We start from the raw sequence: 144,179 nt of genomic DNA on the forward strand, positions 1-144,179 counted from the left end.
TTTGTTTTTTGGGGTTTGGCTAACTTCACTTAGCATAATCTGCTCTAATGCCATCCATTTCCCTTCAAATGCCATGATCTTATTCATTTTTAGTGCCAAGTAGAGCTCAATAACACAATTAATAACTTAGACTTAATTGACATATATAGAATATATCAACCAACATCAAGCAGATATACTTTTTCTCAGCATCACATGGATCCTTTTCAAAAAAAGACCATATATTATGCCACAGGGCATCTCTTAGCAAATACAAAGGAGTAGAGATACTACCATGCATTTTATCCAATCATAATGGGATAAAATTGGAAATCAATGATAAAATAAGGAAGAAAATTCTTCCATCACATGGAGAATGAACAATATGCTACTGAATGAACAATGGGTTACAGAAGACATCAAGGAGGAAATTAAAAAATTCTTAGAGGTAAATGAACTTTTTTTTAAGAAAGAAGCTTATTTTGAAAAAATTTTACAATTTAGATTTAAATTATAATTCATTTGAAAAAAATAATTAATACTTGTAATATGTAAAGCATTGTGTTCACATTGCAATAGAACTAGCAGACGACTATGTATTACTATACATATATTTTTAATAAATATTTATAATTTTTCATAATGCTATGAAGCCAAATCCAGAGTCCTGTGAAGATTTGAAAAGGAAGACATATCCTGGGGTGCTTGGAGTCAGGTTTGAGTACTTTTATCACTCAGATTTCTTTTTTACCTACAGCTCCCCATCCTGACCATATTCTCAGAATTTGCCTCCAAGTTAATGATATTTGTATAATATTGACACAGTTCTCCACTTTTTTTTTTTTTGGTGGGGGGAGGTGGTATCAGGGATTGAACTCAGGGGCCTCATGGGCCACTCAATTGAACCACGGAGCCACATCCCCCTATTTTGTATTTTATTCAGGGTCCCACTGAGTTGCTTAGCATTTCACCTTTGCTGGTGCTGGCTTTGAACTCGCTATCCTCCTGCCTTAACCCCCTTAGCCACTGTGATTATAGGAGGCCAACTAGTTCTCTACTTTTGATGTTCCTATTTTTGAAAATTAGACTAAATTGCCTCCATTTTGGAACCACATGTAGGAGTACCTCGGTTGCAAAATATTATGTCCATCTTTGCTTTATTAAAGGAGTCATGACAGGCTCTAAGAGTATGTGCTTCTTGTGTTTAAATTCTAGATTAGTTATGCACTACCTGGGTGCATCATCATTGTATGCTTGTTTTCTATCCCTAGATCATTTTCAACCCTGGACTGGAACAATTAAGCTATAAGTGAAAAGGGTAAGTCAGTCTTTCATGAGAAAAAATATTTTGCTTGTATTTGAGTTTTTATTTCCTCTTGCTTTGCAGCAAGTGAATATCATCTTTGTCCTTTGCTATTCAACATATTAAAAAGGAAAGAAATGAAACTTCTTTTTTCTTTTCTTTGAAATGATGTTTCCTTCTCTACTCATTGCAGCCAGTTTTTTCCGGCTGCTTATATCATGTTAAATAAGTTCCTCTGTAGCACAGAAAAGCATCAGCTTTTCCAGGAGCAAAACAACTGTTGGTGTGCCAAATCCAGGAGAGTCACCTTTGTGTGATTTCCTAGGGACACTTACTGAAGGTTTTTAGCTTGTCCATCTGTGATCTGGGAGGAAATCCAGACATCTGTCAGTACACTATAGTCTCCTATGATATTGATTTTAAGAATAAAAGGATTTGAACATTAAAATGACAAAAAAAAAAAGATTAATGGATATAGTTTGGTCAAAAGCCAAAATGGAGTAAATTGAGATCATAGACATACTATCTTCAGAAGTAAATATCTTGAAGCCAGAAAATTGAACATCTCTTTTTAAACAAGCTATGCCAGGAATCTTATCTGTCATTTTTAATAACTGTAATTTAATTATTTGTAATTGTAATTACTGAGAGAATTTGAAAATTCATTTTAAAATAATTTTACTTACTTTAAGATTCCACATTGTATCAAAATAAAATATTTTTAAAAGACCTGTCTTCCTTGTGGCTTTTCAGGAATAGAATGTTCCTGATACACTCTTGAAATCTGATTGCTTTTAATTTTACCTGAGAATAAGTTATGGGTTTCTGTGCATTATCTCATAGTTGTGGTGTGCTTAGAAGTCATTTCATGCCAAGACTTAAGGATTTTGTTACTATAATGTACAATAGTGGACTCCCACAGGCACATTCTGCTAACCATCTGAGGTCTTCCCATCTAAGCACAATAGTACAACACATATCTTGCCATTTCATATTGGGAGCTAACAGCTTCCTCTAGGACTTACTGTCGTGAGCAAACAGCATATTGTGCTCTAGTAGAATCTATTAGTTTATGTGATAAGGGAATGAGACTTTTACTGCTTCTGACACTTTAGAAAAGGTACATTTAAATAACCTGTACAAGCCAGTCTTATTAAAAGATTAGTTCATCATATATTGAAAGCAATGTTTAACTCTATGGTAGTAAAGAATCATTTCTATTTATTTTCCACATTCAGGATTTTTATTTAATTTTCTAAAAGACAATGTACATACCTCCCTTATCTATTCCTTCTAGTGTAACAATTTTCCATAATAAAGTACTTAAAGATAAGCTTTCATCAAGAATGAGATGAAATAGCAAAAACAAACAAACAAAAAACACTGCTGCTTTTAGAAAAGCAACACTTGCTCCAATTCAAACAAAAGCACACAGTGTTTGCTGGATATGTTTAAAGTGTTTTCTTGGGGCTTACTTTCCTCACCAACAGGCAAGTGGTGGCTATGTTTCTCATGCTGGATGGTGGAGGCTTACTTGGTTTCACATTCAGAAGACACTGGATGTACTACTAAGTTCTTGAAATTCCAACTTTTCTTGACGCCATCAGTGCCAGTAGTATAAAATCTGTGGCCATCTTACTTGTTCACCTTATAAATAGACACTTTAGTGATGCTAGACTTGTGCAGTGTCTACAAGTCTGGATTAGGTCTTGGGTGGTGGCCCTCTTGTCCATGTTGCAAAAATGGTCCATGACAGACATGTTGGGCATGATGCTCTATTTTGGAATGTCTAGGTTGAAGACAAAGAGTATTGTACAGTAGTCAGGGCCAGCAGCCACAACACTATTCTCGGAGACAATCAGGAGTGGCAAGACTTCATTTTCATAGTGGAGACCTTTTTGAGTCATTGGCAGCAAGGCAGGGTGTGGTTGTGACTGAACCAGGAGGAGTTGCTCCCACTGGCAAAGACTATGATTCTGTGGACCCAGTCACCAGTGTCATTGTCAAGAAACTCTGATGGACATCAGCTGACCCAAGGGGATTTTGCTGCCCCTGGAAATATTGGTTGGCTTTTCATCTACTTCTTTACTGGACCCAGAAGATACTCTACATCTGAAATCACATGACCATGCAGCTAGCAAAATGTTGGGAAGCCCATACAAGGTGAGGACAATGTAGCTATGATATTTTTAAAGTCTTTGCTTACCCACTAGTCATTTCCAGATTTGAAGGAACAAACAAAAATGAATCGTGCTCTCCTTCCCACAGCAAAATTGTTCGCCAGAGGAGATGGATCAGTTCACAAACTTGCCTGCGTGATTAAACCTCAGGATCACCTGTGTTGGTTTCCAGACACAGTCTTTCTGACTCCAGATATAGGCATTGCTATCTGCCCTACAAGTGGCCATGCCATCCTTCTATAAAAGCAGTCAATAATTCCAAGGGATCCCTGGGCCCCTTGGGTTTATTAGCTTTCACTCACTTGCTCCCATTCTTCTTACAGATGTGCACTTCATTATTATTGGGGTTAAGGGTCATCTGGGTAATGTCCCTCTTTTAGGTATGGCAGGTGATTCACTCTAGTAAAAACTGATGCAGGGGGGCTGGGGATGTGGCTCAAGTGGTTGCGTGCTCGACTGGCATGCATGCAGCCCGGGTTCGATCCTCAGCACCACATACAAAAACAAAGATGTTGTGTCCACCAAAAACTAAAAAATAAATATTAAAAAATTTTCTCTCTCTCTTTCTCTCTCTCTCTCTTTGCATTTTCAAAGGATAAAAAGCTGGGGGTCACAATGGTCAGGAACAGATTGGAGCCAAGAATTCCTGGGGTCAATTTGGAAGATCAGGCTTCAGCTGGCACACGTGAAGGCAGAAAATCACTTTAGTAAATTTACATCTGTATAGCAATGATTAGGCTGAGTGCTCTAAAAGATGGTGAGATGCTTTTCATTTAGAAAAATGAAGAATCCATTGTATTTACACTGATGTATAAAACAGTATGCTATATAAATTTAATCAGATTATGTTCTAGTTATAATTTTATTCCTTAGTGAAATCTGTGACTATATCGTTCAGCCTTAGAAGTTATATGTCATAAATATCATTTTTTTAACTTAGTGGTCATGATAATGTGAAGTTATGAATGTACAGAAACCATCAGTCAGCTTGAACATTAGGATTGTGAAAAACGATGAAAAACATGTCAGGTTGGGATGGTGCTGAGTCATCTAACTTAGGTTCAGCTTGGTTAGTAAGCAGAACTAGAGATCTCTGAAGTATCTGCTTCCTGTGATCACTTGCATAGTATTAAAAAAGAATGCAAGAAGTCATAAAGCAATAAACCGTACAGAATGTGCCAAGAAGTTCAGGATCATAAGTGACAGACATCATTGAAAAAAGCTGAAAACTATACCTCTAGTTATTGTCACATGAATAAGTGTGGAAATAATTTTGAAATCTAGTATGTGTTGGGTTAAACAATATATAAAACACATGAACTTATTATCTATTTTTATATAATTTATTTTTTGTAAACATCAATGCCTTAATCTTAAAAAATTATCTCAAATTATAGTTTCTTGTTTTCTAACAGTTCAGCAGGAATACAGCATCTTTCTGAAGACTTGTACTCAGTAAATAATCAACAAATCTTTAAGATGATAGAGATATAAAGGGAATCTCAGAGTGTGATTGCAAAAAAATAAGTCAACTATGTATGTAACAAAACATTTTAAGTATTAGATTTTATTAAAAAATTATATTTTTCAATCTGTTTTCAACAATGAGTGAACAGTTATTCATGTAACAGTGACTTAGTCAATTCTAGCTAGTACAATTGTATATAATCTACCAGAACTTAAAAATCATCTACTTCTATTTTCAAATTTTATTAACAAGGATTAAAATGAGCACAATGAACTGGATTATTATTTAAATATATATCAATGATATATATTCAATTTTATATTTAAATATGATTAATAAATATATTTAAATATGTGAGTAAATATGTAATGATACAAGTTATATAAATAATTAATATAATACTAACAAATAATGACAATATCAATAGGAAATAATGCCAACATTTAGGCTGATGTTCAGGAAGTTATATCAACACAGTTTAGAACCTAAATAACTGACCTAACCAGAGGGATTCATTTAACCACTCAGGCCTGTTCAACTGTGAAACATTGAAAATGACTAATAATAGTGCCTATATTGATTTATGGCTTGGAGTTAATATTAGTCTGTCTCTGGTTTTTTGTTCATCTAGACTCTAGTTCTCATACTGCCACTATCACATAGGTACCTCAATCAAGTTATTTAATATCCATCTCAGTTTATTCACTGGCCAAATAAAGATAATAATAGTATTGTCCTCATAAGGTATTGGGGATTGAATGTGCTGTACAAAGCACAGTGGTTGATGATAAGCAACCCAGTGCTACTGTGTTGGAATTTGCTGGTAGAATCAAGTTTAATTCTTGAATAAAGGGATGTCTGTGGGCTACCATCAGTACCATTTATTCTGGACTTGGTTTATTCATGTAAAACCCAATTGTGCTTAATTGCTTATTCTTCTTACATACATCTGAAAATGAAGTATTCTATGTGTATCAATTTCTTGTTGCCTGGTCTCATATTTACACCCTGATATCTTATTGATGATATTTCATGATATTGGGATTGAACCCAGGGGTGCTTAGCACTGAACTACCTTTATTTTATTTTGACAGTGTCTTGCTAAGTTGCTGAGACTTGCCTCAGAGTTGTGATCCTCCTGCTTCAGCTTCCCTAGTGGCTTGGATTACAAGCATGCACCACCATGCCAGGCAAATGCTAATTTCTTTTTCAAGACCCAAGATTTCGCTCTGATCTACAAGTTCTGCTTGATTACTGGCATTGCCTGTTTGGTACTAATTACTAACAGTTACTAATATGACTAAAAATAAAACAATAAATTATACACAAAAACAAAATAAAATGAAAGAAGTTTCAAGTACTGTTGTTATAGTTTGGATGTGAGGTGTCACCCAAAAGCTCACATGTGAGACAATGCAAGAAGGTTCAGAGGAGAAATGATTGGGTTGTGAGAGTCTTAACCCAATCAATGAATTACTTCCCTGATAGGGATCAACTGAGTGTTAACTGAAGTGGTAGGGTGTGGCTGGGGCAGGTGGAAATTAGGGCGTGACTTTGGGAGATATATATATATATATATCATGAAGCCAGCCTTCTATGGACTTAGACCTCTGAGCCCTCAATAAACTTTTCCTCCTCTACAGTTGCTCTGGTCAGACCCTTTAGTCATAAGACAGAAAAAGCTGACTAAGACATCTGTTTTAAAACTTTTCTGCCCAAAGAAAGTTGAGTGTTTTTAGTACTGCTTGGGTCAATAACACTATGAAATAATGTGTTCTTCATTGTTTTCTTCTTTATATGTTTTTTTAAGTATGTCTACTTTTTTGAAATCCACATTTCACCTTTTTAGAATTTCTAGTAATCTGGAGAACAGCAACTTACTTGCTCCCAAGAACAAGACTTTTAGAAAATAAGTCTTTTGTTTTTTACCCCTATTAAATTCAAAATCAGAGCCACTACTACTAAACTTTAGGAACATTCACACCTCTTAAGAAGAAGACTCACAATAAAAATCATGAAAAAGCAATGAAAATAAAATTTCAAATAAATAAATAATTATTTTCCATGAGTATTCTTTACAGAATCTCTCCCACCTTCTCTTTCATCTCTTCCAACTTTGTTTCCACCTCCTTCATCTCCTTCTTCTTCTTCTCCTTTTTATTTCATTTTTTTACTCCAGAAGCTATAGATATCAGGGAAGTTATCTGATCCCCTCAGACTTCAACTTTCTAAAAAGTAAAAATTTCTTTACTTTAAAACAGTGATGGCACAGTTAAAAAAAATAGTGCAGTGCAAAACAGACTCCCACTGTAAGAAGCATTAAAATAACATATTTGAACAGATGGAATGAAGATCACATAGAAATTTTGATTTATACAAATGAATGAAGAGCAACCGTGATGAGAAATAGTAGACAAAGCTGAAACATATTTACCTCTAAAAAAATCAGGTTTATAGCAGCAGACTAGAATGGTGGTTTGCAGCCAATGGAGGACAGTGGGTATGGAAAAGTAATGGTGAAGGGCATAATATTATGTTTCAGCCATGCAAGACAAATGGATTCTTCATCTATCTTACAGGATAGTGACCTTAGCACACATTACTGTATTTTACATGTATAGCTTTGTAAGAGGGTAGATCTTCTATTGTACTCTTACCACACAAAAAATAATATAATAATAATAATAATTATTATAATAATAATAATAATAATAAAAAGGATGGTAGGAAATTTTGGAAGCTGAGAGTTATGGGAATAGATTTAGAAGTGCTCTTTTACTGTTGTATACCTATTCCTATACTCCTCAAGTTGTATGTGTTAAATATGCACAGGTTTTTTATATATCAATTAAAGTAGCTTAATAAACTTCCTCATTTGAAAACCTCATTGAGTGAAATAGACTACTTACAGCAAAGATAATTAGACCCCAATAATTCTCAGAGAAGATAATAATAGCACAAATATCTTAGGAAAGAAAAGAGAATGTCCTGTTTTAAGACTTATAATCTAAATGTGAAGTGATTGAAAATTATTTGAAGGTAGGTGGTGATATGTTAAGAGATTCATCTTGAAAACCTCGAGAAATCACTAAAACTTAATAATATAATGTCTGTAGAGGATACAAAGTAGAATTGCAAAACAATTAATTATCTAAGAGAATATAAGCAAACACTATTGATAAAAGAGCTATTCCACAAATAAAAAATTGTAAAATGATATGTTTAAACCCAAATGTATCAATATTTATATTTGGTATAATCTAGCTACTCTACTTAAAAGAAAGGGTTTTCTCGATTTGGATAAAGGTATAAATAATAACCTATTATGTATTCTTTAAAAGGAAATTATAAATTAATTAAATTAGATATTAAATTAAATATAGATAAGTTAGAAGTAAACCACTGGAAAATGGTATATAATTCAAATCAAAAACTTTAGCTTAAATATATTAGTCAAACAATGCATTAGATGGAAAACTGACAAAGGTCAAATGAAGAGTAGCTAATTCTATGGTAGCAATATTAATTTCCTGATTTTTACAGATAAGCTATGATTATGTAAGATATTAACCTGAGGATACTGAGTGAATAGGATATAGTAATTCTCTGTGCTATATTTGCAAATGTTTATTATTCTAGATTTATTTCAAAATAAAATGTTTAAATAAAACATATCTAATAACACAAATATTCTCTGAATATTTCAAGAACCCATCAATAAATTTAAAAAAAAACAATAATCTATTTTAAAGGTTCCACCCTCCCCCTCAAATAGTGCCATCTCTGAATCATGCCTTTAAGGAAGAGAACTTTTCAAAATACTTAAGATAGAAAGTATAGCAAATGTTCAACAAAACTAGCCAGTAAATTGGAATTGCAATTTAACATGATTGTGCCACCATTAAAAATCTACTATAATGGCTAATAGCAAAATTGTATGTTATAGGAACATCACTTTGTCATTAATATCTAAAGTGCATGGAAAAAATAATTGAAACTTTCTTATGAAGCTGATCATACACTTACCACACAAAGCTACAAAGCAGTAATCCCATTCCTAGATATTGACCCTTCAGAAATAAAATGTATGTTGTTCTTTATTATTTATAGAAGCTTGAATTATCATTGCCAATATCTGGAATAAATTCAGAATTTCATCTATTAGTCAATAATAGTTTTAAATGTTGCATATATAAAAAAGAATATTAGAATTAGAAAGAAACTACTGACAGGTGCAATATCATGAGACATATTTAAAAACAACACAGTCTATTTTTGTGAGGCTTTTTTGAGTAAGATAGTTTTCCTGACTTCTTTCTCAGTAGACTCACTATTGGAATATAGGAAACTATTGATTTATGAATGTTCATCTTCTATCCTTCTACATTGATGAATTTGTTTGATCAGCTCTACAAGTCTTCTGGTAGAATTTTTGAGTATTCTAGACATAGGATTATATCATCAACAAAAAGAGACAATTTGACATCTTCTTTTTTTGTTTGTATTCTTTAATTTCCTTCTCTTATCCGATTGCTCTGGCTAGAGTTTCAAAACTATATTGAATACAATTGGTGAGAGTGAACATCCTTGTCTTCTTTTGGATTTTAGGTGAAATTCTTTCAGTTTTTCAATGATCAGTACTATGTTGGCTTTGGATTTGTCATGTGTAATCTTTATAATGTTGAGAAAATTTCCTTTTATTCCTATTTTCTTTAGTATTTGTAACATGAACTGATGATAAATTTTGTCAAAGTCTTGATCTGTACCTATTGGTATAATCATGTAATTTTGTCTGTAAGTCTATTTATTTGGTGAATTACATTTATCAATTGGTGAATATTGAAAGAACCCTGCATCCCTGTGACAAAACCAATTTGATCGTGGTGTACAATTTTCTCAATGCATTTTTGAATGCATATTGCTGATATTTTATGTAGAATTTTTCATGTAAATAATTTTCACTGGGAATATTGGTTTTTAGTTTTCTTCCCTTGATGTGTCTTTAACTGCTATTGGTATCAGTGTCATATTGGCTTCATAGACCAATATTAGAACTAAAGAACTAAACAGATATTTCTCAAAAGAATAAATGCAGCATGGTGCAGGAGTAATTCTAAAAGGAGGATTGAGGCAGAAGTTTGGAAGTTCAAAATCACCCTTATCAATTTTTTCAAGGGCCTAAGCAATGTAGTCTGTCTCAAAATAAAGAAATAAATTTAACCCGTTAAATTGCCCTTTAAGGAAGGGGCAGGGACATGGTTCAGTGGTTAAGCATAGCTGGGTTTAATCTTTGGTACCAAAAGAAAAAGAAGTAGGAGAAGTGGCGAGTAGAAGGAAAATAAGAATGAGAAGAAGAAGCAATATAAATGGCAAACAAATATATGAAAAAATCTACAATATCCTTAGCAATCATGGAAATACAAATGCAAAACCCCACTGAGATTTTATCTCACTCTAGTCAAAAAGATAATAATCAAGGATGCAAATAACAATAAATGATGATGAGGATATGAGGGAAAAGGCAGACTCATGAATTCTATGTAGGTCTGAAAATTAGTACAACTTCTTTGAAAAGAAATATGGAGATTCCTTGAAAAATCAGGAATGGACTCACCATATGAACCAGCTCTCCAACTCCTTGATATAACTTTTCATTCATTCCAATGTTTATAGCAGTTCAGTTTACAATAACCAAACTGTAGAACCAGCCTAATCACCTATTAGCAAATGAATAGATAAAGAAAATATGGCATATATACATTGTGTTAGCCAGCTTTTTGTCACTGTGACCAAACAAAAACAATTTAGGGGAAGAAAACATTATTTTGGACTCATGGTTTCAGAGTTTCATTCCATGGTCAGTCATCTTCATTGCTCTGGTAAGACAGAACTCATGGCAAAAGAGCATGGTGAAGGAAAGTTTCTAGATCATGGCAGCTAGGAAAGAAGCAGGGGGAGAGAGGGAGGGAGGGAGAGAGGGAGGGAGGAAGGGATAATGGGAGGGAGGAATAGAGAGACAGGGATAGGGGAGAGCTAGGAGCCAGGGACAATACATAAACCCAAAAGCACATCCCCAAAGACTTATTTCCTCCAGCCATATCTTACTTGCCTAATGTTATCATCCAGTGCAGAAGTCCTTTCAAATTATCTCTCTGCTGTGACCTGCCCAGTCATTAACTCAGGTTCCCAGACTCGTTGGTGTGGAGATGGAGGAAGAATAAACAGACACACAAATAGAGAAAAAGCAAGATCTCAGTGGCAGACTATCACCCTGTTAGGGAGGTGGTGACACAGAAAAGCTCAGCACGTTTATCATATTGGTAGAAACATCAAAAGGATTTATTGTAAGAAAGCTTCTTCAAAGTAAGAAGAACCAAGGTCAGGAGTATGAGCAGCCTGATTATGGTTATCAGCTTGCACCCATAACTTTCTACCCCGGAGCAGCTGCTGTCTGAACCTCAAGGTCAAGAACAGAATAGCTCTGTAGCTGACACAGAACCTCCTATTGGACAAGATGTCACCATACCAACCAAGCAGTCTCAAATCAATGCCTCTTCACAGATAGCTCCCAAGAGAGGCATTGACTCCATCATAAGCAGTTCAAGAACCATAATTCAATCACTGCTCCTGACATTACTCTATCAAATAGATTAATTCATTGATTAGGTCATACCTCTCATGATCTAATCATTTCACCTCTGAGCATTCCTTCATTGTCTCATGCATGAGCCTTCATGAGACCCCTCATATCCTAACCATATTATACACAATGAAGTTTTACTCAGCTGTAAAGAAAAATGAAATTATGTAATTATATGTTAAATTATGTTATATGTTATGGGCAAATGTAAAATGGGCAAAATTGGAGAACATTATGCTAAGCGAAATAAGCCTGTAATCAAAAAATCAGCAGTCAAATGTTTTCCTCTCATGTGGAAGGTGGAAAGTAAATCGAAATTTTGAAAGAGTTCTGGAGGGAGCCTCATAAAAATAGAAGGAAGAACAGTGGAGGAGGGAGGAAGGAGGGATGGGAATGCTGAGTGAAATTGACCAAAACATGTCATGTGCATAATGAATATATTAGAATAAATTCCACCTTTTTGCATAACACTAATGCACTCATTAAAAGACACTAAATTAATACAAGGGAGTCTAATGGAGGGGAGGAAGTGGATCAGTGGGAGAGAGGAGGAAAGGGAAAGTATGAAAGTCCAAAATAGAACAAATTATGTTACATGCATTTATGACTATTAAAAAAATGAATCCAATATTATGTATAACTATAATGTACTTAAACACACACACACACATGCACAAAATAAATAAATAAATACATAGATAAATAAATAAATAAAAATTCTGTTAAGTGAGAAACAAACTAATGAAAGTAGCCAGAAACAAACCTAAATCCTTTATTCACCCAATTGTATAAAAATCTGAAAAAAAAGACAAAGTTTTAGAGATATAAATATTTGGAGCCTGGATTTTTGATTGTTGGAGTTAAGGATGGGCATATGAAACTGGCTGAAAAAAAATCATGAAAAAATTTTTCAAGGTGATACCAAAGTTTCTAAATAATGATTGTAGAAATACTTGTGTGATTGCATGTATGGGTAGAGTGAAGGAAAGCACAAATACCTTATTTTAAGCTAATTGCAATGTATTTGTTTATTAAAATAGTTGACTTATAAGGTATTCATCAAAAGTGCAAAAGAGTTTATACCGAACTAAAAATTAACAGAATTATGAACATCACATAAAGAAATAGAAAAATCAACAAGAAAGATGGAAGTATGAGCGAAGTGTTTTAAGAATTTTGTCAAAAATAATCATACTGTACACCATACAGTAAAATAAGTGTAATATAAATATAAAAGTTCTGCATGTAATTGTTATAGATTAAGAAAAATGAAGTAAAATTTTACTATTATTTTTATATATCTATCTTCCTTCTTAAATATTCAAAGATAATGAAAGTAAGGTAGTATGGTAGGATCACCTGATAAATTTTACCTTCCAATAATAATTTGTTAGTGAGATGTTTCTCCATTTGTACACTTTTTCCAAGTTTCTCTGTTATTCTATGAACAAAGAGAAAGGCCTTCCCATAGTACTCCGATTCATAAGATTTCAAAATAGTATAGTCTGTCTGAAGACATGATCGTTAAAATCTGTCCATAAGGTCTTAAAACCATTGCATTCTTTCGCAGTTTCTCACTAGGATGAATTCAATGAAAAGTAATTCTTGAATTGTAACAGAATTTTTTTCTACCAGATTGTTAAAAATCTCCCCTACATTAATGGTAATGCTCACATTTGAGATATTTCTCTGCAGTACAGCCCATGGGACATACAATAAAATAGGGCACTTCCCAAATTCTTCTCCATATTTCTTATATTTGTAAATTTTTTGCCATTGTTACCACCATAATGCTAAGTCCTGAGTCATATGGAAAGTCCTTGTAACATTTCTTATATTGTTATATTATTCACCTGCATGAATTCTTAGACACTTGAAAAAAATGGTCTACTATTAAAGGTTTCATACATTCCTTAAATATTGGAGTTTGTCACCTTTATGTATTATTTAATGATAAATAAAATATATGTGGAACTAAACACATGTCTAAACTTCATCATTTATATCATTTCTCACCATAATGAATCTAAATTTGAATAAATCTGAGCTAAAAATAAGGTTATTTCTGAAATAATTAACATTCAGAGAATTCCTTTCATTATAAAAAGTTGAGTATTCAGTAAAAAAAATAGGTAGTGAAAGTGAATATATCTTGCATGAGTGCAATGCCCTCCTAAGACTCATTATGTTTTTCAAAATGAATATTTTATTTCTAATAATCTTTTTAGCATGGAAATTCATACTCCTTCATTATAATTTTCCTATTCTTCAGGAATTTTCCATTTGAATGATTCTTTGTAGTCCATGTCAGTTTTGCAAGGAAATTTCTTGGCCTTATCTCTTGATTTCTAGTCTAATGATGAACCTCTTTTTAGCTTTCTGTCAACCACCCAAGTTCCTTCATTTACTCCAATAAGGAGATTAATGATGAATTAGAAATGCAAAGTCCCATTAATGCCAAGTGTCTGAAATTCTTCCATATAAATCTTCTAATTAAAGTGATTATCAGTGCCCCGGAGTGAAGTCTGTGGTCACATCACTGAAAATAACTGGTCTATGGTACATGTTGTTAAATTTTCAAGAAATGATTACTCTCTTTTAGACTTAAAAAAAAAATTCTGAGAATTTGGGACCTCATGGAACCCTGTGAGGTATGCGACTCTTGTAGCTAAACTATAATACCTTTTTAAAAATTTGATTTGATTTGATTTGATATGGTACTGAGTATTGAATGCTAGGTGAGAGCCACTGAGCTACATCCTCAGTCCCTATAATATCTTTTTCAATGATAAGAAACTGAGGTTATGAGACCATATTTAAGTTCATAGAAAAGAGTATTATTCTAAAATAATCCCTGCCTAATTTATTCTTGACTTCACTGATTAATCATTAGGGACTAAATAGATACAATATTTCTTCTTTCTGGGTAACTCTAATATGTTTTTATTTTTATTTATCCTTTTTATTTAATCTCTAAATTTTTGATAAAACCTAAAACACAGCTTGGTGTTTTCTGTGGTTGGTTTTAATCATGCATTTGCCAAAATTAATATTATTGTCTTCATTTCATTTCTTAAATTTATTTTTATATGTATATACTCTCCTGTGTTCTATTGATGTGTTGAAAATAGAAACACAAAAACATAAAAAAGTTTGATTTTAAAGTCACATAAAAACATATGATAATAGTTACTTGTACCACTAGTAATTAATTTCACTTATTGAAGAATAATTGTGTTACTTTAAAGAATGCAATGTATTTAGCTAGGGACCACCAGCAGATTTGTTTCAGAATAATCATTATACAGTATGCAGCCCAACAGTCCCCACAGAGCCTCAAGTTCTCTTCCCTTAATTTTATCAGATTGTTTGGGCAACAGGAGACTTCAACACTCGACCATTTCATCCAAATTAATTAGCCTTTGAATTCATAGCTTGAAAATCTAGATTGAAAACATACATTGCTTGTCAGGTGTGCCTCTGCTTTTGTACACATGACTAAATCAGAATTAAACATATTGACAACTCTTAATGTCCTGGAAATGACGAAGTCCCTCAGAAAGAAGAATTACATCATCTTTAAAATAACACTGTGACTGAAATGCTAGTTTAAAATAACCCCCAAAATAAATACTGTGGAAATCAGTTTCCTGCTATATCAAAATGAGAAAGATACTTTCCATCTTCTGCATTGTCTTTGCAGATCAAACTTTCCCTTAAACTGTAACATTCTAATAAATAACACCTTCCATCCACAATTTTTTTCTCTTAAATAGAAATTTTAATGAATTCATCCTCTGTGACATTTGCATTTATCTTTAAATGCCACAAGATAACAGGGTTTTAATCATTCCATATAGGTTTTTAATTATAGACCTAATTACTTTTGCAGAAGGTTAAACTCTACAATCAGGAATAAAGCTGTTTGCTTGCACTTTGTGTGAAGAATTATGTTTTGCTCTTGATTTAGGTATTCGGTAAATTTATTCGGTCAGTTTTAGCTGACTTTTTAGTATTAGAAGAGCTGAGTTTTAAGAGAATTTGACATTATGCAGTGTGAATCAAATAATGTTATTCTAATTAATTACAGAACCAGAGAAGGAATAAGAGATGCTTTGCACAAGAGATCGCAGATTAGTAGGTGCTAATTCTGGCCTCCAAGGCAGTACCAGCAACAGACAGTTCAGTTACCAAGATATGCAAGGTTGATGTCTGTAGAGTTCATGAAGAAATTTACTGCTGAACAGTTTTTGATAAAGATAGAAGATTACTATTTTAAAACTGAGTTCTGAGTGAGGACTCAACTAATGATTTGTAGAGAAAAAAATCTACTAAATTATTTATTTGGGTAGGTAAACATTTGTTTCTTTCTTTTTTTTTTTTTTTTTTTTTGCTTCTCATAGCCTCATATGGGTGATTTTTGAAGGTATGTAGCAGTTCATAAGAAATTTGTTGATTTCAGCTGTCATGTTTAACATATATGTGGACTCTGAAGATGAGCCCCAGAAAGGATAATCATAAATTATGCATCCTTTTCTATGATGAACTGTCTCAATTGTTTATATAACCCTATCTACTATAGGGAAAAGTGGTCAATTCATGCCAATGTATTATGATTGTTCCAATGTGTTTCAACATTTCTTTCACCCATTACAGCTGCAATAGAGAGAAGAAAATAATATTATACTGAGACTAAAATTCTCTGAAAAACAATCATGAGTCCCTTAATTGGGCAACTTGTTCAACAGTGCTTGTTCATCTAGAGGAGATCACTACTTATTCCCATTATACTACAAACAAGACATACTCTTGATCTATGAGGTATATGAAATTGGTCATAGAAGAAACCTACACCATGTCCATTATGTATAGCCACCCAGATTTTCGGGTTGGATAAGAAATATGTTGCTTTCCTTTGCTGAGGATCACAATTAACATAAGGAGAATGAGACTATATAAAAAGGGGGTTACATAAAGAATGTTTGTAAACATTAGTAATTGTAAAATTTTCATAATGATTCATCTTATGCCTTATACCATAAAGATTCTTCAGTTAAGCTTTGTTGAGTGAGCTTTCAGTGAATGCCTACTGTTATCAGATCCTGTGCTTAGAATACAAAAGGGATAGGTTACATTTCTGTTTGAGGTGCTCGTACTCTATTCTGATATATATATATATATATATATATATATATATATATATATATATATATATATATATATATATATTATGCAAGAAAAAAATATTATGAGGTGGCAAAAGTTTTACAGATGATGTATAGAATAGAGAGAGCTTATTTGGTTCAGATTGAGGAATTAGGATACTCTTTCTGAAAAAAAAAATGGATTCCAGAGCTCTCATGAGAGATAACTATGAGTTGTCTAGCTAGCAACATTAGTCAATTTTTCCTGTCAGAGAGGAAATATTAGTCATCAATGAAAAACTGAGACTATTATGTCACAAGAAACTGAGATAGTGCTACATGGGGCACAAAATAAAGTGGAGATAGGATGACAAAGCAGATGAACTTGTACATCTTCAGGACAAGATGTGGGTCAGGACTAGATGAGTGAAATCCTCTAAACCATGACAAGGTTTGTGTGCTTTCTCTCTCATAGACGCAGAGACTGAAGGAGAAATAATAGAGAAGTATATCATGGGATTCAAAGACTTTTGTTTTAAAATACTGTACTATGTTTACCTGTAGAATAGAATGGATTGTGTTTATTTATTTGAAAATGATATAATGCTAATTCTTACATCCACTAATTATTAGCTGTGTGACTTTGAGTGAAACAATTATGTCCTCAAAAGACATCTCTTATTCATCACCAAAATGAGCAATAACAGCAAGAACAACCCAATATTTCCTACTTCACAATTTTGTGTAATAATCAAATGATGCAATCTTTGTGAAGGACTTGACACATGACAGGAATAACAACTAATGGTTAATCTCTTTGCATATCCTTATGATTGAACTGGCATCATTGATTTGTGAAAATTTGATTTCTAAATTGAAGAAAATTTAATTGGCTATTTGAAAAAGAACATGGTTTATTTCACACAGGACTAACATTTTATCAGCTGTATTAAGATTTCATGTAAAAGTAAAAGCCTCCAAAAAAATCTAGAAAAAGAGCTGTATGAATCTGTGTTAAAATAAATATTTAAATATGACACTTAACCAAAAAAAAATGGAGAGATTATTTAAGACATCAAAATTAAAGAAACATATGCGTAAAACTTAATAAAGAAATGAACAATAGGTAAAAATACTTGTAGCATAAATAAACATCAAATGATTATTGTCTAATGTATACAGGACTCTGAAAAGCAACAAGAAAAAAATCAGAATAAGCCACATGAAGAGAATCTTATTGGTTTATAATAAGTGAATTGATTTTTAGTAATAAAAACTAAAACAATATAAAGTTACTATTTTTGTTCATAACAAGTAAAAGTAGAATTAAACAGTGGGTTATAATGGAGTAAACCATAAACTGTTTATCTACTGTTAGTGTAAATGTTTGGGGAAATTGACATATTTTATCAGATTTAATGTGTATCACTCATAAATTCCTATTTTAATTAAAAAAAGAAACTTGAGTACAAATATTCAAACAAATATGGATAAAAAATTACATGATTATAAAATATCATAGCAGAGTAATGGAAATGACCCCCAAACCCATCAAATAAATAAATACAATGTGTTACATGCCATAAAAGCTATGTACCAGTTATAAAGTAGAAACTAGAAAAACATGTCAATATTGAATTTTTCAAAATATTCAATATTCTTAAAAGAGTATAAGTTATAGGATGTCATCATCCAATTTTTGTTGTTGTTGTTTTTTGGTTTTTGTTGTTGTTGTTTTGGTACCAAGGATTGAACTTAGCGGCACTTAACCACCAAGCCACATCCCAATGTCTTTTTTGTATTTTATTTAGGGGTAGGGTCTCACTGAGTTGCTTAGGGCCTCACTATATTCCTGAGGCTGGTTTTGAACTCGAGATCCTCCTACCTCAGCCTCTGGGGCCTTTGTGATTACAGGTGTGCACCAGCAAGCCTGACTTTACTCATGCAAATTTAATACAAAGAAGTTAGTTCCTTAATACAGAGGACAAAATTTTTGATAAAAGATGAATGGACAATAAAATAAAAATAATTCAGACATCATATTGAACAAGGATAGAAGAATGCCACTAAGCTAATATCACAATGCGATTTTATGAATCCATGGTTGAAAATAAAGGGGAAAATGTATGATTGTATAAAACATTCTCTTATAAAATACATATGAATAGTCCAGAAGAGCATTGCAAGTAAAACATATTTTATACACATGTAAACTCTCCAAATTCTGGTTACAGAATGCATTGTTCAATACCTACTTGCCCCAATGACAGGCAAATAAATTAACCATCTTTTCATCATCACAGTTTACAATTCCTCTAGATAGAACACCAATATATTAAGATACAATTCTTCAGATATAAATAAATACATCTGGCCACGCAATAGGGACAGGCATATTTGTGGGTATAGGAAAGTAAATAGTGTGTTTCTGAATAACAGAAGATGGTTATTTATCTTGATAGCCTTTATCTCCTTTGTGTGTGTGTGTGTGTGTGTGTGTGTATAAATACATCCTGCAAAATTATCAACAATGGAATGATAATTTGGTTGCAGACAAACACAGAATTTCTTCCGAATTTATATTTATTAATTATAAGAACATTTGGATATAGCACAGGTAGCATGTTCAGAGTCTGTGATCCAAATCATAGTCATTGCTTTCCAAATTGCACAAAATCAACATTTATAAAAAGGCAGGAGAGGCAGATGGAGCAAACTTATTGCACCATAATCTAAAGCCAAATAGATATGGCTGTACTCAGGTTATCCAGACTGACTGTAGGAATGCAAGAGATTCATTGCCATAAAGTATTAAATTAGTCATTTCAAAGCATTGAATGAATAAAGTCAAATGTCCTATGGGCATTTAATAAATATTTTACCAAAATGTTTGATTTGATAGGCTAGCAATTGTAATCTTGTAATCACCACAATGGGAATAAGAGAATGGAAATTTTGTTTGCTAATGGATATTTGAGTTCCTTGTAAATAATAAGCAATTTTGCATGAGCATAGAACACATGGCCACTTTAATTACAGTCCAATTAAATTCACATACTTTTAAAACCATTAAAATGAGGAAAAATTAAAAAGAACATCTATGATCACACATTTAGAGTTCAAAGCATAGTTAGAGATCAAGTATTTCATACAGAGAAAGAGTAGACAATTTTAGTAATCTGGGTTTGGCAGCATAAGTTTAATAAAAATATCACCTTAAAATTGAAGCACTTTAGACATAATATTATGGCATTGCTTTTTGCATTGCACACTTCAAAATAAACTAATTACTCCAACTCAATATTAAAGTGATCTGTCCTTTTCCATAAACAGCATGTGCCAACTTTTATTTTTCATATACAATTTTATTAAGACTAAGTTACCAGAAAGGTTTTGAAACTAAGATTTCTGGGCACTTAGATCTTGAGAAATAATTATATGTATTCAAATATAATAAATCTAGCTTTAAAAACTTGCCTGAAAGTTGAATTTTATAATTCGTGTGAAAGCATAGATCTATAGCCAGATTTCTGTTAACAGTGTCATTTTTTGCATTTAAATCTGATGGGTAATTGAAACTAATCCAACACATTTATGTACATACTTTGCTTACTTGAAGAAAGTATTTATAGCTTATTTTAAAATGCACAGACACTGCAAAATAATGTTCTGACCATGTTGCTGTATTTAGAAAACAGGTTACCTTTTCCATATGTTGACTCCAAAGGAAAAATTAACAGTATATGTATGATATTATAAAAACTTATCTTCACATAGACAGCATTTTGATCTGTTTTATAGTTTTATATATATATATATATATATATATATATATATATATATATATATATATATATTTGTTTTTTAATCTCTTAACAAACATTTTTTTTTCTGAAGCAATGGAAATCCAAGTAAATTCAAATTAGGTAAAAGTAAATTAATCTCAATATTTTCCATACTTATTATTATTTCACAATTTAAGTGTAGGAACTACAGTAATTTTTTCTTGTATTTAATAGAAAAATACTTTAATATTTTTGATTGATAGATCCATTTATTTATTTATATACATATGAAAACTCATTAAATCTGTTCTATCATTTAATTTTTAAATCTAGCATCATGTAGTCCATTTATCAGAATATTTCCAATTAAGAATGATATTATTATAAGTAGTATCTGAAATGTGTTTTTGAAGAAGCAGTATACCAGAGTGTGCAATTCAGATGCTTGATTAGAGGATTACCTAAGGCCAAGCTACCCAGAAATATAAGCAGGAAGCATGCAGGACTCACATCCATTGAAAAGAGGTCAAAACAAATTAACAGATTTTTGCTAAGTAAATTTTCTGGAAGTGAATAGCAATTCTTAGAGTTGTTTATAATCTCCATTATAATCTTAGATAAAATAAAAGACAGTATGATAGAATCGAAGGCTTCAAGTTTTAAACTCTGTCCTGACAATGGCTATCCTAACTACTTGGGAGCTTGAGGCAAAAGGATCCCATATTCAAGGTTGATTTCAGCAAGCTAGTGAGGAAGTAAGCAACTCAGGGAGACCCTGTCTCAAAATAAATAAATAAAGAGAGCTGTGGATGTAGCTGTGTCTTAGTGTCTCTGGGCTCCTTATCCAGTACAAAAAAAAGTTATTATCCAAAAGTCCAAAAGTAATAAAAACCAGGGAAGCTGTGGGAAAAGAAGTCTTATCCACTGTTGGTGGGAATTTAAATTAGTTCAACCATTATGGTAAACAGTAATAAGTCTCCTCAAAACCCAAAATACAAAACTACCATGTGATCTATCAATCACACTAATATATATATATATATATATATATATATATATATATATGCGTGTGTGTGTGTGTGTGTGTGTGTGTGTGTGTGTATGTATATATATGAAATCAGAATATCAGAAAGACATCTGCACTCCCAAGTTTATTGCAGCCATATCACAATAGTGAAATTAGGGAACCAAGATGGAGTCCACTGATTGATGAATTGATTATGAAAACGTAGTGTGTATACTCTAACTTCCTTTGTCTATATTAGTGATGGTGAAATACTATTCAGGAAACCTTATTTATCCTAAAAATCATTAAAAATTCTATCCTTTGTAGCAACATGGCTGGAATTTAAGGACATTGTGTTAAGTAAAATAAGCCTGGAAAAAAGATAAATACTGCATGAATTTGCTCATATGTGAAGTTAAAACAGGTTCATAGACATAGAGCAGAGCAGTCATGACTAGAGTCTGGGGAAGGTATGGAGGGGGACAGGAAGAGAATGGTTTCAGATACAGAAATACAGTGAGAGGGAATAATTTCCAGTGTTCTGTAGAACAAGAGGGTGAGTATAGTTAACAATAATTTATTTAATCTTTCAAAATAACTAGAAGAAACAAATTTGAACATTCCCAGCCTAAATAAATATTAAATATCTTTGGTTATTGATATATTAACTGCCCTGGTTTGATCATTAAACATTGTATTATATACTGAAATGCCACATTGTGCCTCATACATAAGTACATTCACTATATTAATTTAAAATAATAAAATAGTAAGAATATAAAAATCTGGGGCTTATTCTATCACATATTTATGTGTGCATTAGAAATTTCAACAAAAACAATTTGAGTAAAGATACTATCCTATAATCATTTGAATCTTTGATCTTAGTTTTCCTCTTCACTCATGGACACCAGATAATATCATTTTAAACATTTGAAAAAGAACCAATTAAATCTTTTAGTATTCTTTAAGATAAATAATATGCCAACTATGAACTTTTTGATTATTTTCTCTGTATGCTTTCATTAATATGTCATTTGAGAGTAGAGAGCTTGAAACTGGCTCTTAACAGTAGGGTGCCACCTTATACAGCCACCAAACCTTCTATGCATGTACAGTTGCAAAGTTTTGATGAAGAATAGCTTCTGAGGTATTCCTCCTCTTATCACAAATTTAGCATTAAAATGCATAATTCAAAACACCTGAGTCATTTCAGTTCTTTATTTCTCAAACGTATTTACCTCCAGGCTATATTATGAAGGGAAAGTTTGCACCCCAAAAGGGAAAGACAGTAAAATGATGTGAGAAAACTAGATATAAGCAGGGATATTATTATTCATTAATTACTTTATTTTAAACAAAGGGACAAATATTATTTGATAATTTGTAAAAAGCCATTCTCTGGCAAAGGGACACTATTTTTTTTAATCAGCAGGAAGCAAACCATTTGTCTGAAAAATCCATTTCCCAAGATTCAAATCTGTGTAACCTTGAGATCACATCAGAGTGATGTGAACCCTTGCAATGCTACAGTGGGTCTCTAGGATCCCTTCACCTTCCTCCCAGGGTCACTCTCTGGCTGGCAGTAGCTTTTTCACTTAAAGAAGAAAGGAGGCTGCCAATAATTTTACCTGGACAGAACTGCCCTTACAGATTGGCACCTTTTCCACCTCCAAAAGGAAGTTAATAAAGACGCTTTCTCAGAAATAGACTCTTTATGAATTTAATTTGCCATCCATTAAGCCGGCTGAAATCAAGGCTGTACTTATTTAATATGATATTGTGGTAATGGCTGTTCTTCTCTCCCTACTCAGATCCTCACCATCAAGAAGATTTTTAGGCCAGTTCTTTCTCTTCTTTAGGGATCAAGGGGTGGAGACTCACTCTTCATCTCAGACCTGGAGACTCTTCTGAGGAAGGAGATGTTCAAGGCTTTAATTATAATGGCATTACTGAAAACTCTATAATATCATTATGTTTCTCTACCACTCAAATTCAATTAGATTTCCTTCATTGCTGGTGAGATTCCAAGCCACAACTCTATTTTAGAATATATGAAAATGACAAAAATGTAAGTAAACTCACATATTCTGTGATAAAAATTTTACCCCTTAAAATGTTTCATATTTATTAATATAATGGTCTCATAATAATCCAAACTGAGAAACTAATATCATCAGGATTCTAGTTACTATCTTGCTGAATAAATAATTATGTAATATCAAAACTTTGAACAATAAAGTTTTATTACTAATAAAATTACTGTGAATTTGCTTGACTTTCAATTTTAAATCCATATTATAAATGTGTATTGTGCATAGAATCTATTTGTTTCACAAATGTTAATATTAATTTTCTCAAAGGCTGGGGGCATTTTTTCCCAACGGCCACATGAAGTTCTTTCTCCCATATTTTTGATTTACAGCATGTCTCTGCAGACGATATGGCTGCAGTTTTCAATAGACAAAAAGACCAGATTTCTCTTTTTTTTTTTCAATCTCTACGTGGACTAGGCTTCACAGTATAAAACATAATTTTTAACTACACTATATATACCTGAGGACCTCAGTGTGTGTTTTATTTTTTCTTAACCATCCTTTTTCAGGTCAACACAAGTTAACAATTGGGACAATATGGCTACTTGACTATGTGTCCTTATTATATAGTTTTCTATTTTTTCCCACTCCTGATTATAATATTAAAGAGCTGTTATAAACTCTACTATCTTTGGAAGTTACTTGGGGAAGTTTAAAAAAAAAGACTTTTCTCTATTGTATTAGCCTATGAGATTTTCTACAATAGCAGCAATTTTGTTATTTAACATTTCAAAAGTTATCCAAGGATCTAAATGAAAGTAATATTCCTCATCAAAGATAGAGCAGTTTGAGTGAAAATTTTAATAACAAGTGAAAGTTTAGAATTAAGCTCTAGAAAAATAAACAATAGCACTAAATGTGCTATTGTCTTTTCTTAAATCTGCTGTCTTCCTCAATTTGATTGGAATTATGATTTCATCTTTACAATCTAATTATTTCATGTGATTATTAGTACTTCAGGTTAGTTTTAGTTTAATACCTAGAAAACTTGGTCTTCCATGGTAATCATAGGAGGACCTCGTTAAATTTGACTCTTACTAAAAGTAGGAATACTTTTCCATGTTACATTTTGTTAAGCTACTGCTCCAACCTTACTTGAACTTATGCAGAAATGACAACAACAAAACCCTGGGATGAGCTAGATTTAACCAAGTTTATTGGGGCAAGAGAAGGTACTAGAAACAGTTAGCATTTGAAACCAAAGTAGTAGTAAACTAGGTCCATGATCCTAATACATCACTCATCAGAGCTCTGCAACTCAGAGCAGTGTGAAAGCACGAAAACCCATGGCTTAATGCACAGCTGAGCACATTGTCTCACAGAAGTTCCAATTCTATTTTTTAAATTTTATGATCAACTTACATTTCCTATAAGCACCTAAACAGTCATGAGAACTTTATTCTCTAGTTTAAGGAAAATCAACTTATATTTCACATTCTTTTTTTTTTCTACAAAAATTATTTATTAGTGTGCTTATAAGATTCTAGAAAGCACATTAAAAATAGTTGAACAAGCAAAGCCCAAGAGGATCTTACCTATATCTTTTCCAATAGAGTGTAAACTTCTTGAAGGCAAGACCCTCTCTTTCTCTTTTGTAACCAACACAGAAACACTGGTTCCTAGGAAACTAAAGATAAGAAGCATGCCCTCTTGATTGACCTATTAATAAATTCAACTCTCAGCATAATAACTAGCTCATTAATTACTTTAAAATTTAAAGAATAGGATTTGATTTAATTACTAAGAACTGGATCAGCTCCATCAGGACAGAATTTTTATCCTAAGAAGGATCTATTTAGAGATCAACTGACTGTACAACTTTGTTGTTCATATCACTCAACAAATGCAGAGTATTTGCAAGACTGGGAATTTCTGACTATCTATAAAAAGCAAGGGCATGATAGCCTAGATGTGATACATTTGTATAATATCATGTTCTACAAGATCTTGTGCACAGGTCATCTACAAAATGTCACTTGGTGATGTTTTCTAAAAGGCAGATTTCTGGGCTCCATAGGCACAATGGATAAGGATCTCTGGGTGTGAGAATTTGCAATCTGAAATTGTATTAGCTAAGGTGTGTTGTTTAAGTGTCATTCCAAATTGAGATACTTTTCTCTGGTCTAAAATACTTTTATTTTATTATAGTTCATTTCCCTGAAAAACTGAGGGCTACAGAGTAATTAAGAATTTTTCTCTTTGATATGACTTATGGAAAATCTGACATTGACAGAAGTTCGATTTCATTTTTAGGTATGCATCATAAGATCTCTGATGCTCATCTCACCCTTAGATGTGTGTGCTAAGACTGAGACAGGATTGGATTAATCAGAGCTTCCAGCATGTGGCAACTAGTGCCTGCCTTGCAGTCATTTCTGTTGGATGCACCTAATGGGTTAGACTATCCTGCAATCAGGATTCATGTCACAAGCAATTCTGCAGAGGGTGTAGGAATAACTGGGAAGAAAAGAAAGGACACATAGAGCTTTTCTTTACATAAAGAGATATAGACTTTTGTGTTTGGGACTTTAAGGTCAGATCAATTGATATATATTCTTCATGTCATGTTTATGTCTGATATTCTGGGACTGTGAAGCAGGCCTTATGTGTCTTCAGTAAGAACTTGGCATGCTCCAATATTGATTAATCAGTGATTCTGCAGATAGGTCACTACGAACAAAATGAAGGTCTCATCATTCTCCGAAGAGGTTTAGGGCTTATAAAACAGGAAAAGCAGAAAAATCAGTCCCTCACAAGGGTCTTTACGTGGTCATGCCCACTGTACAAGTTGCCATGCCACATTATTAATGAGGAAAAATTAACAAAGAAACAGGATGTAGGATGAATTTATTTTTTTCATTTTTCACCAGAAACAGGAAAGAGAATCAACAACTGAAAATGCGACTTTACTCAGGGCCTTTGAGAAGGACTTCATTAGATTTCAATTTTTCCTTAGCTTATCAGAGATGGCAAGAAAGTTTCTCACCTAGTAAGTCAGTATATTTTATTGGATTTAAGAAGAAATTTAAACTATAAAGAAAACCATTTTATAATTTATTATACTTTACAAAACTGAGACAGAGTAAGTTAATCTAAGAATACAAAAATTGTAAAAGTGGAATTTTTTTAAAATGTGCTCTCCTGTCCTCTAGGAATCATTTGAATGTCTTCTGTTGCTTTCTTGTCTTCCAGAATTTGGAACAGTAGAAAAACAGAAAAAAATATAACTTTTTTTCTCATTCATTTAATGTATTTTGGAAACTCAGAAATCAAAATACAGATGGAGTGAATGGGGCATACTTGGAAAACTTATTTCTGTGAAACCAGAAACCCAGATCTACAACTTTGAAGAGAGAGAAATATCATCTCTGTAGTGAAGTGAATAGGAAAGAAAAACCTTGGCCTCTGATGACTTGGGAAGGACCATTGGATGTGCATTCAAAGTTTCAGTTCCAAACAAAATGTTAGCAAGTGAAAGGAGAAATAAGTCTATTTTAGGTAGCTTGCACCTGGCATTGTCAGAATCACAGAGGTTATTTTTGTTCTGCAGTCTGTCCTCTAGCTTTCTATGGACAATAAATTATATTTCTATTTCATCACCACAGATATTTTTCATTTTCTTCTTTCTCCTCATATGTACAAAAAATTTACTTCACTAACTCATGACAAAATTTTTATCTTAATTGTGGAAAGTTGGATAAATGCAAGACTGATACCTCTATATAACTTATCATCAGCAGTACACTTAAATTTTTTAACTAGAAGTACATGCAATTCATTACTCTGTAGAATGTAACAAATAGATAAATTTCAATACTTAAAAATATAAATATAACAACATATCCTATTTCTGTAATGCTTTGTGAAAAGAAATAAATCATTATCTTTATTCAGCAACTCAACAGTTTACCTATTCTTTTTCCCTGAATACTTTTGGGAAAGAAAAAGAAGAAAAGAAAACATCAGAAAAATGTTTAGTCTTGTTTGTAATTTTGATTTTTTAAAAAATTTTTACTGAACACTTCAACCTTTGGTCTGCAAGCTTAAGAGAAAATGAGAAGCATTTTAGGCATATATTAGCTTTCTCATTCATATTGCTTATTGACATGAAATTCAGATAATTCCAAATGCAAAACAAATACAATTGACAATATTTGAGGAAAAGAAAATTTTCTATCTATATGTAACTTTGATTAGAAACATATGCTAGTAGAGCATTCCTGGAAAACAGTCTAAAGATGAAGATGTATCAATGCTAGAACTCTAAACTGTTTGCATTTGTGCTTAGTAAAAAAATTTAAATATATTTTTGAATTTTATTTCATTAAGAATATCTTGAAGTAGTTGGGGGAGAATATATACAATACTTAAATGTATGAGATGAGCATCCTAATTTAGTTTAATAGCTCTTGAAATATGATGTGGGGTTATTATAGGTAAGATTTTAAACATCCAATGTTGTGATCAGATAAGATTGAGTTGATATAATACAAAATTAAGCTCCACAAGAAACCGAGAAACCAAAATCAAGATATATTAAATGAATGAGAAAAATGTTATATATTTTTCTCTATAATCTAAAATAACTTTGGCAGGCAAAAATGCTATCAACTGTCACAGAAAGAGCTTAAAGAGTTGATTCTAAAAAAATCAATGGGCAATTATTTTTGTAAATATATACATGGATATTTTTAAAACTTAAAGAGTATAAAGAATTTTATTTTTACTATCATAACTTACGTGCTAAGGATGCACTTTGTAGCTCATAATCAAATTTATACTTCATTTATTAAATGAGTATTATGAGAGACAGTTTTTTCCTGCAATTAAATATACTTGGTACATGTGTGTTTGGAGGGACATGGTGCTCCATTTATTTTAAAAGAACACCACTCTAAAATACAAAATTAGTTTGCTATCAACTTATCTTCATAAAAATCAATTAAAAGTGTATCAATCCAAAGCCCCTGAATGAAATCCTGTAGAAATGGAGGTGTTGCTACCAAGTTGTATATTTCTCATAGATCCTGACAGGAAACCTCAAAAGACTGATTTCAATGATAATGCAAATATTGGTGTTGTCTTCAATAAATTGGGTTAAAATTGTGCTTAAATTGAAGAAAACACAATTTTCTAAGAAGTCCAAATTCCATCAATTTATTTATAATTTTACACTAGCTGGGAATGGTGGTGCACACCTGTCATTCTAGTGACTCTGGAGGCTAAAACACGAGTATCGCAGGTTCAAACCCAACCTAGGCAACTTAATGAAACCCTTTCTCACAATTTAAAACAAGGGAACCTGGAGACATAGTGGTTTGATTGTGAGGTTTTCATATACAAGAAAATGGTGCCCAAAATTTACTGGAAACTCTTTCTCTTCATGCCCCAATGCTTACTATCTTTTCTGAAAGTAGCACTACCTTTTTCATTTTCTTTCAGAAAATTTGTATTTTCCTCTCCTCATGCTTTTGTTTATAATGAAAACTGCTGTGTTTTCTCCTGATTCCATATGATTAGTTCAGGAAAGGGCTTAAGCCATACAGAGAATTTCCCTGGGAGTTTTTGACATATTCAAGCTTTAAGGGAGTAGCTATTATTAGAGGAGGGTTTGAGATGTATGAACCTTCAAGTGTGGTCTCCTGAGAAATCAGCTGGAAGTGAGAGAGACAGAGAATGAAGCACACGGGTGGAGAAAAAGCACAGGTGTAGATGTGATGGCTTTCAAGTCCTTGGTTCTAGTGAGGTTTTTGTTATTAAAGTTTATATTAGTCTTTATACTTTGGTGATTCAATATTTCTGTGGAATTTTCTCTTTTTCTAAGTGAGTTCATGTTCAATTTCTGTAACTGCTAAACCAATTAAATGGGCCTAAATGAGGTTTTATGTTTATAAATATTTTAGCAGGATGGATCCAAGCAAACATTTCTATAAACTGTTTGTTTATTTTTATCACACTAATTTTATCACACTGTCAAAAATATTTTTGCATGTAGTTATCATTTATTGCTTGTATGGAAATTGACTTCCATGATACTGCTCTCTCAGTTCACTTTTCCATGTGACCTCTAAATTTTCAGGAATTCAGATTTCAGTCCTGGAAACTCTAGTCTTTACATGTCCAAGTAATCTTAGGGCTTAGATATTATCCATAATGCTAACTATCACAAGTTTAAATCTCTAACCCAGGCCAGACACATGCTCTGAATGCAAATCATGTATAACAAACAGACTAATTGACATCTTCATCTTAGATTCTACTAGTCATTTCAAAATTAACATCCAAAATCATCAAACTTCCATATACTACACTGACTATTGCTGCAATTATCTACATCTTTATAAATGTCATATCATTGCTAATTAGGGCAGCAAATGAAACAAAGCTATAACAACAACAAAAACCTTGAAATAAGTTTTCTGTATTTTAAATGTGCTTGCTATTTTCTATCTTCAAGCAAATTCTATGGGTTATAACTTCAAAATTTATTCAAAGCATGACCATAAGATATGATTTAATTGGCAAATGCTTTCATCAAAACCCATTGTCTCTTACACCTATCACAATACCCTCCTTATATTGATCAGCTTCGTCCTTATATAAAAGCCTATGAACAACTCCTTTCACACTCTCTTTAGAAAGGGGACAACATGGAATATATGTCATTACTCTATTAACACCCCTAACTTTACAGTCTTTCTCTAAATGATCTGGCCCCAAACCAGACTGACTTCATCTCCTTTTTTCTCCCTCTCTAACAAGACGACTCCTTCTCTTTCTTGAACATATCAAATAGAAGCCCACTTTTGCTGCCTTGACTTTTCTATTTCTTCTGTCTGGAAAAAACAAAACTATTTGCATGACTTGTTCCACCAATTCCTTTAAGTGTTATATTTTTCTTTTAATACAATATTATCTAATGTTTCTTATCCTTGATATTTTATAGATTCTTATATATACAGCTTATATTTTATTACATTTTAAAGTGTCTCAATTTAATTGTCATTAATTTGATCCTTGGATATCATTTACAATTTATTTAGAATGAATAAGCAGGATGTGGCAGTGCACACATATAATTCCAGAGACTCAAGGACTGAGGCAGGAGAATCACAAGTTATAAGCCAGCCTCAGCATGTTAGCAAGACCCTGTTTCAAAGTTTCAAAAAAAAAAAAAAAAAAAAATATATATATATATATATATATATATATAGATATAGATATAGATATAGATGGGAATGTGGCTTAGTGGTTAAATGCCACTGGGTTCAATCCCCAGTACCAGAAAAATAATTAATTAATTAAAAATAATAAAATTAGTATGTGTATCTTTTAATCACTCATTAGGTTCAATGAATTATTTGCTTTACTATTTTACTTTTCCATTATTCAGAACTAGAAATATAGATTTCTAAATAGTTGATAAATTAGTCATTTTGTCAAGCTTTGTAAGTCAATAGAGGAGGTTTTAATTTTCTAATTCACAGGAATCCAAGACTTAAAGTTTTATCCACAACTGAAAGTCTGTAAATAAATGTCGAGAAACTGGACCCAATTACACATCTTTTGCCTCTTAGGCAAATAGGTTCTCTAATTAGACCACAGGTCTACAGTTTACATTGGAGCTACAGAATTTGTCAGCTGTCAAATTAAATAATTCCATAAACTTGAATCTTTTTAATGTCATAGCTGTGTGTGCAACCTGATAAATCCTCTGACCACTTACAATTAAGTTTCATTAGGATTGTAGTATATATAAAATTATATGATGCCTACTGCATACCTGGAAAATCAAATAGCATTTTTTTTAGATCTTTGTATTTCATTGCAAGCTTTGTAAAAAAACAAGTAAAACTTTATAACCAATCAGATTGTAATTGAAGAAAGAGCTGAAATTTTTCCTTTACTATAATCTTCTTCCAAGCAAGTTTCTTGTCTTTATAATTGATTCAAATTATTACTCTTCATTTAGTACAAATAAAATGGATAACAATGTCATACAATAATGTCTGACACAAAATGCAATCTGGTTTTAGTAGTTTAATATGTTGCAGTTTGAAAATGGCAGAATATATTTACCATAAATTAGGAGATATTTTTAAAATTTGATGACTATTTAAAGAAAAATTTTAGATTGGAACATTCCTTACTGCAAATAATTTAATTTATCCATTTACCATTAATAAATATTTACCCTGGTCATATCTAATATTTTTTCATTTTAGTAAAAATCTCAAATTGTTATAATTTTAGAATTTTACAATGTTCTATCTCATTCGATTTATTCTCATAATTATAAAACCTAGGAAGGCAAAATGAATATTAGCATCATTTTATAAATTAATAAGAAATATCCCATATGAATTAAGATGTACTCAAGAGCAAACATCTTGTGCTTGAACAACCCAAATTGGAACAAATTTACTTGGAATCTACTGTATTTGGATATTATAGTACATGGTAAGTTACTGAATGGCTAAGTGGCTCTTTTCATTAGCAAAAATTTAGTTTCTATTTCTACTTTTTTTTCCATTACAAATAATTATATAAATTATTTAGTCCCTAATCATATTGATTATATTTTCAACTTTTTCAAATTAAGATAATATTGTCTAATGGCTTTTGAATGGATAAAATAAAATAATCAACTAACACCAATGTTAAGAAATGACTAATGTATTAAACATTTTAAATATTTATACAGTTTTTTTGGAGAACTTTAAAAATATTATTGATGGCTTTATTTTAACTATTTCTTTGGACCTGGACACTGTTTCTTCAAATAGAATGAGAAGATAAAGAGCAGAAAGTAATCATAATTTTCTCTTTTAAGACATGATTAAAAGGGCAATTTAGAATGCAATAATTAATGTCAGTGATAATTGCATTACTGTATGACATGCTGAGACATTCTGTGTCATTTAATAGGTTTGGATTTTCAAATCAAACTTCTAAAATCTTGTTAATTCCTCCTAGGGAATATAAATGTAATTCAGACAGGAACCATGAGATATAATATTATTTTGTATGCAATGTGCTAGCCATAAAAGAATAATTTATACATTTTTAGTACATTAATTATATCATTCAGTAAGCATTTCTTTTTCTATAGAATTAGGATTTTGATTAAAATATTCTATAACACATATAAATTATGAATTTAGAGTTATAAATTTTTAAAATTCATTAACTAAGAATTAAAACACATATACATATACTATAAGGATACATGTTGGTAAAATACATATTTATATTTATTCATTGACTTACATATTACTTTGCACATCTAATAACTAAGGTTATTTTCATATCAACACTAAACCACAATATGCTACTATGACATTATCAAAAGGTTTTCTTTGGGAATAAGAGTTGTATTGATGAGAAATCTAAAATAAGGATTCAGAAAAGACTTTCAAAAATATGTTGCATTTATGTTACAGATAAATTATTTACAGATAAATAATAAACATATTGACTAGGTAGAGATGCTATATATGAGAAAAGAAAACAATGTTTTGCAAAAACATTATGTATAGTTGGGATATAAATCATCAAAGGATGAATGGAGTGAGACAGAAACTAGACCATGAGAGGCCTGATGAAACACAAACAGAACGAACTTTATTCTGTGGGTTCTAATAATGATTGACAGCGTTAGTAGTAATTGATATTCAGATTTGTCTCTCCTTATGACAGTGCTTTCCTCAGTGTGGAAAATGAATTAAAGTGAAGTGACTTTAAAAATAAAGAGGAACTGCTTATAAGTTTATTGTTACTATCCAAAAAATATAATGAATCATAACAAGGTTAAAAAAAAAGTATGAAAAACTAGATTTGCAAGAAAAGGAGATAGTTCCCCAAAATCATTTAATGAGGAAAATGTATCAGTTTCCTATTAGTGCCATGATAAATTACCAGAAACTTAGTCACTTAATATAATAGAAAACATTACTTTGCAATTAGGTAGGATGAAAATTTGGCATAATTCTTACTGAACTAAAATCAAAGTGTTATCAAGGCTCTATTCTTTTCTAAACAGATCTATGGGAAAATTTATTTTCTTCCATCTTCCAGTTTCTGTAGACACATGGTCTTTATTTATTGACTCTAGATCTCTTTCTCCATCTTGAAAGCCAGTAGTACTGCATCTTCCTGAACATTACCCATGTTCCTCTTATCACAGTTGGGAGGTGTATAGAATTTTAAGGACTGAGTAAGATTGGGTCCAGTCAGACCACCCCTGAAAATCTCCTTCTTTCGGAGTCATTCATTTAAATACATTTTTGTGGTCCCTTTGGCCAGGTAAAGAAACATATTCACCAATTCTGGAGATAAGAACATGGGGACATTTGAAGGCCATTATTAGATGTACCAAAAGAAAAATAAATTAAAATGTGGCACTCATTTCTCAACTGGGAAATTTGGAGTAAGGATAGTATAAATTTTACCTCACTGAGATCAACAAGAAAAATTGGGCACAGAGTACATTATGACTAATGTAAAGTGACAGGGAAAACAAAAAGAAAATGCAAATTATGAGAAAGGAGAAGAATTGATGGAACTACCAGTAATTGGAAAAGTAGAAAAATAAGATCAAATTTGAAAAGAATATATTGAAATAATAGCCTTATATGATTGAACTGGAAGCCATACATCTGTGAATGATAATAATAATCATTTCAAAAATTTTGGGCATGGAGTCCTATAATACAGCTTTTGAGGCGGGGGTGAGTAAATAGAGAATAGAAGTTGTTCAATGAAGTAAACTAAGGGGAATGAAAGGAAGGGGGAGGGCTGGGATAAGGACAGACAGTAGAATTAATCTGACATAACATACCTATGTACATATATAAATACACAATAGTGAACCTCATCATCCTGTATATGCACAAGAAATTAATTAAAATGTAGCTATGGGTAAATGGCAGAAAGATGAGTGGAGTACAGGGAAGAGAGCAGGGAACGGGGGAAGAGAAGTTACTGGGGACTGGATTAGAACAAGATATACTCCATGCTTTTACAGTTATGTCAAGATGGATCCAACTGTTCTGTATAACTAAAAATAACCAGAAAAAAGAAAAAAGAAAATTTTATTTAGGCAAAATTCACATGACATAATATAAAACATTTTAATAATGGCTCAGTGACACTGAATACATTCATAGTATTCTGTAATCACCACATATATGTAGATCAAAAATGTCTCATCACACTATATCTATATGTAACCACTCCTAATGTCTCTCAATTTCCAACCCCTGCCAACCACTAATTTGTTTTCTGTCTTGTTGGTTCATCATACTTTTCTAAACCTTGAGGTTATTATACTTTGGATATGAAATGTCCCCCAAAGTCTCATGTGTTGAAGACTTGGTCCCTAATTAGTGGCAATGTTCAGAAATGGAACTTTATGGAAGTGATTGAATCATGAGAGGTCCTACTTGATCAATAGATTAATCCATTGTGAGTTGAATGGCCTTCTAGGAGGTGATGGAAACTGTAGGAAGTAGAAACTATTAGGGAAGCAATCACCAGGCATTTGCCATGGAAAGGTATTTCTTGTGGCCCACCCACTCATGCTTCCTGACTGCCTTGAGCTGAACAGCATCCCTCTTTCAGGCCCTTCCACCATGATGTTCTGCCATATCTCAGGCCCAAAGCAACCAAACTAGCAGTAATAAACTGAAACTTCTGAAACCATGAACCAAAATAAATATTTATTCCTCTAAGTGATTTTTCTCAGGTGTTTGTCACAGCAGTGAAAATCACATACACACACACACACACACACATACACACACACACACAATTAATGAACCATACCAAGTGCTTTAAAGCTTGATCAACAAATTAATTGATGTGACAATCTGATTTGTATGTAAAGAGAATAGAGTTTATGTTAAAAAGAAATTATCTGCCACTTATCTCAACCATGGATTTACAATTTACATTTCATTATTTAAGGGATGAAAATTCTTTTCTTTTTATTCAATATTTAAATTAAAACTCATAATTATGGACACTAAATTATAAGCCTCTTTATTAATTTTCTCACTATTCAGATTCATAAAAATATTTGGGATTAAAGATTACAGAGTTAAAGGGAAGGCAAAGAAAGCCCTCTATGTAGTCAGCTTGAAATAATGGTCTTTAAAATTGTTGCCAAAATTTAGACTCAACACCTTCAGTATTCATATTACACAAATATGTTTCTCCTTTCCTCTGGATTATAGTTACCAAAATTTTATTCTTACTTTTTGTATCACACTTTGCTTTCAGATTTATTACTGGCAATGTCTCAAGAGCTAATAAGAGTTCAAAGTGAAATTAATTACAATTTAATGTGGATTAAAATCAGAAACTAAATGGATAAACTGCTAATTGTGAAATTGCTCAGGGGAAAGAGGAGACATATTGAGAGTCTCACAGAAAAGTACAGAGGCATCTGGTCTATGTATTATAGTCTGCTGGCCTACAGATAAAGTGTGATCATGGTCTATCTCAGTACTTACAGGAGCGGATGAAGAAATGAGATACGCCATAACTCGATTATTAACATTATTTAATAGTGGGGGGAGTAAACCATGATTTGTAGTTCCATGAACATTTACTGAATAACTGATACATGTAAGAAAATACGTTAGGGAAAATACATAGTTGATAAACGATGTCCTAAAATTTAACATTCCTAATGAGCTAAAATATTTTGATGAAGTGCTATATCAGAGGAAGTATATATCACATACCTTAAATGTGATACAAGAAAGTTACTGGAATTCATAACAGAAAAAGTTAGCATTTGATTATTGAGAGAGCCTGAACAAAGGCAGTAAGTAGAAACTGGGAGTAGAAGAAAGTGTCATCTCTAAACAGCAATAACACTAATTACACTTGTGTAACCTGACCAAAAAACAAATTACAAACAACTCTGCATACTATATTTGTTATGATTTAATCTAAAATGTTTCCCAATATCTCATCTGTTGAAAGAGTGGCCTCCAAGATAACAATGTTCAGAGGTAGTGTCTTGGGAAGGGAATTGGATCATGAGGATTCTTTCTACTCTTATCAATAGATTAAACCATGGATGGATTCATAATATAATTAAGTATTAGGAGATGATACAAACTTAGTAGCCAGGGGTCTAATTGGAGAAGTAGGTTCTTGGGGGATGCTCTTAAAGACTGTTTTATCCCTGGTCCCCTCATCTTTCTCTCTCCTTCCTGGCAGATAAGAGGTAAGCAGCCTTTTCTGATACACACTCCCATTGCCATGATCTCCTGCTTTACCTCAGACTGAAAGCAGGAACCACTCAAAAGTGGACTAAAACCTTTGAAACACTAGGTAAAATTGCATTTGTATTTATTATCAAGGAAGGCCAGTAATCACTTTGAGAGCATCATTGGAGGCAAAATTCATGGGCACAACATCCGTGTATGAGGTAGCATCATGGATAGTGATGTAATCTGAATTAAATAAATGATATTAGGAAACTGTGGAGGCCAGAAGATCTATATATTTTCAACATAAACATGTTCAAAATACCCATGGCTTTGAAATGTCAGTGTTGCTGTTTTTTTTTTTTCTCCTTTTGAGACAGGATCAAGAACAATTAACCAGAAATAGCACATTTGAAAATAAAGAAAAAAGAGATTTTCTGAACACCTCAGAGAATCTTCACATGTATTGATCAGACAATAAGCAAATACAAAACTGTCTATTTTACACCCATTGTATTCAGTCTGCATCAATAAATTACTAGAGCCCACACAGTCTTATATATTTTAAAATAGATTTTTAATATATATTATATATATACATATAAACATTTTGGTGAAGTCCAAGCATTTTCACAGGTCTAAGTTCAATAAAAAATAACGACAGGATAAAATATTATTAGACTTTTACTGAGTGGATACAATTGGCCCGACACTCCTTTAAGCATTTTATCTAGAATGCTCTATTTTAATACTTAGCAAAACACTAAAAACAAAGTGTTATGATTATCATTATACCCTTTCAACAGAAGGGAATTGAGGGCACTGAGATGTCCAGAATTCAATACAAAAGTGTTCTGTATTTCAGTGCCAGAACATTTTAATTCAAAATACAGACATTAGCAGATTTGTCTCCTCACCAACTGCCACATCCTTCTATCTGACAAAAAACCTGCTCTCAGTGTAGTCTCTCAAAATATCTCACAAAAATAAATGGCTTTCTTGGCTCCTGACCTTTGTGCTTCTAAAAAAAAAGAGTTCAAACCCATGTGGGGAGAACATACTTTTAAAACTCACACTCTTTGTTTCTGGGCCAGTGACCCATTCACCAGCATTCCTCTCTTCTGACCTCCAGCAAAATAAAATGAAACAGGGAAAAAAAACCTCCATGCATACTAGCAATTGAAATGGTGGGGTTTCATTTATAGCAAGCACACCTGATGTCTTGTCCAGTCAGGAAGCCAGTATGACATCTGTGTCTAATCTTCGTCTCTTGGATATTTACACATCTTTTGGCAGGTGTTAAACATTTCTGATACTGTTTTTACATAGGAAAGAATGACCCTATTAGAAATGCCTCTATATATTTATTTTTGCACTGACTGGTATTTTTACCCTTAATTTACCAGTAGATTATTTATTGTTTTGCAGCTTCAGTGAGCAAAAGACTTCTCACATAACTAAAAACAAATATAATGATATACTTCTAGTTATCATTTTATTAGATTGAAAGCATTCAAGTAAAGAATTAAATGATACCTCAGGATAAAGTTCACACCTCATTATAAACTTGTCTAAATAGAATTCATCAAATGGTATGTAGACAACAATGGCTAGTATGGAGAGAACATTAACTGATGTGTCAACCTCTAAATGGTTCAGAAGAATTTTGCCAATAAAATCCATTGTATAAATACTCACTATTAAAACATATTTTAATATTGTATACCAGAGGTGCAATTTCCTAGCATTTGCCTTTCAGTTTACGATAGAATTCCAAAGCAACTATTTTTGCACCTTTGAAAAATAATTTGCCATTGTAAGTGTGAAAACGGGGTGAAATATGTAACTATCCATGGGTTTTAAAAAATCTAATAGATTCTTATAATTTTCAGAGTTTTGTTTGTTTTGCTAATATAATTTTTTTCAGAAAAATCATCTGAATAGAAACTTTGTTGCTCAACATTACATTGAAATTCACAACCTTAAATTTCACAATGGTTATCATATCACAAGCTACACTAAACATCAATGCCATTCTTCGTTTGGTTTCAAACTTTTTACTAATACATCATGAAAGATAAAAATAAATATATTGAGAAACATCTACTCCAGAGAAAATAGCTCCAGGTTACAAAATGAATAAAACCATGACAACATGATGCATCGGTACATTTTTTTACTTGTAATATAAATTGTTATAGGAATAACTTCAAGCCTCCGTATTATTGTCAGCGTTTGCAAATGTAATTCATGTATACATAAGAATGATACATTTAAGTACAAATAACTCCTATTATTTAACTATTCTTCTTGGTCTAATACAGATTCATGATTTTTCAACTACTGTTTAGCAAATGTTATTTTACAAAATAGAAAAAAAAAATCTCACCTTTCTGTGAATTTCACTCTTTCAGTCGTATTAATTCCATTGCAAGTCCTGTTTTTCTTAGTGCTACTATTATTGTTGTTACCAATACTTCCACCACTACCATCACCATCACCATTACTGTTTTGCTTGATTATTACTGTCCATTTATAATGTACACCACACGAATTGTAACATTTAATTCTCACAACCACTCAAACAAGCAAATAATTTTGAGCAACATTTTTTTTAAGGGGACTAAAACTTGAGGTACAAGAGAGGAGGCAATTTTCTCACCGAAGAAAAAAAGAAGTATATAATTCAACTAAGATATGTTTCAGCAACTATACTAATCACTGACTAGGAAAGAATTTCTGTGACCTGGGAAGAAGTAGAGTAGAAAAATGTATAAGGCACTAGAAGAAGAATTTATACTGTGAAAAAACATGTTTTTTTTTTCTTATTTGCATTTCCTTCTTATTTATGCCATTGAGTTTCTCCATCAAGAAATTTCTTTAATGATATAGAGCATTTGTCAGGTTATATTCTCAGGATCAGAAAGTTTGGAGATCTAGAGTCAGCTGATCTAGAGTCAGATCTAGAGTCAGAACATTGGCGAGTTCGGGCAGACTGTTTCATGTATTTCTTTAGACTTGTTCCTCTATCTGTGGTGCAAAGGCTCTATTTGAAAAAAGTTCCTTGCAGTCATTATATTGAGTCACTCCACTTCTACAATTGATTTTCCTATCTACTGCCCTCCACTTCTCCACCTCCCCTGCCTCCCATCCCTGAAGCTCAGCATAGAAGTTGTGCAGTGAGTGTACAGTACATAATGAAGCCAAAGTCACCAACTGCCTATCAAAGCTCTTGCCCAAAGTTCTGGATCCTGTCTAATAGTTAGGGAAGGCTCTCTCTCACTGTTCTAGTTCTTTTACCATATTTACCCAATGGACAAGTGTGTTAGTCAGCTTTTCGTTGCTATGACAAATATCTGAGAAAAAAAAAAGGAGAAAATATTTTTTCTGTCTCACACTTTCAAAGGTTTCAATCATCTTTGACCTAAGGCAAGATAGAATATCATGGCAGAAGGGTGTAACAGAACAGAGCTGTTCAGCTCACAGCAGCCAGGAAGCATAGTAGAAAGAAGAAGGAAGAAGAAAGAAAGAGGAGAAAGAGGAGGAGGAGAAAAAGGAGAGAAGAAGAGGAAGAGGAGAAAGAGAAAGAGAAGGAGGAGAATGAAGAAGAAGGTTAAGAAAAATTACAGCTGTCTGAGGCATATTCCCAGTGACTGGATTTCACCAACCACCTAGCCCCCACCTTATATAGTTTCTGCCACCTCCCTGTAATCCACTCTTATTATTCATCCATCAGATGGATTAATCTATTAATGAGGCTTGAGCCCACATGATTCAATCATTTTAGAAGCCTCATCACTGAACATTGCTGCAATGGGACAAGCCTTCAAGACATGAGTCTGGGGAACCTATCCTATCCAAACCATAACAGCAATTAGGGGCTCCAGTACAGTGCATCTGGAGAAAGTGCTTTTAGCAAATAAGCTTAGAAACTGATACTTCCACAGACTCCCAGCCCTAAAATAGCTTGATTGAATCTTTATACATTGCTTTGAAGGGAGCAAGTGCTAGGGGAAAAGACTTCATTTACATACATAGAAGTGATCAGTTTGTTAAATAAATATAATAATGATCTTTAAGATCACTGGTCACCAAAGCTGGACTTTATCATCACCACCTTCCAAAAAAGATATATTTCTATCTATAACAGGGATTCATTTTACATTTTTTCTGTTCATCCCTTCCTATGTGAACCCCCTAAATTAGTATAGGGATGCAAGAGACTCTATAGTAATCTTTCATGTATGAAGAAATGAACAGAAAAAAATTAAAAATTGATTCCTTCTCTAGATATAAATTCACCATTTCTGACCTATACACAATAACATGTTAAATGAAATAAGCCAGACCCAGAAAGCCAAAAGTCAAATGTTTTGTCTTAAAAGTGGATGGCTACAGAGAGAGAAAAAGTAAAAGAATTTTTTTTTTTTTAAAAGGAACTAATTGAAAGAGAAGGGAGACAAATAGAACATAAAAAGGAATTGACAGGGAAGGAGGAGGACGGGGTAAGAGAAATTGCTACCTACCAAAGTATGCTATGTTTATGTATGAATACCACAGTTAATCCCTATACATATATTATTTATTATATAATAATTATTATTTTAATCAGCAGTATATATGTGTATCAATATATAGCTGCTTAAAATAATAATAATAATAATAAATAATAATAATAATAATAATAATAATAATAATAATGGAGATTATTAGAATAGAACAAGCAGAGGGAGAGGAAAGAGGAAGATACTGGGGAATGAGATTGATCAAAGTATTTGCATGTTTGAATATGGCATAATGAATCCCACTGTTATATATAATTAAAATATACCAATAAAATTCATTTACAAAAATTAATTAAAATATTAGGGTGAATTCATGTATTTCCTCTAGCTTAAGCAATCTGGAAATTCATCCAGTATAAATCATTCCTTATATTATATAAAAGCTGAAGTTATGCTGTATAGATAGTGATGCTTACTTTAAATCTCCTTCTAGACAGTCATTCACTTTACTTAGTTTTCATGCTTTTATTACTACATATTTTGGCTTGGTCCTGGGCTTCAGCCTATTGATACTTGCTCACATTCATTTTATTTATTTTTTCCTCTTTATGTTTTTCTCCCCTTGGGTCCAGCTTAAGAAAAAAAAAAAAGAAAGAAAGAAACTCAATTTATAGGCTTTCTTCAAAATCATCTAACATTTTTGCTTCATCTTATAAAACATAGCTGTTATTACCCCTCTGCCCCGTGTTTTGTTTTTGCTTTAAAATTGGATTGGTGAGAGCATGCCCCAGGCAATGAAAGACAATTATTTCTTAGATGTTCTTTTCATGGTGATTTTTTTTTTCAGAAATGCCTCTTACAAAGACATGAACTTCTAGCATTTTAACTACTACAACAGCCATTGTGAAATTGTCACCATTGTGATTTCAACATAGAGACCTCTGAACATCTCTGTAAGAAATGTTGACAAGGTCATAGCCAAGGACCAGAATGTGGCACTAGGGTATATGTTTCTAATGTTACAACTATGGGAAGCAGGTGTTAGCCCAAATATCTGAAGTGCCTGCAAGAATTAAATGTCAAATTTCTGCACTTGTAATTCTTACTTTCCTAAGTAAGAATTTTAGAATTATTAAACCAGATAATACATGAAAATACACATCACAATGTCTAGCATATATTCATTTAACAACCGTAAAATTTTATGTTTGCCACACACAATTCTATGTTTTTCATCTATATTATAATATTGTTCTCATTTTATAAATAAGAGCAATTAGGGAAAATGGTTTATGTAACTGAGGTCTCAAACTCATGAATGGGGATGTTATAATTCAAATTCAGGCTGCAGAGCTGTAGAAGCAATGCTTTCAAAAGCTACTCTTAATAATGTTTAATCCTGTCTAGTTCTTTGAATTGCATTTTCCTTTTGAAAAAAATCCAAGGCTTCCAAAAACAGTGGTGTTCACCTATAATCCCAGTGGCTTGGGCTCTGGAGGCTAAGGTAGGAGGATCAAGAATTCAAAGCCAGCCTCAGCAAAAATGAGGAACTAAGCAACTCAATGAGATCCTGCCTCTGAATAAAATACAAAATAGGGCTGGGGATGTTGCTCAATTGTTGAGTGCTCCTAAATTGAATCCCTGGTACCATGTGCCCTCCTCCCCAAAAAAACCCCACAAACCTCAAAGTTTCTATAGACCTCATTAAAAAAAAATAATGTCTGTCCTGAAAATTTTGCTATTACTACCCCAAACTCATTTAAGAAAATTCATTACCACCAGTGGCTTTCTAGAACACAAATTTCCTCATTTTTCTTTCAAACAACCTAAGCAGTTTAATAACACTCTAACTACCTCTAAGACTTCTCTTTTTCCTCTGGCTATAAAAATGGCTTCAATTTGACACCTGGTACCTATAAACCATTGGTGCTATTTCAGAACAACCACAAAGGACCCGGGAAAAACTCATTAGGTTAAATCCCATTATCCTCTCTTTGAATGGGTTTTGTTGGTTCATAGAACTTGCTTGTAAGGCTCAGAAGTCTAATAGGTTTTACTTGTATCTCTGAATGAGTTCCATTATTCAGTGAGGGTCTATTTATGCTCTTTTGTTGTTTTATTTTGTTTTCTCTCCAAGAAAAATGTAAAGGTTATGGAAGTGTACAGGAAAGAGATAGGTTGATTCATTAACATTTAGGGATGGAAGGAGAGTGCTGGGGATGGGTAGGTATAACACCTTAATCTTGAATTTATATAAGCTGATATTTGTAGAAACCTTAGAAGTATTAGATCTGCCTTCTTCCTTTAAAAAAATTAGTTGTCAATGGATCTTTTATTTTGTTTATTTATATGCAGTGCTGAGCTTGGAACCCAAGGCCTCACACATGCCAGGTAAGCACTCTCCCACTGAGCCACAACCCCAGCCCCTGATTTCTTTGTTTTGATTAGTACCAATGCGAATTCCTTGGCATTTTAACTTTTTATTACATAGTTACAGTGATTATCAGAAAATCGTAATCTTCAACATATATTGTCACTTGATATCTATCAAATATGACACAAAGATGAAAAATTGGTTTATTCATTTTTTCGAATATGCTATGGAAATTGTGTGGGTTTATTCAATCTGTTGATTGAATATTAGGAAAATTCTCCTTTTTAAAAAATAATTCCCTTCATATCCACTCCCATTCTCATTTATAAAGTTGTAATCTGTCTTATAACTATCAGCCTATAGCTAGGGATATCGTAATAAATCCTCTGAAACATGTCACTGGTGTTATTTGTGAGAACATATAAGAGAGTGTTGTTTTATTGAATAGAATTTTGTTTCACCAAATGTATGGATGCCATTTAATATCACAAAAAGAAAAAAAATCATAAAACTATTATTTAGGTGTTTTCCACAATAAAACTTAAAGCCAAATTCTCTATGTTATTATCTTTATGATCATAGTGTTCGCTGAACATTTACTGTATTTCAAGAACAGTTTTAAATGCTTGAAGGCATTTTATAATTTGATTTTTACACCATCTCTATGAAACGAGTGTCAATATACCAATTTATATTTGAGACTATTAAATCTTAGAGAGATAAAGTAATCTCTCTAAATTCAGGTTAATTTGCAATCATGGAGTCAAAACTAATTTAGTCTAATTCAAAATTTGTTCTCCTACCCATAATGTTATATTATCCTGATTTCATAATTTTTTTCTAGTAAATTTACTTTTATTTTCCTACTTCCATTTTTCACTTATTCCTTTTATTACCTAATTCAAATATTTTATCTTGCTGAATTATTTTCATTTGTCTATTCATATGGGCATAAATCTATATGTGTACATACTTAGGTAATACTAAACCCACATAGACAGAAGACAGACTGTAAATCAATAGTATATAGGGCACTGGGGTTGTGGCTCAAGCAGTAGTGCACTCGCCTGGCATGCACAGGCCACTGGGTTCGATCCTCAGCACCACATAAAAATTAAAAAATAAATAAATAAAGATGTTCTGTCCACCAAAAACTAAAAAATAAATATTAAAAAATTCTCTCTCTCTCTCTCTCTCTCTCTCTCTCTCTCTCTCTCTTTCACTTTCTCTCTTTCTCTCTTAAAAAAATAGGAAGGAGACCTTGTAGTTAATGGGAAAAAGGAGTTATGAATAAGCAATCATTCAAGATGAAAAAAAAAAACCAAGAGCCAAATACATGTGCAATATCAAAATGCATTTAACATCCAGAACAATTAGAATACAATATAAATTGCAGAATTCTATTTCTAAATAACCTTAGTAAAATTTTAAACATGTACAAAACTAATCAAGAATTTCAGTGTTCCAGGATATTTTCTATAGTTATTAGGATATTTTTGTGGTCAATGAGATCATGATTTTAAATCAGTCACAGGGTATTCATTTATATAATTCATCTTGTCTGTTTCTAGTTTCCTTCCCATATTTTGCAGAAATGCTTCATTTTCATAATTAGAGTTAATGTGTAATTAATTAGAAGAAACTATGTTAAATGTTTAACAAACTATGTTTTCAGAAAAAATAACAATTCTAAAATAAAACCCTCAGTATTAAGACAGCAGATTATACTTTATTTCTTTTTAAATTGTTGGAATTACAATATGTTTATTTGGCAAAGCCTTCAAATTCATGTTTTTTTTTTTTCTTTTTGACTAATGCTGAGCAACCAGTCTTAACTCATCTTAAAAGTCCATTATTTTTTTTTCTGTAATTTCATAGGCTGCTCATAAAATTAAATAGAATTTTGTAGGGTCATTTCTAAATCTGTATTGTTTTCCCCTAAACATATTTTATTCCTGAGCATCATAAAACATGAGATACTAAAACTCAATTTATAGCTGAGGTGACAAGTTTTATCTAATTAAGAATAAGAAAGTTTTGCATTGTTTTAAATAATTATGGTATATTTGATATTCAGGCTCACATTCCATCTTACTTTAAAATTATTATTAAACTTCATATTATCAGAATAATCTGAATTCAGTGTAATATATGGAAAATATGATGCACAAAAGGATAAGACCTCAAGTTTAACCAACATATTAATGGTCACTAATAGGTATTGTGATCAGGGAAACGGTTAACTGAAGGAAAGAGAGAGAGAGAGGAATGGAGGGAGGAAGAATTTTATGCTTTTATATTTACTTGCAAAAAAATTGTAAGCTGTAAAATGAATGCTATTTGACTGTGGGTCTATGGATACATGGAACCATTCATGTACTTATCAGGAATGTCAACCATCATAGTCATTTTAAGAAATGTAGCAATAGTCAAGATAAAAATAAAATAATCTCATAACCTATGAATAAGCAGCTTATACATATACATATTCACATGTTTATATGCATATATACATATATTTTCCCTCTGATACAGATTTATTAAGGAATATACTCAAGGACATTCCTTGCATTGATGTTTGTAGTAGAAATTTATAGTGTGGTAAAATATGGATTGAGCATTCATCATAGGAAAGAACATTTGGTAAAACATAGGGTTTGAACACCATGGTATAAAGTGAATTTCAGTAGTAGCCCTGTGGATTAACTTCAGAATTGTTAAGTCTCAGAGAAATAAAAAGAAACTAAAATTACCCTTAAGGGTGTTAATATTCCAATATAGCTTGTATGTGAACACATGTGAATAGTCTTCAGTGAGATAGGAAATGAGTGGAAAAGTTATAGACAATTACACCAAATTAATACTTAAGAGGATCCAATAGGTGCTTAGGCTCATATTACATCAGGAATTGAGGATATGATGACAAAATCTGGGTTTTGTTGTCTAAATGGACTGGGCAATATGGATAGAAAAGAGGTAATATTTAACTTATCTCTTATTTAGCAAACTCCTTAATATGCATGTGCTCTACCATGTTATAGTGGCCATGTTCTTTTTTTTTCTTTCTTTTTTAAATTTATTTCAATAAATTATGACAATAATGGAGTGCATTACATTCATAATTATCCATTCAGAGCACAATTTTTTGTAACTCTGTATATAAAGTATGTTCACGCCAAATTATGCCATTATACATGAGCTTTTTAATTTTTTCGCATACAATTCTTAATACACCTTTATACCACCATTTATCGTTTCTCTGTTTGTATATAAGGTATGTTGACACCAAATTCACATCTTCATTCATGAACTTTGTATAATGATGACCCTCTCCTTCCACCATCCTAGCTAATCCCCTTCTCCCTCCCTTTCCCTCTCACCTCTATTCCTTATCTAGAGGTAATTTTCCTCCCATGCTTTCCCTCTCTACCCTACTTTGAGTCACCCCCCTTATATCAGAGAAAACATTCAGCATTTGTTTTTTTGGGGATTGGCTAATTTCACTTAGCGTAATCTGCTCTAATGCCATCATTTCCCTGCAATAGTGGATATGTTCTAACATGCTATATTAGGCCCTAGACTCTAGGAAGGTGTGCATTACTTGGAACCAATTGATCCAAGGAAAATGCCTTTTTCTTTACTTAGAGTTAGTAAGAGATTGCTTTTCACCCTTTAAGGTAAGTTCAGGAGCAGAATTAGCAAGACATATTCAGACACATTCTCATTAATTTGCATTGTGATAGTGTATGTTATTTGAAACTAAAAATTTGTTTTATTTCACTGGACAGATGGCATCTTTGTATGGGACTTCCTATTGGACAAATGAGTTTCTGAGCCAATATACATAAATACTTCATCTCCTTAGGGGTTCTGTCATTCTCTTTCTCTGTTTATACTGATTGTTAGTGATTGGCCCACTAGTTGGTTTGGCATGAACATAATTCTTCATGCAGGCAACCATATTGTTTCATAACAGATTGTCTGACATTTTCAAGATAAACTCCAACTGGGCACTTTTGGATTCTTGGAATTTATCATTGTATCTAAATGGAAGTTATTATAATTTTATGTTACTTATAATGAGTTTTGAAAAGAGTTTCCCCCCACCTCATCTGCTCTTTTACATAAGAGTCCATTAAAAAATAACAACTGTTGGTAAAAATAATTTAACTTCTTACTTTTAGTGCATGGTCATAATTCTAGGTAACCACATGTTTTTCAGTAAAAGTAGAAAACACTTATATACACCTGTATAATCCAATTCATTTGTCCTTGTTACTCTAACTCTCCCATCCATTGAAAGTAATACGAGTCTAAAAAGAATGGAAGCAATAAATTCTAAAATTAATTTTATAGAAAAAAACTGATTTATAGAAAAACTCAAAACTGTATGAAAAAACTGTATGAAAAAGGCAACATTTTTTACTTGATTTACATACATTTTTTTCAATCTACTTTGATTTCAGTTGCTAAACACTGTCTTTACTTATGACTGATAATCTATCTAAACTGGATTAGCATTCCCTTGCTTTCAATTTCTTTACTCTTTTTCAACTACACTTCAGCTACTGACCAGAATAGCTTTCCTCTGGTCATCATTCTTGCATTTCTCCTCTTTCCCTTCAAAATTTTAAGCAGGTATTTTCCTCCTAAGTAAAATCCTTCTTGCCTTTATCCTCTTCTGTCCCCCCACACATATTTAAATGATTACTGAATCAAACTACATTATTCTGCCCATTAACCCTTTTTTACTAAATTTCTCATTTCATCCAGATTAAAGTCATATTATTGTACTTTATAACAATTTAAGCCTTGCCATTTTTCTTGTTTTACAAAGATAGTCTCCATTTTATAACCCCTTCCATCATTCACATTCTTTTTTACAAATATATATTATATGCAAATATTACAAAGAACTATTATGTAAATGAGGAGTTAACATAGTATATATCTTAGATATATATATATATATATACATACTCAAACATTTTTCTAAGAGTTATAAATTGTTCAATGAATAACTTGTAAAATACTGATGCTACACACACACACACACACACACACACACACACACACATGAAATAAGGTTGAAAAGTTCAGGAACAGTCTGGAGAGTAGTCAAATGGAAGTCTGAAAACTTTTATGGTAAATAAGAGGAAGAGCATCAGCTGCTTTGCTTTGTTGGTGGTGAGACACTCTAAGGTCCATGAGATTCAACTCTTTAATAACAAGTCACATCTCTCTTTTGCACTGATTCTCTCTCTTTGCTGGCATGATCAGCTCTCTGCCCACACTCTGATCTTGATTATTTCTATCACCTGATTATCCTATTTTATGGTAAAATTTTTGTTTCTCTCCTTAATGCAATACTGTGTCTCCACAGAAAGCAATCACACCTGGCTACTCCTGCAGCTTGTAAACAGTCATTTCACATTGATGGTTCTTCCCTGCCCTGATTTATTTTTCACCTTTACAGATTTACAGCACTGGCTCTTTTGACAACTTGGTGTTGTGCACAGAAAAGCATAAATAAATGCACCCATGAAAGTCACTGCTGAAACTGGCATTTGTCAAAGAACCTGGATCATTTTAATTTTTAATTTTCTGCAGAATGTGAAAATTTTAAGCACCACTTCTTGAGTTTCTTTGCTATTCTTCTGCATCTGATGTTAAAACTTAAAGTTGTTAAGAAACTATGAGGTAAATATAACTTATATGCTTCACAATGCAATTTTTTCTTTAGCTTCAATTTTAACCTTTGGTTGAATATTTTTTGCGCCCTGTTTTCAACAATGCATTCATTATTTTCAAGGCAAAGTATAGTTTTGGGCAGCATAAATTACTAGAAAGCCATGCCTGGCATAAAAAAAATCAATAATAATCTTTTACATTTTCTTAGATATGTTCTATTTAACACTTATCACAATGTATATTACTATTAATGTTCTTTCAGAATTTAGAAATAACTCTTGCTCTGTGCCTCCTGTTGATACCACTCAACTGTTCTCAAGGCAAAATGATTATGTAAGTCTTTCAATGATTATTAATCTTTAGTCCTCTTACTATCATACTATGCCTCTTTTTACTTTTAATAGCCTCAATTAAATTCAATAAGTTCATTTATGAAATTGACAAAGTCAGCCTCTTTTTTAAAAACTCTGCTCCCTCTAGCCCTGTGGGATGGTGGCCACTACCTCCTATAACTAATTCCCAGATGGTATTACAGTTTTCTCTTTGTCTTTTCAGTTCCCTTAAAACTCTTATTCCATTAAAGTTTCCACCCACAACTAACTGATATCATCAGTGATTCCAAACTGATCTTGAGGGACACAAATACAAAGCAATGGCACAAACAAGTACTTAAATGAAAAATAAATAAATAATAACAATGACAGCAAAATTATAAAAGTAGCAAAAGGAAGAAAAAGCACAAGTTACATTAGGAATAACAAAGCAACAATTCTATAGGTTTGGAGGTAAAAATAAAGAATATAATAAAAATGGAGTAAAAGAACACATCAATATTTTAGATTTGGAGATCAAAAGAAAAAAAAAATATTGACAAAGCAGGTGAAGGTAGTCAACAGAGCCCAAGAAATCAGGGTTTGTACAATGAATAATGAATTTGCTCTTGGACTTGTTTAGAATGAGGTGATGGTGGAAAGATGAAGCAAAAATATGTATAGGGAGCAGCCAATCATGCTAGAAAAAGAGATCTGTAATTAGTTCACATAAACTAATGTGTTCTGAAAGTTATTTTGTAAGATTAAATAGGAAGCATTCAAATAAACCTTTGCAAAAGTCAGTGGAATGGAGAAAGAAAAGAGCTGGGCAAACTGATGCACTAATACTCAGTAATATATGAATGACTCTTTACAGTTTATAAAGCACTATAGCATAGATGCCTATTTTACCTTTGCAGAAATCCTGTAAGGTTGACAGGACAGATGACAATAGTTCCTCTTTGTAGGCAAAAAAAAAAAAAAGAAAAAGAAAGAAAGTGAGAGAATAAAAGAAAGATCAGCAAAGCATGGAAATTTTTAAGAATCAGAAACAGGATTTTTGAAGGTCAAAGAGCAAGAGGGTAGAAAAATGGTTTCAATGCTATTGACATGCTACTTCTTATATGGGGAGTTTGTGGCAATTTAAAAATATTGATACTAGCTCTAAAATATTGAATTTAATTCTAATAATGATCATTTATATCTGTAATAATAATCAAGATGAAGAGAGGCTAATTAGAATGATAAATGGTCTGGAAACAAGGGTCTCATCTGTTAGGTCAGTTTCAGGGTGGAGGGGAACAATGCACCAGGTAACTCAGAGTGCACAAAAGAATCACCAATCAGATGCCCCACAGAACTACCTGTCAGTCAGTGGGTCTCCTGACAAATCCTGGATCTCAGCAAGTCCCCTGACCAACCACAGCAAGACAAGGGACTCGAAAGCCCTCCCTTTCCTGTCCCAAGCCCTCCCTTCTTCCTCTAAGCCCAATAAAAATTGCAATCAGGCTTAGCCTGCTCTCTTGGATCAGAGGGTCTCCCTCAGGATGGAATCTCAACAAAGCCTTGCTCAGCAGCCTTTTAATCTACCTCCTTTTGGTCACTGGTGCCTGACCTTACACCATCAGTAATTATTTGTTTCTGAATGTTGGGTTCTAAGGGGAGAGATCTATCTTCCACTTATATTATGGATAAAATGACAAGTGAAAACCCTTCTACCATGGCTATTGTTGGTACCACTGGTTATGGGTGATGAGTCCTGCTTCCCCACATGTTGAAGTTTGAACATTAGAGAAGCATGCTGAGGCAAGCATATAAGCCAAGGTTTATTTAAAAAGGGGTACCATAGACTTCTCCAGGAGGGTGAATGGGACCACTGCTAGTATCCTGTTATCCCCAGAAGTTAGGTGTTCTGCCCTTTTTCTTTGTCCTAGACTTCCTTTTTTCTCCTGTCCTCTTCCCCTTATCTTTCTTCTTCCTGCATAAGTGATTAGGCCCAGGAATGCTTGGTGAGATGGCCAAAAGGTAGGAAACAGGTGGCTGAAGGGGGAAGGGCAAGATGGTGCAGCCCAGGACACTTTAATTAACAATATAGCTCCCTATAGGGAGGGTCAATTCCTGGGACAGGTTACCTTAGGAACAGGTTGGAGCAGGGAAGGTTCTTGAGAAGGGTGGAGGAAGAACTCTGAAGGAATTAACATTCCAATCCCTCAGAGGACAGTCTCCAACTTCCCCAGACTCACTCAAAATTGCCCTGACTCATCTGACCTGACTTGATTTACCTATCTATAACTGACTGCCTGTCTGATTCTGACTTCAGCATTCTACATGGCAGTTTATAACTCTAATGGCACTTCTCTAAACATTGTTATTTGATCAGAACCAATGGAATTTGGTGCTTTCCAGAAGGAACTGGAAATACAGAGGGGATACACTGCCTTCTGAAGGTGCTGATGAAGCAGTGGGAAAGGCGAAGAAATGTTCTGATTCCTGACTTGCTTTCATCTTCCAACCTTCCCACTAGAAATACCACAGGCCAAAATGGAAGGTAAGGGCCAAGAAAGATTGAAAAAGGCATTTGCAGCAGCTTCACCCCTGAAATAACAAGAGAGAAAAAAGAAAAATAATGCACCTGGGGACAAGTCACAGACACCCTGTGGTGTTTTGTTTAATCTTGCTGCACTTTCAAGAGGAAGGTTTATTTCCATTTTACTGACAATGAGGTCTAAGTAAGCCGTTATTACATGTTCTGGGATGCTACCCATCCTAAATTAAATTTAATAAATATTTATTATGTCCAACTTGTTATCCTGACTTAACACAACTATTTACTTATTTACAATGCTTTATTTTTTTTTCTTTTTCAAACCATGTTGGAGTCATTGTTTACATTCCAAATACCCACTGTTCTTTTCTAATAAGGCTACTAACTAAGTAAGTGTGAAAGCCAAGATAAATTTTGAGCGACACAGCATTCGTATCCAAATTGGGATAGTAATTATTCACATTATGTGCATTCAAAATTAATTGGGATTACTTTAATTTAGTAATTAATTTTGCATTCCCAAAAAAAATGTAGATAAAAGAAAATTATTTTGAACTCTCATTTATTTAGTCAGAGATATGTTTCCTGCATTGTCCCTGATTTATGAGTTCAAAGTTTTAAATTTCATCCTTCATTGAGATGAATTGCATAGAGTGTGAAATAATTTATATCTCTGTTAATGGTTGGCTTTAACATATGGGTGGGGAAGAGGAAATCATTCTAATTTTCATGTAACTAACTTTTACATAGAAATTTGTAACAAAACACTTTTCTAAATATTATCTTTTTGATCAGCTTTCACATTAATCTTTTGTTGTTGTTGTTATTTCAAAGCCTGTGTATTTCTAGGGCATTATGAGAATGTTATTACAAGTGTGAATATTTATATATTGTCATTTATTTCAGTTATTTCAATGCAATATTTTCTCTCTCTGACAGTTGTGTTAGTTTCCTAGGGTTGCCATAACAAATTGTCACAAATTGGGTGGCTTAGAACAACAGAAATGTATTTTCTTATGCTTCTGAAATCTAAGTTATAAGTCATGGTACTGGCAGAGCCAAACTATCTGTAAAGAATTAAGAGAAGACTCCTTCCTGGACTCTTCCTAGTTACTAGTGTCTCTGGAAAACTCTTGGTTGATTCCCAGCTATGCTACTCCAATGTCTGCAGCTGTCTTTATGTCTCTGTGGATCCTTTACTCTTCTTCATGCCAGTCATTACCTTTGGGGTCCCCTCTTACCCAGTAGATGTCACTAAACTAGTGACTCTGTAAAACCCTATTGATAAATGAGATTATATTCTGAGATTCAACACTTTTGACCCACTAATGTAGTGATTTAATTTAGAAATCAAGTCCAAAAGTAGAAGACACCAAAGGAGGGCAAGAGAGCAAAAATATAAAGAGGGTCCAACTCCAGTTTTTGTTTCCAGGCATTAATCATTAAAGCATTCTAGAAATTACTGAGGAAGAAAGGACACATGAATAAATTGAAATTATACCTGCAAAATACTTTTTTTTCAAATGAGTTATATTACTGATAAAATATCCTTAGTAGTCTCTAAAATCCAGTATCCCAGCATAAGTAAAGGCTTGTAAAATCAGGAAGCAGAATAACCTTGATGTTTCTAGTTAGTAATTTTTATTCTATAAAAAAATTAAAACCCTGCAGTTTCCCAAATCATAAATAATAGCTATGAATTTGAGTAAATTTACTTCATTAATTTTGTGTACATAAAGGGGTATGTGTACATGTGTGTGTAGCAAAGTTCATATTATGAAGGAAAATATGTATTATTTTACATTTAATTAAGTAGTTTACATACTTTTCCATAAAACAAAATATTATTTGGAGACACAATTTTATTATACATTACCGATGAACTGTCCTTTCTGGGTCTGGCAAAATTTTCCATTGATTATGTATGTATGTTTTCTGTATTCATAAGCATTATTGATTCATCTTGGGGCAGGCAACACTTTAAGGATGAAGTTAAAGAAATTGGAATGAACTGTGTTAACATTATCAAGCCACCATATCAGTTCTACACCACTGCTCAGACTATTATTTGAGAAATACATTTCATCTTGTTTAAACTACTGCATTTCCTTATCTTATATTACAGCAACCTAGTCAGTTTCACCTGTAATTAAGTTTGTATAGTCAAAATCCATTAAGTTCTTATGTTAAACAAAGGACTATCTAATATGAATCTGCAGATTTTTTCCCACTTACTCTTCTTTCCCATGTAGCTAACACATTGAAAACACAATCTCAAGAAATAGCACTAATCAAAAAATTGGTATGTGTGTCTGGCTTGCTTCAGAATTGCTTTGGACCAGGGACTTCTATGCCTCCTTCCTCACCTCGTTGTGGATGGACTTTTCTTTTGTCCTGATCCTGTATCTATTCACAATAGTTCATTGGGAGATTGAGAGTAGGGCCTTTTTTTTTCTTTAATTCACAAATGTTCAGATTGAGAGATATCATACTTTCTCAAACAAATTCAAGGAACCCCATCTGCACTTTGATCAGATTCAGAAGATAAAACCTGGCTCTTCAGACTTGTGATGTAAAGGTATTCAAATTAAATTTTCATGTAAGAGAAAGGTAAATGAAGGAATAAGACAGGCTGTTTTGGTTTTGAAATATGCCCATGAATTCTTTGATACTTCCCCTGGTGAGTGTTGGGTCTGTATTCCCTCCTCTTGAAACTTGGTTGGCAACTAAGTGCTCCAAACATTTAGAACAAGGGAAAGTTAGACTATGTGACTTTTAAATTTAAGTCATAGAAAACAATGTGGCTTCTGTCTTTTTCACAGGAGTACTTACTTTGGGAGCTTTCATATAAAAACCTGGATACCAGTCAATGATGGATCATGAACTTGTAAGAGTACAACATCTTAATTATCTACTCTGATATTCTCAAAACTGACCTGGAAATTGTCAGCTCTTCCCCAGAGTTGAATCCATTTTCTGACTTTGGTTGAGGTAACAAAGTTCATGGTGTTTTCCAGTTCCCAAGATTTAGCTTATATCATCAGTATTTATTTAGCTGACTCCAACACTAATTATCATTGTTTCATACCCCAGTAGGAAGTGATAGACTGAGAAGAGGAGTTCCAATGGAAAGATTCAGTTGTAGGTGGTCAACTAAAGCAAAGGGTAGAAAATAGATGAAGGCTTTTTGTATATGTCATTACATGGAGTTGCCATCTGCAAAGAAAATTTTTGCTGGTAATGCTTTTGAATCTTATTTTGGACCATTAGGAATCTTAACTAATTTTTGACTGAATGTTCTATAAAAATAGACAGTGCTAAATAATCAGAATGTCTTGGGTTTCTTGAGTATATACATCAAATGAAATTTGAGAAGTAGTTGGATATTATTTCAAATAACTTTTCTTGCCTTTTTTGTATTTTTATGACTTCCCATTGTATGTTTGTTAATAAGCTTGATGGTACACCACAGGTATCTAAGATTGTTTTTTTAGCCTCATTCTTATCTCTTCTCTTTCCTCACATTCACTAATTTTTATGTAATTTTCTTTTTTCATGTAAAATCTGTCATTAAACTGTGTTTATTTCTGTCATTCTGATTTTTAACTCTAGAGGTTTTGCTTTGTTGATCTGCATAATATTAATATTCTCATATTTTATAATTGTCATTATATTGTCATGCCTATCTTTATACAAAGATTCATTTAACTCTTTAAATTCATTTGAAATAGGCTTTTTGATTTTTCTTTTTCTGATAAATACTTCATCAATGATACTTTCACAACCTTTACCATCTACTCTATTTTCCAAGTTTCTAGGTTCCACAAAGCACTTGGAACTTAGTTAGAACCTAGATACTAGGTTTGTTTCTTTGCATGAAATTGGACATTTTTGATATAATATTTTTGCAAATCTTGCTTCAAATCAACTCTGCTTTGTTTTTCTTTTTGTTTGAGTTGATTCAGTAGGGTATGTCATCCCCCAGATGAATGCCCTCTCTTTTCTCTGATCAGATTTTACATTTTTTATTAAAAATTCATTAATTTTTAAAAATTTTTAATTATTTAAAGAGACATTTTAACCTCGACTTTCTAGGGATTACTCTTGAGTCCATGTGACTTTGTAGTCAACCAATGATTACTGACCCAGTGATTATCTCTAATCTTGAGCCAGAAGAGTTTTCCTTTTTGATGATAGATATATGTATGCTTTGAAAACACCCAAAGTTAATATGTTTTCAATTCTTCCCAAACCTTTGGTTACTGGAGAGTTAAAGCCTCTTGTCAGCCAGAGTTGAATAGATAAGTAAGGCCTCTTGCTTATTTCCTGTATAATGCATAGCGTCTTACACAAACACATAATATTCCAGCTACCAGAGCTATATGAAAACTTAGTGAGACCCTCTCAATCATTCAAGGTGCCAATATCTCAGGGAGATATTCTCTTTCCCCCCATAGCAGTTTGGGGATTGAAGAACCCGAGAGTCATCTGAGCATGGAAAGCGTGTGTGTGTGTATGTGTGTGTGTGTGTGTGTGTGTGTGTGTGTGTATACACATCTCTCTATCTGTAACCATATGTAATCTATATATCATAATTTATACAAAAATAAATCTATATGAGAAAGAGAGATAATAGGTTTCAATCATGGTGGGATGCAAACATTATACACAGTCTCACAGTGGACCATATATAAACAGAATAATCCTTTTTCTTCATGATTATCCTCAGATGAATTGCAGCAAGCTATCTTAACATGTTTCTACTTGAAACATAAGTGTATATTAATTTCTATATGACTATTTTTAGGATACCAGAGTTATTCATTACTACATTAATTTATCAATATAAATTAAATGCAATTTTAACTCATAAGATGTTTCCATCTTTTTTTACTTGTAAATCCATCTGCCAGAATTTGAAGGGAAATACATTTTAGTAGTAACATAGAACACCTGGGGAATAGACCTGGGCATGTTTTGGATTCAGCACCTGGATCCAAAGAACTGCTCTGCCCATTTCATACCTATTTTCCATATATATACTACTCCCATTTCTATACTTCAGTGTCTTCATTTTAGAATTTGGGATAAAAATAGAGTTCTGCAAAGATCAAAAGTAGTTACATACTACAGTTAAAAAACTGGCACATAATGGCACAAAAAATTAATTACTATATCATATCATTTCTTGCAACAGGATGATCCTCTTCCATTCCAGAGGTTATTTGAAAGACATTAGTCTCATTTATATTTCAAAATAGACAAACCACTGGTATAGCCAAGCTGTGAGTTGTGAGACATAGGACAAATCTAAAAATTTACAGCATGGGAGAAGTTTAAACAGTCTGTTCTATCTACTAAAGCATAATAGATCTGGGACCATTTCCATCAATAATTGTTGGTAAAACTTATTGTGAAAAACATGATTTTTCTTAGAAATATCTCATTTTCTCCTCCTTCCACTGTATATCTCAGCTTCTCTTGTATTTGGGTCAGAGTTATGTGTTCTGGCCAACAACTATCAACCATACATGCCATTTTTAGTCCAAGAGTTTTAAGAATGCACTGAATTCTCCAAATCCAAGCCTTAGGATGGGTTATCTTATGTAAAAAAATGACAGAACTATAGGACAGAAATAGCCTGGATTCCTCGGGTATGATCAGCGATTTCAACACCATATTCTCTCAATAATTGAGAGTACAAGTAGGCAGAGAATAAGTGAATTTAAAGAATGCAAAAAATGAGTATCTTTACTTAATTTCATCTAACCAATGTGATTTAATAACATACCAACAACAGTAAAATAAGCATTTATTTAAATATATAGAATATTTATCAAGCATACTACCTGCTGATCCAAAAAAAAAAAAAAATCTAAACAACCTGAGAAGTATACATAAACTCTTTCAGGAAAATAAAGAAAGAGGGAACAATCTCCACTTCACTCTATGAGGTCAGAATATTCTGGTACTAAAATTGGGCAAAGAGATTAAAAGACAAAAATAAGAACAATAACAACAACAAAACTACAGGCCTACAACACTCATGATAGTAGATCATTTTTTAAATTAGATTTTAAATTTTAGAAAATCTAATACTACAATATTTGGAAATGATAATATACAACAATAAAGAGAATTTTTCTCCCAGAAATGGGAGATCATTTGAATATTCTAAGATTGATCAATGTAATTGACCATATTACAATGATTTTTTTTTTTACAAAAATAAACTATACAATCATCTGAATAAATACAAAAAAAGAAAACAGGATTTGACAAAAATCCTGCATAACTTTCTGATTAAATACTCTTAGTAAACCAGAAACAGAAAGGAAAAATGAAATTTGCCCTCTCTCCCCCACCCCCAAAAAACTCACACAATTAACATCATATTTAATGAGGAAAAAATGAATAATCTCCACCTAGGAATATTAAAAAACAATAATTTTCATTCTCACTTTTGTTCAATATTTTACTAGAAGTACCAGCCAGGACAAGGAGTAAAAGAAAAAAATTAAAATTCATAATAGAAATGAAGAACTAAATTGTTTATCTGAAAACAGTATCACCATTGACTCTATTAAAAAGGTATAAAACTTAGTAAATTTATTGAAATTACAAGATACAAGATCAAAATATGTGAGTGAATCACATTTCTATATTTTAGCAACAATCAGAAATTGAAGTTATGAAAAATACCATATACAATGTCATCAGATAGTACTAAAAATACAAGGATAAATCTGACAAAAAATATGTTAAAGACCTGTATGCTGAACACTAGGAGACATTCCTGAGAGTAGTTTAAAAATATCTACGTAAATGGAGAGATAAACCATGTTCATGGATCAAAAGATTCATTATTGTTAAGATATTATTCTTCCCAAGTTGGTTTCTAGATTCAATACAGGCTCAGTTAAAACTGTGCAGACTTTTCTGTAGGAATTGACAAGCTGATTGTAAAATTCATATGGAAAAGTAAAGGAAATGAAATAGCCAAAACATTTTTTAAATATAGAATAACAAAATTTTGTAAAAGAGAACAAATTTTCAAGAGCAGATAACAAAGGATAGGCTCTTCAACAAATAGTAATGGAACAATTGGTTACTCATAAACACTGATTTTTGATCACAAATCTAATTGGAAATCCTAAAGCTATAAAACCTTCTATTTAAAAAGTATAAAATTGCTGAGACATTTGGCAAAGCTTTCTTTGCAACAAGGCCAAAAGCACAATTCATAAAATTAAAAAGACAATAAAATGTACAATTTAACTTCATTAAAATTAAGAAAGTCCTCTTTTTGAAAGGCACTGTTAAGAGAGAGAAAAAAAAATTAAAAAACAGACTGGGCAAAAAAAAATGTCAATCATGTACCTAATAAAGAACTAGTTTTCTAGTTCAAGAGCAAAAGATTTGAGTAGATAATACAAACAAAGAATGTGTAGAGGGTAAATAGGTAAATAATATGATTCCTCACATCAATGCAGTACTAAGCCATGTGGTTGGAACCTTTTGTTTTAAATAGGATAACTCAACATAAAATTTTATGTTTTGTTCATTGTGGGTATTTTTCGGTCATTTTTATGTTTTCAATGTTACATTAAAATATAATTTATCTTGATTGCTGAATTTGTTGGTATTCCCTTAAATTTTGTGCCAAAGGTAAGTCTCACTCACTTCATCATAATATTGGCTCTGCTTAATATCATAAGTCATTAGATAAAAGGAAACTAAATCCATGACTCTATTTATATGCCTATTAGAATCTTTAATATTTTTAGAAGACTGATCCTTTCCAGTGTTGGTAAGGATATGGGCTTACTGAAACTCTCATGCACTGGATTGGGAATATGCAACAGTATAACCACTGAGATAAATAGCTTGGCAGTTTTTTTTAAAGGTAAATATTCCACTACCATATGACCAAATTGCTCTACTCTTAAGATATTTCATTAGAAATATTTGTACACAGATGTTGAACTCTTTATTAGAAATAAGTGAGAACTAAAACAATCCAAATGTTTCTCCACAGGTAAAAGATTAGCATACACAGGTAAATGGTTTAGATAATGTTTCCCCTCTATGAAATACTACTTGGAAATAAAAAGAATAAATTTTTTGATTGATATGTTCAAAAACAGGGATAAATCTCAAAATAATTATACCATTTGAAAGAAAGCAGAAATTGGGGGAGTTGGTATAAACCAAGAAATCATAAATTAAGCTAAAATAAAAGCAAAGACCATTTTTACTCAAGTACAGAACAGACTTACAAGTCAGCAGACACAGGTTTAATTATAAGCTCATCAAGTATCCTGAATGTCAAGGATAAGGAGGTTTTGGATTTTAAAAGGGAAAATGGGACAAGGGGATGAGAATTGTTTGGAAAATTCTTTTATTTTCACTTTTGGTTATCCTTGTTGTTTTGAACAAATTTAGATTGGTTCAGAGAATCTATCTATACATTAAGTTATACATGATTAGTTTCCAGGGGACTCTCAGAAGGGGGTTAGTAGTAAATCAATGTGTCTTTTAAAACAAATCAGAAGCCTGTGGTTGGAAACTTTCAGTGTGTAGACTGGCAAATTTGCTCTCTCCAGACAGCATTCTTCATCTAAAAATTAAAGATTGAGGCACTTGTGGGCTTTCAATGCAATCTCTGAAAAATTTTGCACTTTTTTCTTGACCAAACTGCAACCATCTTAATTTTCATTTCCACAGTAGCCACTATTGGTTCCATTTATATAAAATTCAAGAAAATACCAACAATTCTACAGGGACAGGAAAACAAATCACTTATTGCCTGGATGAGGTGGGGAAACTGTAGGGAGCTGTGAAAGGGTGAAATGACAAAGGGCAGAGAGAAACTTTTAGAGGGGATAATATGAGTGTCATCTTGATGATGACTTTACAAATCAGTGCCCCTGCCAAAACTTATGGGATTGAGCAACTGAAATTTATAAAATTTATTGTAGGTCAATTATACCTCAATAAAGCTGTTTAAGAAATATACAGCTGTACAAGAAAGAAGTCATATCTTAGTCTATTTGGTTGATATATGTCATTTAGAAATGGCAAGGGAAAAGGCTTGAATAGTTCAGTGTTTGCTCAAGGGAATGCAACTGGAGCTGAAGGGAAAGCAGAAGAGAATCCCTTTCATGACAATCCTTTCACATGTTTTGATTTTGAAACTCTACACAGTGTATTGGCTTGATTAAAAAAAAAAATGTCTATTAAAAGGAAAATATATGATTTTCCTGAGAACTGTAATATTTCTGGATGAGGAATTCTGATGCACTAGAAAAATTAATAAATATTAGATAACAGTGTGAAAAAGAAGTTACCCTGCATAATTTTATTCTCAGGGTTACCTATTATCCACACCCCCATTATTTTATCACAGTTGTCAAAATTTAAATGAGTGTTATTACTTTTTCTCCCAAAAATAATAATTTCTGAAATATTAGGAGTCACCAACATCTCAAACACCTTTTGATGTATTGATCAAAAATACATATTTTTATACCTCCTGGGAAGTCCCCTAAGATGAAGAATACTTTATTACTTTACTTGATGAAATTACACAGTTCTAATATATTAAGAAGAAATAATTAACCTCACCATGTGGGCAAAGAAGATAGTATCTTAGTAAAACTAAACAAATCTAGTTCCCAAGAGTTAGTGATGACCTCTAACACACCTGACTTTCACTGACATACATTGGAGGAGCTGTGTGATCATGGGCTACTCTTTTAATTTTTCCTTAGTTTTTCAAATATAAAAATGGATAAGTTGGACTTGCTCTCTACATCTCTCTTGGCTTTAGATATATGTAGTTCTATGATCTGATGACTAAATGCCATATTTCACTGAATTTAAAATGCCATTGATTGCAAGACATACTACTATTTACCATAAAGAAAGAAAAACATTGCCAATTAAATTACACTTTCCTATCTTTGGAGATTTTCATTTTCAACTTATTGAAAGAGCATTTAAAAACTCATTTAGACATAGCTTTTTTTTCATGTGGTACTCTTAATCATACATTAAAGAGGAAAGTATAAATGAGATAAATTGGTTAAGGTACTTGCAAAACTTCTTTGTATTCAGAAGTTGACTCTTCTGGACTAGGATTTTTTTTTCTTTACTTCTTTTTTAATCAGACAAGAGCATACTATTCAACATCTTTTAAGAGAACCCTTTGCTATTGTCTCTAGGATTTTCTTTCAAGCTACTCATATACATTCTTCAAGATTTCTTGGAAGGATTTCAGGCTAACAACCTCATATTCCTTTCACAAAGAGTCCCTAAAATGGTGAGTTGAGATATCAATGGATTGCACTTTTCCAGTTATACTTCTAAGTTCAAGAATACACAAACTATGACAACCATGGCAAAACTGTTTCAAATACTGTTACACTGTTAGCTAGAAGATGCTCTAATTTCAGAGAAGTTAAATTATGGGGGTAGGTGATGACACACTCATCTTAGAATTGATGAAATATGACAATGGCAATGAAGAGCCAGTGAAGTATGTAAATTATTAACCTGGTACTTTATAGCAGCTGTACTAATTAAATCAACCATGGCTGAGAACATACACCCATGGGCCATCAATCTTTCTCTTTCTCCACCCTGCTCTTTCTTTCCCTCTCTCTTCTTCCCCTTCATATCCCTCTTCCTCTTTCTTACCTGAGTGCAAACATACTTTAAATAGTCCAAGCATTAGAATATATGCAAGCAATATTATTAAAATTGGAAGACACTTTTCTCAAACTAGGTAGTTTATTTCCTCAGGTTATTAATGTTTTTAATTATATATCAAATCATTCAACATCAGTTATGCTCTGTTGCAAAGAAAAATTTGTAAGGACAATCAAAATATACATCATGGCTGGTGTGCACGCCTCTTATGTGTATTAAAGTATGAACATTTGAATACACGATTTCTATTTCTCCCATCACACTGATATCATACGTTTTCACAAGAAGGATCTCCTTTTAATGGCAAATTTGTCTCTTGATTTCTGGTTCACAGTGGTCTCTGAGTTTTGCCTAGCCAACTGGGTTTAATCATATCTCATTGCTTGAATGGATGTTGGTTCCTCTCAGGAGGCAATAAGGCCTGTTTCCTCTAAGAATTAGAAAAGCAAAGTATTACAGGGTCATTAGTAGTATTATTGGGGGGCAGGCTGTAAATAAGAAATAAATATACATGGCTCCTCATCACAATTACTGAAAATGAATACTCAGGAAAAAATGCCCAACTGATCAGTAAGAAAATATGTATTTACTTTTGCTTGCTCAAGCTTGGGTATGAGTGCAGAAGCAAGTTAGCTCTGGGACCAATTTCTCTCTGCCCTTGCTGCCCTGCAAATGACATTCTTACCAGACCATTAAGAAAACTGTTATAACTTCTAGTGAGACCACCTGCTAGGTCTCAGTGCTGGGACGATTACATCTATCGGAAATAATGACGCATAACTAGAATAAAACACATTAATAACATCACATTTACCCAAGATAATGCATTTCAGCATTTTATATTGCAAAGACCAAGTTAATCAGTAAAAGCATTACCAAAAAAAAAACGAAGCAACTAACAGGCACAGAGTAGATAATGAATATAAAAGCTGAATGTTCAGGCGATTTTTTTTCCCTTTAGAACTAAGTGGATGTGTAATGGGCAGTAATGGATGGAACACTGAGTAAGAAAAAGGTGATCCTGTCATCTGTCTGTGGCTTGATATGCTAAGGAAGAGCTGCCTGTGTCTTCCTCTGAACATAAGAGAAATGGATAAGGCTGAGAGGTGTTATAGAAAGAGTCCTGGATTAAGAGTTGGGAGACCATGGGTCTTATTCCAGCTGTGCTGTTAATGAACTGTGTGACCCTGGGCAATTCACTTCACCCTTCTAGGTCTCCATTTCTTATTTGAAAAAATGAACAGCTTAGACTAGGTGATCTCTGTAATCCCTTTCAATTCTTATATGTTGTGATTCACAGCAGAATGTCAGCCTGGAATGGGAATGCTGTGGAATGTAATAAAAATGCCTATAAAACCTTGGCGCTCCATGGTGCTTAGAACTGAAGGCAGAAAAGATCAGATCACAATGGCATTTGACTCAGTAGACTGAAACCCTGGTAAAACATGGGGACTTTATAGAAGAGCTGCATATAGATCAGAGTAGGAAAGGTTTATATTTCTATTACTTGCTTTTTTAGGCAAGAGCTTGAGTTGATTGTAGTTCATTTCAGGAATTCCCATATCTAGCATAACAAGACAGAATTAGTAAAAAATAACACTAGCAAATACGACCTAAACAGACCCCAAACTGTTATTAAATATAGCCCACCCGAAATTTAACAATTCAGGGATGCTAGAGGTTAAGGGAACACAAGAATGGAAATTAGTTAAGGATCTTACAGTCCAAAACCTCTTTTACACTTTTCCACTTTATTTCTGGGACTGAGCACTTTGATCTTAGAAGAAAAGTATTTCCTCATTCAAACCAATAGCATTTCCACTGAGATTGAGGAGAAATATATATGATGAAATCAGATATATAAAGATTCCCAAGACTAATGCCTAGTGTATGCCTAATCTTATTCATCCTGGTTTGTAGATAGTGTGTTCTTATGACTGTTATCAATATTATGGAGGAAAAAAATTCATAATGACCTTTTACTTTTAACCAAGATGCAAAATATTGAGCTGATGTTAGGGAAAGGACATAAGTAAGTACACTATGTGGGCATTTTACCCCCAGAGCCACACTGACACCTTCCCACAATTATCTGGGACACAAAAATCCAAATCTTGCTACATAATGCTATTCATTTTAGCTTCACATTTTTTTTACTCAAATGAAATTTTAAATTAGTATACTTAAAGACCAAATTACTAAAAGTTTAATTTTTTTTATTCCATCAAATTCCACTATAAGCACAAGCCATCTGAAACCAAGTGAATTATATTTTTTGTCCAAATGAAAGTGAAATAAAATATCAAAAACAAATTCTCCCTCAGAAGAAATGTGCAACCTTTTTATACTAACAATCTTTGGTTGAGTCATTATTTTAGCCAAAAACAATCAGAAATAATCCTTAAATCAAACACCCTTCTTCTCACCCCTAAGCAGAATATAGAAGATGGTAGAAAGGCTGATAGTTTCTTATCATTATAAGGGGAAAAGTATTGGAAAAAAGACAGGAAAGTTAATGATATCTAGCTAACTCATTTCAATAGACAATGGCTCTATCAAGAAGAAGAAGCCCTAACAAATGTGTTTCATGACAGAAATATATTAACCACTTTTTGTCATCTGGAACCTTCATAAATCAATAAGAGATAATATTTACTCTATCCTGCTGGGGTGACTTTTTGTATTTCTAAAAGAATTCATTTATTTCTGGTCACCATAGTTACAACAGAATTTCAGAATGAATTTGTTTCATCATAATTGCCACATGTTAGTATATAAACAGCTGACCTCTACCTTCAACCAGCAGTACTCATTTGTGAATAAAGAAAATCTCTCATCACAAAGTAATTGAACCAGAATTCAAAATATACCATTGAGTGCTTGCCCTCTTCATAGAGTTCAAAAGTATTTCTTAAACTTTTTTTTTAGCATAGCTATCTCTGAAAGACACATCAATAGTACATGAAGAATTTAGAGGGAGATTAAAAATGTGTAGAGTGATGTGGAGATTTGTAGAATTTGAAACAATTTGCTCTTGGCTTGTATTATAAGGCACAATAAAATTTTTGAACTTTAGGCTAATGGGCAAACTGGAATCTATCTTTTTACCAGGTACCCATCAGATATTAAATTTGAAATGTATTCTTTATCAGCCAATTCAGTGTCAATCACTTCAATATCGTTTTATCTATTTAAAAAGCACACCAGACAGAGAAATTATATTAAATCTGATATCTTTTTAGCATTAGTTTAAAAGGTCACAGGTAAAGAAAAGGAAAATCACATTTTTCCTTGATACTTCTTTAAGGCAACAAACATCCAGAAAATATAGAATCAAAGGGAATAAGGACATCCTGCAATTTGGGAAGCAGGGTATTTATAAATCCTAAGAAAAACTGAAATAACATTTTAATAGACAAACAAATCTATGGCCAAAGCAATTAAATATCAGTTAAGTTAAAGATATAACCCTCTTTTTTTTGCAAAACAAAAATCTTCTCATTACCACTAAATCTTTTAAATTTATTGTCCACCTGTAAAATTCTACAATGCTGCCTCTTAAATACAAAAAGAATATGTCATGAGAATATGGAAGGATGAGAAACTTCAACTAAAATCATCTTTTCACATATGGCAGCACAAAACAAATAGTCCTAATATGCTAATTTGAGAGGTTATACAATTTTTAAATAACTGCAGAAACCTCAAGCTATTCTATAAATGAAAACAGAAGTATTTTAGCTAATTCATCTTACACTTATGCTCTTTAGTTAGAAGTTGACTTTCAATATGTTGCATCTGAAACTATTTTATATTTTTAGTACTTATTGGTTTTTGATGAAACCATTTTCCCATGTGTGTTAGATTTGAGTCATGGACATTTGCATGAAATTCTATTAAAATGTATGGTTTTGAGCAGGAACAGAACAAGACAATGTGTTAATAATTCAAGAGATACGGAGATAAATAAGACACTTCTTGCCTAAAGGAACATGTATTAGAAGAATGCAGCAGAAGGATGGAGAGAGATGTTAAAATAAGTACCACTGTGTAGTGATATAATATGAGCTGGTATGTGAATGTGATAAAGAAAGAGGACCCATGCAATGAAAATTAACACATAAAACATATCAGCTCTTTGAAGCATCAGAAAAGGTTTCAAGAAGGAGGTAATACTTGAGCTGTTTATCTTGTTTACGGGAAACTCAAAAGTCTAAGATTAGTAAACTAGTCCATTTTGTTACTAGAACAAAATAACTGAAATTGGGTATTTATGAAGAAAGAAGTTTACTTAGCTCACATTTGAGAGGCTGGAAGTCCAACATCAGCCCAATTGGTTTAGTCTTTGGTGAGGGCTTAAGGGTAAATGTCATCATAGTAGAAATGCTTTACAAAAGGAAGAGATGGCATGAAGAGACTGGAAACCAGAGCAAGAGTGGAGATTCAGGTTATTCTTTTTATAACAACCTTCTCACAAGAACTAATTCTGGGTCCCATGAAACTATCTTAATGCTTTTCAGGGGCATGCTTGCGATGACCTAATGACCTCTCAGTAGGCCTCATCTGAAGGTTCCCTCTGCTCTTAACATAGGCACACAGAGGACCAAGTTTCCAATACATAAGACATTGGGGGACACATTCAAACCATATCTGAATCAGCAGATAGGGGATATTCCAAAAATGATGACTGGGATAAGACATGAAAGACTTCTTTCAAGAACCTTGACAAACTCTTAGTAGATGTTAATATAAGCAAGTACAGATTATTGGAATAAACATTGTGATTTTCAAATACTCATACAACATTTGAAATTTTCTATTTAATTTTTTAAAATGGAAGGTAAACCTTATTCCATTGTGTAGTAGGAACCTCAGGAAAGAAATAGCAATGTCTGACAGATCCCATGTAGTAGTTGGAGTGGTGGCAAAGGGGCTTCAGAGATAACCTTCTTCTGTGGGGAACACTTGCTCTAGGTGAACTAGAATGTTACTTAACCTCTTGGCTATAGTTTGAAGGTGTCCCCAAAAGTTCACATATTGGCTTCTTAAACCTCAATTAAACAGTGTTGAGGGGTAGGCCTTCACTACATGATTAAGTCACAAGGACTCTGCCCTGATGAATGAATGATTGCCACTCTCATAGGGGTGGTTTAGTTATTTTAGTCTAGATCTTCACGAAAAGATGAACTTTGCCCCTTCCTTTCTCTCACCCTCACTTTCTCATTTACATGTTCTCTTGCCCTTCTGCCTTCTTCCATGGGATGAAACAGAAAGAAATCCTTGATAGATGCAGGCATGAACTTGACAGCCCCCAAATCTGTAAGATGTACAATTCTGCACTTTATAAATTACCCTATCTCAGAATCAGCAGGAAATATGGTTATAAAAAGGGGATTTATTAGATTGTCTTAAAGCCACCAGAAACTGGAAAGTCCCCAATGGCTGTCTGTACGCTGGAGAGCTGGGAGAACCAGTAGCTGCACAGTGCCAGAGGCTGAAGTACCAGAACAAGAGGGATCAGCCCTGCTACCCTCCTCCAAGACTGAAGGCTTCTAGAAACTCCCTGGAGAATCACTGGCACAGTCCTCTTTGGAAGAGTGAAGAAGCGAGAGTTCAAAATCCTTAGATGAGCACAGCAGCAATCAAGAACTCATTCAAGAGGAATTCAGCTGCTCTTCCTTCCTTGTTCTTCCAACTTTTATTCCATCCAAGCTACCTATTAGATGGTGCTGCCCACCTGTAGGGAGGGCCTCCTCTTCAGTTTGGTCTCCCACATGCCAATCATTCCTAGACACACCCTCATTGACATACCCAGAAGCCTTTTAATCTCTGGTATCTCTTAATCCAATCAAGATGACAATTCAAATTGACCATTACACTCAGATATTCTGTTATAGTAGCACAAAATGGATTAATGCATCCTTTGCATCTTTCTAATATAAAGTAGGATTATTAATAGTGTTTACCTTCTAAATCAACACTGAACATTAAATAAAAATACACGCAAAACACTAAGACTAAAGCCTGGCAAGTGGTAAGCATATGTTGTTAAGTAGAGCAAGGCTGAAAATATGTGATTTCAGATACAAATTTTCTTAAAGCATTTCTGTAAGTAATTTTATCCTGCGTTGGAATATATAAGAATTTAAGCAATGGAGGAAAAATAAACTAAACTGGCCAATTAAAGTTAATACCCAATTTAAAAGTCTCCATCAAGTTTCTTTGTCTTCATTGCAGTGGAACTGAGATCTTACTGCACTTTTTAATCATGTGAAGAACTCTTAAAAACATGAATGCCAGAATCCACCTCCAGAAGTTAACTGGTCTTGGACTTAAGAAATTTTAAGTGTCCCAGGTGATTGCAATGTGAGAAAAAAAAAAAAAAACTGAAAACCACTGATCCAATGGGTAATTATCTGCCAATTTGAAATTCAAAGTCCCTGTAAGACCTGGTTTACCCTTTTTCATCTGGTTTTATTCTTCCTCTACTCCTTATTCCTCACATGGTATGGGGGAAATTGTGACTGCTCATAGTGACAGGTCTCTGACTTGGGTCTTAACTAGTCTCCTTTATAATAGGGTTGGTCTACTTTTACTCCTATGAACTGATGCCTGCACTGATGTCTACCACAGTCTAGATATGGTATGAGTCCAGGCTGCTCTGCCCTACTAGGAGCCCAGGTAAACCCACCTGGTTTTTATAAATTGTTTGCGGAGCCTACTATTGAGGCCCATAGTCACACACAATGCCACTGGCTGTGAAATAATCTTTCTAGCCTGTTTATTCTAACACCTAGACTGTCTCTTGAATCCCAGGTCCTCTTAATTCCTCCCCCAACTTCACCATGAGATGCAGGCATGTAGGAATCCCAGGTCTCTTGTAAACCAAGTACAGACCTTGGGGGTTTGGAGTCCTTTTATAGACATTTAAATAGACTTTGCTTCCCCTCTTGCTCTTCTGTGGTTCCTGGGACATCATGGATGCAAAGAACTGAATAGTCTGAGACTTTGGTCAGATTTGCATAGTTTTGTGGCTGAGACCAATAAATAGGAAATCAGATGCATCTCATTCTAGTCAGTCTTCCTCTAGTGTATGTCTTTCTTCTTTATCCTTACTCTTATTACATTTGCTTTAGTTACATTCTTGATCCTTTTTACACTATAGTTTAAAGAAAATTCTGTGATCCCAGTCTCCTAGGATTGACTCTGAATGTGGAAAGAATAAATTTTTGGATTTCAGAAAAGTCTCTTTTCAGTAAATCCTGGCATATTTTCTCACCCCAGACTCAATCACTTCATTTATAGCCAAAATTTAAATAGTAAATTTTTTATCTTTTTTTCAAGCTCTAACATTCCTGACTAGATCCTTCCTGAGGCAATGGACATACTTGGATAAATCAGGGGACAGTCTCACACAAGGAAGTAAAAATAAGAAAAGAACAGGAATATACTTTATACTATATTATTCACATAATATTCACAGCTGAAAATAATTCCAGTATGAATTTTCCACTTATCTTGAAGTACTTACTGTCTAGTTCACTGGACAAGATATATATACACATAGAAGAATCTAAACACATTTTTTCACTACTGATAATCTATCAAGATATCTGAAGTTTGGGAACTTCGTTTAAAAAACATATTTCCTTTCCCTTTGGCTTCCTTCAATAGTTCATTGAACATATCAAATGCACTAAAACTCTGATATGTTTCTCATTAAGAATCACTTTCTAGATATCTAAATTTCATACTCTCTCACTTCTGAAATACAGAGGAAACTGACTTTACAGCATACCTCATCAAAATTGCCACTCCCTTGGTTTTAGACACTTGTTCCTTTGTTCCTCCCTAGAATATTATGGTAAGGGCTGGTCTTTCACTCTAATGTCCCATTAAAAGTACTTAGGGATTTTTAGAATGGGAAAGAAATTTTTCTGATTAAGAAAACCTAAAAAATTGAGAAAAGAACAAAGAAGCAAAAATATAAATAAATAAATATCCAGTGATTACCAATGTTATCATTTTGGTATATTTTCTTTCATGAGTCCTGAAAAATTGCAATCAAATATATAGCTATTTTTTTTTACTTTAGAATACATTTTGAAGATTTACTCGAGTTATAAATTTTTCTTTGAAAATGTTTGTTTCCACTAATTTTACTCTTACCAATAAAACTATATGATAAAACAACAGCAACAATATGAAAAAAAAAGTCACTTAAATTTATAATTGCTATACACAGGCTAACTCTTTAATGTACATTATGCACATAATCCTCAAAGAAATTTTGCCAACCAGTTGAGAAACCAGCCTCTACCTCAGAGCAAAGCCTGTCTAAGGAAGGGGGTGTGACCCTTGTCCTTGGAAAGACCCACAGAGCACTCCTAGGCACATACCCACCCTGCTGAGTTGTTTATCTACAAATAACAGGAGAGATCTGCGCCAGGTGTCCCTGACTCAGTCAGACTAGGTGAGGACCCATAGCAACCCCCTAGCATCCACCAATCAGTATGAGACAGGGAAAATACCTGGGATGCCAGATGACCCTCCCAGTAGTTTATGGTGGTTGATAACATGTTGGGAAACCATGTAGTTCAGCACGTACACCCCTCATGGCTTAAACCAATCAATTCAAAGGAATTCCCTTCTTGTACTAACCAATCACCATTACACGACTTGTTCCTGCCAGTGAATGTGCTAATCATGTTTTAGAGTTGTTTTATAATTTTCCCCGAGGAGAGTGATGATTTGTAAGAGATGCTATGTTGTATGTGAAGTTCCTGCCTTCCCCAAAGAGAAACTGCTGCAAACCCTGGCCTCTCAGTGTCACCAGTTGCTGTATGCACGTGGAGGACAGAACTAGCTCCCAATAAACACCTCTTTGTGCTTACATGGATCTTGGTCTCTTTTGGTGTTTTGGGGGACCCGAATTCAAGCATAACAAGTAATAGTATCATTTGCAATTTATAAATGAGGAAACTGAGAGTTGGATTGATTAAAATAATTTGGCCTTTTACACATGACAAGTATAAATAAATGGATTTTGTACTAAAATATAGTTCTACCTGATATCCCATGACCTAGCACATAATCTTCTTTTCATAGGAAAAATATCCCCAGAAGTGGCATCAATTATTCAAAACATTTGCACTCCTTTGTACTCTTGATAGCCATTGCTAAACCGCTTTCCAGAAAAGCTTTTAAAAATATTTACAAGCCTAGGAGCAGTATATGAAAACTCCTATTGAACAGTATTCTGTCCATAATTGTTGCCAATCTAGAAAGTGAAAAATCGCTACTCATGGTGTTTGAATATATTTTCACACTTACTCTCCATTTGCTTTTTATCTAAAATGTCTTTTCTTTCCAGTTTTCTAATAAGATTTTACTCTTGGTTTTCAGAGTTTACAATATTTTAAGACTCATAATCTTTTGACTGCCATGCATATTCCAATTTTTTTTTCTGTTGCCAAATTTACTTTAAATTTGGAATTACATGTTTTAGATATTTCTATGTTGTGCTTGATTTTATATTGTATTTTATTCTTTGGTTTTTCAGTGACTTTATGCCTAAAAAAATTCTTTCCTATCACAAGAGTACTATTTGATAACTTAATTTCATCCTTTTCTATGCTTCAATAGGGGAAGGCCAATATGGCGCATGCTATGTTTGTTCTTCACTAAGATGGTCTGAGTGGAATCCTAGACCTGCTCCTTATTCACTGAGTCAGGCCAACTCCTATTTTGAGACACAGTTTGTCTTTATTCTTAAGTTGGGATAATACCTACTTCTAAAAGTTGTTGTAAATATTAAAAACTATGCACAGGACACCAAGTAAGCATTTAAGCTAATGGCAGTGATTATTTAATTCCCTTGAAATTAATTTTTGGTATAGTGACTAACATATATAACAATATTTAGTGAACTCAGTGACATATGCCTGAAATCTTGGCTACAAGGGAGGATGAGGTTGTGGGGGTTGTGAGTTCAAGCATAGGATGGGAAATACAGCAATACCCTATCTCCAAAAAGAAAAACAACAACAATAAAAAGAAATTAATTTTTGCTCCAAATATTTGATCAGATTAGCAGTATTATATATTTTTAATTCTTTCCTTCTAAAGACCAGCTGAATAGATCAAGCAGATCAGGAGGATGGAGAAGTGAAAGGAAATGAATAGAAAATTATATTGATCAAATTGTATTATGCGCAGGTACAAATATAGCATAATGAAACCCACTAATGTATAGTTACAATGCACCAATTAAAATAATAAAAATAAATAAGCAAAGGACAAGATATCTGAAAATTATTTTGCCTTCTGTGACTGTAAAATGACAGTAACATTTTATAGTTATTAAATTTCTATTTGAGTCTGCAGTGGAAAAGAGGGTCCCTATTTTAAATGATTTTTGCCCATGTGCTCTGGTTCATTCTAATGAGTATGTAGGCTCTTCTTCACAGTATTTCAGATAAAATAGCCTGGCAATTCTACCCAAGGGAAGGGTGAATAGAGCCAAGGGCAGCCATAGATCCTGTCTATTGGCAGCACCATCAGTGAATAGACCTTTCTTCACTCCAATATGCTCAGAAGGCAGGACCAACCTGAAAGAGTAGCCATACCAAGTGCCACATGAATGGCTGCAACATCAGCTGCCCCACCTATTCTGCCCACAGCACTGCCAGAAAAATCTTGATACAACACTTCATCCTCAGATTTCTGATAAAACTTGAGTAACAAGGATAAGGCAGTAACAAGGATAAAGCAGAAAATTATTCTACACAATAGGCTGCTGCTTTTCCTACCACATCTATTCTCATCTCATCCAAAACATATTTTGAATATTTTTTTTCCAAATGGAAGTAAGCCCAGTGCAGATTTTCCTTCTAAATAATCAAGTTTCCTCTCCACAAAAGCCTAACTTGTAGATTTTTGAAAAATATTTTCCTACAGATATTTAATTTAGCTCCTATCCAACAAAAGGAAAAGGAAAGAAAATCTCCACTAAACAATATGAACAACTGTAGGTAGGATTTTTACATTTGCTTCCAAATCTAAAAGAAAATAAGATTTGAAGGCAATTTGCAGTGACATAGCACTGTATCTTCAGACTAAGATCTGAGTCAGTGTGAACACCCAATTTGAGCACAATTTGAGCAACCGTGGATTGTTGACAACTTAGGTTAGATAACGTCTAACATTCTCTGCTTCAATTTCTATTCACCAAAGATTACCATAAATTTTTTATTCCCAGAATTCTACAGCTGGTTTCTGTGCCCTGGCTTCTGACTTAAGCCTGCCACTGTGAGGTTTGTCTTGGTTCATTAATTCCCACTTAGGTTTCTGACTTCCCTCCAAGTCACAGAGAGGATTTGTGGCTCTGTAAGGCTCATTAGAGCACCTACTCTGTGAGGGCCCTTGGCTGTGCTGTAGACACCTCCACTGGGGCTGCTTATATTCACAGGCATTGTTGACTTGGGTTTTCTCTTGGGTCTCAAGGCCAGTCTCTGAATGAGGCCCAGGACCTTCAGGCTGAGTAAGAAACTCAACTCCTCTGGGATGAAGGAAAGCCTATAAGCCATTTTACCTCATTTCTCAGTTCTTTGGAGGTAGTAAGAGGTCCAGCAAAGAAAGACCATTTATCTCTCCTCTTGGTAGGGTTTCTTGACTAACAGTAAAGCTGTCTCAAATATAGCAGCTTTACCCAATCCTATTTCTGTACTGGTGGCTGTGCTCTCCCACGGTTAGCACAGACCTGTCCAGTCTGCTAGTACATGTCACTTCCTTTTTTCATTCTTAATTCTTGCCTGCCAACAGAGTCAAGGATTTTTATGACGTCACTCAGATTTCTCTTATTCCTTTCTCACATATGTAATTTGTTGAAAAGAAAACCAACTTTCAACATTGAAATAGTTACGGGAAATTTAAAAAAAAAAAAACTATAGTCAGACAATAGAGATGATATCGTTACCATCATCTCTAACAATTGCATCATCTTACAATGTGCCTAGTGCTGATATAGCCACTTTACGGCCTATGAAATTTATTTAATCCCTCTAACAACCTAATAAGGAAGATAGTCATATCATCCTCAATTTAAAGATAAGGTATCTGCAGCACAGAGAGAGTAAATAAATTCTGCAAGGTCAGAGAAATAGTAAGTCACAGAGGCGTTTCCAAAGCTGACTCCAGACCCCCTGCTCTGACCCCTGACACTTTCCTACACTGTCAGTTCTCCAGTGGTTTCCTGAAACACTATTATCTAGTGTACTCAAACATCTGCATCTATGCAGTTCACTTCTGTGTCTACTATGATGAAGGTACCACTGAAGACTGACCTAGAGAGAGAACACAGGTAACTATAAAAACAGAGCATATGGAAATTAAAGTTGAATTTCTAAATAAAAGAGGAATTTTGATGATCAGAAACTTAAATAACAGTATTGTCCCATTTTATGAAAGAGGAAACTGAAGCTCAGGGAAGTCAAGGATCTTCACCATCATCACACAGGCAGTAGCATGCGTTCCATGAAGTATAGATATTTTAGTGTGTTGTGTAATACCATAATTATATACTCCAAAAATCTTAACCTTAATTCTAGGGGACTGAGGCTTGATCCTAGGAGAAACTCTCTTCAACTATCAGCATGTCATGTTCTAGAAAAGAAGTCCCAACACCTAAATGGCATTCTTCACTGAATTCAGATGACCCACCTGAGCCATTTGAATGAGGGAAGTAGCCTAAGATGGAGATGCAGACAGGGGTCCAGCTGCCGTTATACAGAGACAGCCTACTCTTGCATATCTTGCAACCAACCTCTTAATGTTTTCTGCAATTCCTCAAACAACTGAAATTCTTTTCTTCAATTCTAGTTAGCTCGTTCAATGACAGAACACCCAAATTAACATCTCTGCTAGGTGATAACTAATTAGTTTATCCAGAAATCACTTGTAAAGAGCAAAGTTTAACTATTTCCACTCTTTAAAGTCATTATACTGTGAAGTACTAAAAGAGATCAAGAAACAATTAGATTCAAATCCAAATTAGGTCATTTGCTGAAAATATCCAGGTTTCAGTAATTCATTAAAAAATGATATACTTACCTGGCAGGGGAGATACTATGATCACGAAGGTGGTTTTCCCAGGGGAAGGCTTATCCATAGCACTCAGGATGTGCTGACCCCTGCAATTTCATCAAATGTGAGAAACTTGACTGCATAATTTATGGTAATAGGGACTGCATTCATAATCTTTTATTATGGTATATTGTTAAAACTATTTTATTAGTAGTAGAATTATTGTTAATTTCATACTGTGTCTAATTTATAAATTAAACTTTAATATATATATATGAAAAGTCTTATTACATATAGGATTTGGTTTGATCCATAGTTTCAGGCATCTGCTGAGGGTCTTGGACAGATCCCCTAAGATAAACAGGGACTATTTACATTAAATGTTCTATATAAAATGAACAATTCCCTTATAATCAGAAAGTACCAAATTTAACTCAAAAAATAGGAAGACCTGAATCATCTATATCAATCAAAGATTGAATTTTTAATTTAAAAATCTTCCCACAGAGGTATCTCCAGGACTGAATGGCTCCACTGGTGGATTCTATAACACATTTTTTAAAAATCATACTAATTCTATGCACATGTTTTCAGAAAATAATGGAGGAAAGACTAATTCCCATATCAGATAACAAAATTTGACAAAAACATCACAAGAAAATGTAACTATAAATCAACATCCATTCTGAAAAATGAATGCAAAAATTTGAACAAAATTTAACAAATCAAATACAATATATATTAACTAATATATATGTATATATATATATATATATATATATATATATATATATATATATACACACACACACACACACACACACATACATATATATATATGTGTGTGTGTGTGAGTATGTGTGTATCCCAAAGAGTGAGTCATTCCAGGAATGGCTAGGTTGGTGTAACATTTAAAAATCAATCAATATATTTCACTACATAAATAGTATAAAGGAGGAAAACCATATGATGTTGTTGGCCTTTGACACAAGTTATGATTAAAAAACTCTGAAAACTAGGAATAGGAGAAAAGTTTCCACACTTGTTCAAAGATATTTATGAATATCTGCAGCTAATATTATATTCAAATGTGTAAGGCTTAGTGATTATTGGCCAAGATCAGGGGCAAACAAGATGTCTATTTTTCCCTACTTCTTGGTAATATTGCACCAAAATCCCTAGCCAACTCAATAAGCTCAGAAAAATTAATAAAACGCATAAATATTGGAAAGAATGAAATAAAACTGTAGAGAGGACATGGTCATCTTAAAAGAAAACCTAAAGGAATCTACAAAATAAAACCTACTAAAACTAATAAATGATCTTGGGATACAGGCTCAACATAGCAAAAATCAGCTTAAGTTTTACATAGGAGAAGTGATAAATTAGAAATAAACTTCAAAAAAAAAAAAAACTCCGTTGAATAGCATTAAAAATAATTAGGGATAAGTTTAAGAGAAATATGCAAGAACTGGGCACCCAAAACTACAAAACACTATAAATGAAAATTAAAGAAGATCAAAATAAAATGAGAGAGATTCCATGTTCATGGTTCAGAAGATTAATATGGTCATTCACAAGTTGGATACATAGATTGAATGTAAAATGATAAGAAATTTTAAATTTTATACAAAAAGGGAAATGACCTAAAATAACCCAAACAATCATAAACTCTTGAATAAAACTAAAACACTTACTTACTTTCAAAACTTTTTACCACAGTGGGTCATTTTTCACCAGTTGCAATATGGCAAATGTGGCATTTGTATAAGTAGAGAATGAAACATAAATAAATACATTTATGGCCAACAGATTTTTTTAAAAGTGTCAAGGCAATTTAGTAAATTAAAAAAAAAATATTCTTTTCAACAAATGGCACTTACATACCTATATATCTGTAGGGGAAAAAAAACTTAGTCCTTACACATATTTTAACTCCAAAAGGATAACCTACATAAACACAAGAGCTAAAACTGTTAAACTTTCAAAATAAAACAAAAAAGAAAACCTTTGTGACCTTGGGTTATGCGAGTATTTCTCACAAAACCACTAAAATAGTGATATGGCAAACTGAACTTAATCCAAGTTTAAACTATTACTCGTTTAAAGATAGGAAAAGATTATAATACCAGTAAATGGTAAACTGAAATTCCATTTCAGGCAAAATAGTTCCTAAATCCCAAATGTTTACTTTTACCTCTTGTGGTCTCTGGTACTTATTCTGGAATATTCTGCTCAGAAACACAACATAAATTGGCATGCATATCTAAAGAAGCCTAAGAACATTCTTTAAAAAGTAGACCAAAGGTCAAGAAGAGTAGATACCATAAACATTTAACTCAGACTGGAGTATGAAGCCAAAAGTTTCCTAAAAGTGGATGCTTTTTTTCCTTAGCATGTTCCACATGAATTCAGGAAAACACTTAATAAAGTGAAGAATGACCCGAAATGGAAGATCATGACCAGGGACCTGGGCCCTAGTCTTAATTCCTCACTGAGGAATATATAACCTTGAATTTCTGCACCTGAGAGAGTCCCTCTGTCTAAAATACAAAGGCGTTGACTTGGGTGATCCCTCATGCCTTTTTTAGACTTATGATATTAATGATAAGAGATTCTCCAGTCCTTTAGTCAACAACGTTTGTTGCCAAGTTCTAATGGTGCGCAGTTCCTGAGGGTGAGTGAGGCCTGGCTAGAACAAACAGAATCCATGTGCCAGATCTGAAGTCAGGAACATCATGATGGCGCTCCTGGTTGGCAGCTGAGCTGAGCAGACCCTGCTGGGGCACCGTCTGTCACAGCTGTGTGAAGTCAGAGGAAAAGAGGTAGGAAATGTTCACCAGCTGTAGTGGGTCATATTTCACCAGCTGCAGATGGTTCTGTGGGAAAAATATAGAGGAGGGGGGTCTCAGTGACTAGCAAATTATCCCCAACAGCGTCATCAGAGATGAATGAGATCTCTGTCCAACCTGGGAACTAAGCCTGCAGATTCACTTTGGGGAGAGTCCAGCCTCCTCTGTGTTTTCTGACAGTCTCCATCCAAATTCTCCGCAAGCCTGCAGTGTCTGGTACTGCACAATCTCATAGCTCCTAGGTACTTAAGGCACAGTAATAAATGATGCAAGGCAGTGACTAAGACTTATCCACCCATTTTAGAAGTCCCTAAAAAATAACAATGTGTACCTGACCCACAGTGGGTGCTTGACAGATACTTATCAAAATGCATTTCATTGAAAGGTCATTCACATCTAACATGGAAAAATACACATGAAGTTTATTCTTTCACATCTATACAATTTTTTTTGGGGGGGGGCATAAAATATAAAAGCCTAAATATGATTCAATCTTGTGTCTCTGTTGTTCCAAATCTCCTTCCGTTTTCCCAAATTCCTGTTTTAATTTTGAGCTAACTGAAATGGATCTCTTGTATTTCCAGCACAGCTAGGTAATGGGAAGATCTAGAATTAACCACAGAATTTAGGCTTTGGTATGATTAAATGATGACATTTGTTTGAAGCATCAAAATATCTCCTTTCTGCTTCACCCACAAATACCATCAATGATTCTCTCTCACCTCTTGGTAAACAAACCAACGACAACAACAACAAAAACTAGCTTTTAGAAAAGGCTCTGATATTTCTCATCTATAACCCAGAGTTAAGTTTTTCAATGTGATGGCATTCTAAGAAAATTTACAACCTAAGGCATTATTCTAATTGTTTCACAAAAATCTCCGCCACCTGTACAAGCAATTCAGTAACTAGGGAAAGCAAGGGGAGGGCCTATGCTGTAGCACAGAGGACACATTATCTAAAAGTAAAATTAGCCTTAACTTTTATGTGCACTTTTTACCACTACTTCTTTTGACCTTTAGCTCACCACACACCTGACTTACTATATTACTGCTTTTGCTGCTAAAATGTGAAATGGATAACTAATGACTTAAAAGAGCTACTGCCAAGGAGTGATTAACAGTCCAGGAAGAGGCAGACAGAAAGCACCAGGAAGTACACCTGTGCATGCAAAGAGTTAATGCATTTCCAAAGGTTTCCTCGCTTGGAAGGATATTCCTCACTTTGAAGTATTAAAAAAAAATCCAGGTGTGCCTGAGGAATGCCAAAAGAAAAGAGACTGCTTTTAGGAGATAGTGAACTCCAGACCTTAAATGATTTAAATGCATTCCCCATGTGCAGCTGCTAAACCAAAGCACCTCACCCCAGGGAAGAGATGAGAAATTTTGAGGGCGATTGAGCACTGAGAATTCTCATTGTGGCTTAGCAAAAAGTGACTTAGCACATGTGTTTCAGTAATTACAAAGAGTCAGGGTGCTCACTGGCTCTGAAACGCAGAGTCACCCGTGTGACAACTCTGATGCTGGCGTAAGAGGCAATCAGATGAGGCAAGAATGAACACCTTTTGCCTGTGCAATCTGCTAATGCTCAAGGCACCTTTTCTTCCAGGAATGGATGTCTGAGTTGGACATTCACACTAAGATTATTCATTGCTTTTTCAGATTAGGTGTGCAGAGCTAATCAGGGGAAAAAGAAGGAGATGGAATGCTTATTAGGCAGCTACCATGTATGCAGCACTTACTCAGGGGCCTGGAATTTTACATACACTTCTGAAAAGCAAAATAAAAAGAAGTTTTCATTCTGAAATCTCACATACATTACAGAAAGATACAGATAATGGCAAAATCCTCTCCAACTCAGTCCACATCATAAAACAGCATTGCCAGGACTTCAGAAGGCCTCGGCAGTTTCGTCCCTCAAAACTGCCTACTCTCCCCTGAACATTAGCCTCACTTGTGACAATCCTTTTCTTACTTTGCTTTGAGGATGTTTCATGTAAGCAAACATTTATAAATTCTATCGTTGGTTGTACTTCTTTCTGATCTTTATATAAATGGAATCAAGCACTATGGATTTTCTGGTCTCTGTTTTCTATCATTCAACACCACAGTGATGATGGTCTTGTCTTTGTAATTGTAGTTTGTTCATCTCTTGGCTATCATATTATATTATATGACTGTACCACAATCTATCCATTCTATTGTTAATGAGATTTAAATAGGAACTACTATGAGTAATCTGCTATGAGCATTTTTATACATCTCTTTTGAGGCAAAGGGACATGTATTTCTTTTAGATACCTACCTAGTGGTAAAACTGAGAGTCATGATAGACTAGGGGCCTAAATGGTCAAGGTCCTGTAAAAGGAAAATTCATTATGTTAATGATACACATAGATATTTATGAAAACTATACACAAGCTATTTGGAGTCAGGAGTTAATCACTGTGGTAGACCTGCAGATGGAAATTCACAAAAAGTAATCAAATCTCACAAAAAGATTGTTAGTCATTTAGCTGTTTTTTTTTTTAATTGTGTGTCAACTGTAGACTAGGTCCTACATTGTCCTCTGTAGTAGAATATTCTGATAAGTAATAAGAATCGCATAAGAATCGCAAAATCACAACAGTTTATAACTGAATAGAGAGGATAGAGTTGAGATCATTTATTAAATAGATGAAAAGCATAACCACAAAGAAGGAATTTATTCAATATCTACAGAGCTCTGTAGATTCTAGGTCTCCTGATTATTGGATCTAGAGAAATCTTTTCTGAGAGAGAAGAGTAGGATCAAGGAGAGGGAACCTGTGAGCTCATATTATTTATATTCCATTTTTTCCAAGATCCTATTTTCTTTTTCTCTCTATCCCAAAGCAACAGAGTCAAAATCAGGAAATAGGACATTGACCAAGTAATAAAGTTTGGTTCTTTTCTTGGTCTACAAAGACTTTGCTCTTAAATATTTGACATCTTCCTTCCCCAAGGACCTATTCTAGTAACTGGGAGGTGCTTAGAAACTTCATCTCACTTTCCTAACATACTGTTGGTTTTGTTAACTCTCCAAAAATCCCGGCCTTCTCAGCTTCACTCACCATGTTGACATGGGAACCGTGGCATAAAAGAACTACAACTGGATGTAAGATGTACGGTTCTCAGCTCAGATACCGTTTTTATGGCATATGAAATTTACAGTCACTTTAGCCTCATTAAAGCTACTTCAGACCTTACCCCTTCGTACCTTTCTCAAAACCTTTCAACAGTAACAATTCAGTGATTCTAGAAGATATTTTGACCTATTTTCTTTTTCTTTCTTTTTTTAATAGGACAACTCTATTTTCTTCCAATATGCCATAAGTGCTTTTGAGTTTCATCTCAATAAGAATTGGAAAGTTCAGTGTGCCAGGTAGAAAGAGCATGGGATTTGGGAGCAGAAAATAGGATGCAAATCTAGGCTTCCAGGTGAACCATCACCTCTGGGTCAAGGTTGTGACTATATATAACTCGTATGAAAAGTGTTTCATGATAAGTGCTTAAAAATGCTACCCCCGGCAGCCATTATGAAGTCGAACAATAACAAGTGCTGGCGAGGATGTGGGGAAAAGGGTACTCTTATACATTGCTGGTGGAACTGCAAAATGGTGAGGCCAATATGGAAAGCAGTATGGAGTTTCCTGGGAAAGCTGGGAATGGAACCACCATTTGACCCAGCTATTGCCCTTCTCGGACTATTCCCTGAAGACCTCAAAAGAGCGTACTACAGGGATACTGCCACATTGATGTTCATAGCAGCACAATTCACAATAGCTAGACTGTGGAACCAACCCAGATGCCCCTCAATAGATGAATGGATAAAAAAAATGTGGCATTTATACACAATGGAGTACTACGCAGCACTAAGAAATGACAAAATCATGGAATTTGCAGGGAAATGGATGGCACTAGAGCAGATTATGCTAAGTGAAGCTAGCCAATCCCTAAAAAACAAATGCCAAATGTCTTCTTTGATATAATGAGAGCAACCAAGAACAGAGCAGGGAGGAAGAGCAGGAGGAAAAGATTAACATTAAGCAGAGTCATGAAGTGGGAGGGAAAGGGAGAGAAAAGGGAAATTGCTTGGAAATGGAAGGAGACCCTCATTGTTATACAAAATTACATATAAGAGTTTGTGAGGGGAATGGGAAAAAAATAAGGAGAGAAATGAATTACAGTAGATTGGGTAGAGAGAGAAGATGGGAGGGGAGGGGAGGGGGGATAGTAGAGGATAGGAAAGGTAGCAGAATACAACAGTTACTATTATGGTATTATGTAAAAATGTGGATGTGTAACCGATGTGATTCTGCAATCTTTGTAATGTTTTGAATAACCAATAAAAAAATAAAATAAAAAAAAGAGAAAAAAAAAAGAGAAACAAGTAAAAAAAATGCTACCCCCCTTTATGTCTTTTTTTTTTCTTTTGTGTGGATAGAATTCTGGGGAAAGTACTACTTCAACTCGTTGGAATAAAATGGCTTCAAGTTCTGATCAAGTTCTGAAGAGTGCTGTGCATAATTCTCATGTCAGATCCAGTTCCTAACCTGAATGTACCAGCATCTGAAAGGAAAGATCAAGCCAAGTTTAGCTTATTCATGACAAATTGCCACATTTGTAATCCACTTCTTAGAACATTTATGTATTTCTCATATTTATATCTTCCCCTACCTCCCCAACATGTCTTACTTTAACTATGAAGGTGTGAAAAGGTACAAGATAGTCTTTTTAAATTCCTGTGTCATGAGTGTAATGACCTTACACTCTCATAGGTTAAACCCCACACAGCATTAATGAAAAACAAACAAACAAAAAACCATGACATGCTTAGGTAGGCATTTTAGCTTTGGGTTAAAAAAAATCAATGATGGAAAGCACTGGAATATGGCTTGTCCTTCTGTGAAAGAACTCAATGAGGAATCAACCCACAGCAGAGTTAAATTAGTAGAATGCTTATCTTTGAAAGTGTTCAATTGGGAGTGCTCAAATTTTGATGCATTTTTGTTGAGTACTAATTAGCAACTAGCTGACTGCTAAATGGACTGTCACCTTTCCTTTTGACGATTTACTGAAAATTAGCCCCTCGATGTTATTTGAACATGGGGGAAAATGGGTTGGGAGTGCTGAAGCTAAAGATGGGATTTCATTTGGTGCATTTATGTGAGAACTTTCAGTGTGCTACTGATATTTAAGGACTTCAGTAAATGCACAAGAGGGGAAAAGTTTGGGGATGACAGACAGTGAGTTCTGCTCAGCTGGCGTTGATGCTATAGTCAAAGTATAAATGGATCCAGTTCTATTTAAATGTTAATAGGTTTTTTCACTAGGGACATATTTCATATGTATTTGCTGTAATATCAGACATTGGCCTATTCTGTGGTCACACTGTGGATTGGGTGTTTAAATTGATTCCAATACTAGGTGAGAGCAAATCTAAGAGAAGTGTTTAAATGTTAATACAAAAAAAAGAAAATCTGAGATTTGAAAAATAAATAAAATATAGTGTTTACTTCATCCATATTGGTTTCTTAATCAGTATTATTTTATATAGGATTGAATTTCACTCCATCATGACAAGTTTTACCCTAGTCATAGAAAATGCATGAAAGGTGAGCATGAGCATGTGATGAGGTAAGTACTAACTCCATTTTGTGGTGCTTACACAAAGGGCTTTTCTAAGTATCGGTGATATTTCAGGGTTTGGATCTCGAAGCTTCACACTCTTGCCTGACTTCCTAGTTATCAAATGTGGAAGGAACAAAGTGACATGAGATGAGACAGAGTAATATTAATTTGGACCTAACAAAAATTAAAATAATAATTGTCTCAGTTTCTTTTTTAAAAAGTCAAATCCATCAGGTGGGGTACCCAGGACAAAACAAAAATGGTCCTTATCAAGTTGTTTTAGTCAGCTTTTCTATTGCTGTGACCAAAATACTCAACAAGAACAACTTAGAGGAGGAGAAGTTTAATTGGGGCTCATGGTTTCAGAGGTCCCAGTCCATAGATGACCCACACCATTGCTCTGGGCCCAAGGTAAAATAGCACATCTTGGGGGGAGAGCATTGTAGAGGGAAGCTGCTACCCTCATGGCATCCAGGAAGGAAGGAGACAAAGTGAGGAGGAAGGGCCTACAGGGAACCCTTCTGGGGCTAACTCCCAGAAACACACCTTCTGCAGCCTTGACCCACATGCAATTACCACCTAGTTAATCCATTCAGGCTAGGATGGACTGAATAGGTCACAGTTCTCATAATCCAATCATTTAATTTCTGAATAGTCCTGCAATAACAGGAAATTTAGAGAGACACCTCATATCCAAAATATAACAGGGCCTTATGGGAAACCAATCAACACAGTTGCAGAAGAAACACTTGCTAGCTACCCACACTGATCATAGTATGAATGGACAAACGATGAGTACCAGATAGTTGAGGAAAATCAACAGCATGAAAGAGAAGTACCAAGATTAATAAGAACTGCTTGGAGGGAAAAAAAGGTAATTCAGGAAACAGGGGAAAAAAAGAAAAACTGTAGAAAGAGCATTCATTAAAGCAACAATAAAAATGGGATGCTCTAAAAAGCTTAGAACCAGAGAGTCAGAAATAATTCTATAACATTTAACGTCTGATATGAAAACCAGACAAGAAGACTGAATAAAAACATAGGCCAAATGAATGATCTAGAAGATAAGGCTCAGGAAATCTATCAGAATTTGGAGGCAATGGAGATGGAAATATTGACTTATTTCCAGGACAATTCTATACTCCAACCACAAATGTGGATGAGTCCATTGACTTAAAATGAGGCTACAGCTCTCATAATCTAATCATTTCACCTCTGAACATTCTTACATAATGTTTTCATAACATTAACTTTTCACTGGACATGATGACATATGCCTGCAATCCCAGTACCTCTGGAGGTTGACGCAGGAGGATCTCAAATTTGAGGCCAGCCTCAGCAACTTAATAAGACCCTGTCTCAAAAAATAAAAAGGGCTGGTGGTATAGTTCAGTGGTACAGTGTCCCTGAATTCAATCCCCAGTACCAAAACAAACAAACAAACAACAACAACAACAACAAAAAACCAACTTTCTGAGGGACATTTTTAGACCTAAGCCACAACATATATATATATATATATATATATATATATATATATATATATATATATATATATATATATATAAAACTATATATTCCTGATGTCTACTGTGCTGGAGGAATTCAAGAAAGGACCAGTTACTTATATCACAGTAATCTGAGTATAGATACTCAAGGTAATCACATGAAATAACAGAGTACCTTTTTCTTCCCCCACTAGTTCCACACAGTGACTGCTAGAAAAGATGACCAAAAGAACTGGATCAAAGGCTAAACCACCTTCTGCAGCCTTGCCCCATATGCAATTACCACCTAGTTAATCCATTTAAACTAGGATGGACTGAATAGGTAAGAGTGAGACAACAACCATTGTAAATGAAAATTGGTCCCAAGACACTTGATTTCCCTTTCCTCTCCTGAGGAAGAAGTTGATTGAAAAGAAAAAGGGGAGAGTCAGGGTTTGTGGAAATACCGCCACTCCTGTTGCGTCTAGCTCTACAAGATTTGGCAGCTCCCAAAGGCAGAGAAAACTAACAGTGCTTCTTGTTTGCTTCTGCATAAATGAAGAAGACATGGGATATGATAGATTTGGAGACAACAGTCAGGGAGACAACAGACAGTGTCAAGGGAAGATTCAGGAAGATAATTCTCTCTACCCTATACCTCCCCCCCACAACAAGGACCCAGATTTTCCTGTACCTGTGGTATGCATCCAAAGTAAAGATAGCAGAACTGGTTGAGCTTATAAGGAATAAATTATCCACTACTGTTTTTCCTATCCAAAAGTTCTCTGGTATAGCAGCAAGATTCCAGCAGTACAATTAAGAGAAGGTGTGATTGCTGGGAGTGAGAGGCACCAGTATGTGCAGGAAGCTGTGCAGGCAGCCACTTAAAGGGTCACCACTAGGAGCCAACCTAGGTGGTAACTTGTGATGGTCACAGGGAACAAGAAAACCCTGTACTCTTGAAAATGGATGCTATTAAGAAGAAAATGAGCAAAGAAATAAGCAACTATCTCACCCCAAAACTCTGCTCATGTATTTTCTGATTTGCAGATGCTTATCTGCTTAAAAATAATAAACAGTGACCTAATAATAGCTAATTAGTTATAACAAACTGCCCCATTGGAAGAATGAGACAAACATCACTTACAAGAAGTAAGGAAGTGGAATTACATTCTGTCCTCACCAGGCCAGCCTGCTGCCCACATATCACTTGTATTCAGAGTGACCACAGAATTCATTTGGAACCTTTTGAGAGTAAAGAATGTGCTACTAGCAATTTTGCTAGAACCTGGTATAAGTAACTTCTGTCCAGAGCAACAAAAATTACATGGTTACTTTAGTAATACCTGAGCTCTTTCCACTTGAACCTGGAAAGGCATTGTAATAATAAAAGCTGCCATGAAGCAGTGCTAGCCAACAATGCCAGCCAGATGCTTTAATATGTCATGTCATAGAATCCATCCCCACAGCTATTGTATATAGTAAGTATTGTTTTCAGTCTTATAGAAGAGGAATATGAAACTCGGAAAGGTTAAATAACTTGCCTAGGATCACTCAGCTAACAAGGAAAGATTTCATAAAAGAAACAAGAGAAGATTTCATCAAACTGTTAATATAAGTCTTTTGCTAGCTATTTCCACATTTGATGTGTTCTGTTAATTCTTAACCTTTGAGATGGATATAAGAATATTTCTTTGCAGATAAAGGAATAGACTTTCAGGGGAGTTATAAAGTTATTCAAAGTCAGCCAAGCCAGGAAGTGCAGAAATCCATGTTGAACATAGGGTTCTCTGAATCTGTCCTATGGGGTTTTCTGCTTCCTATTCTACTCTTTAAGAAGCTAATAGCGGAAGTTCTGAGTCCTTGGTTACTAAAGCTGTTTTGTTAAAAACAGAGTAAACAGACAGCCAAAGATAACATTCATCTTTTTCATTACTTCTTTTTACTGTGAGCTTTGTACCTGTCCTTAAATACATTTTTAAAAAACTCCTAGGGGGGAAAAACTGATGAATTCAAAGCAGCAACATACACAAGTATGCTGCTACAGCTTTTAGAACCAGGACAAATCTCAGCGCTACCAAAATGAGAGAATATGTGATCATGTGTCATATTCCCACGTGGCTTCCTGCAAGGCACACCAATGCAAATGACTCACAACCAACCCCTTCTAATGACTTCCATGAAACCAGGGCAAGCACACAGCCCATCTCTCCAGCATAGGTCATGTGGCCGTAAACCCTTTTTTGAACCCCAGCTCAGTTAATAATGAGTATTGAAGCCTTCTTAGTTTGTGGGTAGCCAAAAGCGATTCAGGGTGGTTGAGCAGTGAGCCAAGAGTGCAGAACAATGCTTCAGGCTGCCTCCCAAGGTGACCCGAGGGAAACCAGTACAGTTGATGTTGCAATCTGTCCCATTGCTGCATGGGTTAAGGTAAAGTTCTGCATCCCATCAAAGCCTGATAGGACAGGTGAGGCAGTCCTAAGGGAAAGGCCACAAAGGATCTGGCAGTGAGTAAGTTTATGAAGGGAAACAGAGATTCCCCAGGACAGCTTTGAAGGTGTACGTTCCACTCTGAAAATCAGTTCACCCTTCAGTTTCCGAAATCATCTGCCTGAACAAGAGAGTAGAAGAACCATGAGCTTTGCTTTCAGGCAAAGTTGTGTTTTAAAAGCTGAATTCTGTCACAGAGTGGCTTTTCTTACCTTGTGCCAATTCTTTTTACCATCTGAGAATCAGTTGCTTCCCCTTTAAAATATGATCTGAATGCTGACTTCTTACAATATCACAACCGTGTGTCCAAGGCAGAGAACATAATGTGGAGCCACAGAGTGGAGACTCTGTGAAAGTTAATTTTATTTCCTAACCTTGCTGCAAATGTTTGAAATTCTGTGAGTTGCTTAATTTCTCAATGTCTGCATTTCCTCAATTGCAAAATATGGATAATAAAAGCTATTGTATTAGCTAAGAAAACATATAAAATACCTATCACAGTTCCAGGCACAGGTTAAGTACACAGTAAATATTAGTGTATGTTCTTCATGTGCTGTTTCCTAATGCAGACTTTATTTCTCTTCAGCTGCACTATTTTATTTTACATTATGTTTGCACACAGTTTGCATACAAGTAGAGAAGTTAAAATAGTGCTGCTATTCACAAAAAGTAAAGAAATCTCTGGGTTTAGTTATCACACCATTTGAACCAACCTAGAATCTGTGAACTTTGCAGTACTCTGAGCCATACTGTCTACTCCAACCATGCAGCAACTGAGCCCAGTGACCCACCAACTGCCTGGGCTCATTATCATAGAGATAATGATTCAGCATGCTGGGTCTTGCTAGTAGTTTTCCAGCCATTCAATTCATGCTTCTTGTGGTAAATAATATTTGACTTTCAATTTAAAATCCAGGATACTATAAAGCAAAACCTCGGTGTAATCATGGTGATAAATCAGGAACACATGCAGTTTTGACAGGCTGGATTTTTCTAGTTTGTCATGAAGAACTCTTCCCAGTGCTTGTCCATGCCCAAGCCCTTCCTCCACCTTCACCCACATACCTGCGTATGATAGAAGTTTCACCCATCCATACCATCTTGGACTCATAAGATCACAGCCAGCACTAGGAAGCTGCTTCAGAGGGTTACGGTCCTATTGAAAGTCAGGGAGTCTTGGTTAGGCTTGGTTGACAGAGTATGAAATGAATAAAGTTAGAAACAGAAAAAAAAAATCTATATCTCAGCAATAAAGTTTTCATCTTATTTAATCAAATACAAATTTGCATATTTCTTTGGCAAAGACATTCTGACATTGGTGAGCTAAAGCAAAATCTGCCAAAAGGAATTGTTTTGGTTCTCACTCTTGAATAGGAAACATTGACTACAATTGTTCAACATAAAGCTTTGGTGGCTATTGGAGATATTTTCAAATCCATTTGGGTGTCATTTGGTTATTTATAGTTAGTTCCAGAAGTACAACCTAAGATTATTGTAAGTTCCAGAAGAACAATCTAAGATTCAGAGTATTTAGAGGAGGGATCATTTCCATAGCACTTTCAATTGCATGACAGTTTGAAAAGCTTGAACAACTGTGAGTGGACAATCCAAAAGTGTTTACATTAGGCCCAAGACTACAATGGGTACTTACATTTGAGTGAGGATGTTGGACTTGAATGAAGATGTTGGAACTGTATCACAGAAAGTCCTTGATGCTTTTAGCATGTGGGAATTGGGAACCTTAAAATCAGCTACAAATTAGGGAATTGTTTAAACCTAACTCTTCCAAGTTTTCTTTATGATGTTTCTTCATGTATAATGTTACTATACTGATTCATATATTATTTTCTCTCTTAATGTTTTCTAGTTGGAAAGTAAACTGTCAAACAATCCAAACTAAATTCTGATGATGGAAACAAAGTGCCAAAAACATAAAACCCTCTATATGTGTAATAAGAACTGTAACGCTTTCTGCTGTCATATATAAATAAAAATTTATAAATCAGCTTACTATTAGAGGTATGTAAATTTTAATTAAAATTTAGTCTAACATATATTGCAAAGAAAGCTTTCAAATACATAGAAAATTGGCATTTATAAATATCAGGCCTCATCCCCATGCCATAAATTCAAATAGAAGAGAAAACACTTGTTTTCCCTCGTGACATTATAACCTAGAGAAAAAAGCTGTGTGTCTCATCCCCAGAAGAATTAGTCAGGAACTCCTTCCCCATATAGTCTTCTCCCAATTGCCACTGATTCCAAGGGCTCCTCGCTTCCTCACGCCTTCTGGTATCTCTTGGCCATGATGATTTTTATGTCTTTACACACAAGAGGTTCCCAACTTTAGACCTTCAGAAGCTGCCGAGGAAGGAGAGTAGGGATGAAATAAAAAATTACAGACTGCCCAGATGTGAGCAGCACTAGTTAATGCCTTCCTCAACTTCCCTGAGACCAGGGGAGGTCTGTTTCATACACTTTGATCAGAAAGCAGGACTGTGCCCAAAGAGCTTCTTATCTCATCCATTCATCTTGAGACTTCACAACTGAAACGCAACAAGTGGTTGTTTCTTAAAGGTCCGTTGTAATATGGAGTCTGAAATCGTATCCGTGAACGTTTTATACTGTTATGTTAAAAATCCATCGTTCTCCCTTGCAATTTGAATAGAACCTTTACCAATGTGTGACTTTCTAATACCATGTATCAGTCATCTGGAAAATCTTGAATGAATTCATTGTACTGAATCACAAAGAGCATCCATTATTATTACTACATCTTGTGGGAAAGTCTTAAGTACTGGGAAAAAACTCACCATATTAGAAACGCATTTTCCAAAATTCTCATTCTTGCGTGACAGCTCCTTTTTGTCACTAGCAACAAATACTGTCAATTGTTTTCCTTCAAGAGACAGGCACATTTTACTCAGTTTTGATAAAATGTCAGCCAATACAAGTCTGAATAATCATAATTTACCTGCTAGTGATTCAAAGTTTTGAGTGAAAATTGCTTCATGAAAAGAAAAAAAAAAAAAAAAAGACGAGTAGTTCAGCTCCTAACTCAAACCACTGTACAAGTACTTTCTCTGGAGATAACTATTGTCCTTCGGTATACAGAAGTACTTTATGCAAGCAAGCCATTCTGCCTGCAGAATATTAAAAAGGCATACACAAGGGTGGAGATTTAATCAAATTGATCATTTATTTTTGTGCTTCTTCAAGGATATTCTTAAATAAAACTGGTAGTTTTGTCTTTAACTGAAAATATGTGGCTGTGAAGAGCATAACACCTAGTATCATCTGGTGCCACCGTTTTAATCTGTGCTAAGACACCATCAATTTCCTCTCTCATTGCTTTTGTACCATTAGTTCTCATTTCAACACACGTAATACTAAAAGACATTATTATTATAAAAATAGTCTGGACCTCATGGACCCTCTAAAACAGTCTCAGAAGTAGTCTCAGGAATGTCCAGGGCTCCCTAGACCAATCTATGAAAAGTGCTGACTACTTCTCACAGGGAAAGGTTTAACCAAGCCCCAGATAACAGAAAACAAAAGCGACACACTTGCTCCTCCCTCCCCTTCCCAACACACACACACACACACACACACACACACACACACACACACTCACTCACACGTACACAATTGGCTTCTGTTAAATGAGTCATATTTAGTTTTTAAATTACAGTTATCTTTCCCATAAGATGTCACCACCTTTCTCTTCCCTTTGGCTGTGTGAAGGCCCTTCTTCTCAGTCTTGGGCACTCTACTGTGAATCATCAGTACATTTCTTACTACCTATTTCTGTCTTTCTCTGTGTCCTAACACTTTGAAAATCTGACGACTTTAATTTTAGGTTCATAGGTAGACAATTTTCTTCTAGAAACACTGTTTGAAAATAATCCCAAACTGAGCATTGGACACAAAAGTGATTCACAAGTGAAAGTGGCTGCCCATGCGGGTCCTCCCATCCCCACCCAGGTGTTCAGTTCCCTTGCTCTTGGAAATCACCATGGTGGAAAAGAAACTACGGAGAATTTAGAAAATCTGTATTTTCAGAATTTGAAGAAGAAAGGTAAATATTTGAATAAACGTGATCTGAGCACTTAAATGTTTGAATTAATTTATTAATGAAACAATAATTATTTCATGGTTTGAAGTTCTACTAATCCATCTTTTCTGTGTTAAGGGCCTAAATATGCAAACACATTTAAGTTGATTGAAGGTCTCTCTACTATTTGTAGAGGGTTGGGAGAGGAAGAAGTGAGGAGGCGTAATAACTTTGGAATGTGAAAAGAGGGACTATACAAAGAAATGAAAGTAATAGGAATTTGGGCAAAGGACGTGCAAAAAAGATGAAAGGAAAAGATGCCAAAAACATTCCATCTACTCAAAAGCCTTGCCTTAACTTCAGATCTGATGTTTAAAAGATATGGGTATAAGGACATCTCTCTGCTCCTGACTTTGAACTGCATGACCTTAACAGCAGGTGACAGAACTTAGGTCTCTGTCACCATCCTTCATTATAAGTAAGGATTAAAGATTCTTTGGGTGCCAAATGAAGAACCAAATTAACTTACACCAATATGTCTGCAAGCAATTGGTTCTATAAGACATAGATTTGGAGAAGAGATTCTCAAAGCACGTAAATTGACAAAGGATCAGTGTTCCCAATGAAGTGGATTCTAAACTGATTTACTCACATAGATTTTGCATGTAACTCTCATGTTCATTGAAGATTTTTTTTTCTTTTAGGATGACTTTGATTTTGTTTTTCTGTTCCCTGTTTTTTTTTTTTTTAATTTATTTAAGGAGCCAGTGTGTGTTGGGTACCACATCAGAAGCTCACTCTCCATGGATAAGTAAAACAGAAAGTCCTCAGAGTATAGCCAAGACATTCAATGTTGAGGCAGAAATGACAGCATTTAAAGAAAGAGAAAAATATAAAATATGATAAAGAATAAGAATTTGGTTGAGTGTATTTTCTTTCAGATAGTGTATTTGGTGTTTCTCATTACTTTTTAATGTAATTCTGATTGCATTTTAAAAGTCCTCAAGTAATGTCTAAGTCAATCAGATACAAAAGAAATTTTTCAAAGAAGTTATTCTAAAGTTATTTCTTCTCCCAATTCTCCTCTTGTCATGCACAGCAGTCAGTCAGTCAGCTGACTTGTTCATATTTATGCATTTGCAGGGTTTAACCTCTTCACTGCACCAGGAAGCCAGGCACAGCCATCAAAGTGTCATTGTTCTGCCCACAATCTGTATGATCTGTATTGTCCTCAGAGATGGCACTGTTGGCAGTTGAAAATGGTCGATGTTGCGTAATACGCACTATGCAAAAAGTACTCAGTCCCCCGCGCAGCCTGCCTGCCATTCTCCAGAGGTTACACTTTGTGAAGCTCATGCCAGAACGTTCTGCTTCTGCTGAGTGCTTAAATGCTCTTAGCAGGAAGAAAGGATAGGATCTGTTCCCCATTGAGATTCTGGAAATAAGTAGTTTGCAGAAAGTGAAACCTCTCCAGTCAGCAATCTGTGCTGGGGAGTGAGTCCTTGACCCACAGGAATTTGTTAAAATTACTTTCAAACTCTTCATTTTTTAAAAGATTTCCTCTTGTGGTTGTAGAGAGTTATTTCGTTTGATGCATCACTAGCCGTCTCCCCTGCTTTTTTTTTTTTTTTTTTTTTTTTTTTTTTTTTTACCCAGGGCGGCAAACTGCACTTTGTCTTCCAAATAAAGACTGTCATGGCCACAGCCTTTGCCAACAACCCACGCAGCAGGGCCCAAAGCATTTGCTCCTTCTGGTGAACCTGATCCAGTTCATCTTCCATCAACTCAGTTCTGAACCCAGCCCCTAAATTAAATTTAAAAAGCAAGTTTCTGCAGGCCTGGACCTTATATGGCTTCTTCCTTTGTGTAGTTTCAGTCCTGATGTTAGACAACATTTGAAAATGACCCTTGATCAGTTTCTCTCTTTGGATTCATTTCCAGGCTCTTCAATTCTGGCTGCCTTCCTGGCAGCTTCCTCTCTGGCCGCTTGGAACAACAACTGACATTTACATACCAGCATTTACAAAGTGTTTCCACCCACAACATGAGAGAAAATAGACAAATCACTTGCTATGAGCCAGGCCTGGGCAAGACACTTCACAAGAATTATGACAGCTGATCTTCAAAACTCTCTGTGGGGTTTTACTATTCCCATTTTACATGTGAAAAGAAAATGAACTATGCATCTCCTAAATGGAATTTTGTCTCATGATTTTTGCACGAGCTTTATCAAAATGCATCATTCCCGCTATCTGTTTCCTAAGGAGATTTGCGATGGTTGGAATCCATCTAGGTATTTATGGTTCTTTCTCTTTTGTAAATGTCTTGTTCATAACTAATTCAACAATTTTTTTTATAAAAAAAATTATTGAGTCTATTCGAAGCATTCAACTTCATATTTATGAAAACATTCTTTCTTTTTTGAGCACATATTTCAAGGGGCTACATAATTATAACTTAAGACATGCAAATGCTGTATAGTAAGTGTAAGTGGCATAAATAGGCTCAGCTGACTTTTCATAAGACAAATTTCAAGCAGTGGGTGCAGGAGAGTGGGTGCATACTAGAGGGTACCTTTGAGTCCTCATGTCTCAGTATGAACATTTCAAAAAGCAGAGATTAGAGGTTGTACTGCTAATTGACATGTATGGTATGATAATGCCCTTTTCTCATGCATATGCCTCTATTATTATGAACAAAGCAACTTCACTAGACAGAGAGTCTATTTTTTAAATTTTTACAGATTGACCTGGGTTTGTTCTTTTAGCTCAATTCATCCCAGGCTAATATGGGGGTACAGTTAGCCCTCTGTATCTGTGGGTTCTGCATCCATGAGTTCAACTCTACACAAACAGAAAATATTCAGGGAAAAAATGTGTCTGTACTGAATATGTACAGACTTGTTTTTCTTGTCATTATTCCCTCAACAATATAACAATTAACATAACTTTACATTATAATGGGTATTACACATAATCTAGTGATGGTTTAATCTGTATGGGAGAGTGTACAAACACTATACTGCTGTTTTACATAAGAGATTTGAGCATCCATAGATTTTGCTCTCCAAAGGGTTCCTGGAACCAATCTACCACAGATTCTGAGGCACGACTGTGAAATGGAGGAACACTGGTAGGAATAGAGGGATATGGTCCCTGGAAAAGGCTGAGTGGTACATGTCCGTTTTTTTGTTTTGTTTGTTTGTTTAGTGTTAAGCATAGACTGTGGCAGAATTAAGTTTGCACAGAAGCAAGAGCCAAAGGTACTAAGCTATTTCCTAGTAGATGAAGTACAAACACTGAGAGTACTCAGTGGCCTGGGTGCTTTGTGAATGAAATGCCTTCATTCTTCCTTTTATTCAACAATATTTACAGAACACCTTTTATCTTTTAAGCGAGTTTACTATTGTATCCACAATAGTAAACAAAACCAGACATGGCCTCTCTCTCCTGATCAGACCTTTAATGGACTCCTCAGAGAAACAAAAAAAAAATTGTAACTACAACTAGTGCTGTGCTGGAGAGCTACTTGGTGCTTCAATTTTATGTACTCAGGAAGGTCAGTGGAGGCATTCCTGAGGAAATGGCACTTAAGATGATAAGATGGCACAGAAGCCAGCTAGGATACCAGAGAAAGGCTCAGGTTCAAGAAGAGGGAACGATGTATAAAAAGACGCTGCTGTAGATGCGACAGCAGTTTCAAAGCAGAGGGGTTATCAATAAAGACAATAAAGCATCTTTAGTCAGAAGGGATATCCCCAGAAGAATACTGGGTTTGGAAACTGGTGCCTGACAAGTTGTAAGAGGCTTGCAGACCTTCCTTTGATGATGTCTGGCACGTCAAAACAAAGTAATAGCATTGCATGCCTTCAAGAGGGATGTGTGAGAAGAATTTGACTCAGAGGATCAAATTCCTAAGGCACCAAGGTAAGATAGGTGGTGTGTAGGGAATGAGAATAATCACACAGGTCCATGGGAAGATCGCTAGGCTGCATGTCAAGGATCCTGGGTCATAGCTAGTTCTGCTAAATGGCAATTGTGTGACATTTGGGGAATCACTACTCACCCTGGATCCATAGATACTGATTCAAAGTGCTGATCTGAATTGTGACTCTGTCCCTCACTAGAATATATCCTTGAGAAAAAGGCACAATTAATATGAACCTCAGTTTTTCTCTTTATACAGACATAAGAACCCCTTCCTCGTAGAACTGTCAGGATTAAATGAGATAATATATGTAAAGTGCTTAGTTCCAGCAGATGCTATTGGTACTCTACTCATTATCTCATAGCTGATAGATTCCAAATGCCAGTACCTATATTTTGTACTTAGGACACTTTCTCCAAAAATCTTGAAAAAGCACTTTGCCCTTGCGAAATCAACATCTGCCTGCCTTCTAAAGCAGTCATTAGGCAATGGCTCAGGAATTGCACATAAGTGCTTCAGTCTTTTCAACCTTTACGTAAAGTAATTACAAAGTTCAGGCTTTATTTCTTTTCCCAGATTTTCCCATTGGATGAAGCTCCAAATGAAATACACCACTTGTATTCAAATCTTTATCTCATATCGCAAGGCTTGCTCCCAGCCTAAACTAAGACATTATACAACATGTATTATATAGTAATCACTTAGTGAGGATTTGATAAATTAACAATTTATTATTATACTACTATTACTATTATACCTACTTAAAAATAAGTTTTCTGGTAGAACTCTAAAGATTGTTCTAGCGCAAAACTTGAAGTAGAAAAGATTCATTGTTATTCCCTTATATATATAGCAAAATAGCAACATGGGTTAAGGTAACTGGATCCAAAGGAAAAGTCATCTGGACTATTAAGAAAGCCCAGGGCTGGGGATATGGCTCAAGTTGTAGCGCGCTCGCCTGGCATGTGTGCGGCCCGGGTTCGATCCTCAGCACCACATACAAACAAAGATGTTGTGTCTGCCGGTAACTAAAAAATAAATATTAAAATTCTCTCTCTCTCTCTCTCCTCTCTGACTCTCTCCAAAAAAAAAAAAAAAAACAAGAAAAAAAATACAAAAGCAAAACAAGAAAGCCCAACAAAGACCTGAAGATTGTAGCAGATATTGTCCATAAATTATCTGAAGGAGCTTAAAGGAGCTGCAAATAGCAAAATGGTGGTGCTTCCCCTAGGAGACAGCCAGATTCCTGTTACTACTCCAGACTTGGTAGGAACTGGCCCCTCTTCCTGTCTTCCAATATTTCAGATTAGTCAACTATATAAAACTGCAGTATATTGAATTTATATAGAATTTAGGTGAACCCATGGCAGTGCTACCAAAGCATGACTTAACTAATCAAGAAGAAGAAATTATGAGTTTCTGAGAATTTGTCACACTTATTAGAAACTTACATTCACAGCCAGCTACCTTGGCATTGTCAAGCCTATCTTGGGGATAGGGATAGTTGGTAATGGTGGCAAACTCTAGACATAAACAAAAGCGAGTGACCAGTACAACCCTGTACCCAATGGGTCGTGTTACTTCAGAACATTCATCATGAGCTTAAGCCACTGAATAGATTATAGAATAGAATATATTTCACAGGTATTTTTGTGCAAGTTCAAGTCAAAAGAATAAAACTAACTCTCAGACCTTAACTTAATCTTCAAAAATAATAATTTTCATCACCACTTAATAGGAAATAGATGGTGCAAAAAAACATGTCATCAGTGCCACAGGTTTGCAATCAGCAAAATAACAGATTATGGGAATCTCTGCTAGAAAGACAATCAAGTTTGTTCTGAAAAATAGAAGAAAGAGAGATGGAATGTGTACATGGGTGGAAGAGGGAACCTATAGATTAAGGGATACTTAAGGAAACATATGAGAAAATAATCATTTTCACTGTTTCCGGTGTGGTAGAGCCTGGTAGAATATTTTGTGTGCAATATTTAATTTATTCTTGCAAACATCCTCTGATGTTAACAATGACTGCATAACAAATCACTTCAAAACTTAGTATCTTAACACAATAACCATTTATTATATCCCATGAGTCTGGGGCCTAGCTATTCTGGACTGCCTTATCTCTGTGGGGCTTGCTCATATGCCTAGGGCCTTGGATAGGACACCTGGACTGATTTGGTGCTGCTGCCCCTGGTATCTCATTCTCTAGGAGGCTAGCTCAGGCTTGATCTCATGGTGCGAGCAGGATTCCAAGAGAATGGAAGATGGGCTTTTAACTGGCACATCTTTTGTTCTACCACAATGTGTTGCCAGAGCAAGACAAAAGATTAACCCTGATTTGGGAAGTAGAGGGAAAAGATTTCATCTCCCAATGGGAAAGGCTACAAAGCCATATTGCAGAGGGCGGAGAGACTGGGAAGAGTGAATAATTGTGGTCATTTTTCAATCAGTGCACATCTGGTAGCAGGTGTGATAGAAAAAAAAATTCTGTGGAAATTTCAAGGTCTGCAGGCCCTTGCATGCAGTCAGGGCAGAGATAGGGTTAGAATTTCATAAGACTCTCTCCTCTTCATGCAACTTTTTATTTTACTAATGAGATTTTTCCCTTTGTTTCTCTGGTAAGTGTCCACTTAGCCCCTGAAGGTTCTTCTATATTCCTATAGCACTCTCAAATTCTTCATCCATTGCTCTTATCATATAGTACTGTATTTATTTGTTTAACTTCCCAACTTCCTTCCAAAGGGATCCTTCTGAGGACATCGAGTGTCTTCTTCTATACTATACCAAGCACACTTTTATTGGCAGTGTCTGGCAGAGTTGCCACATAATAGACATGATATTATTTGCCTGATGAATGAAAATTAAGGAAAATATAAATGAAAATAATAATGAAAGTTACTGTGTGACTGAGAATACACAGGCACAGAATGACTCATGATAATTCAAGAGAAGACATGGGAATTCCTTGTGACAGAGAAATCCCTGCAGTAAATCCTGGGTAGCACTTAGCCAATCCAATTTTTGCTCTTTTACCTTGGGAGTCTCTCTACTACCTAGAGAACCATAGCATTTTAACACCATTAAAAAAAAAAAAAGAAAAAAGCAGTCATTTGTCTGCAGGCTTCTATACAATTGAAAGCTAAAAGTCTATCACAGGGTTCTAAACAAGGGTGCATTTCTTGATTGGATTTCTGTCTACCACAGAGCTTGGAAATAAATTGTCCCCAATTTTTGGTGAGGAATACAGATCTGCCCAGCCATTTTCTTTTCAGCCATGTTTCCAATCACTACCTAATTATTTTCTCCAATTCCTACCTAATAAAACTTTATTTGGATCAAAATTAGATAGTTGCAGTTATTGGAACTAGATCTGGAAAATATTGGATTGTTAGAGAATATATTAGAAGCTATCAGGGTTGCCTTATTATGTATGACTAGCCTACACAATTAATTTCATCTTAAAATAGAATAAAAGTTAAGATAATTTTGTTAAAAAATAAAATCATGTGATATAGTTGTTTTTTTTTTCTGCAACCTTTTTTACTGCAGTATTTTAAGATTGAGCAAAAAGTATATTGAGTAACAAGTGATTCATTAAAAGTTTTAAACTTGCTGATTACACATTTATAAAATAAAAATTGATGTAAACTTTAAGACACTCAGAAATTTAGCAAATTTATTAAGCCATTAAACTCTTAGAAATTAGTAATTATTCCACAGGAATAAAAAATGAATAAAGACATATTACATTTGACCAGCAACACAGGAATTTATTTTATAGATGTCCTTTCAGATGTTCAAAAAGGTGCACATTGAAGAATACTTGTTGCAGTATTTATAATAAAATATTAGGAAAAACATAAACACTCAATTAAAGGCTGGTTTAAAAGTCCAGTGTATATAAACAATATAGTAGATAAACACAGCAACACACACAAACTCATATGTTAATTAAGTGTAAAAATAAATAGAAAAAAGCAATGAACAACATATTTTATATTAAAACCAGTATCACTTTAATTAGTTCAGATATTTGTGTTTTCTAGAAGGGTACACCAGAAAACAAGGATGAATATTTCTCTGGGTAAGAATCAGGTCTATGGAACAACAGCAAGAGAGTTACTGTTCACTTTATTTTATGTCTTTTAAATTATTTACCTTTTCTTGCATTAGGTAGTTCAGAGCAAACTAATAATGCTCAAAACAAAAACAAAAGCAAAACATATCTGTAAAGAAAAATATTAATGCAAAGGCTTAATTATAGTCAGTATTTCAAATAGAGACAAACTAGAAGTTAAAAAGAATGAATAGCCCTTCAACATATGTATACAAGTTACAAGGAAAAATCTTAGTATATCTAAGATAACTAGTTATATCTTAAGAACTAGTTTCAGTGAAAAGCCACACTTTCACTAAGGCCAAGTATATGATTTACATCATACCCTGAAATAAATCTTACATCCTAATCAAGAACAGAAAAGGACACACACACACACACACACACACACACAAAAAAAAAAAAGTCAAAAAGTGTCACATGCTTAATAAAATGAAGGTATTTCTTGCCTATTTTAGAGCAAAAGAAATATTCAAGATTCTTAAGTGGAGATTCTGTGGTTTAAGGAAGAGAGATTAAAAACAATAAGTGCTGTGTTAAGTAGAGCAATTAATTTTGAATAAAAATACTAGTTTGTCCTTCAGAGTAAATGAAACAGTTAATCTGAAAAATATTCAGGACAGGATTTCCATTCTCACAAGACAGATTAGAGTGTGTCTTGTCAATTCTCCTGGTGATGTCAACTATAAAAGCTGAATAAAATACAAAACAACAACAAAAACCACTTTAAAGGCATCAATGAGCAGACAAAAAGAAAAGGTGCTGTGATCCCAAAAAGAAGGGAAAATAGACTGAGCTGAGCCCAATTTCTTTGCCACTCTTTCTCCTAGATTTCTCAGAGACACAGATAAGACTTCTAAGGAGAAAACAATGGCTCAGAGTTTTAGCGTTTCTCTTGTAATGGGGGGGGGAGTTGAAGTCCAGAGTTCTTAAAACAATCAGGATGGAGGAACTAAGGCCTTAGAAAAAAAGATGACGTCAGAGAAGTCCTCACTTTAATTCTTTTCCTCTCTGATCATGCTAGTACTGACTAACTAGTACCACTAAACTAAACAGATAAAACCAGCTTGGAAGGTCAAAACTTAAACCAAAGCTTTCTCAGGAGTCTCCTGGTGGCAGGCAAATAAAAATTGGAGATCAGAGCCCACCATTGATAAGATGCCTCCGTAACTACCCCACTTTAAATTAAGCATGTAATAGCTGGTCCTGGGAGGAAAGGTGCATAGGAAATAGACAAGCTCTCACAAAGGCTGAAACCTTGCCTCAGATCACTGCAGATCCTATTATAATAGCTATTTAATTTTAATGGAAATTAAATACTCTATGGAGAAAAATAACATCCTGCACCTCTAAAATTTTTAGTCACTATTACTATGATTTAGTTTTTTTAAAAAAATGATACCAGAAATGTCAAGAGACAAAGACAAGAATGCCCAAAGTTTTTCAAAAATTCCAATAAGAGGAAATAGAAAAATCTGTATAATCATCTATTAAAGAAATTAAATATGTGATATTGCATCTTGCAAAAAAAAAAGTATGAGCTTTGATATCTATAATTAGCATCCTCACGTTTTGTAACCTGGATGAGACTATGATCTCTGATTTGCAAACCCAGTTCTTTGGAGAATTTCCAAGGGAATGAGCATTTGTTGGAGCTTTCTGGGCTGCCACCCTGCCTTTCTCAGGCAATATATCCATTTCATTGCCACAACCTGCACATTTTCTTTAAAACAATACACTTGAACAAATGGCACTATTTTTGTTTTCTTTGATATAATTTTGAGTGTACTGACACACATTGTAGTGGCTAAAATTTAAGAGACAGACAATACTAAGGATCAACATGGATGACAAGAATGGGAAACAACTAGAATTCTCATGCTCTGCTGGTGGGAATGGAAATGTACAAAATCTCTTTGGAAAATATTGTACAAGATAAAATGAAGGGGCTGGGGATGTGGCTCAAGCGGTAGCACGCTTGCCTGGCATGCTTGCAGCCCGGGTTCAATCCTCAGCACCACATACAAACAAAGATGTTGTGTCTGCCAAGAACTAAAATAAATAAATATTAAAAAAATTCTCTCTCTCTCTCTCTCTCTCTTTCTCTAAAAAAAAAAGATAAAATGAAGCTGGACTAATCAATACTGATCTCATATTTGCATTTCTTTTACAAACAAGATAAAGAGTCTTTATATGCACCAAAACACAGATATGAGAATGTTCAGAGAAGAATTGCTTTTTTTCCAAATCACAAACTGAAAACTATCCAAATACCTATCAATGTAAAATAAATAAATAGAGCGAGGTACACTTGTATAATGGAATATGTGTACAGAATACAGAAGATATTACTGCTAAATATAATATAGAGTATTGTTTAAAGTCAGAAAATGAAAGTGGACATGCTGTATGATCCCACTTAAATAAAGTTCAAAAAATAAATCTATAGTTTCAATGAGTTAGGGAAACTGGGCTGGTAGAGGAAAGAGTTTCCACAAGACAGCTCTCTCTTTAGTCATCAGCCACAATTTCAGGGGAACCAGGGATGAGAAGCCTCCATATCCTCAGGAACTCTTTGCTGTCCTAGAATAGATGCATCAGAATGTATGGCATGTGGCCAGCCAGAGAGCTTTGATGTTTAGAGTATTTATTAGGACAAGACATATATGGCCTATATGGTTGATCTTTAATCTCAGCTACTCCTTCAGGTTTGGTTTAATTCCTTTAGTCTCCAGAAATCAAAACTGTCTCTAAACCTCACGGTAATCAGATTGTCTGACTGTCTTATGGCCAAAATCCAAGGGCAAGCCACACCCCTGCTCCCAGACAAATTATCAAAGGCCCCGGAGAAAAGCTAGGTAAGTAGCTTTTTCAGACCTCTTTTTGGGTGACATTAGTTCTTCACTACCTAACATTGATGGCAGTCAGAATAGCAGTTACCGTTAAGGGCATGTAATAGCCAGGAAGATGCAGCATGCTGATTCTAGATTCTATTTGTTGACCTGGCAGTAGTTACACAGGTCTGTTTATCTTGCAATATTCATGGAACTGTACTTTTATAATTTGTGTGTTTTTCTGTATGTGGCTTATATGCCAAGAAAAATATATACTTAGTGGGGGAAAAAAATTTAAACCAGAGATGCTACTCAGCCAAAGTAGATATTTAATAGTAGGTAACAGGGAGTGTTATGCAATTCATGGCTTCTACCCAGTGGGGAAGCACTTTTCAGGTTGAACTCAACATAGAAGCTGCACTCTTCCTGCCAAAAAAACAGCTGCAGTGAAACCTTTCCTGCTGCTAAGGTGCTGAAAGACCATTGCAACCCCAAATTGTGTAGGTCATGAGTGCTGTGTGGCCCAGAAAACATCAATGAAGGAAAGAAAGTTAGAGTGAGGAAGGAAGAGAAGTGGGAAGAAAGGAAAGGAGGGGAGAAAGGAAGAAAGAGAAGGACCAAGTAGAAATATTTCTTTAACTGAATATTCACTGATGTCTTAGTTTCCCAGAACAGTCTCTGATATAAGGATATGTGTGTAAATGTTTCAAGGAAAGGTTTCTTAGAGGAATGCTAAGAGAATGTGGACATGGGACAGGAAAGAAATGCAAGAAGCCAAGCCAAGCTGTGAGTTTTAGGCAACATACCAGGCTCAGACTGAGCCCACAGGGGAGCTCTAAAGGATCAATCATATCTTAGCATTTGTCTGCATTTGTGATAAAGCAGCTGGGTTTCAATATTCCTAGTAACTGCCCTTTGCTAGGGGCCACATCAAGTGGCATGTAAACTCCTAGGCATTTCCAACCTCACAAGTGCTAGCAAAAAAAAAAAAAAAAAAAGCTCTAGACTTTCTGGGCATGGTGGTTTACACCTTTAATCCTAGCAACTCCAGAGCTGGAGCAGGAGGAACTCAAATTCAGGCAAACTTCAGCAACTTAGAAACTGTTTCAATAAAATAAAATAAAATAAAGCTGGGCAAGGATGTAGGTCAATGGTAAAGCATCCCTGGATTTAATTCCCAGTACCTCCCCCCGCCAAAAAAAAAGTGGGAGTAGGAGGTCTTTAGTATTTTGAGGAAAGTCCTCCAAAGAGAATTGCCAATGTGAGCTGTTAGAAAGTAAAGCATGTGGAAGTCAAGAGAGGAGCCTACAAATAGTGGAAAGATCCTAAGGCAATCTGTAAAGTAGTAGCTACTCATTACACCTGGATTAGAAATTAATACAAAAAAATGCTATACATTTTTACATTTCTATATATAACTCCTTGGTTGTTAAACCTTTAGTAGTCCACATTCAGTTATCCTTCCCAGTATAATAGGTATCATTTTCAGTCAACATTTTATAATGTTCTAAGTTAGAGACTTTTAAATTATTGCTACAAATGTTTTACTCATATTTTCAAACCCAAATTCCACCCAATAATTTCAATCATTAGTTTTTAGGGCTCAGAGAACAGAAAAAGAGGGATATAAAATGCTTCTGACCTGAATGTAAACTAGTACAGCCATTATGGAAAACAGTATGAAGGTTGTTCACAAAAATAAAAATGGAAAGATTAGATGATTCAGGGATCTACTTTACTACCTAATTCTTTAAGAAAGTGTCATCAAACATTTTCTTAAACAGTTAAATAGTAAATATTATATTATTTGCAGGTCATATGGTCTCTGTTATGTAATCTCAGTCTCTGCCCTGGTAACAGGAAAGAAGCCACAGACAACTATAAACCAAGGTGCTTGACCACATTCCAATAAAACTTTATTTACGAAAGTAGTCATTGGGCTGGATTTGAACTGTGGTTTGACCTGTGGTTGTTGACTTCCGTGGTATTGTGTAATATGTTCTGCTTAGAACCGAAAAGATTAAAATATTGCTTTTGAGCAGTTTCTGTTGTATCAGGTACAAGCATACAGATTAACCATCTGTGAGTGGTTTGAGTATTGCATTCCCCACAACTTCAGTTTCTTCATTTGTAAATGGAACTACTCCTAACCTGTAACTATATAGTCACATAAAAGACATTCACCTGCCTGAGTAGATGAAGAAAATGTTTGATGAACTTGCTTTGTAAAGTTCTGCTCAAATGTACTACATTTCTACAGAGTGGGTTTTTCATGTTATTATAACATTTATCACATTGTCTTATAAATTATAATTTGACTTTCCTCTTTAGAATGTAAGTTCTTTAAGGGTAAATACTCTTGTATCACTAGAACTTAGCATAACTTCCTTGCTCACCACCTTTTAAATGAATGATTATGTAGCTCATAGACCACTTTGACAGGTCTAAGGCTTTTCCAAGCACCATAAAATGAGGGGTACTGTCTGCCAAGATTAATTAAGGTATACTTGACAAATAACAATTGTGTGTTTTTATGGTGTACAACATGATGATTTGATATATGTATATACTGTGAAATGATTGAATCAAATGAACAGATCTATCACCTCATATTTATTGTTTTTTCTAGTAAGAGCATTTAAGATCTAATCTCTGAGCAATTTTCAAGAATGTAAAAATACATTATTTTCAGTTATAATCAGTTATTTACATGTTGCATAATAGATTTCCAGAACTTCTTAATCCTAATTTAAACTATTTAACCTTTGACCAACATCTGTCCATGCCCTTCTCTATCCCCAGCAATGCCTGATAATCACCATTCTATTTTCTGCTTCTGAGTTTAATATTTTTAGATTCCACTTATCTTTTTGTACTTATCTTTCTGTGCTTGGTTTATTTCACTTAACACAATGTCCTTCAAGATCATTCATATTGTGGCATAGAACAATATTTCATTCTTTTGAAGGCTGACTAGTATTCTGTCACTTTTTTTTTTCTTTATTTATCCATTGATAAACACTTAGCTTGATTCCATACCTTGGCTACTGTGAGAAGTGTTGCAGTGAATATGGGAGTGTAGCTATCTCTTTGACATACCAAATTCATTTCTTTTGGATATATGAGGTATAAAGTATGAAAATAGAGAACACTGCCCAGAATTAACTTGTAGCTTTAAAAGAATTCCACTATGCCTCTATATTTTGAGGAGCTAGGTGTGTGTGTTATTTCCTGTCTAATGTGCTAAAATCCCAGAGGCAGAAGTGATGCCTATTTATATTCTTTTCACTCACTACTCTTAACAGAGAAATGTGAAATCCAGTCCCTTAAGAAAAATTCTTGTGATGACTCCTTCGTCAGCGTATTAACAGTAAATTCAGTAAATGCTCAACAATTGCTCACTGGATAACCTGCCACCATGCATTTCTGTAGACCTGCTAGATTTTTAAAAGGTTCTTAAAGAAACCTTTAGACAAACATACAGCACTCAGGCTCAACATTCATGTATACAGCAAAGGCCTTCTGTTGCCTTCAACAGATGGTTGAAGATTATCAGTCAATCTGAAGGCAGTGAAATACCCCCTCATAAAATGAAGGAGATTGCTAATTGAATATTTGAGAATGATGGTTAGAATTAGAAAAACAAAAAAAAATAGTAAGATAATTTTGATGCAGTTCCATATGCTAATTGGGTTTGAATTTATAAAAGACAGAGTTTGAAGAAAATATCACAGCCTTCAAAAGAATCCATGAAAAAAATGAAAGTGAGTAAAATGTATTAGTAGTAAACCCCAAATTTTGGAGGTCGGAAAATCTGTATGTATTTCACAAACATGCCAACAAATTTGAAGGCATTAGTTCCCATTTTATATGGAAGATTTAAAAATTCTGATGAATAAAGTTTTTTTAAGCAGAAAAAAATAAGAAGAGTAGGTTTATATTAATTAATAACCAGACTGATAAAAATTTTGGTCTTGTTTATATATTTAAAAACTCATTCAAATATTTCAGTCAATTTGTCTTTAAAAAAGAAATACTGCAATCTATATTTATCATTTACATCTCTGAAGGACACTATAGTTCATGTGACATGTGAATATCATGTCCAGTTTCTCTAACATTCTACAATTTATTTCCATGTGAATTTCTCCATAATTTTGTTTAGTTCAGCAGCATGTCTGTCCTTATTGTGAATTGATTTGTACATAGATCTTTGGCTCTCCATTATCAGTTAAGAGAACATATACGCTCCAAGAATGATTAAAGTCTTAAATATGTTCTTTACTTTAGAAAAGCGTCAAAACTCTTTGTGATTTTGCTTTCTTAAATTCAGCTACTATTTGTACTATGTAACTCAATTGCTAGTAATTTAAAAATGTACACAATTTACATTTTAGCTGAGGTTTAGTGGGAACTTTTGACTTCCAAGATAACATCATGGTCTCACCTCCTCGTGAATATGCTTCCTGAGTTGCTCAACATTCCTTCTTCATTTTCTGTTTATTCAGATACAGAATTTGGTTTTAAGAAACTAAACTTTTCCATTAAGTTTTGCTTTATTTAGTTTTCTTTTGAACCTAACAAATAGCCTTCAGCATGGAGCATATGGACTCCTGCTCTTTTTATGAACCACAACCAAGAGTCTTGGGAAGTCTCCTTAGGCCTTGATAATGAAAGCAAATCCTTGAAAGCTTTGACCCCATTCATTAGCATAAATCCAAACCCCCTACAATTAGCAGCAGGGCCAGCCCTCAGCTGACTCCCTTTCCAGTGAATATCTAAATAAGTAGGAGGTCTGTACCTACAGAATTTGAATTATTACCTCAGGGAACTGAGTTCAACCCATAAATAAAGCAAATAGCTTGCTCCCCATAAAGTTGGTCCTAGGTAGGAAATCAATTTTCCTCTCTGCAGAAAATGACCAGTCTTCCAACACCTTGAAGGTTTGTTTGGAATAGTGCCAGTTGAATAATGGGTGCTTGATAAATACATTCAGGATTGTTCCAGTCGAATCCATTATAGGTTTTTCAGGATAAGTCAACATATCAGCATGACCTTTGACTTTATTCTCTTGGGATATTTCTTGCTTCTATAATGCAAGGACTTCTCTAAAATCACACAGAATTTTGGCTTAGTGCTTTCTTCTGACTTGGCAGTTCATCCCCAAAATTATTTCAATAAAACAGGTTCTGCTCAGTTTTTATAACTGGACAGGGAATCCCTTCTGACCAAAACAATTAGGTGCTATCTTTACTGCAGGTCAGAGACCCAAAGTAAATATATTTTCATTCCCCTTCCTTATGGCCCCATGATTTTCTGATTTAAAATCTAGACATAAAGTTAATGTTCAAGGAAGAAATTTTTCTAAGCAGGCTCTTCAACAGGCCTGTCATAGTCACTCTGTACAGAGTTTCTGGTTTATATATTAAGAAGTACCCATTACCAAAAAAAGTCAAGTAATAAAATTATTTATTATTTTGACATCATCTTTTGTTCTCTGTTTGCAACAGAAATCTAAAAATCTTTTGAAGCAGTAAGACAAAAATGTTCTGTCTCAATTTCTGTAAATGGAATAATTTAATTCCTGTATTCTTATCTGTCATTCACAACATTTTATATTCTTCTTCTCATCCCTGACCTTATAAGCCCTCCAATATGGTGTCAGTTTTACAGATAAGAATTTTAAGTACTTTGAGGCCATGGACCAGGTTTTATGGATAATACTTTCCCTGTTCTCCTCCCCCACTCAACTTTTTCCACTTAGAAATGTTTTCACTAATTATCCCATTTTCTCTTAGAACTCTCACTATCATTACCTTCATTTTAAAGATAAGAAAACTCAAGTGTATATGCTTATCCAAAGTAACACAGTAATTCATTCATTCAATTAGTAAACACTGAACTCAGACAAAGGTCTAGTCTTCCTTCTGCTTAAAATCCCTTGACATTTTCTAGTTGCTCTTAGAACAAAGCCCAATATCAATGACTTGGATGTCAAGGCCTTGACCATTTGGCCCCTTACGCAACCTCCCACCTCCCTCACATAACTTTCTACTTCTTCCCATTCTGGAACTGCAGAGTTGGCAATTCCTGGGGCTCCAAGTCTCTCTTCCAAGGCACTCTGCATCTCCTGTTGAGGACAACTATCTCCCACTACCTAATAAATGCCTCTTATACTTTGTTTTTGACTTAAATTTTACTTCCTCTGGGAAGCTTTCTCTGATCCCCATCAAACTACAAAGGTCCCCTTCATATATATTTTTATAGCACCTGTCATTTCTCCTTATACATCAATCAAAAGTGTTCTCTAATAATTATTTGCTTAACAACAAGCTCCTTGAAGGCAAGCACTGTTCAGATGTTTTACACAACTATTCCTGAACATGCGTGAATAAATAACTATGAAGTGAATGGAATGCACGGAAAATTAGGATCCACCTACTAGAGTAATAATATTCTAATAACATGTCTCAATAACTGAAAAACATTTTTAAAACTTAAAGACTCTGTTCTTTTCATTGAATTTCCTAATTTTGCTCCTAATAATTATTTTCCATGTTTAATAATCGTGGATTAAATTATAACACCACATATATCACCTGTTTTCATTTTACTCTTATCTGCTTTCTTTTTCATTTGTATACATCCTTAGAGATTATCTAAGGAAATATGAAAATACATTATATTTTGTGTATATTACATAAAATATAATAATACATGATTATTATATGAATTTTACATAATGAGCAAGCTATTGTTTAGATTTCCCAAGGAAAAACAGACACAGTATCTGGGAGGCGCTTTGAGTGTAAAGTCCATGTTCTTAATCATGATATTGCACCCTCTTCTCAAAATGTTCCCCAAACATTCATTTAGCTGTTATTAAATATCTTGATATGCGATATGAGAAAAGTGCAAATATACCCTTAAAAATCTTAATAATTGTGCTATGCATTATTCATCATTATTGTATGATTATCTGGGTTTTTTTTGGTCTAATGAAACCTTATAGCAGTTGTCATGAGTGAATATTTTTATAATTGTATATTATTATAATTAGATACTATCATTATTGAATAAATGTTTTGCTTTTTACTTCAATTCACAATTTATTTATTGAGCATGACCTTACATATCATTGTAATTCAAATTAAGCATGTTTTATAAAACATGTAATATGAGACCGTCAATAATTATATATAAGTAAAAAATCAGAGAGTCTATTTTGGATAGGAAGAATATTAATGGAGCAAATGGTTTACATTTAGTTCTCCTTGAAACCATATCATAATTTTCATTTCAATCTTTTACTTGGCCCTTATATTTTTCATAAAATTTTCTTTTATGTTTATTTTCTAAATTTCCTGAACTAGACTTTACTCCCCTGAAATCATAGTATATATTCTGTACTGCTTTTTTATCCCAAGTAAGAAATGGAAAAAATTAATAATCAATTAGTATTTGTCCACTCTCTGTATAGAAACAGTAGAGAAACAATTCAGCTTAATACCAGTTGCAAGGCAAAACCTCTGAATGCTTTTGAGTAAAAGAAATTTTTCATGACTATAATGTTTCAGTAAGATTTAATTGAGGGCACTGAAAGAGTAGACAAGGGCAAGAAAGACTAGATTCAGGAAAATAGGTTTAGAAGCTTTCATAATAACTCAGAAGAAGGTAGTAGTCTGGGTAGAAAGAGAAATGGAGCAAAGAGAAATTTGCAGGGAGACCTAAAGGACTTAGTGACTGATTTGTGAGATGGAGCTGAAGATAGCTCCTCAGTCAAAGAGAACTTCAAGGTTTCACACCTAGGGAATGCAGACCAAGGCTTGATCACTTCTAGCAATGGAACATTAGGGAAGGACATCAGTTTGCAATGTCAGATAGATAATGAGTATGCTTGAGACAAGAGAAATAGCAGTTAAAAATTAGGTAGTAATAGTTGGAATTTGAACCTGACTCTTGAAAGTAAAACCAGATTAGAGATGCAGATTTGGTAGTGAGCCATACACAGCTGATAACTAAAGCCATGATTCAGTTGAATAAATAATAATCCTTAGCATAAATGCAATACACATTTTCTTTTAGGTAACTATTTCTAATTTCTTAATAATTTGATAATGTTCCATTACCTACACAATATATTAAGAAAAATTTTAAAAATTTCTTCTTGTTCTCTCATTTAAACATGCAAGTTTATGTTCCTTAAAATGAACTCAAGTGTTAAAACATTAAATTTGGAAGAATTTTACAGTTTTTTTTCCCTGTGCTGGAAATTATTTACAGTATGTTAGTCTTACCCTCTAGTCTAGAAACCCTAAGTGCTACACTGGGTCAATTGGAACTGAGTTTTGCTTTGTCCTGTGTTTTCCCTAAACATTGCTAATATGATTAATGAACTGGACAAGAAAATTTAAGTGCTGTTTTTTTCCCTTTTCCTCCCACAATGTATGGATGAAAATGCAAAAGTCACTTTAAAAGAAATGGATGGCACTAGAGCAGATTATGCTAAGTGAAGCTAGCCAATCCCTAAAAAACAAATGCCAAATGTCTTCTTTGATATAATGAGAGCAACCAAGAACAGAGCAGGGAGGAAGAGCAGGAGGAAAAGATTAACATTAAGCAGAGTCATGAATTGGGAGGGAAAGGGAGAGAAAAGGGAAATTGCTTGGAAATGGAAGGAGACCCTCATTGTTATACAAAATTACATATAAGAGTTTGTGAGGGGAATGGGAAAAAATAAGGAGAGAAATGAATTACAGTAGATGGGGTAGAGAGAGAAGATCGGAGGGGAGGGGAGGGGGGATAGTAGAGGATAGGAAAGGTAGCAGAATACAACAGTTACTATTATGGTATTATGTAAAAATGTGGATGTGTAACCGATATGATTCTGCAATCTTTGTAATGTTTTGAATAACCAATAAAAATATAAAATTAAAAAAAAAAGTTAAAAAAAATTTTAAAAAAATAAAATAAAAGACATTTTCTATCCCGATCCTTTCACCCTACTGAAGAAATGTACATTTCTCGAAGTTACACATTTTCTCTGGCATCATACTTACTCCCAAAGAATTTTCCACTCCAGAAAAAAAAGTATGTTTTCTATGCAAATCTCCATAACCAATGTAAATTTTAATAGCTTCAATACTTTGCCATTTAACATGTCTAATACAATATAGAAGTGCAAGGGTAACCTTTTACATTTTTGGTGGAACTCACTTCTCACTCGTTGTGAAAAACTATGACCTTTTTTTTTTAGATATATTTAAATGATTTTTCTTGACTTCCTCTGACTTTTATGATAGCTTCAGAGGCTGTTCACCTTTTGTTCTGCCTTTGTTAAATCCATTCATCAAGCACTGGCTACTCAGCTGTGATCAAATGCAACCAAGAATTTTATGTGGTACTCTTAGTTTTTAAATCAAACATTATGATTGGTAGTGATTAAAATAGATCAGAAAGAAAGACAAAAATATAGCTAGAGTGGCACATACCTGTAATCCCAGTGACTCAGGAGGCTGAGGCAAGAGGACCCAAATTTTCAAGGCCAGACTCAACAACTTAACATGACCCTAAGCAACTTAGCAAGACCCTATGTCAAATTTTTAAAAATTAAAAAGGACTGGGGATGCGGTCTAGTAATAAAGCACCCCTGGTTTCAAACCCCAATACCAAAAAAAAAGGGAAAAGAGAAGAAGAAGAAAGAGGAGGAAGAGGTGAGGAGAGAGGGAGGGGAAGGGAAAGAGATGGAGAAGACAGAGGAAGGGAGGAAGGGAGGAAGGGAGGGAGGAAGGAAGGAAGGAGGGAGGAAAACATGAGCCTAGGATACATCTACACTCCATGTTATACTTAAAAGACAAAGTTTGGAGGGAGTTTGTGCATATATTTTGAATTTGAGCTATTTGGAAGAAAATGATGCATTTCACTGGGCAAGAACTGTTGCAAAAGAGTTGGTCTAAAATGGGATTATCACTTGAGAATAAACAGATTGTGCTAATTGATTCACACAACCAATTCTTAGAAGATAATCATTGATTAATCAGATATTAACCTACAGAGTACTGATTGATAGGATATAAACCTAAAGTAGAACTCAAGCAATTAAGCCTAACATCCAGGCATCTGCAAATAGTGTCAAAGAATGTGGAAAGGCAATTTAGCAAACTAAAGGTATTTTTGTTAAATCAAGAATCAAAAATAAAGAAAGCTGGGTGCTGATATAGGGTATATAAATTATATTATATTTGAAGTTTTAAAAAGAGTTTCCCCTTCTAGCCATGTATTTTTTTCTCTAAATAATGTCTCCCTTACTTTTGAATAATTTAAGAATAATTTCTGTTGTGGTCTCACCCCTCAGTTCTCATTATAGTATGTACCATTTAAAAAGACTGACTTTTCCTTCATTTCTCATAATGTGATAATTCTAAGTTCATAGATGGTGTGGAACTTATTATATTTTAAGGTAGTTGTTTTCTGGTAATATAAATAAGAAAAATCTTTAATTTGTCCAGAAGATATTGCATTTTGCAATGGAAGGTTCTGGTGCTCTGCTGAAAACTTGTTCATTCAACTTGATTTGCAAGGTGAGGCAGCTCTCTTTATTAGGCTGTCCATATGTAATTGCTTTTTCATTTTAATTTTCTCTGATAATTTTAGGATCTATTCACTTATTACAATTCACGGAATGAATCTGATTTACAGATGGGCTCCCCAATGTATTATTGACCCAATTCAGAGAGAGAAAAGCCACAGGGGACCACCTGACACTGTCAGTCACTTAATCAGTGCATAGTTGTTGATGGCCTATAAACATGTACAAAAGTTTAAATATCTTCTGCCCACAGAAAATTTGCAAAATAGTATGTGAGAGCAATACACAGAAAGCTAATATACAAGGTGCTGTCATAGAGAAAATGTCAGAGAAGCACAATGTGCTGTAGAGGACTTAGGGAATGAGAAAATCTTCTCTGAAGACATAGACTTTGAAGAGCATGATTTTGAGTGGCACAATTGGGCAAAGGCACATTTCAGATATAATTACTTTTTCTTCTGGCTTCAGGCAGAAAATAATTCTGTGTCTTTTCATTTATCAAAGTCAAATTTTCAAATGTCTTACCAATATTTTTATATATTTTTATTTATTCTATTTACTTGATTGATCACAACTGCCAGTGACATTCATCATTTATTGCTTTCAAAGTGTATTGACCCAATTTGACCACACTATCCTTTTCAGTGTCAAAATTTTTAAATATTTTGTTTTAAAGTTGGTCAATGCTTATCTTCAAATTATCAGTTTTCTGAATATATGACATAGTTTATAGAATGCCACCTTAGAGCTAAGGGAGCAGTTATGGAGACAGATGGTAAGAGTTCTAAAGAGAAAGCAAAAGAAAAATTCTTTCATGTAAATATTAGCTGTTGTGAAGCTGCTTTGGATATTGTAGGCAAATTCATTTGTTCCTTTGTAAAGCCCTTTTTCACTTCCTGGAGATAAATATAATACTTATTCTGAAAGATTGGACTTTAGAAGGCAACTTTAAATTTGAACTTTGAAATTTGAACTTTCCTAGTTGTTTAAAGGAGGAAGAAAAAGCATTTATGAGAACCAACTACCTGCAAAAAAAAAAATGTATTTTACGTATATTATTCCATTTAACTCACTCAGTGTCTTCTAGAGAATGTGTAATGATCTTAACAGAATAGAAACAAGGCTGAGATTTAGCAGCCTGCTTTTGATTTCACATCTACTAAGGGGCAGAGGTAAGATTTGCATCCACAAGCTTTGGTTTCAAAACCTTCATTCCATCAAACCGTCTTTACTCCAGGGTAAATAGTGGTGCTAAGCCAACTGGCCTTCAGGTAAGGAAGTGCACAGTCAAACTGGAAGTGTACCAGCTTCATCCAGGAGATTCTGAGGGGCTCGGCAACTTTCCCAGGGTCACATAATTAATTAGCAGATGTCCTAGGCTACTAATCTCCTGAATCACATTCACACTTTTTATATTTCAGGGGAAAGAAAACAGGCCAATGGGGACATCAGAAAAGACTTGTTGGCTTCCACTAATAGTTTTGCTTCTTAATCTTTTTCAATCAGTATCTTTTGGTTATCTTGCCATTTTTTTCCTGTTTTCTCTATCAAACAAATGTAATTCACATTCTGGTTTTGGTATATTATTCTTTTCATGGTTTCTAAAGAGAGTCCAGCTATATTAGTTTCCTAGGCTGTCACTAAAAAATTAGCACAAATTTGGTGACTTATAAAACAGTAAATTAATCTCTCACAGCTCTAGACAACAGAAGTACAAAATCAAAATCAAGGTGTTGAGTTGGCTTGGTTGATTGCCTCTGGAGATTCTGAGGGAGAATATATTACATGTTTTTCTCCTGTTTTCTGGTGTCTCTGACTAATTCTTGGTGTTCCTTGGCCCGTAGTTCCATCTTTATGTGACTACTCTTTGTCTTCTTTATTTTTATTTTGTATAAAGATACTTGACTTTGGATTCAGAGCTCAACCTAAATTCAGGATGATCTCGTCTCAAGGTCTTTAACTTGATTACATTTGCAAAGATTATTTCCAAATAAAGCCACATTCAAGGATACTGGGTTAGGACCAGGCATGCCTTTAGGAGGACACAACCCACACACTACACCTACAAGACATCATGACCCATGAGGAGCTTCAGCCCTGAACACTCTGGCCACTCTTAAACATAAGGAGAGTCCTCATCCTCACCTCTCAGAATCATGAGCCTATGTGCCTCCATTTAGGTTTTCAAGAATTCAGTATTTCACACTTGACTGTGATGAAATGGGAAGAGGCAGAGACTGTGGTCTGAGTTCCAGTGGTTTTACCACTGACCTTGGGTGAGTTGTCCTTAGGCTTTTGTTTTCTCATTTACATAATGAGACAATAGTAACATCTATATTCGATTTTGATGGTTACTTGAAAAAGTGCTTTGTAAATTACACAAAAGTGTGTCTTATTATTAACTTGTTCAGTGTCCCAGTAAATGATTTTCTTCCTTTTTCTATTTCACTTACTTTTTTCTTCTATTCTTTAAGGATAAGCATGAGTCTCAGAATATTTTATGAAGTCTTTAATGTCTGTCAGACCCTTGGCACAATCTGAAATTTTTTTCTGTGTTTTATATTTATGCTGAAATGATTACATGCAGGTGTATATATGAAAGCAGAGGTGATATTAACAACAGTTAATTTGTGAAATCAAGTATTTCATAAAAAGGAGATATATCTAAATATTTCACTACATTTATGACTCACAATATGGCTTATGCCAATAGAGGATAAATAAGAAAAAAGTAGAGAAAAGTTAAATGTCTTTGGCAAATACCATGTAAACTTGTCCTTCTGAAAGCATTTTCAAGAAAATGAATAATAAAATTCAAAAAATATAAATAGATGATCATATTGGACTGCAATGAGAGCAGATGTTTTAAGTTATGTAAAAATCTTACCCCATCTGGTAAAGAGTAAAAATGTCTCAACAACAACCCACAGATGAAATGTTGCCAATAAAGTGGGTACAGTGGGCTTGGGTAAAAATCACTTTTACTGGGTTACTTCATAAAATGCTTAAAGGCTACTAATACATCTAATAATTTCACCCATTTCAGTGATTATCACCACAAAAATTATTTTCAAAAATTTTAGAAATTTTAGCAAGCCAATTTCATGATAAATGTTGCCACTAATCATACCTGTTAAACCTTTTCTCCCAGAGGACCTTGAACCTAGAAACACATCCTGGAGTGGTTATGTTTAAGTTAATTGAAAGATTTGTTCTATCTCCAAACTAATCAGGATGTGTACCAATAAGATAGAATAAAATTAGAGATGGACTAGACTCCCACTGTTGCAGATCCTGTTCGATTTATGACATGTAGGTGGATCTATCATGAGCATTTGGTTTATGTCAGTTCGTCTTAGAATTAGGTTTCATTGTGTGAACTATTTTCAGCCTTTTCAGCTACAAATATGTGGCCTCCAATATAAGCTTGCTGCATTATTACCAGAAAATTTTTCTAAAAGTAATAGAATTGAATCTTTTTAAGCATAAAGTCTGTTCTTTTGACTCTCCTTAATTTTTACATCTAAAAGTTGTTATTCCTATCACATTTCTTGTCCATTCTTTTCATCTGCTTTAAATAATAAGTGCCACTTCACTTATTTATTGTTAGTGGAAGAAATATCAGCAAAGGTCTCTGAGACTACAAAGAATCTGAAAACGTTAAATTAATTATTTCCAGGTATGAGCAGACTCCTGCTTAGAACAATAAAATATTTTTTTTTCCATTTATGAGGGGTAACCCTGGATGAAGCAAGAAACAAAGTAAAGGGAGGAGATTTTAATTACAAGGACAAGTTATTGTGCTATTGTATTTTAAAACATATGTTCTATGAATTCAGTAAAAGGAGTACCATACTCACATAAACTCCTATAGCCCCCATTCTCCAATGTTCCATTTATGCTTGAAGATAGTTTGGCAAAACCTGTTTCATATATTAGTAGAACTAAGACAATTAAAACTAAACCAGACAAGATAATAAACATAAAAGTATTCTTCTTTTTTTTTAATAGTCTGCTTGTTTTACTCTATGAGTCCTTGAACTCTGCAGATATTTCACATGAAGTAAGATCATTAAAAATCAACCACAGTAAATAAGCCTTAGTCTTTTGAAGAGATAGTTTAATGCAACAAATACCGACATTACCTTTGAAAAACATGAATCACACGATAGCTTCCCCAACGGCTTCCCACTGCAGTTGAAATAGAGTCCCAGCTTCTTGTCCTGATCACCTGGCACCTGCCTATCTATCCAGCTCCAACTCCTGCCTTTCCTCTCCTTCCCACAAAAATGATTTCTCACCTTGCAAACACCAAGCTTTATCCTGCCTCAAGATTTTGTTGATCTTACTCCCCAGAATGTTCTATTGGGCCTGCCCCTCTAGCCACTTTCTATTCCCTTGGCCACCACTACAAAGACACCTGCTCCTAAACCTTATTTAATGAAATTTCCTTTCTCCTAGAGACTCTCTTATCTCGAAACCTTTTGTTTGCCTATGTGTCCTATTTATTTTTGTCTCCTACCGGAATATAAACTCCATGAGAACAGAGATTATGAATGTCTTCTCTATTTTTCTCTAGCACTTATTGGGATGATTCAATAAATGTTCTTTGGATGTTCTAGTTTCTGCAAAAGACATAGCACTGAAAATGGTTCATTTTCTTCCAGAAACTTAAAGTGTGAAGAGAAGCGGGTATAGAAACACAACCAGAATGCAGAAAGGAATGTGGAAATGTTAAAACAAGGGAATGGAAGCCAAATATCTAGGAACAGAAAATAAGTGGTAATGATCTGAAAAGGGCTATGAAGAAGATGACAATTGACGTGGGTCATTGAAGGTGATAAGAGTATCAGGAACAGAGGCAAAAAAAGAAAGAGGTAAATGGAAGAGAGTCTTCAGGTCAATGGAACATTTGGGATGGATATAACCATGGGCATGAGTGGAGAACTCAGGTAGAATAATGCTAAGAAAATGGATTGTGTGAGCAAGGCAGAGAACATGAAGGCTTTGCATAAGACCAAGCTTTGAGGTCACTCAGGGAATTGTCACCTGAGGTTGTCCATCTGGAAGTGTGTGTTCTAGGAGAGCCAGAGCACAGGAAAGCCAGTGGAAGGCTTCACCAGCAGAGTGTGCTTTGGTGCCTTGATGAAACCCTTTCTTCATTGCTTAATCTCTGCTTGCTTCAGCAGCTCAGGCTCTTGATTGAATAAGCCCTCCAGAGATAATGCTTCTATCAACCATGCCTCAAAAATGGAATCTAACATCTCCCTCTCTTTAAGTGCATTTCATTACAAGCAGTTACCCACCCCCTTCCAATTCTCAAAGGCTCTAGCAAATGATAAAGGAAGAGAAGTAAGGACTTAGGTATTTGAGGTTTATGTTTTTAAGTGATGTTTTTAAACCCATGTCTAGTTTTATCAAGAAAAGGAATCAGGCAATTTTTTGCAGGGTGAAGATAGCGGCTTATGCCTGTGGCAGCCAAAGGATCTCTGGTGCCCTCTCTCTTTTTCTGGTTTTAGTGTCGACTGCAGCAGCTCGAAGCCCGGTTACACAAAGGGTGATACTGTCAGCAGACTGTTTCACCAAGATAAGAGCCAGGATGAGAATAAGTCTTTATGCCTAAGGCACATATGTTTTACTCTATGATAGCAGGAAGCCCATCCATTAGCTTTCTAGAAAGCGAGTTTCTAGTTGACATAAAAGAAAGAGACTTTTTAAGTCATCAAAAATAACAAGAAAAATCCCTTGAGGAAGACCTATCATCCTCCCAGATTCCTTTTGAAATCTGCCAGTAGTTGAACTCTTTACTGTTATATAATTTTTAACATGGAAAGTTTGAATTATCCTGTCTCTCCCTGCTGCCCATAATGACATAACATATGTCACAGATGATCACAGCATATCTGAAGATTATTGGTGAAGTAAAGCACTCACAGGTGAAAAGACTGTTATAAGTTGATCAAGCTATAGTGCCAGGGCTGACCCTTAATGAAATGAGCTGAGCTTCAAACACATGTGTGCAGGGGCCCATACACACACGCACACAAGCAGGCACACACAAAAGATACATAATAACTTCCACAATTGTTACATGGGACTTTTGTAGCCAGGCCTCTAAACTGCTTAAATATTAAAATATGCTGCCAAAATAGAATCCTGGAGATGGAGAATTCTTTAAGGAAATTCTCATGACTCTCAGAGTCAAAGAATTGCTTCCCCATTAAACACTTAGAATCTCTGAACTCCAGGTTAAAAGAACATGGGTCATAAATACGAAGATTTCTGGATTTGTGTGGTAGCCCCACCAAAAGAACCAGTAAGCTTATATATTCTTTATGAGTCCATAGTTACTACATAGAAAATATAGTAGATACTCAATAAATATTAGATTGAATAGTATGAGAAGAAAATTTGAAATCTTAGAACAGCTTTGATTTTGTCAAGACTCCAAATCATATCAATACGATGGGTATTTTTAGAAATGCAGAGGAAATACGCTTTCTAAGATTCTAGTCTGAGCATATCTTCCCCTACTTAAAAACTTTCAGTAGCTGAGAAGTGCATTTAGCATAAATTCACACATCTTCCCATGACTATGGAGTCCCTAGGTCCATCTCACATTGCCCATGCCTTCTCCCCTGTAGGTCTACTTGCTCAGTATATCTCTGGTGTTTAGAACATACCTTAGTCTTTCTTACCCCCAGTTGTGCCATTCCCTTTGCTTGGTAAGCTCTCACCTTTCCACCCCAATATTCTCATGACTAACACCTCTTATTTCACATCTCAACAAAAAGGTCACGTCTACATCAAGACTTTCTCTTATTGCCTAAATTAGGTCAAACACTATGTTTGTTTGATTACTTCCTTGTTTCATGATCTCAGTCTCTTGCTGGTTTCCTCCATGAGCCTTAAATACAACTTGCCTGAATTTCCTCCTGTCAGCCCTGACTGTGTGCGTTTCCTATTTACCATGTCTAAATGCTCCATAAACACAGCGCCCCTTTCTGTCCTGCTCACCATTACATTCCTAGCAACTAGCTCAGTGCTGGAGGATGTCTGCTGATTTTAGCATTGAAGAGTAGGTCCCAGGCAACTTGAATACTACCATCTCCACCTAAGCCTCCATCTCTAGGGGAACATTTTTAAGTAAAATGATTGTAAAGCATCTTCTGAACCATGTTTTTCACACTTGTTCTTGGAGCAGTGAGTCATTAACAACTCTAGTCTGAGGGTCAAGTGATTGACACTTGGATGGTTGCACCATTTAAGCACAAGCCATTTGTAAGTCGTTCTGGTGAATATAAAATTGCATACTTAAAGGGAACATTCCCTTTTGGAAGTCTGGCTCATTAGTAACATGGAGGAGTAATGGAGTGTGATCAGAGCATCAGTACTTCTCTCAGAGCCAGTGGTGCCTGGGCCCCTATCTAATAACCAATCCTGACTCGACAGCACCAATGCCCCCTATGCCCACACACCTTGGGTCCCAAAAAATCCTGCCTGAGGGCAACAGCCACATGCCTTTCTCCTGGCCTGCCTCGTTCAAAGACTCACAGATCATTCTTCCAACTTCTAAAGCACACTGTTGCTTATTTGGATAATAAAGAGCAATCTAAGTATTAACCACATAAAATGTTCAGAGTTAAATGCATGCTCTTAGCTGTCAAAAAAAAAAAAAAAACACCTCTTTATTATTAATAGCTCTCCCCCACCCAACCTTCTACATTTATGTCTCAGTTTTGTGTAAGTTGATAAATTTGGTTAGGGTTCATTTTCACTTCTTGACAGTTGCTTTGCTTGTTTAAAATTCTCAGAAGCACATACCGTATGGAGATGAAATGCAGAAAGTCCCTAGGAAATTTAACTGGAAAGGCAATGGCTCTGTCTGTCAGTTTTTATCAGAAATCTTGGTTCTTCTTCCTAGCTCTGTATGTCTTGCTTTGAGAAGTGAACGAAAGGTCAGCTGGCATTCAAGTCTCATCAAGTTACCCCTAATCGTAAAGAAGGCACACTTTAGATTTTGAACAACTAACAAGTGTTTTGGCACTTCTCGTGTTGCTAGCAAGGCAGGTCATGTTTGTTGACAGTGTAATAACCGCATAAAGCTACTTCAGTTGTCCAATTGAAACTTTATCGAATTGATGAATTTTTGAGTATACTCATGCTCTCAGAAAAGTTCGACATTCTAAAACTGAAATAAAGAGTTAGTATAATTACAGCATTGAAAGGGCATCCACACAGGATTTTCAACACCATTAGCAGCATCAACAGAGAAGCAACACTAAACATCAAACTTCTAGTTAGAGGGAAAGACATGTACATTAAAAGTTAAAAGACAAAGTAAGGGAAGAACTTATAAGAACATGAAAGTACATTCTTCCCATTCTTTAAACTCTGCAATGGTATCCCACTGCATCTAGGAAAAAAAATTAAAGCTCATTACCAGGACCTAAACAACCCCATGTGATCAGTCAATACCACTTCTGTATCCTGTTGTCCTTCCACTGTTTCCTCACCCGCTCCATGCCAAGCTTGTTTCTGTCCCAGGGCCCTTGCACTAGCTGTTCTGACTGAAAATTCATTAACCCAGATGGTAGAGAACATCTCAGCTGCCAGAATATCCCCCTTTTCTCACCACCCCTACCCCTGCTTTGTTTCCTTCATAGTGTTTATAGTTTAACAATAATCTGAAATTTTCTCACTTACTGCTTTGTTTACTTGTTTATTATTTGTCTTTCTACTCTAGAATGTAATTTCCATGAGGGAAGGGACTTTGTATATTTTAATTCCTGTTGCATACAGTCCTGTCTCTCAGGATCCATGGGGGTTTTGTTATAGGACCTGTGTGAATACCAGGTCCACAAATGCTCAAGCCCTTTATATAAGATGGTATAGTATTTGCATGTAACTTTTACACTTTAATACCTAATACAATGAAAATGCTATGTGAATAATTGTTATACTGTATTATTTAGGCAAGAAAAAATCTGTAAACATTTATGCAGATGAAAGTTTTAAATATAGTATTTTTTTAAACCAGGGTCTCAGTATATTATTCAGGTTAATCTCATACTCTTGGGCTTAAGCCATCTTCTTGCCTCAGTCACCCAGTAGCTGGGACTACAGATGCATGTCACTGCACTCTGGTCCAATGCAATATATTTTGATCTGTAGTTGGTTGAATCTGCAGATACAGAACCTATTGATCAGAGAGAGCTAACCATATAGAGAATTTACATCTGCCACAACATGTGTTTGGTAGATTTTCATTGAAAAGAGAAATTCATAATAAACAAAATATTAATAATAGTAGCAAAGAGTTTAAGACTTTTGATATTAAGGCATTAAATAGTGCTTTGAGGAAAGCACTAGATGGGTGCCTGGAGAACGTGTGCTGATTGAAATATGAGTAGAATCGACACAAGGACTATTGCAGTTCAGGGGAGATGGAGCTAAAGAAAACCCATCAGAAAAGCACCCCTATGTAGGTGGCTGCAAAGAAAAGTTGAATGTGAGTACAGGAGGCTGAGAGGAAGGAGTTCACTGAAACAAATAGGAAAGAAGACATAACACATATAGTATACTGGGGTTGTAAAAATCAAGTAGAAATCATAGGACCAGGTTCAAGTAGGAAAAGGATGGGAAATGAGATCAGTGCCTCGACTGCAAAAGGCAGTGAATGCAAGGTAAAGGCAGGGTGGGGAGAGAGAGAGAGAGCATGCATCATTAATAGCTAGAACAGAGATGATAAAGCTATCGATGAACAAGGATTGGCCACCATGATTATCAGAATCATGAAACCTACTGCCTGTAGGTAAGGTGGAGTCAGAAGGTATGTGATCATAGGGGCAGCACAGGAAGCTTCTAGAGTCCTGCAACCTTCTGTCTGTTTGTTGAAGACTGGTGTTGATATTATATATAAACATGTATGTATATGTTTATATTATATATGTACATAAATAATACCTTGTGAATGCAGTCTTTCAGAATAAAATATTAGCTTTCTAAAGAGTTTGGGAACCTGGGCACTGTAATCAGATTACCTGTATATAAATGTAAGCTTTGCCACTGACCACAGTTGTGTATTCTACAGCATGTTTCTCAATTCTTCTGAGCCTCAACTCTCCTCTTGGTAAAAATGGAGGTAAAGTACTATCAACATTATGGGTTTTCATGTGAATTAAATGAAGCAAAACAGGTAAATCATTTAGTAGAGTACCTGGCAGACAGTTAACACACATTATTGGTATCTATTCATACTATTAATTCGTGAGATTTTGGCTCCCAGTTTGCATTTATTTGAATCACATATTCACTATTTTGTCCACCCATAAACCAAAGAGCATGTCGTGTTACTGTTGAAAATGCACTGATAACTAAGGATACTCAGTTGACAAAACTCCTTCCCAGTGATCTGCATTGTAGGTGCTCTCTTGTATGCCCCCACTGTATGACAGAAGATCCAGTGACTAAAGGTTTGAAGATTCATGCACATGCTTAGGCTTTTAAGATGCAATGTTTTTTTCTAAAATGAATTATTACTGCAATACTGATCTTAATCTCAATCGCAGTCATAGAAACTATAGGATTCATATGCCAATTATGATATTATTAAGAATTTGCTTTCATATCCCTTCCTTGTAAAAATCATATCAAGTCATACATATAAACCCATAATGCTGCTTTTAGCAATAAGTAGCTTTTTTAAATTTAAAAACTTCTTATTATGTTGACATAAAGGCATTAAATAGTGCTTTGAGGTAAACATAAAATGCATGGAAGAGACTTGGTACTTCTATGTACCAAGCTTAGATTTAAGCATTTAACAAATATCATAATTACGCTCAGAGGTATTGAAGGTTAGAATATAGGGAAGTGACAAGAGTACAGTTTGAAGATCAGCATATCAGAATCACCTAGTATATTATTTTTCTAAGGCAGCTGTAGCAAAGCACCACAAACTAGGTGACTTGAAACAACATAAATATGTTATTGCATAGTTCTGGAGCCTGTTGTAAAAATAAGTGTAATTTTACATGCCAAAGTTTTTGCATGGCAGCATCAAATTAGTTGTTTGAAAAGGGGTTTTAGTCAGAGAGCACAGACATAAAAATATGCATTTTCTATTATTCCCAGAAAAATGGAAATTTCATGTTGGTCCTTCAAACTCCTTAAACAACAAAACAAATAAGTGAACTGAAACACACATTCATAACAAGTTCCCACTCTTTAAAGTATTTGCTACAAGCATATTTCTCTATACATTTACTTGAATGCTTAATAATAATGTTAGCTTTCCATCACCTGGACAAAATACCCGAGATAAGTCAACCTGTGCAGAGAAAAGTTTTGTTCTGGCTCACAATTTCAGAGGTTTCAGTTCATGGTCACTTGTCCCTGTTGCTTTGGGCCTGTGGCAAGGAGCACAGGGTGGAGGAAAGTTGTTCCCCTCATGACAGCTGGGATGTGAAAAGAGAGAGGGGAAAGGACCAGGGTCCCACAATCCCCTTCAAGGACCTAACACCTCCTGCTAGGCCCCACCTCTTAAAGGTAATACTACCTCCCAATAGTGCCACCACGGGCAGGGGGACCAAGTCTTCAACACCTGGGCCTTTGGGGGAAAGGTAAGATCCAAACCCCAGTAATAATAAGTGAAGACAAAATATTTTTAGGTAAACTCTCCTGCTTTCCTGGCACAGGAAGGTGGAGTCTGTGAAACTAGATGTATTGACTCAATGTTAATCATTAACATGTTTTATCCTTTGCTTCTCATTTTCTCCCACTCTTCCCTAAAATAGACGTGGCCACTCAGCCTTGTACATTTTGTCACATTTTCTATGAAATCAAGGTCCATTTGAAGTGGCACCCTCTTTCTCCACAGAAAAGTCTTAACTGTGCTTCTCCAAACATCTTCACCATGGCTGATTTTAGGACTGTCAGCAAAAGAGTCTCTACAAAAGAGTTCAGTGTAGAAAAACTTCCAATTTTCGTGTTGCCCTATTTTACTTGGTCACTAGCCTGGAAGAAATTGGCACTCCAGGTGCTTGACACCACCCCGTACTAGTTTTTCACAGACATGTATCCATTATAGTAGTTTGTGGAAATGTGTAAACAAGGCCTCTGGCCTTGAGCTGGGGCTTCACAGAGATGTCTACATTTCTAAGATAAGAGAAGTTACCAATTGGGCTCCACGGTCACACCTGGCAGGAGGAGGGAAGAAAGGGGAGAAGAAGCTCTCCCCTTCTCAGGTGTTAACTTTGAAGGATTAACCTGCCCAGAACAGTGAAAGAAAAACTGCTTTTATGTGAACTTTTACAGAAGTGAACTTCTGAGGCCCTCCCCTAACATGCTGAGTATAAAATTCTGAAACTACCTGAACTCGGGATTCAGGGTATTGATTGATTACAGCAAAAGATGGGCCCTCTGAACCTGGCTGCAGCCAAATAAAACTGTTTGTTTCTTGCTATCTTCGGTGCCTTATCTCATCTGTCCCTACAGCACATTGATATCTCCACATCCCATGGGTTAACAGGTATCCATGCACAGTTGTAGATAAGATAAGCAGTCCAATGATACTTATTTTCATCTTGTTTTAGTCTGCAGAATAACTGACTAAAATCAAATAACTTGATTTCATAGAAAAAAACTATAGTAAATAATTTCCAACCATGTACTATGAGATTTCCCCCACAAATCAATGATCATAATAAAAACAGTAATAATAAATAGAGTTTAAAAATTTCTCCCAACTCTGTCTTACACCACATGAGGAAGCAGTAAATGTTCTCACCACTTCCAAACATTTCTGTTTTTAACAACCTCTGTAATCTCAAGGAAAGAACCATTTTTCTTATGCACTTTTAAAACTTAATAGTCTGTAATACATTCCCTTTCTGAGTGTGAGAGAATGAAATACAAAAACAAATGCTTATTTGTTCACTCTGCTGAAAATGTCTAACGTTAGAAGAAACTTTGGTTTCCACAGAAAATACTGGCTTCCCCATTAGCCATCTGCTAGATGGCGGAATGTTCTGTGTGGCTTTCTCAGCTGGAACATTTGGGAAATGAATACATTGTTGCAAAAAAAAACTCACATTGTTGGCCATAATGTTTGTGATAATGTTGTTGACTTACCAGATGTCCTGGAAATTCCTGGGGTGGAAGTATTTCTAGTCGCTCCAAGCTCCTGAGTCAGTAGTAGAGTGGTGTTTGGTCTATGAGACTCTAGCTATTTCTCATGATTTATGGTGGAATTTTTCGTTCAGTCAGTCATTCTGCGGACTAAAACAAGATGGAAATAGTTTCCACTGAGCTGCTCAGCTTATCCCCAATTGCACATAAATACCCAATACAGAAAATGATCTACTATTTGTCATTTCTCAAAATAATTCCTTCTCCAACCGCATCTATGTGCATCTATTCTTATGTAAGATTAAATAGCATGACCTTCCCTGCACTTGTCTTCAGCTGGTGAAGAAGCAACAAAGTCTAACAGTTGAATGCTTTGCTCACTCATTATGCTTATGGAGTTTGTTTGAAATGTGAATGACTTGTTTTCACCCTGAATCTTCCCTTTTGAAATTAGATTAATGGAGTGACAATAAAGTGAAAAGTACTACACACTTTGGCATGCAAATAGATTAGAATTCTTCTCTTGCAAATGGAATTATCTCTTACCAGCCTGCTTCTCTACCTGTTTTCATTTAAAGCAACAGAATTCTCTGTGCAGAGTGAACACTTGTTCTAAATGGGAATCCATTTTATTACTCCATAGACTTCTGACAGCTGCACCAATCAGGAGGGATTATATGTATGTGGGTTTTTTTTTATCTTTTACTCCTATCAGAATGAAATAATATCATAATATCATATCTCAATGATATTTAATGGATGCTTTAATTTATATTCCACCATGCAATTGCAGTTCATTTGTTCCTTGGAGTTTACATAGTATAAGGGCAAGGTATGGACAATCCAGTCTTATGTCACTCATCTTTATAAGCATGTCCTGGCCTGGGGCTTCTGCCATCAACTTGTGCAATTGCTATTGAGACAATCCTCCCCCAGAGACTCCTCCAGGTTTGAAGATTCTTGCTGTTGCTTAGATACATGGGAATATCTGACAAGCTACCTATGCCATGTGTTCTTAGGCCTTATAGCCGTCCTTCTCTGGGATTTCCTACTGTGGGGTTCTCCATCTAGAAAAGGCATTTAATCACTGTTTCCCTTAGGCTTCACACATCTCTTTTAGATTGTGCTCCTTCCCTGTCACTCCCCATCACTCTTTGTATAAAGCAAGCCCAAACTCCCATCTCCTGGGCCCACCAAAGTCTGTGTTCTCATTTGCCCTTAATTTCTCTTCATTCTATTCTTCACTCACTTTCATTCTCCTTAAAGGAACCAGGTTTAAGGGATTCAAACTTGTGTATGCCTTTTTCTTTTTTTTTCTATCCTTGCCCCAAAAGTGCCAATTACGAAGCCAATTGCCTGCTTGAATATAGGAAGGAGGGTGAGAAAGGAAACACAGAAGAAACTTCACATCATCCATTAATATTTGAAAATATTAAGCCACCACCTAACTAATCAGAACAGAGAGATAAACAGGAGAGAATGCTGAAATAGAGCACGGAGGATTGATAATTCTATCAGCAATTTTTTGTTCAAAGAACTCTTCTCCAACTACCATTCTTAGAGGGTGATATCCATGTGATACTTCAGAGTCATGGTCCTCACTATGTTTTGTCCCAGTAAACCTGACCGACTCTGAATTTGACAAAAATTGCAAAAGTTATTCCAATGTAGAATTAAATAAATACAAAATGGTGGCAGAAAAAGAATATTGACCATTGTATCATCATCCATCAATACCATGTGTTCTGATGGAAAGTTTTTCTTATTAATTCAGTGTCTTCTATTTTAGGAATATCTCCATAAGAAAAAACAAACATGAAAATTTAGAGTGGAAGACACTTAGAAATTATCTCATTCGCTGGCTTTCAATCTTGACTATATATGTCACAACTATATGCATGCCCGGTCCTATCTTGAACTTACTGGATCAGAATATGTATAGGTGAGTGCCAGCCACTGGTATGTTTTAAAGCTCCCAGGAGGTCCTAACACACACTGGAGGTTAAACTCATCATTCCCACCTGCCTTTCCTATTTAGGCAGGTAGGGTTCTGATTTCTCCAAGGTACAACATCCTAAGTAGAAAAGCAATGGCTTAAAACTGCTCCTCCCAAACCTTTATTATCCATTCTTTTCACCACACCCCACTGAATCTCAACACTTAAGCAGTATTTTGGAGTCTCTGCAAAAAGGTTCTGCTCCAGTTTATTTCAATGATGAAGAGAACACGTAGAAGTGAATCACATTTTATTGACGTGGTTTTCCCATTCCCCAAGCTCTAACTTTTCTTCTTTCCCCAAAGAATGTGTCCACATCTCCCCAGCCCCACTCTGTCCACTTGTTTGATAAATGTTAAACAACACATTTATGAGAGAGCATTCCATTCCAGATTGACATTTTAAAGCCCCGAAGTTTAATTGCTGTGGATAACCATCGATCATCACTGGGATGCCCCTGGGATGGTGGACTTTGAGGGATGCCATCCATCTCGTGGCAATATTGTGGCTGGCTGCCTTCCCCTCTTCATCACTGGTTGATGGGACTGATGGAGATCGGCTGCTGCACTTTCAAAGTGCCTCCCTGTTCTCTCACCTGCTCTGCATGACTACTGAACTGAGCCGTGTTGTGACAGTGTGCTTGCTCTTCCCTGTTCAGATTAATGAATACAGCTTTAGCTGTTAATTCAAAGCTAGTCAAGCTTATATCCAACAATTACAGACCAATTTTCATATTCAGCTTGAGTGTATACGTGGAAGAGTGTGGGAGAGGAATGCAATTTGGAGTGATTCTTTTATATCTAGGGGGAACACAAAGAAGGAAGAGTAAGGGATCCTGAAGACAGTACCTGAAACTCTCATTGGGCCTAGCTACAATAAAATGTTTCAAGCCTCAACATCTTTGCAAGCTACAACAACGTGACCCTGGGGGTTTGAGCTTCCTGCCCTGCAGCTAGACTGCAATCCATCAAAAATAACAAGCACATGGCAGGCCCCAGTGCACTTCTGCCTTCCAGGAGGGCCAGCAGCTAAGCCAGCATTTGAAGAGGCTCCAGAGTCAGAACTCTGACTCTCCTCCTTTTCCTTTCTTCCTTCTGCAATAAGAAATGAAATGTTTGCTTCTACACAGAATTATGTAAGTGACCTTATATGCCCCCTTTCAGGATCATCCAGGGCAATGGAAACTGAACACTTTGGTCTCAACTCTGGCCTGCCCTCCCTCATAAAGTTACAGGGACAAATGCCCTGTCTTGCATGGAAAAGCTGTGCATGGACCCCAGATGCCAAATACTGTCAAAATGTACTCTTACCAGAAATCTTATTTACAGAAAGGGGGAAATAAGCCTGGCCAGATGATTCCTGCCCCTGTTTACTAATGGTAGAGGTCCTTCAGTGGAACCCATGTCTAGCCAAGGTATGTAAACTTAGCCCTGGGATTGGAAATTTCTTCTTAGTCATTTTTACTGGTCTTATTTTTGAAGGATGTGTCCCATAGTTGAAACACAATAGCCAGCAGTGGGTGGTAGTTTTGGTAGTGGCAATCACTCTAGTTAATTTTCTTTCTGAATTTTTTTTTGTTCTGCCTTAGTATTTAGCAATTGGCTTTGATATAAGCCTAGCTCCGATGTACAAGGAAGGATCAAGAACAGAAAGGGTCATCATTATTTGGGCAGTGTACCTACAGGGAACATGTAGATGCTAGTGATAATCACAGTTGGAACATCTGCCTTCAGGGGATAAAACTTAGGCAAAGAGTCAGAGGTAACACATGCAAGATTCATTTTCTGTATCTCTATTTTGTTCCAATGCTTGGATTCACTGATGCTTTTAAAGGATGTCTATTAATCTGCCTATAAACTAGTGCTAAAAAGATGTAACTTTCACAATTGATGCTAGGAATAAACAGGATAAGCATAAAGTATGTGGAACAGTGTCTAGTTCATAGGTAAGATTTAATAAATGGTAGAGTGGAAAATATATCAACAATAGTTGCTGTCTTCCTAATCAGGGACATATACTTTAAAGTTTATATCTAATCATGGACATATATTTTAAAAAATGGAATAAATGGGCATTGATTGAGTAAAGGATAGCTATGAGAGAAGTTGAAATAATACTTTATTAAAAGTACTTTAATAAAAAAATATAATCAGTAACAAGAGACTCTGAATAAGGCAGTCAGAGAAGCCACTCTGAGGAGGTGATATTTGCACCAGAGAAGGAGACAGGATGTGAGAATGCCTCTGGGTACAACAAGCAGAAATCACAAGATCTGTGAGGTGGGAAAGAGATGAGAGTAGCTGGAATGTGGACAGGCAAAGCTGGGAACCGGGTGAGGTGAAGCCAGATAGTTTTGATCAGACTCAAAATTCATGCTACTCAAAAATGTGGTCTGGACATTACCCGGAAGCTCACTGTAATTCAAAAAATTCAGATCTTGCCCCAGAAGCTGCATTTTGACAAGATCTCTGGGCAATCCCTTTGTGTTTTTAAGAGTAATAAGCACTAGTTTAGGAAGCCACCGAAAAGTTGGAACAACACAATGGTATGATCCACTTAATATTTTTAAAAGGTTGTTCTGGATGCCATGGTGAGCATGGATTAGAAGACCATGTTTTTATTGTTATTTTATTATTAGATATGATGCTTCTGCTAGTTTACTGCTCCATCTCCTTCCAAGACAGTCTTGCTATAATTTGGCCATTTTCTTCCTGAAGGCTCACCCCAGGCCTCCAGCATGAACTAGTCTTTTCCTGATTTGTGTTGTGCTCAGTGCCACTGCCCACCTGCCTTGTACTTTCAAGTGTCATCTGCTCCTGTATTTCTCAGAGCCCAGCTCTGATCACCACATCAGGAAGCTGCACCCTTTTATATCCTGATGGTCTCCTCTGTAGCTAGAGATAGCACCTGCCTTTGATATTGTACCCCCACGCCTTCAGCTGGTTCTTCCAGACCCAGCCTCTGCCTCAGCGGTGGTTTTCACGCTATGGCCATCTGTTCCCACTGTGTGCCCCTTCCATGCCCCAGGAAGGACCAAGTTAAAAATGAGCATTTCCAAGTGACTATGATTAGATTCCAAAGATGAGAAAGGAGTTCATATGTAAATGCCAGCCATCTTCACATGAAAAATAAAACTTTTTAATCAATTGTTGGGGGGAGCTGTTAATGAGCTAACCACTTTTAATTCAATATTTGACAGTATTTGCAACAAAATTACATTTAACAAGACAGGAACCTCTATGGGTTTTTAGCAGGCAAACGAGGTAACAGAATAGTGTCTGTTAAGGAAAAGAAAGATAATCAAAGGAGCCTTCATGACTGTCGCTGAGTCTGAGTGACAAGACTACCAACAGTAACCCCCAAAGACAGATGATACTGGCTGTCTGGAATAAGAAATAGAATCGACAATTTCCCTGTACTTAGCATAGAACAGTCTAAATGCCAGGCCTGATGGAGCACGTTGGTTGTTGGGAATGGCTGGAGATCTTGCTCAGCTAAAGCTGTCAAGGAGGCTGGGAGCCAAGGGTAAAGAGCTTAATGACTTCTAATAGACGTTAACAGGTAACTTTTTCAGTGAGGCTACAAGTAGCTACAATCCCTCTTCATTATGTGGCAATGGCAAGGAATACTTTTTTCTCATTCTGTGTTCTTTTCTGCGGAGAAATCAGTTCTTGATGCCGCTCAGCATCCTTTTGGAATGGCATCATGAAACTTAGTCCTTCTATTAGAAGGGCTCAATCAGACCCACGAAATGAGGGCAGCATTAAAGAGAGGTGTTGAGACTCGGGACGGAGGAGGGTCAGAGGGAGCGTTGTGAGGTTTTAATCAGGTCACCATGCATTTCATCCTTGGGCTGCTCTGGAGATCTGAGTTAGGCAGCTGGGAGTACCACAGAGGCATGGCACCAAAATTGTCCTCATTATGCACTTTCTTGAAACCCTCTGAAGAAGGGCACCTTTGTCACCTCAAATGGCTATGTCATCACCTTTATTCCTGTTCTAACTCTGGCTTTAATGGATTTTCTGAGCTTCTAACTTTGAAACCATATAGAAAGGACAACATCAACTGAGCACCATCGCTGTTAGGCAGATCAAATGTCATCAGTCCTTGGGTACAGCTTTAACATCAGAATGATGTTCAAATTTGGGTGTTTTAAAGTCAAGCAAATAGATTCTGTATATTTTCAATGGTTTCTAAAACAGTCTTCAGGAAGAAGACTCATTTTCCCTCAGTTTAACACTGTATCCTTTCTAAAACAAAAGAAGACAAAATGCCATTTTTATACAATTTTGGAGTGAGGGAAAGAATGTGAAAGAAAAGGAAAATAGCTAACAAAACATTCACATTGCTATATAAGGAAAAAGAACCTTTGGATACAAAGTTCATATTTGACAGGTAATGTGACAATAAAAGGGGAAAAACATGAATTAAAATGCAATGAAAAGTTCATACTCTCCGTGCACAGAGAAACAAGTGAATGTCTTAAAATTGATCAGCTCTCTGACTATAAGAAGGGCTTCACATGATTGATGAATGCATAGTGCTCTTTCTTTTAGGTGCATGTTAAACATAGTGATGAGATTAATTTGAGTCCCTCTTTTTAAGAGAATATGCAAAAATGCATGTTTTGCATATAGTGGAAAGCTAAAAGTACTTTTAGACAAACTCAAAATCAAGTCTAGGTTTGTGGTAGATAACTAAAGACTCAACCTATTTAATATAAAGATCAAATGCTCTAAATATTTAAATTCACTTGAGAGTTAAACCTATGAATAGAGTCAGACTGAGAAACATGGAAGGGAGATCCAGTAACAGTTCTCATAGTCACAATCCACCAGGCAAGGCCTCAAGTTATCTTCAATAAAACCTAGTATATATATATATATATATATATATATATATATATATATATATATATTGCACTCAAAAAAATGTAATTGCTCTGTTGCATTAGAAGACTATAGCTTTTATCTTATAGAATCATTTTGAAGAAAAATGCATTTTATGCTTGTGTTAAATAAAACTACTTTAAAACAAAAACATAAACTAGTAGACCAACCACTAAGCATACATGACAAGAAATGGGTTTTAAAAATTTTGGAACAGAAACAGATTGTGTGCAAAAAGTGTAGTTCTCAAAATTGACTGTTCATTAAAATCATACAGGAAGTTTCTGGAGAAAAAAGACTCTGAGATCCACTTTAAAATCTCTGAATCAGAATCATTTCATGGACCCCAGATTGTTTCCTATAGTTAGAGTCTCTGCTTCTTTTACACACTGAATTAGCATGCTTTTGAACAGGGTTTGAGATGAGGCCTTCAATTTAATGCCAAAAAATTTGGAAGCCACCATATTTACAGTTATAACAGCTGCTGAATGAGGAATGGACCAGGGCTCAACTATTGGGAATCGCTGATATAGAACATAAGCTTCATGAAGACAGGAACTATCTTCTCCCCGCTGTTTCACTAAACCCTTAGAAGATGCATCACAGGTGATCACCAAACATTCTTAGACTAACTAGGGAACTGGGAGGTCTCTATCAAAATTTCATTCTCTCTCTCTCTCTCTCTCTCTCATCTCTCTCTCTCTCTCTCTCTATCTCTATCTCTCAAAAATGGAAAATTTAGTAATGCCATACCTCATGGTAATACAAAAGAGTCTGTTATGGTTTGGATCTGGAGTAGTCCCCAAAGTTTCATGTGCTTAAGGACTGGTCCCCAAAACAGCAGGGTTCATAGGGGTTCTTGGGAAATGATTGGATGTGAGGGCTCTGGCCTCAACAGTGGCTTAATCCATTGATGAGTTCATGATTTGGTGACGTTATTTGGAGATGGTAGACACTATAAGAGATGGGACCTAGTTGTTGGTGTTGCATCCTTGGGGGCATGCTCTTAGAGACTACATCTTGTCCCCAGCACCTTTTTCTCTCCCTCCTTCTCTCTCTCTCTCCCACTGTTCTTTCCCATGCCATGAGCTGAGCAGTTTTCTTCTGCCATGTCCTTCTGCCATAATATTCTGTACCATCTCAGACCCAAACCAGTGGAACTGGCCAACCATCAACTGGAACTTCTGAAACCATGGCCAAAATAAATCTTTCCTCTTTTGTTTTTCTTTTCTCATTTATTTTGTCACAGTGACAAAAAGCTGACTAACACAGGACTGGAGTGAAAGTCCTTCACTGAGATATTAAATCCCCCAATTTTATAATGTCTTGGAACATCTGGACCAAACAACTTTGCCTACATTGACTTTTGAGACCTATGAAATTGCTCAGCCATGTATCTTCCTTTGTGCTAATCACAATGATAGGCTCACAGGAGGTGTTCGATACATAGCATTCATTGAACTAATCAATGCATTCTCTTTTACAGTCATTAAGATAATTCAGATTCATTAGTTACAAGGACAGACTTTATAGTGTGCCTCTTATATATTTTTTTTAAATAAATGGACACTAAAACAAACCTATGAACTATAACTAAGCTATGTGAAAGTCACATTAATTCACCCAATTCATAGATCAAGAGAAAGCTGTTTCATATTTCTTAAATTACAGATAAAATTTTATCAATCTTTTATTAAGTCCATAATACCCATTTCTGTGTATTTGCCAGCTAGTCAGAGTAAGAGATAGAATCATTTTTTTTTTTTGGATTTCTGGCAGCCTATGCTATTGGACCTCTCCACCAATTGACAGAGTTCTGTCCAATGGGAGTGAACACAGTGTGGCCAACTGCTGCACTGCCTTAAAAGTGAAACTGTCTGTCCTTGCCTCTCTCTGCCTTTTCCACTGGATGGCATCTGGACTTGACAATGACCCAGCATCAACTAAACAGATATGGAATATAGCCCAGAGAATGATGCAGCCACAAGATTGAAGGAACCTGGGTTTCCAAATGATTGCCCTGAGCTGTGGCTTTTTCCCATTCTGAACTGCTCACCTGTGGTCTGTTATATAAGAAAGAAATAATTTTCTCCATGACTAAATCCCTGCATTTGTGTGTTTTTGTTTTAGTAGCTTACCCCAAATATTATATTTCCTTCTCCAAGGTTCTGTGATTCCATTTTTATCCAAAGGGGCAAGCATCTAATGTTTATCTGCAAGGAGTATCCTGTTTGCCAGTTTTCCCCAAAGGGGATAGCATGGGTTAAAGCAAGTATTCTACTTTGTAATCCTACACAGCTGACAACCACCAATAGAGAATGTTCTCAGGACAATTGTGCCAAATAATGAAAAAAGGTGAGACCAAGAAGCTAAAAATATTATGATACATAGTTGTTTTTGACCTGGATATATCATCTGAAGGTGCATTTGGTTTGGCATCTTGTAAACACATTCTCAGTGACAGAAACAATATTTTTTAGTCTATTTCTGGGCATGTGCATAGAGTTAATTAGCAAACTCCCAACTTACTATGCATGCAAATTCCAAAGTTCAAGAAGTGGCAATTTGCCCACATAAACCTTATGCAGTTTTTATTGTTTTGTCAGATCTGCTTACTTAAATGCATAAATTAAGTACTATGTGTTGCACCGACTTAAAAATATGGCAGGATTCTTTAGGAGAAGTGAAAATTAAAACGTCAGTAAGAAAAAAGCTTTGCCATCTCACCCTCAAAACCATGCCATGGGAGGAAAGTCAGTTTTGGAGATGTGTTGGCTACCAGGCCAAATGTAGCAACAAAATCTGGTGCCACTCCTAGGTCCACCCCACCCCAACACCCTCACATTCTCTTGATACCAGAGAGACCACATGCAGATCATTGAGTAGGCATGAGCTTCAGCAATAACAACTAAGCCCACCTCTCCTTTATCAAGTGTTTCATTCAACACTTCATAACCAACCAATCTTTGATCATGGGGTTCAGAATATCCTTTTTATTGTTTTATACAGAATGACCCACTTGGTTCTTATTTTTGTCTGAACTGCCTATGCATTCCTGCTGAAAGACTACATTTGCCTTTGCCCTGCCTCCTTCATGACAGGGACTATCCCTCACTAAAAAAAAAAAAAAAAAGAAAGAAAGAAAGAAAGAAAAGATTTTTTTCCCATAGAACTCTGCAAAATTGCTTTATGCCATAGTTATACACTCAGTAGTTTTTAAATATTTGGCTTAGGAATACTTTGAAACACATATTCCTTATTCTTATTCAATGGTTTATAGCATGGATTTTAAGTCACTTAGGTATTCTTGAAGGCATTGAAGATGCTCTGCCAGTTATAGTTGGCATTCCAAAAACACACAAACATACAAACATATGCACACTCATATTTACTCTTGATAAGATAGCACAGGTTAGCAGGTACACATTGCTTTGCTTTAGGCTGGAATAATTTTAATTCAGCATGGCAGTACTGCTTATCTTGTTACAAGCTGGGCAGGAGCTCTATCAACAAATAATGATATTTATATGTGTGTATATACATATATATGAATGAATTCTTAATGCTATTTTTGGTAGACGTATTTTTTCGAAACTATGGGACTCCTGGAGAGTGAAAAATAATAAAGCTTAGAGTTGCTTAAAATTAAGATGAACCTATCATTTCCTCTGGAGATTTAAAAATTCTCTCCCAAGGTGATTTAAACAATTTCTACATAATACTGTGAAACTATCAAATAGGATAATCACGCAAAATTTTGCTATCTTCCACCCATCCCTACTTGATTTTGTTGCTAGAGCAGGTGACGCTCCCTTATCATCAGTTGCCAAAGAGAAAAGCAGTCCCTCCTATTTCATCATTTACTACTTAGAAAAGTAATCAAAATAGAACTCATGTCAATTTGTTCTCCTGACACTTTTCTATGTATAAAAATAAGGGGGAAATCCTCATAATTGCCTAGTCCATCCTCCCTTCTTCCCTATTTTCATTTTAAAATTTCAAAGTACATTTCTGACTGAATAATTCCCACCCCATTCACATTTCCAGAGGCAGTTTAATAGAACATAAAAAGAGAGGATGCAGCATCATATTTTATTGTCACTGTGGCTCTCTGCTCCAAGCTCAGCCATCTGAAAGATATCCACATCTCTGGGTCTCACGTTGAGTGTTTACTTTTTATCATTTCAAAGTGTTTCTCTCTGATAGCACTCCTGTCAAATTTATGAATAAGTCTGGAAATTTTCAAGATAAGCTGAAATCAGTCTTATTTGTTGGCTTCTGACTCGAATTCCCTCTACCTCGTCAGGGAAGAAGTTTCTGATTTTAGAATCCAACTGCTGTATGTTTCTTTGCCCCAACTCTAGCTGTAAATCACACTTGGTTTCACAGATTTGATAAAGCCTGTGAGCTTATAATGTCCCTGCCAGAACTAGCCAAGAGTTACTTCCTGGGGAATGAAGCCAGTCGGCAGCCCTTCCAGCCACATAAATATGACCCTATTAGGTGGAAGTTAGTGGGCCTGTCTAACGGTGGGGATTTGCCCAAACAACTCCACAAAGTAGCATGATCAAAGTGATAAAAGAAATTTTCTAAAATGACAGGAGGAAAAGGAAAACAACAGAAGCTTCTGTTTTGATTTTTGTCCTCTGTCCTCCAACTCTGCTTGGATTCCACAGCAAGCAGGATTTCCTACCAATACATGACCCGTTTCTATGTAAGAAGGCAAGCTTATCCACTAATACAGAACATCTCTCACACCTCAGCTCCTACATCACATCACAAGCTGCTGCTTTGAAAAGCAAGAGCATAGAGACTTAAATAGGTTTTGACAGTGGTGGAAGAAGGGGCAGAAGTTATAAAAATGCAGATATCAAGCTCACACAATTCATGTCTTTCCAATTTTAAAATATACCCTTTGATGGTGCTAGTGAAGACCAATGGTAATGGCAGAGAAGAACTATGCTGTCACAATTTCATATATTTTATCCATGAATAAAAAGGCTATATATGATACAGTTGATAATGCTTTGTTATCACAAGAGCTGCATTGCTCTGTTGGCCCTTATTTGACTATCAAAGACCATCTGCTAGCATGGAAATATGTGGTTTGAATATTCACTCAACATTTCCCTCTCTCAGTATATACAGAGCATCTACTACATATACATACTACATGCATTTGCCTTAGATATTATTGATACACAGAATGTACATGTATGGTTTTGGGGAGGAGAGGGAAAGTAAAGATAAAGACTTCAGAATTCCAGAGAAGTTTGATTATTTACCCAATGTATATGCACATTATTCCAGTTTATTGTGTTTCACTCTAGGCATGAGCTAAGGTCTGTAAGTTTTAATTTAAAAGTCATAGAATAAGGAACTCTATACTTTGAGTAGTAACTTATGATATTAATGTTAGCAAAACTATTCTACATAAATAATAATAATAGCATTGTTTTTATTCCCTAGTATTATCTTTAACAAAACAATTTGAAAAGAAAATGCAGAGAAAATAAAAAATCTGAGAGGAATTTTAAAGATTAAGTAGTCCCCAATTTTCATCTTATAGATGGGCAAACTGAGACTTCATGGTTTGAATTTGTTAGCATTGCATACATAGTTGTTGTGGGATATGGAAATTACTAATTGGCTCTGGAGATTGAGATTGCACCCAGTTTGACTTGTTGCTATCAGAAAAAGAATGATTGTTCAGACTCATGCATGTGTTATGGGTCTTCTTTGTTCAGGTGCTTTGAGAAAATTGAATATATGATTAAGATAGATTTTTCTTTGAGGCTTTGAAATGGTTTTCCTGACAGGGAGAACTTACTTTCAAATTTCTCTCTCAATATGGTCTTGACAAATTAATGGATGAAACTAAGATTAAAATATCTCAAATTAGACACTAAATTCTGTGAATTGTTTTCACTATGTAATTAGAATAAAAATCAAAATTGGGAAACTGCCAGTTCCCAGAGCTTTTCAGGTGTCTACAAAGGGGGAGCTCACTGTCTCTTCATCTTTGTATTAGGGACAAAAGTCACTGGAGAAGCATCGCCAGCCTTGGATAGACAGTAATGGGTTGTATTTCATCATATTCGAGGACCCTCCAAAAAGAACAATCACCTGGCCGCTGTAAGGAGACAACATAAAAAAAAAATTAAGTAGGCATTAGTGGACTGAAGGCCACTCATCTCGTCCTTGGGAAGCTGATGGATATGACTATGTCACTCAATAGCCAGCTTTGTGCCAAGTTGCTTGACACAGAAAAGGCCATTCTGAAGCTGTCATTTAAAGTAAATCTGCTCTAGCAGACCCTCATATAAGGCATCTCCTTCACAAAAAGATTCCTGTAGTACAAAATATAAACCCACTGCATAAGAAAATAACCATGTCAGTCCAAAGAATAAATAAAAGTGGTAACATAGTATGTTCCCATTTTCTTCCCATCACCCATGCCAAATAAAAAACATGACTCGGAGAACAAAAGGCACAGTGAAGAATTTTCATGGAGATAATTAGTAGAATCTCAGGAGAATACGCCAAGAGAAGTGTTCCGAGGATGCTCCTGTGGAGATTCCATCTTCCAGGAGCAGTGGTTAAAATAGGTCATCACGTCCTGAAATGACTCAATTTATTTACATTCTGAATCCAGTTTCAAATATTTACTCCACGGGCTGCACTGAAGAGAGAGGTGACACTTCTCCAATTGCCTTCCATTTAATAACTAGCAAAGGTGAAGGGATAATCCATTCTTTCACTCAGCCTACAAAATCAATTAATAGAATCCACAAACCTGGGAGAATTGCTCTAGTATCTCATGTTCAGAGAAATCTGAGAGCAAACCATATAATATGGTCCTGAAATGGTCAGTTTGAGATACCATTTTCAGTTCTGTGAATGTAAGTTTATGGATTCCTAAGATTAGATTAGAGAAATATCTGTCTTGGTTAACCATTATTTCTACATTTTTGTAGCACTTTCTAGTTTTCAAATCATTTCTACACTTATCACTTCATTGAATCTTCATAATACTATGACTTATCCATTTTAATATAGAGAATGAGGCTCAGAAAAGTGGTTCCACACAGTGGCGCAACAAGGGACATGCTCCAATCCACATGCAGCAGACTTGTCACATTTTGCTCACCAGCATTTAAAGGCCATCTCTAAATGGGGGGTGGGGAGGGGGTGGGAATTTGCTTTCATGTGTCCCTTGGGAGAAGGCGTCAATTCTCCAACTTTGTCAAATATAGTGGAGTCAAAAGAAATTTTATACTTATAAATGCACCATAAATAACCATACCCTTTGGAGAGCCTATACAAATTCTCATCAGCCATTGCCTCTCATTGTTGCCAATGGAAGTTATCAACTTCTTCATGCACTAATTGTCAAGAAAGCAGAAGAGTGTTGATCTCAGCTCTCTGGTAGGTGCAGGCCCACAACACAGAATCAGTCAATCACAAGTTTCTTCCCTAGTCCCTAAAAAAATACAAAGAAAGGGGGTTCTCACAAAGTTCCCACAGCAGTGGCAGAACAATCAAGATGCCTGGAACAGAAGTGATGAGTGCTTGGCAGAAATGACTCCAAGCTCAGAGATCTAAGTTCCCAGCTCCTTGGTAGCCCAGGTTCCCTTGGCTTCTGTTCTCTAACTCCTACAAATTTCTTTTTTGGTAAATTGAACAGGGTCAGTTTTTATTGTTTGCAATTAGGAACCCTGTATAGCACACCCAATTTTCTAACTTTAATATGAAAAGTTTTTCAATATCATTGGCCTCTTAAAATAATTAAATTTGGTATTTGAGAAGATTCTAATACCTAATGTCCCCTTTTTTGACAATCAAAAAAAAAACTATGATGTCTTATATTCAGAACCCTGAACCAGAATATGTATACGTTAATATTCTTAGCATTATATTATATGGAGTTAAGTTAAGGTGAGGCATAAGGACCACTAATTATTTTTTTTTTTTTACTAAAATTTTCCAAGAGCATTCCAGCATGCAGTAAGTACTTCCTCCCCGGAACCCATAATATTAAATGTGTAGCATCATTGGTCAAGAAATCACCCAATGCCTTAAAACTATTCTCGTATTAGTGTTATATCTTAATTATACTCTTAAGTCTGGCTCTTAAGTTTTTTATATAATGTGATCCATTTTCCTAATTATAATTATGATAAACTGGAAGAGCAGGAAGTGAATACATTTTTTTTTTTGGTTTTCCCTATCAATCCCCCTAGAGATCAAATGCCTTTGCCTAAAAAAGGTACCTACTCTTTTGTAAACGCTATGCAAAAATGCTTCTAGTTTGAGCTTAGTTAACAATTCTGTTTATTTATATGCCTTTAAACTTTCTTTATTCCCCCAACTCTCCTATTACAGTGACTTACACATAGTAGACAAATAATAAATATTTGAAAATCAATGGTTGAATGGTTGGCTCAGAAAAAAAAATATCCTGATATCTATGGCTGCCCAATATTATTAACCATTAGTTGACATAAAATGACCAAAGAAGGGCTGGGGATGTGGCTCAAGCAGTAGCGCGCTCACCTGGCATGCTTGTGGCCCGGGTTCGATCCTCAGCACCACATACAAACAAAGATGTTGTGCCTGCCGATAACTAAATAAAATAAATTTTAAAAAAACTATATATTTTTAAAAAATGACCAAAGAAGTGTAGAAAGAGGATGACAATAATTGTAAGTAAATACACACACAGTGTGTTTATACATTCAAAATACTCAGTAATTTCATATTCTTCGTGAAGAGACCCCTTCTTTCTTGTCTCCTTTTCCCTGCCCGAAAACAAAGGGACCACATACAAAAAGGAGATGTTGGTAATTGTCAATTTTGCCTTACACTGTCTTGTCTAGTCATAGCCATTTCTAACAAAATAAAACAGAAAAGTCTTTGGTAAACTTAGTAAAAGATAAGGAGAACTTCTAGTAGGAAATTGTTCATGGTACATGCATATTTTAAAAACATCTTTTTCAACTGCCAGTTGCCTTGTCTAATCAGGGCACCTCTATTCTGAAGGAGCAAATATCAAAGTCAAGATGGAATGTAAATGCAGCATTATAATATATGGCATGTAGAATGAAGATATGGCAAAGGTTGACATTGATGATGATTAAACCGTTTGGGATTTGGTCTTAGAGACATGAGGACAGAATCCATAATCACCAGCCCTCCTCTCATCTTTATACAGTACCTGCTAATAATATACACCAGCTTCATAATTGCCTACTAAAAGATAGGTGGGGAGTTCATTAACCACGCTAATTACAAGAACAATTTATGCTAAATCATCAGCAGGAATGTTTAAAACACTCCTTGAAAGCCAAAACTATGTAAAACCAACCTTAGTGGATGCAGAACATCTGTTCTCTGGGGATGAATAAAAGAGAAAATCATAAGAAAACAGAATGGATAGAAGCAGAAAAAAATATTTTCTTTGTCATTCCCAGCTGAATGACAGGTGCAAGCATATTGTGTGAAGAAAACAGTGTGCATTAGAGATGATGACCTCATAGGGAAAGGGGATGGCTGGCAGCTGCTGGCTCCTCCAGGCCTCACCACTTGTCACCCAGAAGTCCAATTTGTTATTGTTCAGAGGGATTCCATCTCCGGCTTCCTCCTCTCTGAAGTGTGAGTCAGATGGAAAAGAGCAATATTCCAAAAGATTTTTGAGATGTGTTTTAAATGTCATGTCCATTTTTACCAGATGTTCAGAAGTTACAGAACAAAAGATGATGGCTGACTAATGACTTGATGGTGCATTATCGAGAAGTTTAATTGTGAAATTAACAGGAAAAAAATCATTGCAAAATTTATTTTAAGACCTTGTTTAGTAAGTTCATATAAGCATCAGGAGATAAATTTTACTGAAGGGTTTCTTTGAACCTTAGAGTTTTAGGACTATTATTATTTCATAATTATGAAATAATTCCTTATGATTAGGCAGTGTCAACTAAGGACTTTTTTTAACAAAAGTCAACCATATCTAAATGCATATAATTACCTTTTCCCCTGCAGGAATAGAATTTTTAAAGGGGGAAGTGATTCAGGTAATGTTTTAAGATCTCTTTAAAATGGAAATGCTTCT

General features: G+C 34.8%; 1 non-coding gene and 1 pseudogene across 1 annotated transcript; one reads left to right on the forward strand and one right to left on the reverse strand.

The window, feature by feature from the left end:
• Positions 1-2,812: 2,812 nt before the first annotated feature.
• Positions 2,813-74,551, reverse strand: LOC143640792 (actin-related protein 2/3 complex subunit 1A pseudogene; annotated as a pseudogene).
• A 1,514-nt stretch (positions 74,552-76,065) lies between these two features.
• LOC143640793 (U1 spliceosomal RNA) lies at positions 76,066-76,225 on the forward strand. The gene has a single exon (XR_013155149.1). It is a non-coding gene; the product is annotated as a U1 spliceosomal RNA (small nuclear RNA).
• The last annotated feature ends 67,954 nt before the right edge of the window (positions 76,226-144,179 follow it).

This window comes from Callospermophilus lateralis, unplaced genomic scaffold (genome assembly GCF_048772815.1).
Source record: "Callospermophilus lateralis isolate mCalLat2 unplaced genomic scaffold, mCalLat2.hap1 Scaffold_609, whole genome shotgun sequence".
In the NCBI taxonomy this organism is placed as follows: domain Eukaryota; kingdom Metazoa; phylum Chordata; class Mammalia; order Rodentia; family Sciuridae; genus Callospermophilus; species Callospermophilus lateralis.